Source organism: Eschscholzia californica, unplaced genomic scaffold (assembly GCF_041429995.1).
Source record: "Eschscholzia californica isolate CP2 unplaced genomic scaffold, dmEscCali1.0.p SCAF_5, whole genome shotgun sequence".
Classification (NCBI taxonomy): Eukaryota; Viridiplantae; Streptophyta; class Magnoliopsida; order Ranunculales; family Papaveraceae; genus Eschscholzia; species Eschscholzia californica.
In genome coordinates, this window is record NW_028238472.1 from 43,929,803 (window position 1) to 44,064,951 (window position 135,149).

Here is a 135,149-nt window from a genome sequence, read left to right on the forward strand (position 1 = left end):
CATTTTCGTTTTGAAATAAACCTATTTATTTATGTCCGGAAATAAGAACCCTTGCACAATAATAACTGAAAATCAAAGGTGAGTTTCATTGATAAGATGTAGAAGTATTTATAGGCTTTTACAATAATATAACGGAAGTATGGAAAACTCTAAATAAAAAAGATATAAAAAATAATCATTTTGATTACAACAACTATTCTAATTAGATTAGAGGGTAATATATTTGTCAATCTTCCTTTATTCTTGCCCGGTAGTGAAAGGAGGTGTCAGTTGCTACAGGCACCTCCAATGTTACATGAATACCCCCGCAAGTTAGAGATGAGGAAGAAATATCAGTCAATCCTAACTCGAAAATTACCCGGTAGAATTGGTCAGAATCTAGAGATTTTATGGAAATTAATCGATTAATGAATGGGATCTGCAACGATAGCCGCCTTATAAAACCTAAAAAGGTTTTGGAATGGAAATCAAAAGATTCTAGAAAAGACATTTCAACCATTGGAGCTCGACAATAAAAATAGTACAGGCACGATACTCTGTCTCAGCAGACGGAAAGTGGCTGGTTGTCTTAGTTTTTCAAGACAAAGGACTCACACCAAGCATTATGAAGTAACCGGTGGTGGAACGACGAGTAATGGGGCAATGCCCAATCAAAGTCAATGTAGTCCAAAGGTGTCAAAGAAGTAGAAGTCGTACCATGTGTATTGCTCGAGGATGCTACATAAATTTACTTAAATAATTCATCAAAAAAGTGACACCAATCTCGTTACAGTGACATACAGAAGGTGACCAGTGAGACGTCAGAATGAAGTGAGATCATCTAGAGGTGTATTGTCTGTAGGTTACAATTTCAAAAGGTGATCCATAGGAAATAAACTCAGTTTGGCTCCGAGAAAGCCAAAATTGCGGAGAATGTCCAAAGTGTATTTTTGTTTTAGAGTGAAATACCCTTAGGAGACCTACAAACTTCTAGACCTAAAAAGTATGAAGTCGTCTAAGATTTTTACGAGAAAATCGTTTCTGGAGACGTTGTCGATGGGAGCGAATTGCCTTGTTGTCATTGCACGTAATGGTGATGTCATTTGCAAGAATGTAAATAGCAATCGGACCATTGAAATAACTGAAAATGGATATAATCTGACAAAGAATGTGAAAAATCGTCGGCTTTTAAACTGAATGAAAATTTGGCAAACCATTGCATAGAAGTTTGTTTCAAACCATATGATTTGTTGAACGACAAACTCTAGTATCACCTTTTTTTTTTTTGTTGAAATACTCTAGTATCACCTTGGCTGCTAAAATAGAGAAGAATGGTGGTATAGACTTATGTTGGGATTTAGCGTACCTTAATGTTTTGAGCGAAATCAGACGTCACTTGTCTAACATAAGTTACTTCCAGAATCACACGCACAAACTAATAATGTGATAGTTAAGCTTTGGAATTACCTTAACTCTTTCTCCCTCTGACTAAGTCAGAATTGTAATCAAATTAGAATTCCTAAAAGGACCAAAACGAATTTATATACTTTAGATAAGATATAATCATATTCTGATAGGGTTCTAGATGAGGAATTATTCTTCATATGTGGAAATCCTCTACGGGTCGCCATGAAGGTTTCATTCCTCGGGACTCTCAGCTGGACGACCTTGCAATTGGCCCGAGCCATGAGCCCGACCAATCCCTTTGGTCCGGACGCATGACCCCGTCATTAGCTATCTAGGGCCCCCAGCCCGCCCTTTAGGCATCCTTTGGCCGGACAATCAGTGTTGAAGAGTCTCGACAACATGACGCATACGACAGTGAAAAAGTTGGATTGTAGAGAAATTCAGAAAATAAGGTTTACTGGTGTAATTTTTTATGAGGAAGATGGGTCTGGTTTATTAGGTGATTTATGAGAGAATACTGTAATAATGTTATGTTGATTTTGCTAGGTGATCTTGGGGAGAAGGTTTTCAACAGAAACAAAATAAGTGATGATTTTGTTCTAGTTTCTCAATAATAAGAGAATCATAAACACATAATTTATTTTGAGAATATTTTTTGTTTTAATCTTTTTTTAGAGAGAGATGAAACATATAATTTATTTAAGTTTAGATTAAAGAAAAACAAAGAATGTGAAGATGGAAAGTTAGAAATGGAGAGTGATAAGGGACTAAAGGGAAAATAAAGAAGGAAAAAAGGCATAATTTTTAGTAAATGCATCAAAAAACATGGAACGATGTCATCTCAGCCTTTATGCAAACTTGGGGTCACATGGAAAGCTGGTCACGCATTAAGGGGCCAAACACGAAATATTCTTAAGAAAACACAATTCCTTCATGAAACTACCGATCCTTCAAGAAAACACAGATTAAACAATTTCTAATTAAAAAGGTTTGAGAATCATAGGAAGATAATGAAAAGGAAAGAGGGAAAAGAAGTAGGAGATGTTGGGTGGTCGTGGGCCTCTCTCACCCCAAAAGCTAGCTCAAGAGGTAAGGCTTCTCCCACACTTATTAACGCAACCCCTCCCCCTTCCACAACTAAAGCACTAGGCCCGTGGAAGAAGATGGAGGTTAATGAGGAAGAAGATTGACGAGGAAGAAAGTTGACGAACATACAGATGTAAGCTTCAAATTTAAGTTTGAAGTTGTCAAGGATAGAGATGGATAGACTAGAATATTTATGTTTGAAGTACTCTCAGAAAAAGATACAGAAAAACTTGAAACTGCAAAAGAATTACCTATTAATACATGTAAAAAAACCCTCAACTGAGATGCAAAATTTCTTAGATGAGAACCCCAAATACAATATCAAACTAAAATTAACAAAAGTTACATAACATGAGAAACAACCATAGCTATGAAGCTCATGTTGAAGAACAATCGAATACCGAAGGTTCGAAAATTTGTTTAAACCTCCTCTAGCCTTTTGAGACTTCAAAAATTATGCTGCAAGAATAAATCTTGACGAGGAGAAGCTGGTCTAATCTCTTCCTCCGGAGACCTCAAGCCATCATCATTTCCTCCTTTGACATTTCCTGTGTTTTTCGATTCCAAATTCTTCCCATCCACATCAGATTCTGAAACCGAAGATTTCCTTCTTTGAGAAGAAGCTACACTCGGAAATGTGATCCACGAAGGAGCTCTACCCTCAAACCTCTGATCTTCACTTCCCACGATATCCGTCTCCGACCCTGACCTATTAGAAGATCTCTGTGAGGTTTTCTTGTTCATCCTACTACTTCCAAGAATCACCTCAGTAGGTAATATCGGTTGTTCATTACATGGGCTTCCCATCAAAAGAGCAAGAGCTTGTTCTAAAGCTGTCGTTACTTTATCCATTGATGGTCTTTCTTTTCCTCTCATTCTAACACATTTACAAGCTACATTTGCAATCCTCGAAAGGGCTTCAAGATCTGCAGGAGGTTTCAAAACCGGATCAAGAATTGCCGATAAATCACCATTTGTAATCAACGGAACTGCCCATTCAACTATGTTTCCATCTTCTTCAAATTCCATCTCTATGGCTTTTCTACCACTTAAAATTTCCAACAATAGGACACCGAAACTGTAAACATCAGACTTTGTAGTAAGATAATGAAGTCTATAGTACTCAGGGTCGAGGTATCCTAACGTTCCAGCTGGTAATTCAGCTAGAGGTGAACTACTATCTACAGGACCCAATAACGATAGACCGAAGTCAGAAACACGGGCATTGTGTTCTTCGTCAATGAGTATGTTTGAAGATTTGATGTCTCGATGAATCACAGGTGGGCAGGCATACCCGTGCAGGTATTCAATTCCCCTAGCTGCTTGAACAGAAATTGTAACTCGTTTGATCCAATCCAATTGCTCTTTTAGTTTTTTATTCTGCCCATGTAAATGTTGATGTAACGATCCATGTGCCATGAACTCGTAAACGAGAAGCCTTTCTCTCCCTTCTTCACAATAACCCAATAGACTAAGCAAGTGGGCATGGTTTAATCTAGAGAGGAGATCGAGTTCTGTGTGAAATTCCTTTGAGTTCTTCTGCAGATCAGCAGACATTATCGCTCTTTTGACAGCAACTACAGTCCCATCTTTCAATACCCCTTTGAAAACAAAGGAAAAGCTTCCTTTCCCCACTTGTGATTCTTCTTTAAACCCACCAGTGGCTCTCTCGAGCTCTTCGTAGGTGAAAACATGTGCCCTTCTCATCTTATGGTCATCGAAATCAGGACGAACTTTACTTTTTAACGCCACAGAGCTGCCATTGTTCTTCAATGGTTTCGAGTCTTCTTCTGAACATCGACATTTTTGCAATTTGTATCTGACATAAAGACATGAAATTAAAGTTACTGCACTTATTAAGAATACGGCGAAGACAAGTTCTGCAACAAAGATCGGCATCTGTAAAGACCAGAATTTTCCATCTTTCTTCACTTCTTTTCCACCAATAGAGGAAGAAGAACAACTAGACGAACACTCACGAGAAACACAACCTGAACAATTGAACTCACATTTTCGATCGGATTTTAGCGTACATTGAACGGTTTGATACATTTCCCGAGGACATTCATTACTACAGGGCACACAAACTCGGGAATTTGGGTTTTTACATGTTTGTCCTCCATGGCTGTATTCATAGAAGCCTGGACTACAAGGAGTAGATACACAAAGTCCAGGTGATACCGCTATTGGGAGAGAAGATGGGAAACCATGACCCCAGCAAATTGGTCGAAGAGATTTCTCGAGAAGAACACCACAAGTAAAGTAATCTCCTGCAGCGATCTGATAGACCTTAACAGCATTAGGGGACGGAGTACTTTTCTCAGTTCGAAAGCCCCAACAAATCACACCATGATCAGATAGTTTGATTCCACAAGCATGGAATCTTCCTCCAACAACAGAAACCATGGGATCAATAGGAACAATATTCACATTTGTTTCATCTAAATAAGCACCTATTGGAGTTTCTCCTTCCATATTCAGACTTCTTCCCCAACAAAAAGCTCTTGAGTCTCCTTCTAAAACTCCACAAACATGATAACCACCCGCCGAAATCTTCTCGAACTTTTTACTGGTCGGAATCAAACCGATAACGTCACTCCCAGTTTGATCCCCCCAGCAAAATACAGTCATGTTCTCGGAAAACAACCCACAGTTAAAAACTGAACCAGCTGTGATTGACTTGAGTTTTCCATCAAACACATAATTAGCAGTCATATTATAACCCCAACAATCAACAAAAGAAGTGTTTCGATTATCAGGTTTTCTAAAAGCACATAAATGGTTATCCCCAGCACTGATTTCTGAGTAAATTGCTCCTTCAATCATAGGTTGAGGAACACCCATTTGAATGTAAATGCTATTTCCCCAACAATAAGGTTGATTTGATTCAAATAAAAGACCACAAACAAAACCATTTCCAGCAGTTAAACCAGAAAATGGAAATCTAGCAGGAGTTCCATAAATTACAGCTGAATCTGATCCAAAACAAGTTACAAGATGAGATCCATCTGATTTTAAACCACAAAAGGCAGGACCATTTTCTCCATAAGAAACAGCAATAGAAGACATTGAACCTAAACCTAAGACTTGCCACCATGAATCTAAGTAAAAAACCACCAAGAACACAACTTGGATTAAACCCCCAACTCCCCAGCTCCTCATTTTCAAGACCCAGATCTCAAAATCCTAAATTAAGTCCATCTAAGAGTGACCCACAAGACAAAAATCTAATTTACAACTTCAAAATTTTCAAGTAACTAAACACAATTTCATACAGATATAATGTCAAACCTGAAAGCTGCAATTTCTGTTGATTCTGGCCACAAAAATTGAACTTTTCTTGCATTTATCTTCAATACCCAGATGATAATTTCCATTTTTGAACCAAAAATCCTGCATTTTTTACCTTCTTCTCCACTACCCACCCACATTATAGAAATCGTTTAAAATGGGTATGTACAAAACCATTCAACTAAACCCTCCAAAATTACCCTTTTCTGTGATGTTTCTAAAAGTTCAACTTCATACTTCAAATGTTGAGAACCCTAAAAAAATTGCTTTAATATTGTTGTTTTCTTCAGTTTGGTTTGGTTCAGGGTTCACTGAGATAAACTGAAAGTAATAAGAGAGACAATGATGAAAAGAGGGATTTTGGGTGAAGATAGAATGAAGGGTTTGTGTGTGTGTGAATGGTGAATGAGTGAGAGGTAGTTAAATGGCATTAAATTGAAGTATCTGAAAAATGGAGGAGGACAAGTGGTTAGGTGGAGTCTATAGATGAGAAATAAATGAGTTTTTGATCTTTTTATCTATCTTACAGACCCCATGAATTTCTGTTCATGCTCTTAGTAATATATGACTACTAAAAGCTTTTAGCACCAAACCCTTTTCTTCTTCTTCCTTTCTCCTTTTTCCTTTTGTTTTTCCTTCTCACCTTTTCTTCTCTATCTTTTTCTTTTCTTCAGCTTTTCTTTCAAATGTTGCCTAAAATGAACATGTGACTAATGGAAACAAGTTACCATAATAAACTTGTCTTAAAAAGTATAATAGGATATCAATGAAGTTGGCAGATTTACTATTCTCTTTCATGTGGATTTGACAATGTCTTTTTGTACCGACCTTACCTTAGTTCTAATGGAATTGAATGTGGAAGGAAGGAATTTTGACTAGTAGGAATCACATTATAATATATATATATATGTTTCTTACCATCGTATTTTTTTCTCGCTCACCAAATTTAGCCTTATAGTCAAACTAATATAATAAAAAGAAAAAATTGTTAACGCTATGTGGCACTGCCGACAAATAAAATGTGTAGGTGTTTGGCAATTCTCTCTTCCAGTATGGTATATGGACAATAGTTTTTCAGCGGTAGATCTAATTTTGTAACCCTAACTCAGCGCTAGTAGAATATTGAGTGACTCCAATCTCTACAGTAGAAGGAAATATCATCATACTCTGCATTGCGAGTTAATGAGATGTAAATCTTAATTTTCTTTTAACTAGATAATTCTTGAACGATATTTTTCTGTAAGCCAATATAAAAAAAAATACATATATACTTTTCAGTTGGTTCTTGGATTATAAAACTATCACCATTTTCTTGTGAGTTCACTCTTTCTATAATATTCATTACTCTTTCATCACGTACTTATTTCAACTTGTTTCTCTTGCTTAAAAACATATTTGATTCATGATTGCTTTAACAGAACAAAATTTAAGTTTTCTCCAACAAAAGACTATTCTTGTGATAAGTGTATAGCATCATAAACGTGTGGTATAGGTCTATTAAAAATTGGATTGTTGGATGAAGTTAAATTACATTCAAGTAATAACTTAATACTAACTTCAAGTTAACCTTTTCCCAACATAACATATTGTATTTCCTTAATGTGATATAAAACAGAATGAGTTCTATATCGAATTTTAATTGAGCCCAATATACTAATGCTATCTTAAATTTACATCCATCTCGCTTGTTTGGCGATCTAAACAGACACGAAGCTTTCCTTTCTAACCATGCCTTGATTTTATAGTTAAGTGAACTACCAACAGTGGGAATGTGGGCAGGGGCGGACCCACGTAGAGTCCCGTGGGGGCACGTGCCCCCACGAGTCTTAAGGCTTCTCTACTTGTTGCTTAACTAATATGGTTAATATTCATTGCCTTACCAAAGCTAACATGGAACCTATGTTGCCCACGTGGTAGATGTCGAAGCTTACCACTAAAGAGGTCTGAGGTTCAAATCTTACCTCCACCTAAAATTTTGCTTTTCTTAAGTTTGCTTTTTTATTCTCAGTTTCGACCCCTAATTTCTGAGATCTTTCCCTTTAGCCCCTTCACATTTTTTATACATTCAAATTCTCCCCTTTTGTTTGTGTTCATCAAACTCTATTAGGACTCTTTCAACAAAAAAAACTCTATTAGGACTGTTTTGTGGCCTCCATATATTATCTTTATACCCTCATTATCATTTTTTTCTACTTTTATTTATTTTTTGGAAAAGATTTTTCTCATGTAACTTATATTCTCCCACCTTCTTTGCGTTTTCTTATAAAGAAGATACGTTGTGATTATATTTTTGAAGATTAAAGTTCTCTAATATCTTCTACTTAAGTTTTTCTTTTAATAATTCAAGTGTCTATAAGACCAATAATGTATGTTGAGACGGGAGTCAAAACAACTCACGAATTAGTGACAACTAATTTGGTGGAGAATGTCAATATAACATATATAGAGATCATTAGTTTGAACATCTCTAGATTTTCTAACATGTCAGTTATAAGACAATACTTTGACTACTGTTAGTAAAAATTGCTAATGTAGCTTTGTACTCCGAGATTAATTGTGCTATTTGTTTACTTTTCCTTTCCACTATAACTAAAAAGTGCCCCCATAATACAAACATCCTGGGTCCGCCACTGAATGTGGGGTCAACAATTTTGTCCATCACTGACAAAAATTCACTTGGTTTTTCACATTTTTAGTAAAAGTAATATAATTTGATAGTGAATAAATAGAATAGAAAATTGTTATTTGAATTCAAATATTTCATATAATAAGCAAAAAGAATTTAATTTTTTTAATGCTGAAAAGTATCATATAATATGTGTATTTTTTTTTTGAAAGATATAATATATGCATTTGTTACTTACATTTGAAATAATATGTCTAATTCTTTTAAGGTCATTAGTTTCTTTTTTGTTTCAATAATAACCTTGCCATATTTTTTTACAGCGAGAGATTCCACTTTCTCTATTCCCCAACCATGAACCAGATTGAAGATTCTTCATCCCTCATGGATAATCTAGAATCAGCAGACTCATTTGATGAAACGAATAACAACACTACTTCATTAGAGAAAGAAGACAAATAAACCATGATCTTGTTGATAAGAAACGAAATAATTCGTGTTTTTTTTTGCCCAAAATCATATCTCGCTTTGAATTGGGATTTTGGTTCATTGTTATGTCATCAGTGAACCATTTTGAAATCAAAATAAGATCTAATTCTGAAATAAGATTTTGTTTGCTGGAAATATTGGTGTTGATTTTCTTTGCTCGTATCGATCTTGTTTGAAGATGTTGATCTTGTATACTCGAGATTGAATTATTGTGTTCATTTTGCGGGTGTGGATCATGTTATTAGAGAGGGATTAAAGTCTTAATTGAGATTACGAGATTTCAAATTGAGTTTTAATAATTTTCAAACCGAGTTTGCAAAAAGGAAATGGATAAAAAAACAATTTTTTACTTAGGAGATATGGAAGTTGGATCTTGTCAAAAGGATCAAGAATTTTGTTTTATAAATGTAAATGTGTGTACATACGTTCTTTTTTTTTGAGAATTCGCCTACGATCTACGTTAGTCGTTACAAGGCATTGATGCATCATGAGGATGTAATAAGCACGATAACCGCCTAATTTTAAACCACGAATGAAAGAGACCTAAAGCTCGAAAACAAAGAGACCTAAAAAACCCGACAAAGTATTACATTACTCACTTTATTTATAGTCTAAATCACATGGGATAATTACATGAGATAAATCTTGATGACAAACTGCTTCCAAGAAGACTCGATCCCACGACCGCATAAGTGTAAGAGGGGTGTCCAACCACTGCACCAAAAACTGGTGTACGTATATATGTTGTTGAATCCACATATAAAGAAATATATATATATATTGAGATTCAAAAATAAAATAAAGATAAAAGAATAGTTACAAAAAGATACGTAGTTTTTATAAGTACTTCAACATGAATAATAATAATAATAACGAAATGTTTGTTATTTTTGTACTCATTTGGTGTATTATTGTCACTCAAATATAGGACTCAAGGGAGCAAAATTATCTACCTAAATGAAATTTTTTTTACAACCACAACAATTTACAAAATAAAAGTTATCGTCATAAATACACTCTACGTTATAGAGTATTATGGATGCGTATCAAATCAAGGTCGGGGCTAGGATTTTACACAGAATCGGACACACTATAAATTAAAACTATAAAAAAGAAAAATCGACTCAGGATTTTAGTTAAGGCATAGGTGCTTTTAGAAGAACAACAATGATTTTTTCACCTTTTTTTTGTAAGTGAAAAACAACCTCTAAATAAACATAAAGGAGTAAACAACATTAGACATTTAGTGGGGTGAGTGTAACTCTAAAATTTCTCAAAAGAAAAAGTATTATGATTTAACTCTTGGCCTCAACTACACTAGAAACCTCCTTAACAAAAAAAAAAACTACACTAGAAACCACAAAAATACTACTCTTGTTGGGATAAATTATTAAATACTAGAAACCATATGCTCCCTTCATCAAAAAAAAAAAAAAAAAAAAGAAACCATATGCTCAAATAGTCATTGCTCATCTCAACAAAAAAAAAAAGTCATTGCTCATGGTATAGATATACAACTTTCATCAAAAAAAAAATGGTATAGATATACAAAATTGTTAACCAAAACCATATGACCACATATTTGCTAAGTGATGTTGTGTTTCTTACATATTTGTTTAAGTTTTATAGTTTACTTGAAAAGCCAGATGTGAAAATTATTTCTAATCACATAAACAATCACTGCAATAGATGATTACCAAAATCAGAATGACAGCAACCACACCATTAAAAGTAGAATCCACAATTACTTCTATAGCAAAAGCACAACCAAAGCAACAACAATGCAGACCTTCATCGACACCATTCCTTAAAATGAATGTAGACGCTTCCTTCATTTCATTCCTAGAACCGACAGGAATATGATGTATTATTCAGGATCATGATGCAAAATTCGTTACAGCAATAGTAGACGATGTCAGAGGCCAACATGCAAAAGAATGTGAATGTTTGGCAATCCGTTACGGCATCTTATGAGCAATCCAACTTCACATACAACATCTCCACATAGAAAGCGATAATCTGAACATCATTAGGCACATCGAAGATCAAAGTCAAGCAATTCAATGGCAGTCAAGAAAGCTCATCATCGATATTCTCAATCTCAAGCATAACTTCACAGATATTCAATTCTCTTACATTCCCAGAGAATGCAACACCAAAACAGACGCTCTTGCTAAATGGGGTCGGAAAAATCTACATATGAAGAGCTGGAACTCTACTCCACCTTTTATTCCAGGTCTTCTTAATTTTGTGTTTTTAGCTTTGTTTGTAATTCCTACATTGATCTGAAATGACATATACTATCTCCAAAAAGAAAAATAATTGAAGAATGACTCAAAGCCACGTGGCTGTTTTGACTTTTTTTTTGTGATAGAGGTTTTCTTTGCTAGTTCAACAAAAAAAAAATAGAGGTTTTCTTTGGTAGTGAATTAAAATATAAGTGCCTTATCATGATTTGGTAACAGAAAAGGGATTCCCAAACAGAGAACAGCTTACACTGTCACATGCTAAAGATCCCACTACTTCTACTAACACAAATTATAAGAGATTTGACATTAGGCTACTAGGTTGGCCTGACTTTTAATCTTTATAAAACCCCAAATACAACTGTAATAACAACTATAATTTTCTAACAAAAAAAAATCTTAAAAGACAGACATTGTTATCTCGACCTGTGTCAATTGTGGACATTTTTTTCATTCTTATTGTCTCAATGGGATTTGTCAGACACGTTTGAAAATGAAAAACAATCATTTAGACAAGTCAAACATCCAGAACCAATAATTTTTTATTTTTTTTTACAAATCTTACTTAACATTTCAGATCCTATTAAAGGAACTACAGAGTAAAACCAATGTGAAATCCTAATTGTATCTTCTTCTACATGATGTACAAAATATGGAAAATTAGACACGAGGCAGTACACACATATACTTGGTATGACCACTATTCTACCCGCACGGGTAATACTGTTGAATCCATAACAGGATAATACATTGAAGAAGATATGGGAAAGATCTTACATCTAAAAAGTGTCGAAAATGGATATCAAATATCGTAAATGGGTGGAAGTATGTGTTTGGAGTACTTTACTATTTTTAACTGAATTAATGAAAATTTTAAACAAGGACTACGAAGAAAATCGGGTGAAATGATGCTGGAGAGAGAGAGAGAGACAAGGAGAGATGAATAACCGATCGGTGAATATGAATGTATCATGGTATACATACACAAGAAACAATTGTAAGTAGTTAAATTTTCGACTGAGGTTAAATTCTTTTTTGATGTAACAGATTCAATTCATCTATTAACAAAAAAAAAAAACAGATTCAATTCATATTCAAACAAATAAATCATATAAGAAGAAGGTATAGTTGGTCATTTGATCTCATTAAAAGTATTCATGAATAGTAACTCTTAATTCCTTATTGGCAAAACAGTCTCTAATTTCGGTCTTCATCTAAGCTAAAGATGCTAACATAAAACTGAAGTATGGAGAAATAAGCATCCCACATGCTTTTCTTCTATGCAAGAATGAATATGTATCCCTCTAAACATGTTTATGTGACATCCTTGGTTGACATGAATTTCAGTTCCAAGAAAAGATAAATACGACGATCATAAAGTGGATGAACACGTCTCTACTGATACTGAAATACTGAATCAGGTAGGAAGAGCAGTATAATGAAGTTCAAAATTATGAATGTCAAAAAGAAAAACTGATCCAAAACTCACATATTATCTTTGCCTGCTTAGATATGGTGCAAAATCTTGTTCAGAATAGGAGAGAAACCATATAATGCAGTCCTTCGTTCCAATGCTTTCCCATATTCACTTGATCAATTCACTGGAGAACAAATGTCCATTAGTTTCAGAAGTATAACCAGGGGGCTGGGAGAGGGGTGCCATAGGTGTGACGGCACCGCCCCCCCTCAAACAACAAAAATTAATCGAAGAACTGAGGACCCCCTCAAACAACTAACTTAGGTATAAATGTTTGAAAGCCTAATCATTGTAGGAACTTGTTTGTAGATTAGTTGTTAAATTACCTTCTTTTACAAGCTAGAGGTCATGAGTTCAATACTCCTTCAGTTTTTTTGTGTTTCCAAATAGTCAATTACAAGTATATGCTTCAAGGCTAATGATTTACGGAATTTGAAATTCAATAATTATTGTTTTCAGTCTCCTTTCTAGATAATGACTCCTAAATGTGTTTATATTAAAGTTTCCCAAATAAAATTTCAAATGGGACCCTCTTTTCTCAGCCACACCACTAAGGATAACTAACTTTCCATCAACAACAGAGAATGGGTGTGAATTTTTATTTTCAGCCAAGTCACGGCTGCCAGACGCCCACGTAATACATTTTGTAAAAAAAATTAATATATGGAAATTGTGCCGAACTGTTGGTCTTGGCTAAAAAGAACTACCAATATCTCTTTTGAAATTGGGAAATGCTAAATGTACAAAAAATCTTTGACAAGATTCTTGACAAAATGCCATTTGAACGGTCTCGTTTGAAATATGGGGCTCGCTGTTGCGAACTTGTGCAACTCCATGTAAATTATGTGCACATCTTATACAATACGTGCAAACCTACATTAGGACCTGAAGCGCCAAAAAATTTAATGGATCTTTTTGTGGCTAATTTTTTAGAAAATATGCAATTAGACAAATGCTTTTCCCCTTGGAACCATAGATATGGAGAAAAATAAGTAGTATGGTTTCAGAGAAAGGTGAACCTTAGAGAGCAGCCGCGGGGATTTTCTAGGACAGGCTTTGCGCGATCTCTTCCTTTGAAGTTCTTCAAGACCTGAACCTTTTGAACTTTCTCTAGTCCTCTTCAACAAACTTTTTGTCTCTGAAGACCTAAAAAATGCCAGAAAGACATGTATTACTCTCCAATCACTATATCAAAAGTTTATTATGGAAAAATCTTTTTCAAGAATAAAGATTACTGTGAACTTTCTGTTTCATTTATCGATTTGCTTCCTCCCTGCGGCAAAAGAAATAATATATTTTATGAGTTTAGAATGGCCAACACAATAGAAAAACAAAAAAAAAAAAAAGAAAAGTGGTTTCTGTGTCCTGAAATAGACAACGTAACATGGTTACTCCTTTTGGTATTTTTGTTGACTACAATACTCATGATGGAGACTTGCAGTCACTTTAGTAGTTTAGTGGGTATAGTGTGAGATTTGTTTGTACATTGTGGGAATACTAGCACGTAATTGTGTTAGGACAATACGATTTATTAAAACATGTCGAGGCACACCTTGACGCGCCTCTTCAACTAAAATAGACGTAGACCTCTTCACTGTGAGGTGTTTGCCTGACAATGCCCGTCTAGGGGCAGTTCGATGCATATGCCTCATATAACCATTAGTCCATTACTAAGAAAAAAAATTGTACTTTTCGGATTAAACTGTAAAGCCTGCAAGCATTTGGATCTACTAAAACAAAAACTCGTTTCTTAATCTTTTAATTTAGATTTCAACAAACTTGTTCTTTTCTTTGTTAGCCATTTGTTTAGTTGCTACTTATGTGCCTACGGTGGATACTGTACCTATATGAGTATTGTAATAGAAACAGTGCTTAGTTGTGTACGCTTCATTAGCTAATAGCATGATAGACTATGTGTTATTACTTGCAAGCCCTTTAACAGTATAACTGTACCTACCTAGTATCTACAGTCTAGACATAACTTATTTTATCTGAATCAGCATGTTTAGAGGAAGAAAGAAAAGGCAGATTGTTACCCGTTCTTCTGCATGTAAAGGGTTGATGCATGTGTTTTGATCAAGATGGTAGTTTGCTGAACCTCGGATCTCAGGTCGTGAATCATTGACTGGATGGTCCAAAGCTGGTGCTTCGTGATCCTTATTTGGAGAGTTTAGTATGTCGTCGGAGTAACTTGCGGCCTCAGACAACTGCTTTCCCATAGAATCACTAGTTGAGGGCCTGGGATACATCTCAGCGGGTCTCTCAGGAATTGCATTAATAGGTAGAATCCAACCCTCAAAAATTCTATTTTGCCGAGAAACTGAAGTCTGGATAGGGATTGTTTCAGCCCCTCCACTCTTTGGTTGGTGTAGTGATGAATCAAACAATTTTGAGACGCCTGAATTCGGACTTGTAAGAAAATTACCAGGTGGCTTCGTTTGAGAAATGACAAGGTTCCCCGAAATGCGAGGTCCACTTTCACTGTTTCTGAGATGATCAAACCCCAAATGACGACTCTTTCTCACAATTGGACTTGAGGAAGACTCAATATAATTGAGACCATTTGTTGTTTCAACGTCAACCTCTGCATTCTCAAGAACTGAAGATCTCCCATTTTCAGCATTTTCCCCCAAATTTTTGATATCACGTTGAAGAACCCAAGGTTTGGTATTTTTCACTTGCGGGTAGAAACAAACTTCATTCTTCAACCTCTCAAGCAATTCAGATGGGCTTGAGCTCAAATCAACAGAGAGATTGATCCCATCTTCTGACCTAACATGGAACTCAAAAGAGGGAGGTCTCACTTCAGTAGAGTTCTGATTAGAGAAAACAAGGACTCTGTCTGAAGGAAACATACCAGAATTTGGGTTTCCCTGTTGAAGATTTGGCATAGTTTCTACCCCATCCCTGCTAGTGGAAAGTGGATTCTGATTATTCTCTCCGGACGCGACAGATTTTGGAGGCTTTTTCATTTGAAAGTTTAAAACACTTTCGTCATACGGGGAAGCAACTATTGGTGATTCAGAAGAGATCTCATGGGTTTCACAATCTGAGCACCCAGAATCTTCTGCAGGTACATTAATAGGAACATCATTTGCAGCCACGCAATTCTGGCAACCTAATATCTCGTTAGAACAGCATATGAGTAGAGTACCAAAACGATTCACCAAAAAACCATTTTATGCGGAACTGGTAAAAATCAGGATAACTTTTTACTATGGATGAATCAAATGTGATGAGCTTTCTTAAATGGGCAAACACAAAGACTATACATAACGAGTAACTCGGGTCTCCAAATGACTAGCCAATCCATTTCCATAAATACTTCCAGAATTCCTGATGTTGTAATCCTTCCCTCTGAAATATGATGAAGGCCGCAAAGGTCCACATCAACAGTTTGCGCTAGACTTGTTTCTATCTTTAGTTCGGACGATGATTGAAAAGGATCGAATCATAAATAAAGGAATATTTACAAAAGGGGAAAACTGGAAGCAGACTTGGAAATTTCCTAACGTTCTTTGAAATTCTAACAGTTCACAACAGCAATTTCGTAACAGATTACTGAGCAGAAACTACGTGCCATTATGGGTTTCTCCCATAGGAACAACTTCTCTACATAATATAGAATAGCCATATTCTATGATATGAGCTATAATATAACTAATAAACCATGTATCTATATTATCTAGGCATCCAGACCACATGTTTTAAGCTCCTCCAGCCCTCCCAGCTTTTCACCCTTGAAAACCATAGAGGTCGACAACAAGGAATGAAATTTCGGTTTCGGTGGAAATTTCGGTCGGTCCAAAAGTGGAAACGTTTCGTAGAAACGTTTCGGTCAGTGTGGAAATCTTATAAATTTACAAAAATGATAGAAATATGATGCAATTATGTATAACAAGATTATTAAACCATAATGAAGCACAAAAATGATGTTTAACATTATCTATTAGTTTGAGGGAGTATTAACAATTACATAGTTACTCCCGGGGGTAAATTGAATAACTTTTTGGCTATAACACCAAAAAGATTAACAATTTGATAATAGTTAATAGTTAACAAACTATGTTAGTTTAAGAAGGTATCGTCAATTACTCAATTACACAGTTATATCAGGGGTGTTACTAAGATAAAATCAATTTAGGCAGTTAAGTCATGGCGTAAAGCATTCAAATATATTTAAAAAGCATTAAAAACATAATATGAAAATCAAGAGAGATCTAAGAGAAATGAAGATGAAAAAGACGAAGGAAGGGATATGTTTCTAGTATTAGTTTCTCCGGGTTTTTTGCTAGATTTCTACTATGTCGATCAAAATTTCCATCATGTCGGTGGAAATTTCGATATTTCCAACCATTTCAGTGGAAGTTTCGATCATGTCGGTGGAAACTATGCAAGAAATAGTTGTAAGTGTTACTTCGTGCACCTAATCTGATTTTAGGAAACGTTTCGCGAAATTTCGGGAAGTTTCATTCCTTGGTCGACAACCACAAACAAGGTCCATTTTCGTAAAAGAAAATTAATTCGTAGTCTAGGAGTTATAAGTTACCTACTTAAGTTTGAAGCTCCAAGTCTCTACTAAAACATTACATAGACACTCCTTTAATATTTCTTTCCGTGTGGGATATTTAGATACTTGTAGCGATTACTCAAATACTCTAGTGAGATAATTACAGTCACTCCAGTATAACATGAGATTTCCAAGTTAAATCTTGAAAATATTGGCACATAATCTTGTTAGGACCATAAAAAATAGTATAAGTTAGCGAGATTTTTGTATAATGTAAATATGTAATAAATAACTTAATAACTATTTAACAAAAACAAACACCATAACAGTGTTCATGTCACATGAAACAAACACCATAACATCATGATGTTTACGTGCATTAAATGCTTATATGGAAGCTTACATGTCGAATAAATGGGTCCTTTAGGTTTGCTGCTTTCTGCGTGTTAGACTGAACCTTCATGGATGATGGGTTTCATCCATCAGCTGATTTTTTTTGGTAATATCCATAGACAGACTTACATTACATCATTTTCCTTCTCTACATCATATAGAAAATGGGCAAAATATTTTAGATAATTTATCGTCACTTATCAGCTTATTTCTTAAAATCACCAGTTTTTGGAGGACTTCTGACACTAAATAGGTTATTAGGTTTGTAACTCATCAATTAGCAGTACCGTAAATCGTGGTTCTTCTCATAAACTCTTCCGAAACATTTTTGAACTACAAAAAACTAAGAGCAAGCACATTACCTTATAATAAGAGTTCAACAATTTGGCCAATTGAGACTTTGATTTGTTTGCAACTACTCCATGTTTCTTGCACAAACTCTGCAGCTCTTTACGAGTAAGGTTGTCAAAGAACTCAATGTTTTCTTGATTATCCATCAGTAGTACCTCATACATTGAAATTTCATTATCTCCATGTGTACTGCTGTAAACCAAATCTGCTTGATTTGAAGGGTAACTACACTCAAGATTCTATAAGTTCGTGAACATGAAGGGTGAGCAATAGTTCCTGTCAGGTCAGGAAGACAAACACCCTGTGAGAAGCTACAAAACTTATCTACATGATAAGATCGAAGTTTCATATTCAAATTTTCAGGCATATTGAGCTAGATCCAAGGAAATAATGTTAATCGACTAAGCAAGTTTACGCTATGGATGAGGAAATTTATTAAACAACGTATCAATTTAAAACATCACAAAAACAACGACCTTTTTTTTGTGCTCCGAGCTGCAAGTTAATGAATTTATTGGAGGTCTATCTATCTTCAAGACGATTAAATTGTTACCAAAAATGTATCTAACTGAAAATACTCGCGTAATCCCATAGAGTATAATAATTCTAGGTATTCAAACTATTTCTACATTACTTTAAATTGTTACCAACCTAAAACAAATGCAATCCAAAAAGTATTATCAGCCATTACTTGTACTATCTGGGTATCAAGTGACTGGACAACCCAATGAAGAATGAACAACTTATGAGGCTAGCTACTTGAATGAAAACAATTTGAGTACAAAATGAATATTAATAATAGAGTTTACCTGAAAGTGAGCCTTATTTCATTGATTAAAAGGGTAAAAAGAGAAATATAATTCCTTTAATTTTAGCTCAATGGTCTCCTTAGAATTGATATAAGAACTTATTGGTTCAATTCAATCCCAATAATGGAAACCCTCAATCTCTAAACCCATCCATTCTATATCAAAATCAATGAGAAAAGAAGAATCATATCTGTCATTCTGTCTATGATGAAGCATAAGCCATAAAACTGACACAGATTCAGTAACAAATGCCATATATGTAAAAAAGTAAGAAGGGAAATGAGATCTTCAACGATTACTAACCTGAAAATTTTGAACAGCTTCCGATAACTTAACAGAAAGAAACAATCGGGGAAAGAGGTCAGTTAATAAGTAGCTGAAATTTTTCAGCTTCTTCCCTTATAAGGTGGATAGAGATTTGGGAAGTCATAAGTTATTGAGTTTCTCTTTCACTCTTCTTATTCTTCTATGACTTCAAAAATGTAGAGGGAGAAAGAGAATACGAATGGCCAGCACCTTGGGGAAAACTAAATAGTTTCGGGTGTGAAATTTTAAAGGGAATATGTAGAATTTTAGAAATTTTCCTGGGAAATAAATTTTAAGGGAAAATAAAAAAAAGCACTCCACCTCACCTCACTCTCTCTCCACCTCACCTCTCTCTCTCTCCACCTCACCTCTCTGTCTTCTCCGACAGGTCTCCGGCCGGCGACCATGAAAAAAAAAAAAAATTCACTCTCTCTCTCTCTAGAAACTCCGGAATAGTTAGGAACAAAGAAAATAGTTACCAGGAATTTGTTAATATTTTCTAAAACAGATCCGCATTCTGGCGAAGAGGACTTTTCCCTTCATCGGAAAATAGTTAGGAAGAGAGAAACGAGGAGAGAGGAATAGTTAGGAACAAAGAAATGTTAGCAGAGGAGGTCCGAGGTGGTGGTGATCAGAGAAGGTGAGAAAAAGATCTGACAAAATTTTTTTTACACTATAACTGCAAATTATCTACGACCTTTGGTGAAAAGAAATGGTAGTAAGTAGTTCGGAGAAAACAAAAGAAGAAAAAAAAAATTGTTTCTCCAAAGCCATGGCAAGAGAAAAAATGAGTTACATTGTATGACTCCTCTTACAAAGTTATCGCCCAGTTAAAATTCTTGGAATTTATAATTATCTTTTGTCTTTGGAAGTTCTTCTCCAATTCCATCTCAAATCAGTTGTGTTGCCCCCAACACAGCCAACCAAATGTTCAATGGGACGGCTTTACAAAAGGAATAATATGAAAGAGGTGTTGCAGCTTGTGCCAGCTGTCATCTTTTGAAACATTTGAGGAGACAGAAACAACAAAATGTTCAAGGAAAAAAAAACCTTTCTACTAATGTGGATATTGAAGACATTAAAGAAACTATATTTTCTTGGATTAGGAAGCTAGAGAAATACAAAGACGTAACTTTGCTCTAAGAGCGAACTGGGATGCTTGAATATCGTGAGAGATTCCTATGTTTCTCCCATAACTCTTGTATATAGATTTTTCCTTGATATATTCATTCAAAGTTTCAAAAAAAAAAGTAATCTATTCTCGGATTGGTTCAGAAAAAAGGAGATAAGCCAGTCCTTTCTCTCCCTTCGTTTTCAAAATTTGAGTTCTACAACTTTCTCTTTTACTAAATATCCCAAATAACTAAACTACAAATATGCATACCTTAGATTCAGATCTCAATTCGAAAGAAAAATCAGGCAAAAGGTAATTGCAAATTTCAAGAATTTTAAGATTAAAGCCCTACATATATTAGCTAGCTTTTAGGTGTCGTTTAGGTGTCGTTTGGCAACACTAAAATAAGTTACTTTTTTGCTTATTTAAGTAGAAAAGTCAAAAAGTTAGTTTGGTACGCAAAAATTATCGACTTCATTTAAGTTAAAATTTGACTTTTTTTAGAAGTTAAAATTTTTAGCTTTTGACTTCAAAGTAAAGTAACTTTTTTTTGAGACATGCATGAATTTTACTTGACGAATTTTTTTTGTGTATCTCAGCTCCACTACCACAACTAAACTTCAACCATACCACTCTACCCTCACCACCACCACAACAAGCATTGCACCTCCCCCACCACCCTACCTCAACTAGCACCACCACACCTTAACCACCACACCTTAACCACCACCTACGTACCACCACCACCACCATACACCACCACACCTCGACAACAACCACCTCGTAGCTCCACCACCACCACCACCACCACTATCACCGTACCTTCACCACCACCACCGTACCTTCACCACCATCGCCGCCACCACCATACCTTCACCACCACCACGGTACCTTCACCACCACTACCACCACCATACCTCCATCACTACCACCTACATATCTTATCCACCACCTTTACCACCATCACCATACCACCACCACCATAACTCCGTCACTATCACTCACAAACCTTATCCACCACCACCAACGTATTTCCACCGTTACCACCACCATACTTGCACCACCATTGCCACCTCCACCACCACCACCATAACTCTGTCACTATCACTCACATACCTTATCCGCCACCACCACCGTATTTCCACCATCACCACCACCGTACTTCCACCATCGCCACCATCATACCTCCACCACCACCGCTGCCACTATTATACCTCTCTGCCACCACCACCATCAAACCTCAACCACCACCACAACCCATAACTATACCTTAATGACACCGCCATTACTACCAATATCACCACTACTTCGTATACAAGACTAATCGTGGAAATCATGAATAAATTCAAATTAAAATCAAGTATCTCTATGAGAAAGAAAAATAAAATTATCAAAAGTAAATTGAGTTACCAAACTAACTTTTTGACTTTTTTACTTATAAGTAACATTTTTGCCAAATATACTTTTAATTTTTTTTTACTTTTTTAAAGCAAAAGAACTTCTACTACAAGCAAAAGTACTTCTACTTCTGGTTGCCAAACGACACCTTAACAACACTAAAATAAGTTACTTTTTTGCTTATTTAAGTAGAAAAGTCAAAAAATTAGTTTGGTACGCAAAAATTATCGACTTCATTTAAGTTAAAATTTGACTTTTTTTTTAAGTTAAAATTTTTAGTTTTTGACTTCAAAGTAAAGTAACTTTTTTTTTAGACATGCATAAACTTTACTTGACGAATTTTTTTTGGCTACCACCACCACCGTACTTCCACCACCACCATACTTCCACCACCGCCGCTGCCATCATTATACCTCTCTACCACCACCAGCATCAAACCTCAACCACCACCACACCCCATAACCATACCTTCATTGCACCGCCACTACCACCAATATCACCACTACTTCGTATACAAGAGTAATCGTGTAAATTATAAATAAATTCAATTAAAATCAAGTATCTCTATGAGAAAGAAAAATAAAATTATCAAAAGTACATTGAGTTACCAAACTAACTTTTTGACTTTTTTTTTTTACTTATAAGTAACATTTTTGCGAAATATACTTTTGAAACTTTTTTACTTTTAAAGCAAAAGAACTTCTACTACAAGCAAAAGTACTTCTACTTTTGGTTGCCAAACGACACCTTACTAACAATTTTTCATTAGATATAAATTTAGACTAATTTTTTTTGGCCTAAACAACCACTTTTTCATACATTTGTTAGAACCAATACCATAGACTAAAGCAGAAAATCATGAAATTCAATAAACATAACTAACACTTGAAAATTATTCCTCTTCATTTGCTATACTTTATGTTTCAATCTTCCTATGAAGTTACCTAAACAACCTCTTCATCTGCTGCTATACTTTATCTTTCAGTCTCCCTATGAAGTTACTTACCTAAACAACCTCTTCATCTCTAACCTAGAAAACGGAGAACAAAAAGCCTTCATCGGGCATCTGTAATATAACTGGAAAAGCCGACCGAGTAGTTGTTCAAGTTTCAATTTATCCAGCAAGATATCGATGGAGTGTGGGACGGAGTCCATCTGCAGATCTCAGGTGAAAATACCCTCCAATAATTCCATCACATAAGTCTCAAGGTTGCCATTAGTTGCTCTTGTGGAAACACATCAATTATTGATTTTCACTGTTATTGCCTTTTCCTGTTCAATACAAAAGTAAAACTGTTACTTTTAGACATTACGCTTGACGAAAAAGGTGAAAGAATACACAATTTTGTTGGGTCCTGATGAAGCCCCGATTAAATTCGAGGAGGTTTTATCTGACGGCCCATTTGACCCATCGAGATTTACATCAATCCAACTAGTTGTAAGCCTCATGAGTCATCATGTATGTTGAGTGCAAAAACTGAATATAGAAATTGGTGAGTTCAATTCATCCACGAACTTAATAAAAGAAGGCGTTTGGGTGCCTCTCTGAGTCTGAGCTCCATGGGAGGAAGTAATCATGGAATGCAAAAGGAAGTGCGGTTTGAGGAGCAAGAAGGATGAAAAATAATAACAATCAGAAATCAAAGAAAAAGCAGAATATTCAGGGATATTGAACACTCTACGGCTGAGACCATAGACCATATCAAAGTTACACTATTTCACTGGAGCAGGAATTTCCCTTGGGCTAAACTTCATCCTTTCACAGACTTTGTTTACAATTGGGAGGCATTATGTTTGTAATCACAATGTACATTTATTCCCAGTTTCAAAAAAGATAACAATCAGAAATCACTAGTCACGTAAACAAAAATACCTGGAACATTGGTACTTGGAGAAGCTTTGTTCCAAATGGTTAGGTTTCTCAACTGGGTGGCTGTTGCTTCGGTAAGAAACTTCACAAGATTTCCTCTCTCTACTTCTTTCTCTTTCTTAAGTTCGAGATTACGGACCTGTACGAGGAGTCGAGGAGTCAAGTGAACAATATCAGATACCTAAAGGATCTAATGCTACTATTAAAGACAAGTGCAGCAATTACAAATGAGGCAGCAAAGAAGAAAAAAGACATGGTCCCCATATGAAGATATCAACAGCATTACATAAGTCTCCAGAAAGGATGTAATTAACAAGAAAGTAATGTATCAGCCTCGTCTTGGACCTTTTTGGTTGTCTATAGGAAGCTAACCATTTGCAGCAACCCCTCTTAGATCAATTGCAGAATTAAAGCTCAAATAGGAATCGTTAAAGGGCAATTTAAGTGAAATTGACAATATGCGAAGGTAAATAGAGAGATAAGGTAATCGATTACATTTTTACATAGTAACACTGGTTAATGAGGAGACAAGGGTTAGAGGGTATTGGTAAGCAAAAAAAAAGGTTCAACAAAAATGCGTGTTTGTAGCATGGTAGTGTTTTCTGTATATGACACCAGTCGCTTTATCAGAGGGCCCCCTCTTAGGGAGCGGAGCTTATTTAAGAAGTCGGAGAGAAGTTCTATTTGCAGCTAAAAAGATTTGAAAATGCAGAAAGCAAGGAAATCGATCAAAATGGAATTTTTGACGGTTACCAAACTTGAAAGATAAATGAATGATCCGTCAGTTTACCTTGACTGGTCCTGTTTGAGGCGGATCAGTTTTAGTTATAAGGATGAGGAACTTAATGTCATGCTCATTTGCATATTCGTACTGCTCCGTGAGGCTTGGCTCCAACAATGGGACAAATTCAGCCTGGTGCACATCGATACCCATCATATAAACAAACTGGAATGATGCAACTACCACATAAATAGAACACGGTACAAACTGTTTTGTTTCGTGAGTAACCCGAAAAGTCAAGAACGGATTTCTTTTACTAAAAAAAAATGCTCTTAATATTCAAAGGTTTTTATATAAATAATCTTTAGCGCATAAAATATCCTATCCTATCAATAGTTTTATTAAGTTAGGAGTCTCAGAAAAGATATTAAACTCATCGAATTTAGTAGGTCTTATTCATCGCGCCCTTATGATTATATGGATTTTGCCATTAAAATATTAGGGTTCTACCAGAGCATGTTATAATGCTGACCTTGATATTTGCTTCCCACAGCTCAGCAGCCAGTTCCATCCGATCTTTTAACAAACCACCTCCACCTCTTGAACAAACAAGAACATGAATGCTAGCTTCGTTTCTACATAGGCTGATAAGCAGAAATAGAAAGAACAATAATTAAGAATGTCTAATATCAGCTAGAGTTTGAGAAGTTCTGTCAACGCACACACATAGGATATGAATACTGCACCTGTAAGGTCTGATTTCAACTGAAGATTGGTGAAGAATAGTCTCCAATGCAAGGCTGATACCAACAGCACTTGGTGAATTTGATTTCTGGAGGAAAGGAGAAAAGGAAAAGACAGATCAACGGAAAGGGAGGTGAAATGTGATTTTGTAGACATAAGTCAACTCCCTAATAGTCAATCCTTAGACTGGGGAACAGAAGATCGCCAAGCATACCCTACGTAATCATGACTTAACCAAAATTAGAAACCTACATGTTTATGATCCCACATTTGATGAAGTAGATGATCATAGCGGCCACCAACAGCAAGCAGAGTTCTTCCACTGAATATCTGTACCAAAACAAGATATTTGCCTACGATGATAAATACAAGTATTCTCTTTATATGATACAATATTCACTCCAAGACCAGGCCTGGGGGTAATAATAAGCCTTCCAGTAACCAAATCTTACAAGAGAAGAGCTACGCCCAATGGTTTTATACCTTCAGTCTATTTTCTTTTCGTCCATTCAACACACTTAGTTGTGATTTGTCTTTCTAATTTAGTCCTGTAAACAGTTTTTTTTGCTAGCTCTACTTTTTCATTTTTCATGTGTAATGGGGCAGTTTCCCGTCGGTTTTGGGTATGAGTCGATACTTGATAGATTATTTCACTTAATATGTAAATGAACAAAAATGATCAGAGAATAGGTCTCATATTAGCTGTTAACGTCAGCCTTGGCTCAGGACCAGAAGAATTATATGGAGAGTTTCAAATATAAAGTAGCAGTTTGCAAAAGCAGCTGCTACAGTTGTCAAAAGAAAGAAAGAAAAGCTGTCAGCTGCTGTTTCCTTCTCTTCTTTTCTCAAAAGGAAAAAGGAATAGATGGATTTTTCCTTAATAGTGTCTGACTTCAAATGTTGAAGAAGATGAAGAGGAAATCTTCCCAGATTTGATTTTACTCTCTTGGTTTTCTTATGACCTTTATCCTCTTTCTTATCTCTTTAACTAAGTGTGTTTTAAAACCTTGTGTTAACTTCCGTGTTAACACCCGAGTCGTAGGAGTCTACCGAGTTAGCCGAGACATTCCCGTCGAACCCTAGACTCGGGAACTCAACCGAGCTCGGCTCAGGATACTCGTCTGACACGGCCGAGTCAGAGAGCATAGGCCAGAAGTGGGAAACATAGTTGCACTCACGAAGTTTCCAGCTAAAATACATATTGGGTGTTGTACATGTAAATGAGCTTGTGAATGTTTTGCTGCTAGTAGTCCTAGGGCGATTAAGTTTAATTATGTATATGAGCATATCTTCGACTGAATTAGCACTTGATGGTCACATAACATCAGCTCCTGAAATGTATGATTGAAATTAAAATATTTTAATCAAGTGTTCTCTTACCTCGAAAAACATGTCTCGCTGATAACTCTCCTGGGGCGGCATAAGGGCGTCTATGTAAACATTTTTCTCAATTTTCCAATCTCTCAAGTAGCTAAAGAGGGTTGATAATTCATCAAGTGCTTTGCGTGTATGTCTATCTGCTTCAGAAATGCAATTTATGGTACGCATAGACTGTTAGTAATCATCCGAATAATCAAAATTATTTTTTTGGTGAAAAAGAGCAGAAAATACCAGCTGGAAGGGCTCCCATTAATCTAGGTAGTGCTTGGTCAGCAATTCCACAGAACCTTACGTCCACTGTTTGTAATCTGTTGACAACAACTTCTGGTAGATTTAGATCCTGAAAAATAACGCAACAATGTTCAGACCAATTGAAATAACATAAATTACACCATACAAATAAACTATATTCAAGCAAGACACATGCCCATCCCATAAAATGGTGAATGAGATATGTTATTCAGTAACATTCAGGGAAAGTCATAAGAACCATCCACCATGTTAAAATAATTCTCTTTCCAGACCTGCAAAAGTTGTCGTCGTATGAAAGCCCAACTTGATTTACGATCAGGGGACTGAGGACGCAACGAACCCATCACGGAGAGGAGCTTCATTTGGAAAGACAAATCATCAACTCATACTATTTATCTGAAAATGTGTATATACAGAAGAGATTGTTTAATTGGTTGTAACGATACCTGTGCAACACTTTCTCTAAGCTCAACCTCAATTCCAGCCCAACTCCAAATTGCCTCCAATAGGTTAGCATGATTTAAACGAATATGGCATGAATCCGGATGGAAAATTCGAGTTACAATATCATTCACCACCTGCAGCCATCTTGTATTATTAAGTACTAACATTAAAAAGCGGTAGCAATACTTCTCCAAATTGCATCAAGTTCAACTTCTGAAATCGAGTTTATCATTAAACAATGGCATAAGGACACTGGTACAGGTATCAGGTTCTGATGCAAGTACGAGGTGTCCGATACAAAGAGTGAAAATTAGGTCCTTCATGTTTACTTATTACTTTTGAACCAAACAGTTTTACACAAAAGGAATTAGCCTAGAATTGTCTTTCACGGTCCTAACCCGATCATGTGTAAATTCACAAAAGATATAACTACAAGATCTAATATTACTATATTACCTGCTAAAGTGTGATAAGAACTTTGTGTTTGGTGCAGCAACAGATTCTGAAGAGAGTATCCACGTTACTAGGTTCTAAATAATCTAGAACTAAACTACCAACAGAAAGAAGTTACTGCCTCTTGATCACATAGATTGGATTTTGTGACACGGGTATGACCGCATTAAATTCATGAAATTCCTAAGAAATCCTCTTCATTCGTAAATGTGCAGAATAAGGCTTCAGACATCTTATCTTTCATATGGAAATAGTATTACTTGGGTTTAGCATCATGAATAACAAAATGAGTATGAGTGTATAACCAGAGACAAACTCAATCTAACACAATACCTTGATAACCTCTGCTTCCGTCAATGCAGAGGCACCTCCAACTATGTCAAAGTCCCCCTGTCAAATTGTTAAAGAGTTACAAAGATGCTGTAGGTAAAGCTAATGAATGTAACTCATCACTTGAGTAGTAGGTTAAGCTTTTGCAGGCTGCAGCTCATTCAGGATGGTAGAGATGGTGTTCAAAGGATGTGAATGAAATGAAATGTACTTGCTTGGTTTTGTTCGTTTTTGCTTTGTCTTTTTGTTTTTTTTTTTTTTTTTGCCTGCTTTTTGTATCTCTTGTTATGGGTTCACGCTCCCGTAAGCCTGCTGATTAATGCGACACAAAAGTAGTGTGTACCTGAAGATAGCAATTTGGAGTTGAATGACCAATTGCTCTCCTATGAACCGTTGCTATTTCATATCGTCTAAAAGAAGAAACCTGCAACGTGAAAAAAATAATGCCATGGGAGTGGAGATCTCAAATGTTAAAAAAGATTCTGAACTGGGAAGAATCGTCATAACATCAAGACCCCTCTTGAAACACATGCATCTGACTCAATTAGTACTATATTCATCCATGGTGCTAGTATTCTTCCTGGAGTATCAATGGTCGTTTCCTATCGGAATGAAAATTTGTTCATACTACTTAAAACTCCCACAGAAGTTTGCAATACCATTTTTTTTTTCTATATAACACAGATACTTCTTTCTAATATTTTCTGCTTGTGTGGTACTCGTATCCTCTACTTAAATAACTTGTGGCTACTCGCAGTCACTTCAATGAGTATAACGTGAGATTCTGTATTTACATTGTATTGCAATTGTACAAATTTGTCTCATGTCAATGAAATTACTACTCTAGTTCTCATAAGCCAGTAAATTGTTTGATTGTGGCTGATCCAAAAGTAAAAAACGAAAAGTGAAGGAAAGACAAGTCTAGCTTAGCATTTAGAAATAAAACAGAAAGATATATCATCCAAACAGGAAAATTACTGAGTTCCTTAAAATTAATGGTTAGGAACTTGCAAAAATTGGATAACTAAATACCTGGTTTGTGACAACCCAATTTGCAAAAGGCAAACGGAGTTCATGACAGAGCTCAAGAATATCTCCTTCTTGGGTCAAAAGTTTGACAGCATTCCTAGTCATCGTAATCAAAAACTTATTGATCCTAAGTCCCAACATGTGTGATCCAAGTCATTCGCCGAGACAGGCGCAGAAACTACAAAAAAATGTAAAAGAACATACCTATTGAAGTGTTGATAATCATCTAATAAACGCATAGGCGATATCTTCATTCTCTTTCCGCAATGCTTTCTGAACTCCTCTTTTGCAATCTCAACAACACAATCACGAAGTTCAGTATCTGAATCTGTGTACTGAGTAAAGGAAGATTCATCTCTGGCCAAGTTCGCTCTTACACCATGCTGGCGATGGGCTTTCACCATTAACCTCTCCTCATCAAAGATTTTGTGTACAACTTTTTCATAAACATGTGTGTCCTCCGGAGACTGCATTGCTCTCAGAATATCTGCGCATAGGAGACCGTATGTAGATCTTTAAAAAAAATTTGAAAAAGAAATTTGTAACCAAGGGTAATTACGTAAAAGAACAAGAATGCGGGCCACTAGAAGTCCATATGGAGTTATGTATTAATAACCTGTAGAGCAAACACATTTATATAACTAGGCTTCAGTTTGAAGTTGCAATACAATACAACAAGGACGAAACACCATCACAATATAATAACAATATAAAGACGGTTTACAAAGTTAACAAGCCACAGAAAAGAAACCGAGAAAGTTCAAGCATATATCTGGTTATCTGTTTGCTTTCTTTCATCCTTTATGCTCTTCTTTATATCATAACTATCATGGTTACTCTGTCCTAAGTAATTAGAAATAACAAAGTAAATACTAAAAGAAAAATTAAATACAACTAAAAATAATTGGAAAATATCTAATGCAGTAGCCATGCAAAAGGAATTGTCTCTAAGATCTTGATTCAAAACACAAGCTTCCATTTTTACCAAATCGGTAACATTTTCAAGAATGACTTTCCCAAAATTATTATTATATCTCAGGTTTCAGTAATGTTTATAAGATATATATCAAGTATCAACACCAAATCCTGGAACAAATAAAATTGAACTGACAGGGAATGTAAAGATAACTTACCATCCAACCACTCATCCTCCATTCTTGGAGGTAATGCATTTTGAAGTAGTTCTGTAGCGGAGGGACGGTCAGCTGGACTTGGAGACATCAGGCGCTGTAACAAGGCTGCTTGTTCTGGAAATTCAGCAACCCAAGATGGAGGAGGTGCTCTGTTTTGTTTAAGATCTGAAAGAACAATATGTCTTTCCATTGCTGTGCCAAAAGGGTGCCATAGCTCGAAAAATACAACTCCCAAGCTGTACATGTCAACCTGTAAGCAAAGAGAACTTAACAATTAAAGCAATAATATAAGTAGCTCAAACTGAGAAAAGAAACTAAAACATCAACCTGGATCCTCTTAAACAATGTGTTGAATTTGGATCATCCTACAGACTAAATATTATGCCATATTTTCGCTTCTTAAGTTTGAGAAAGAAGGCAGCAGGGTTCTATCCTTAACGCTAAATACAATAGCGATTTGTTACTAGAAGTCTTACGTGAAAGGCTATACACAGATTTAACTTTCTTAACAAACAGTTTGGTTTGATAAACAGAAACAGTAGAAGAGAATTAAGCAAAAACAATCACCATAAACGGACCTTCTCGTCAATTTTTGGCCATCCTTGCTCAATTTCGGGAGCAGTGTAAAAATATGTACCCACTTGACCAGTTCCATCCAGTGAAACTCCGGTTATTTCAGTAGGGAAAAGCGGATCATGATCCAGCTGTTCCAACTTCAAGAACTTAGCTAAATTTTAGAAGAACAAAAAATTATAAAAATACCTTCTGGGTGGAAAAAGCAAAAAATAGGATATATATATATATATATATATATATATACAGACATTAACTTAAGAACGCATATTCTTCAGTCTTTAGTTATGAATACAACTGAAATGTGAAACACAATAAACATACAGATCTACATATTGAAAGGTCTAAAACCAGAGCTGTCCCAAGTGGCAGAAAGTAGCAACAATAAGCATCAGGTAAATCTAAGTTACGAATAGAAGTAGTTAGTACAAAGAATGTCCTGACAAACCCCAAGAATATCCCAAATAAGAAACCTAAGACCTATGTAACATCGGTAGTCCTTTGAACCTTTCTACGTTTCGGACACTGGATATGTGGAACTCGGATACTCTTATAAGGTACTCTTCAGTAGGTATAATGTAATATTTTACACGTACATCTTGTGTGAATTTGCAAACTGCCGTTGGGACCATAAAGTACCATTCTGGTTAAGGTTTATTGTGTATAATGCAATAGTGATTGGATCAAAAGTGAAAATAATCATGGTCCTAATGAATGGCCTAACAACTATGACATGAATGTAAATATGTGTACAGTCGTATCACCATACTGAACTTTTCCACTTGCAGTATGTGACTCCTAGTATCAGTACCTGGTACCAATACCTATACTAGAGTACTAGCTACAGCTTAAGACTATGCACACAAGTCATCCACGTCCACTATCACTAAATATATATATATATATATATATATATAACATCCTCCATACATATAATTGTTGCAGCATGTATCAATTTGAAACTTCAAATACTTCAAAAAATTGTTAAATATGAAATTTCGCCTCCATGGGAACTGAATATTCAACACCAAACAACATAGCTTTGCCTCTGTTAGTACTAGCCACCAAACAACCCTCCATGGGAACTGAATATTCAACACCATTAACAAGAATATTCAACACCATTAACAATAAAGGACCAGCAACCCCAACAGGAATTTGAATAAACCCGACAACCATTTCTCAACGCCGCCCTAAAATTGATTCATAATCACACCCATCTAATGGTAATCCATCAAGAGACTACGATTCTTTGTAAAGCTTCGCGACAAATTGGAGCAGCTCTTTTGCGGATCCAAGTCTTAGATTCAGAGAATATGATGGGGTTTTCCCATTCACAACTGATTTGATGATCTCTTCATCAGTTTCATCACAATTATTGATTGAAGGATGATTAAAGTCTGGATCAATAATCATTTTTTTAGGTTGTGAACATGGATCACCACCACCACTAACACAGAAACGTGAGGAAATCTGCTTTAATGATTAAAGTTTCAGTTTTTTTAGGTTTAATTTGATTATCATCAATGATTCAATAACCCATGGTTTGGTTCTCTTGAAGATCGGGTGATGAATGACTGAAAAATATCAATGCCGAAAGAGTAGGTAAAATGGGCGATGCAAGTTACGAATTAATCTCAGTGAAGTTGTGGGTTCTATTGTACCAAATTTAGAGAGAGAAAGCAACTATGAATGACAATTGTTGGATTGAAGACTAGGGGTCCCAAATGCAATATCAATAATCTAAGGGTATAGTGGGAATAATTTGAAGTATAACTTTACAGACGGAATATTCCCGAAATATTCCGTCAAAAGGGAGTCCAAACTGCAACACTGGAAAAAGGGAGTCCAAACAGCTAGTCAATTATAGAAAAGGGGGTCCAAACAACAAATCTCCCTTTTCATAATGTAGTTGAATTTGAAACTCTATTCTCTTTATTCAAAGTTTTGGCTTCCCGAGTGCAGTTTGTTTCTGTTTACAGTTTATAATGTCTACTTTATCCATTTTAGCTTTGGCGGAGCTGTTCTTTTCTTTTTCTGGTTGTAATGTACTTCCACGAATTGTATCTTTCTTTGGCTGCAGACCAGAAACTAAGAAACCAACTAGCACATCAATGAGCCCAACTAGCACATCAATGAGCCTATATTCAAATGTAAAACTTCCTACTTATGAAACATCCACATATTAGTTAATAACTATTAGTTAATAACTAAACGTGTATGAGTGTACTTGGTACAGAAACAGTGAAATATGAAAGACAAGGAAGTTTTGAAGTGCCTCCAAATAGTATTATTGGTGCCTCCACACCTCCTTTGACTTGGTAAATCTAGTTTTATTCCATATGGTTAGAGGCGCCCAAATTGGTGGACTGAGGCCAAATATTATTACAAAATTTGGCTCAAGGTCCACCGAGTTGAAATTGGTGAACCCGGACCAAATTTTGTTACAATTTGGCTCTAGGTCCACAATGCAACTCTTGGTGTTGAAATCGGTGGACTTAAGACGAAATTAATAACAAAATTCGGTTCGAGTCTACCGATTTGAGTTATTCAGTAGTGATGGTAGGGTTCAACCATAAAATGAGTTCGAACCCGCCGAATTTGGAATCGGTGGACTTGAGCCGATTTTAAGTCGAAAAAAAAGGGGGAGTGCCTGTTTTGAGTGGGAGCGCTTTTAACCATTTTCTAGAATATGGTGGCACCAATAACACTATTGGAAGACACCTTTAAGACTAAAACAAAACTAAAAAAACATGGAGAGAAGTCTAAACTGAAAAGAACTGAAACTAAACTCGACAATAGATAGTTCTTACCAAGACCAAAGTCCCCAATTTTAATATCATTACGAGCATCAAAAAAGATGTTACTCGGTGTCAAGTCACGATGAATGATTCCTTGAGCATGTATGTGTGCAAGGCCTTCAACAATTTGCCGAAACAAATGCCAAGCAAATTCTTTCCCAAAAAGACTGATATATGATTCAAATACTTCCCGTAGTGTCCTGCATAAATCGTACCACCAAACAAATGAGCGACAAATAGAAAACTATAGCAACAATAGCAATTAAAGAAACATTCAGCAAGTTAAAGAGCAACCAGGTTTTCTAACGCTCTTTTTCTTCATCAAATCAGTAATTTTCTCCTAAACATGAATATGTAAAGAATTTGGGCCGCATAATTAAATACGTGTCAGGAATTAAAGTTAAACGCTCTCAAGGGAGTGAACAAATAAGAACGGATGCCTTAAGACTCTTATTGGGCAATCATGCCTGCAGAGAAACCCTAAAGTCCGATAACCCAGATAGCTCAGCGGATACCAGCTGCTTAGCTTTCAAGGAAGGGTGTATGATGTTAACTGATAATGCTGTATAGGCCCTCCTATGAGATTCAACTACAACCTTGAAGAGTTCTTGTGTTTTTGTTGTTTTTACATACTTCTTACTTTTATCTATACATTCTTGTAGTTATCAGGTATGAATTTTTAGTCTCTGTAAGAGTGTAAGGTAACATTTAAAAAGGTCATAACTTGTTATTTTGGGTAGATTCAATATATAGAAGAGTCTAAGATGTTTTTTTTTTAAAAAGATGATTTAATATTAAAAGAAAGGGAGAAAACACTTACAAAGCTAGCCCCCGTTTAGGGGCGAGAGAACTAAAGAAAAAACTAAAAGAACAGACAAAAAGACTACCTGCCCCTATAAAACATTTAGAGCTACAGACTCAAGATGAAAGCATCCCATCCTACGACCAATTCTGTAAATGATATAGAGCGAGCCCACTTAAGATTTCTACTCCATTGGAAAATGAGACATTTAGCCGCGAAGTATAAAGAGTCTAGGGATCGCTTCTTGTCCCTAAAGATGATTTCGTTCCTTCCTAACCAAACAGCCCAAACGATCGCCTTAGGGATTAGATTCACGATAGCTCTCTTGTGGCTGTTGCCTTTAATTCCTTTCCATGCCATAAAAATGTCAGCAATAGCCTCGGGAAAAGTCCAAGCAATATTCAGACTAGCTAAGAATTTGTTCCACACTCCCCTTGTCACCCCACATCGAACAAAAAGATGTGTACAGGATTCCTCCTCCACACCACATAAACTGCATCTATTCGGGGTTGTGAAGCCTCTCTTCCTCAAGTTGTCCACAGTCGGAATCCTTTCCAAAATGACCGACCACAGGAACAAGCTGACTCTCATCGGGATGTTGTTCTTCCAAATGATACTGAAAATGGGCTTGTTGGTCTGAAAATTGTCAGCTAAAATAGTGTACATCGCCTTTACTGATATGTCGGAAACCACTAGGGATTTCCAAACTCTGGAAACTTGGTGACTGGACAAACAGAAAGGAGCAATAGAGTTAAGTAGAGCATTGGACTCCTCCACTTCCCAATCGAATAACCCTCTCCGCAGGACCTTCCAGGTATCCGCGGTCATGTCGAAGAATTCCTTCACTGTCCCGTTTCTAGAGATAGATAAACTGTACATAACAGGAAAAACATCTTTAAGAGGGGAGTCCTTCACCCAGATATCCAACCAAAATCTCGTATTTCTTCCATTGCCGATCTTGATCTTAGAAACCGAATTGAATTTGTGTCATCTCTTGAATATCCCTTTCCACACCGAGACCCCATACGGTCCTTTAGGGGTTTTAGGAATCCAACCCTACTCCTCCTCCCCATATTTCTCCTTTATGAATCTCCTCCAAAGAAGGACTTTCTCCACACCAAATCTCCACAGCCATTTGGACAACAGATCATCATTCATTCTTCTCAAACATTTTATTCCCAGACCCCTTGCCCAACAGGAAGACATAACTTCTCCCACGCCACCCAATGGGTCCTTTTGCTTTCTCCATCTCCATCCCAGAAAAAATCCTTGAATTTCTTCTCTAACACGTTACATACGGATATAGGAGCAGAAAACAGAGAAAGGAAATAAATAGGAATGGCCGAGAGAACAGTCTAAGATGTTACGTAAATATAGAGATACTCAAGCTAGGAAGGTTCACTAGTTTTAGTATGTTTCAGAAGTCATTTTTTATGGAATTATTCATATAAAGAGCTATTTTTTTAGACTTTGAATTAATATATTAGAAAGAAGGGAAATGTACTGAGATCCCTACGAACCCTAGACGGCGGGGATAGGCAACAAGAGAATTTTCTAAAAAACATGATGTCAAGACTCAAGATCATCTAATCCACATACAAAACCAAATGATTAGAAAGTAGACACAAGGGCATCCCAAGCCACCGTGAAGTCATAAAAAGTAACATATCTACCCCAATTTGTGCCCCTGGACCAAAGAAAATAGTTCTCTGAATCAAATGGAGAATGCTGTTCGCGAAACTGGTTTACCCTTGAAAGTTCCTTTTTTTTCATGTTCTAGATGCTCCAGAAAAATAAGATGAAACTCTGCCTTCCTTATCCACCGCTACAGGCAGTCCCTCCAAGAGTAGTCTTCTTCGTTTGGGCTGTGGTGTTACAAAAAGTCCCCACCACTGAACACTTGAAGAACAGAGGCTTTGTGCTCCCCGGTAGATGTACACTCTGTTTGAATGAGGAGTCAACAGATCACCTTTTTCTTTGATGCCCAGTGCCGCCCACCCTCTGGGACTATTTCACCTCATCCATGAAGATACAATGGTGCAAGCCTAATAATATCAATATGATGCTCAATCAATGGGGCGGGCTTTGGAAGAAAAAGCGTAGGGAAATAGTTTGGAGTATGGCCAGCAGCTATCCTTTGGAATATTTGGAAGGATAGGAATAATAAGATTTTTAAAGAGGAAAACTTAACTACAAAGGTGGATGTGGAGGATGTGAAATGCACAATCTTCCTATGGATTAAAAACGTTGAGAGCCTTAAGTTAGCTTCTTTTCATGATGTAGTAGTAAATTGGGAGGCATGGATGATGTGAGAATTTAACACATTAACCTCCTCTCCCCCTTTTGTATAGTTTTTTCCCCCTTTTATTCAATCAAATTATTCAAAAAAGAAAAGATGCTCCAGAAAAATTAAGTGGGGTAGGGCCTTCAACGAAGACAAGCCTCTACAGGGGGAGCTTGAGATGAACCAATTACGGAAGAGTGTCTTGAAAAGACCTCCATAGAACCCCAAGACAGGCAAGAGATCTAAGAATGAACACTGAACGAAATTGAGCATTCAAAAGAAGATGATTGGGGTTCTCTGAGGCACTTATACACAAAATACAAAGTTCAAAGAACATTCAATGAATATATACTTTTTTGTAAGTTTGTTTGACGAGTTATGAGTTGCGACAGTGAATTTGCATGATTCCACTTGTATTTTATTGTCATAACTCATAAACCTCTACTATAGCTTCGCCAACACGTTACATCGTGAACCAACTAAAACTGTCATGTGCCCAACTTCCTGTAATTTGCTTTTCTTATCCTGACTTCCTACCTCATGACTAAACGATAACCGAGATATATAACTTGGGAGAACATAAAGAACATACAATATTACAATGTATTACAAAAGTTAAAGTACTTATTTATGTTCGCCAAATTTGCAATAAGTTATATAAGTTAATATAGGTTTTGAAAGTCGAATAAAATAACATGCAGATGTTATGAAAACGCACTACATTGGCCTTTTTCAGACTACTAAAACGACGAATAAGTAACTACAAAGGAAAATGAATGCATACCGTGGGCAAAATTCCATTTGTATGTACAGGTATGTTGATTCTAACTTATTATCATTCCCAGCAGAATTTGTTGAGGTTATCCCCATATTGCTGTAACTGGAGCTACCTGCAGTCATTGAATCCGAAGCAGCATCGCGAGAAAATACACCAACTTCTGTTTCAAACCATGCCTGAATTTTGTTTTAGATTATATAAAATTGAGAATTAACCAACAGTTCAATCTTCTATGTAGCAAGTGACAATAAACACCTCAAAGTGAACATCACATGAGTACTAATTCCAGGTGAATGGTGATAACCAACACAAGTGAAACTATGGTTTCCTAATTCAATATCATTTGGTGAATCACAAATAGTTAATGCATATTATTAGATAAAAAAAAGATAAGCATTTCATATAAAAGAAAGTCTGATAGGAAGAGATGTACAAACGTGATAACAAATACTTCGAGAAAGAATCTACTACAGTTTTATGGTTCAAGAAACACAAAGTGGTCAGTGCTTTGGTACTGACCCCTCCCCCACCTGCCGCCTTGATGAGAGGTTTTGGTTTTGATCCATAAGATGTTTACTACGACTTATCCCATGTAATATTTGCACTTCATTGGTGGATCTTCTCGATTTAACAGTTTCTACATGTGCCACTGTGTCTTCGGCTCTTTGTACTTGTTCAAATGATTCATGGTTGAAATTATGAAGTTCCACTATATCAAGATCCACCTAGCAGATGTACGACGGGAGTTTGGTACTAGAACCATGGAGGTGGTAGAGATTTATTGATTGCTGTGGTGGCATCAAAAGTCAAAACCATGGTACTAAGATAAAGGTGGGTTATGCATCTTACTCTGTGATGGTGCCATGGTGGTCGTCTAAGGAGTGTAGTTACGGCCAGTGCTAAGAGTAGATGAAGTGGTAGCATAATGATAGCGGCAAGGAGGTGGAGATGGGCCAACTTTGATGGTTTTGATAGTATCACAGTAGTGGTTGTATTCCAGTGAAGTAGCCGTAATGGCCTTGTTGCTAGTGAATGATGCAAGCGGGCGTGAAGAAATAAAAATGTACTGACAGTATAAATGCTGACATTCTTATTTTGTGCTATACGTGAAAAAAGTGAGAAAAACTGATCTGACATCAATGGCCAAAATGCGTAACAAATACTGACAAACATACGATAAATAACCAACCTGATAGTAACGGACAACATGTTGATGCTGCAAACGAGACAGTGTGGCTACCTCCCTGAGTACATTGTCAGAACGCTACAATTAAAAATGATGCCAGAAATGCAAATCACCAATTTTTCAAGAGTAAGCAGTACAACAACGTAGTAACTTTCAGTTTCCAAATATGACTCATGCTAGAGACAATTCTGGTTCTTGATCATGAAAAAGATATTGGTTGGATTAAACAAATTGTTCAGAAGAGCTACACAGCTTTTACCCAGAGACAATTAGAACGAATTAGGAGCAAAACCCAAACAAAAGTTTTATCTAAGAGATGAGAGTCAGCATCTTAATTGTTCAAACACACTGTCTGGCTATATGTTCATAACGCATTAGTTAATCAACTCATTGAGTACTTCCTCTGAAAAAACATAACGACGGAGAGTATGGTCCTTACTCAAGAATTTTCTAGTTTTCATGCTAACTAATTAAAAGTCTAAACTCTCTAGGTTTCATATGACGATTTTTTTGAGCACATGAAAGTTGATGCTATACCCTTTGGGCCTTCACAGCTTGTGGATTTAGCTTTTAACTCTATGCATCAAGGATTCGGATGCCAGACTTCAGTGTGGATGTGAGCATCCGGGAGATCTGAGCGGTAGGTTTAGTCGTTTGGACTCTTGTCTTGGGAACCTAAAATCACAAGTTTGTGTATTTTAGTCGAGGCAGAACCACCGATAGAGTGATATACTGTAGTATTTAAGCACAATTACGAAGTAGCCTCTGGGGTAAGTGGGAAAATGGTGCTCGAGTTATAAATCAGTACAGAACAAGAGAATATATTGTGGAAAAGCTCATGTAAGCAGAAAAATCATGTCTTTATTTCTCTTGACGTTAACAAAATAGATTTACCTCAATATCCGGTCATTAACAGGTAGTTTGTCCTTCAGCCGAATCTTTTTTACTGCATACTGCCTCCCATCTAATTTATTCTTGCACAAAGCAACATGACCAAAACCACCATGACCTGCCAGAGCAAGAAAGAATGTGTCAGGTTCAAAGAAAAGTGTTAGATATTCGTAAAGAATGTTGTCAACAGAAAATGTTGATCTTCAAAAGAAAGTAAAATAAAACTCAAATAAGGTTACTTATGAGCAACGAAGTCTTTAGAGTCTTAGACTTCTGTGTGTTTAGTACATTTAATCTAACCATGAAAAGGGACTGATGTAGGGATATCATGCCCAGACGGGTTTGGCACCAATAGGAATATTGAGAGGCCACATATTAGGGCTCAAAACAGGTATTGATCATAGCTATTAGACCAGCAGCTTCAAAAGAATCTTAGTCTAGTATGGGCCCCTATAGTCAGTCAGGCCATTGGGGTTAAGTGTGGCCTTTAAAATAGGATATTAGGTTTTTGCTTATCACGCTTTTTAAAACTGTTGAATCAGTATATCAGTATAATGAATTCACAGGACGTGCAGCTACATTTATATGTTGTATCATTAAAGCCTCCCAGTTACAAACGAAGTCAGTGTATGATCTTAGCCTAGCCCAACTTTGTACACTACACCAGTGCTAGAGGGTTCTTTGATGCCTAGCCCAACTTTGTACTCTATTCCAGTGGTAGAGGGTTCTTTGATATCTTCCATTATATTCTCTGTTTTTTTGTTTCTTGCCCTTGAAGATTCTATGTTCATTGTTGCTCTCCTTCCATATGCACCATATTATTGCTTTCGATATAAGGTTCCACGTATCCCTTCCAAAGCCCAATTCCTTTATGGTTTCCCACTGTTCTGGAATTCGGGCGACAGTCTTCGGTTTACACCACTCACTCCTTAAAGAGAGGGCAAAGTAGTTCCAAATCTTGTTTGCCACCCTGCAGTGTACAAATAGGTGATTCACAGACTCTTCCATCTCTTCACGGAATCGATTTCTTCCAAATTATATTACTAACACGGAAGGGTCTATCCGCTTCATCATGGTTGAGTTTGTAGTTTGTAGTAACATTTTCTTACAGTTAATTCCTCGTCATTGTCGCATTCTTAGACTTTCTTGTCATCTTCCTCCGATAAGGTCTGTTGCTCCATAACGTTTAAGAGTTCCGTTAAGATGGGGATCTCCCAATTATTCAGGTTTCTTCTCAAGTTCAAGTTCCACCTTTGTTCTTCCTTGTCGTATACCTGTTCCACGACCCCTTTCTGCTGTTTAAGATGTAGTAAATGGCCAGTATCTCTCTCTAAGGCTGACAGTGTGGCACCAGACGTCATCCCAAAATTTAATGCTTTTACTGTCTCTAAATTCCGTTAGGTTATCATATTTAGCTTCTCAGCCCTGTTGCGGATACCCCTCCATGCGTCGCAGCCATAAGGTTGATCACAATACTTTATCTCCAAACCTCCCCTCCATTCTCCGTATATATCTTTGATTACCTTCCCCCACAATGTGTCTTTTTTGTTCGCAAATTTCCACAACCATTTGGACAAAAGAGCGTCATTCATGTTCCTTAGATTCTTGACCCCCAGTCCCCTCAAGTCTTTACACACTGTTTCCCATGCCACATAGTAAATGCATTTTACTTCTGTTTTTTCGTCCAAAGAAAATCCTTCATCTAGGTGTCAGTGGTCTTCATCACTCCTGCTCTTATCATGCTTTCTACTTGTAAAACTCGGTACAGTTCTTGCCTCTTGGTATAACCTTAGTCCTGCTGTGTTACATCAGGGACACTACAGAATGGAAGGCCGATGTTTATATAACTGGACTGGCATAGGAAAAGAGGAAAAGGTCTCATGATCATGATTGTTGGGTTGTAGTAGATGGTAGATCCGAGGTTGCTTCACTCGCACTCCGTATGAACACTTCATGAGTCAGGGACACTACAGAATGGAAGGCCGATGTTTATATAACTGGACTGGCATAGGAAAAGAGGAAAAGGTCTCATGATCATGATTGTTGGGTTGTAGTAGATGGTAGATCCGAGGTTGCTTCACTCGCACTCCGTATGAACACTTCATGAGTCAGGATTTTTATCAACTTAATGTTCCTCGTCAGATTTTTTGTCAGTCCATCAAATTAGTAAAGGGTGAAAGAGAAAACTAAAATATTTCTTGACAGAACATTCAGAGTAGAATTTCATGTCACTGATTAAGAATCGTACAAGGTACAATTCATGGAAAAGACTGAAACTTCCAATGAGAAACATAAGAATATTAAAAAAACAGAAAATAAGATACTGTTCTTTACCCAATGAAGATAACTCGTCAAAGTCACTTAGATATCGAGAACTAGGACGAGATGTAGTCGCTCCTCCAAGATCAAGTGCATCCTTCCAAAATTGTGAATTAGGAGAAGATACCTACTCAATCGCGCATCCGTTTCTCAGTTAACTAGAGAATAAATAGTACGAATGGAAGAAAATTTACACAGAGAATATACTTCCTGCAAGTAGAATTAAGAAGAGAAAAACACCTACCACATGCTGCCGAAAAGCATCATCAAATGCCTTGTTAAAGAGCGATGGCGGTTTTGTGGCCAAGTCCCGCGCACTTTCTGAAAAGATCTAAGAAAATTTACCAGAAATAATGAAGCCAATGTCGTTTAGATCTCAACAACAGTATGAGGCAACATAATTTGAACAAATACCACAGTGACACACCTACCCCGAGATTGTACAATTCAGACGTAATTTGAGGCAAAGAATCTGAAAATGGTCCTTTAGAAGCACAAGCAACCCGAAGCAGATGAACCTACATCCGTAGGATATGGCACTAAGTCCTATGAATATGAGTTCCAAGAAGTGCATCAAAACAAGAAGGGAGAAATACCAGTATTAAATCTTTTTTCACAGTCTGATCTACATGTCTTATTGAAGTTGAAGATGTTGAAGAAGGTTCATCTATGTCACTATCATCAACTTCTGTCTCCTGCCCAAGGATAAAAGGCTGCAAAGGAAGCAACAAAACAATAATATCAATAAAGGTTGTATCATATAGTACATAATACAAATCTTCATCTTCTTTGTAGTTTCTTTCATTGTCTGAATATTACTAATTTACTAGTATTACGATATTATTGAGCGAGATTCACATAACCATATTTATTGCTAAGTTGTTTTATTTCTTTATTAGGACTTCTTGCTTGCACTGATAGAAATAGGTTTTTTTTTTTTCTTCAACAATATAAAATAAAGGGTCCTAAAATAAATCTATTCACCTATTAGACATGATAAAGCATGGCTCGAGCAAGGCAGAAATAAAAATTGATTCCGATAATAATTAAAGTTAGACAACAAGGATAATCACAGAAAGTCGGGTTAAGTGAATATTATATCAATGTTACCTAGAATGCAGTTGGCTCCGGGATGTGCTACGGTTCCCGGTACGCAATTCGCTACTATGTGAGTGTGTAGTACGCTAGGGAAGTTTGGAAATTTGGAAGGTCTGTAATGTTATTAATAGAGCCTCCCAAGAAACAGTGAAGTCTAAGAAAGATAAAAGTTTAGCCCAAGGAGAGATCCTATCCAATGTTTTCTTCTTTTACCAAACTTAAAAACATAACCAAAAGATCTTGTGGTAACAACTCTACTAGTTTAACATATAGATTTTAACAAAGAATTTGGGTTGCTTTAGGATGGAGATTCCGACACGCCAAATTCGGAGTATCAGATCGCGAATCCATCCAAAAAAGGTACGGGAAACCCAATACGTGGAACGCCGGAGAACGTAAAGTATATGGTGACTCTGGATTATACTTAATTTTTTTTAATAGAATTACGAGTTATGCCTCTGAATACGAATAACATGATTTAGGTAAGGATCTTTGATCTCTTCACTAGTACGACACCTAAAAGGCTCTAGGTTGCATATCCAACTGCCAAAAGCTCTCCATATATGTTTGTTACTACCTCCAATTCTTGATCATCAGGCATAGACGAACTCTCCGGAGATCCACTATCATCTGTGGGAGAAAATCTCTCATTTTCATCCTGACTTTCTTCTTTAAGAGCATCTAATGGCATCTGAGGTTTTTGTACTTGACCAGGATTTGGAACCTGCAATGCTACTGCATTCTCATGCAGAAAAGGTTGTTTCCCTTGAATCCTATGTCCAACATGTGTAGAATCTGGTGAATGCCCGCGGATCAGAGAGTTTCTCCCTCCAATTTTCTCTGCTCCAAGACTCCAATCCCACGATTCTCCATGACCGCTAAAAAGATCAACCAGGCCATAGATAATAGGTCGTCCAGAAGAAGAAGCCTTTTCGCAAGCAATTGCCCCATCGTCAAGCCAGTGATTCCTTCCATCCACATTCACACACTGAACCTGCCAAGAGTTATGATTCGCAAGGTAAGAATGTATTTAGAAAAGACAAAAAATGAAATTAGTGAGTCCTTATATTACTAAACACAGGGAGCATGAATATGACTTTCTGCACTGATATATTATAATTTATAACAAGAGTTTTGATTGTTCAACAGAGGAGACCAGGGGCATCTAACCGTTAAGGATGAAACATGCTTGATAATTATGAAAAATGTAGACAAACAAACTATGCAAAATTGAGCAGAGAGAAAGCATGATGTAATTGACGCACAAGTTAACAAAAGCAGAGCATCGAGAACTTTTTAAGGGAATCCAATGAAATGTCTGTTTTTATAGTCTTCCTCATGTATTAAACTAACCGAAATATTCAATGCAGAAGAGAGCCTCTTCTCGTCAACTATATCTAAGATGAACTTGCGTGCGAGTTAAGGATATTCACCCACATCACCGGCATGTGTTAAGCATATCATAATTGTTAGGGGACAAGGGCCAAAACCTACAGATTCTTTTGGTTGACCGAGTGGAACAATTTCTGACAGAAACTCCTGAGCGGCCTCCACAAGATTAAAGATCATCACACGTCCTTCTCGAGCATTAAAATTTGCCTGATAAAGAATAAGAAAAAATTTGTAACACAGTAAATGAACCAACACCGAAAATGAGTGCAGTCGCGTTACACCACTGAGTAAGGCAGACATTGATTAATAAGTAATATAATATATAATAAAAAGGATCACTTAGTTACTATCAGTAGATTCTTCTCCAAGCTACATGTACATATGGGGACTCATAAGTGAGCCTATGCTGATTTAAATCCATACTAACATAACAAAGATGGCATTTCTCTTTTGAAGCAACAAAAATAACTTTCAACTCAGTAAACACCCACACGAGCCACGACCTCTACCTGAATTTGCACACTGAGCAGGAGAATGCACTGATCATGAGTCATAATTGAATTCAAGATTAATGACAAAACAGTATTACTGCATACTTGAAAGATGGTAATATGTCTGAAGTTTCATCTGCTTATTCAATTCAATATTATCATGCATCCTCAGTTTTATATGTTACACTAACCATAACCATAAAATATTGACGCAGTAAGTGATAGCTGATTAACTTCTTTCTCCTAGACTTCATCTATATTCTTGTTCTTATTAAAAGGAAATATTATTACTTCTACGAGAAAATAGCATAACACTGAATCAAACTAATGAGTTTATTGTGCAACTTAAGTACCTAGAGTTGGAATGAGTTCATGTACTTATAATTTGTAAGTACGAAATCTGAATAGTACAAGCATCGCACTGACCTGATCATGAAGCAAAGACAAGAGCTTTTCAGCGTCATCTTTGGATAAACCTTCCTCTGGTGTTATTTTCAACTTCGGGCATTTGTAAGGATATCCAGGCAAAAACCTGCCTATGCAGAACCAGTCAGTTGAAAAAAGAAAGGATCAAGTGGGTACATATTAGCACGAAACCGAGAAAACATTCAGAAACCACATTATACCTTACAGATAGAAGAGCCGAGACATAGAGATCGTCAGAACCTACATCTTTTGAGTAAGGCCTGTTTCACAAGTCGTATTCATGGTCAAGGAAGGATCCGTCGAAAATTTCCCAATAAGTTGAAATCAAACAGCAATAGAAAATACCTAAGATTCATGATGAACTCTGGAGGTGACTCGGAAACAACTCTCATGTCTTCTTGAAATATCGCATGCCTAAACATAAATTCATTAAGATCCACAATTACTCTTTAAAACTGGCCAAGAAAATTAATGAGTGGACTAAACTAAGCTATGTTTAAAAAAGCGCTTTTCCGCCTCGATGTAGTTTTCTTCGACAATGCAAGCGAGGAGGTGTAGCTTCAGTTTCCTATATTTTAATGTAGTAATAGTATTTTATTCCCACTTTTGATTGCCTCTACAAGTTAAAGAATAAGAGAGGAAAAAACAACAAAACCGAGGCTAAGTTTTGATGCGGTACACCTATATTTTGCCTCGAGAGGCGCATCTTATGTGCCTATTTAAACATGGAAATTGGGAGCCATGTGAACTATGCAAAGTAGCAATTGACATACAAAAAATTGAATAGATTTTGAACCACCCGAACTTCTAATTTATCTAAATTTAAATCTTTTTCGCTCTTATCTACAAATAAAAACATTTTGATCAAAGGAGACAGAATTACTTACAAAGCAGTGAGCTCTTCAGCGAGAAGCTCACCATCATCACCATCGTGAGAAGCATGATCATCCAAAGGAGCTCTACCCTTACTCTTCCGACCTCTTCCTCCATGTCCACCTCGTTTCTTCTTCTTATGACCCATTATTACTAATCTCAATTACTTCAAACCTCTTACTCTAAAACCCTTAATTCAACATAACAAAATTTTGAACTCAATAGTACTTAATATCACATACATTTCCATAGTCTTTCTTTCTGGAAATTTTGAACTCAAACGATACACTCTCATTAATTTCAACTCAATTAGAACTTAAAATTGTTTTAGGAACTTACTTTCTTCTATGAATTACAAGAAAAAGACTATTATCTCAGTCATTCAAAATCTCACTTACTATACTGTTCTTATCTAAGAAATCAAAATGACAATCATATCAAACATATTAGAGTAAGATTTTGTTGTTTTGCTATAGTAAACCCTAGAGAAACCAAGTAAGAATCAGCTTGTTTGTATCAAATTCGGGATGAACAATTATCAACGAAGAAAATGAAACTTATCGCGATAGAAAGGAAAATCAAGATAGAGAAAGAAAAGGAAGTGTTAACCAATACGATCAAAGTGAAAATCGAAGCTTCAATTTCATATATTTGATCCCGCGTGGTGACGTAGAGAGAGAGAGGTTATCAAAATGGTCTAGATTGGGATTTCACAGTAAGAAGGATTTTCCTAGCTGGATCCTGGATGGCTTGATGGAAAATTAATTGTCTTCCTTGTTTACACGAAAGTTGTGGTTGATAGCAATTTGGGTCAAGGAAAAAAAAACGACTGAAAAATCTCGACAAAACAGAGAAAAAATTTCTTCGAAAACAGTTTCCATATTTTCTATTGTTTGGTTCATTAAAGAAAAACTTTTCATTCTTTCAATTTTCCATTGTGTGGGTTACTAGGGAAAAAGAATATGTTTGTTACTTTTTCCTATGTTTAGTTAACCAAGAAAGAAGAGAAATATTAGGCGGACCTTTTGGACGCAACAAGATTTTCAAGTACAAAATTTTGAGTGGAATCATTAATTTTCCTTCCTTGTTTTCTTTTCAGCCTCTCTCTATTTCTCTTCTTTCGCTATCTCTATTTTTTTCTTTTTTTCTCGGCAAAATCTCTCTCGTCCTCTATCCTCACTGTTTGTCGAAACTCTCTTCGTCTTAGATGAAGAGAGAGGGTTTTAGAGGAAACCTTCTCGTCTGGAACTCTAGAGCCCTCAAGGAGGGTTCTAGACTCTCAATCGAGGGTTTCATTGTCGATCGACCACGAGACCACCCACAAGGATCTCGTGGTCGACCGACTACGAGACTACCCGCAAACATCTCTTGGTCGACCGACTACGAGATTTTTCATGGTGGGCCATCCACAAGATGTAGACTCTAGATTTTGCAGTCAGCTGACCACGAAATATATTGCAGTCTGTCAACCACGAGATTCTTGAGGGCGGTCTCGTAATCGACTGGCCACAAACCCTTCACGATGTGTTTAGGGTTTCAAGCTCCATAAGAATTTCAACTGAAATCCTTCTCCTTTATTTGAGAGAAGGGGTTCCAGTGAATAGGGGTTTTCCTTCATCGAATTGATAGAGTGAAATACTTGTGGTGGTGGTGGTGACCGGAGTTTGTGGTCAAAGACGAAGAAGAAAAATAATTTGTATTACTCCGAAAATTTCACAAAATCCAGAATTTTCGTTTAGAATTTTGCATTCAACAGTCAAATTTTATTTCAGTCAGTTTCTTGTGATGCAAGTCCCATCAACCATGAGTGTTTTCATCTAACGACTAAGATTATGTCGTGTCAACCCTTCAATTTATTATTACACTATGGTTACACCTACCAATTTGATAGCCAAAGATATTTTGGGGGCTATTTTACCATTTTGAGTATCAAAAGGCCACCGTTTTAGGGAAAGCAGAAAAGTTTACGGCGAAGACGACGGAAAACTAAAAAAACTCAAACCAAACGCAACTTATAAGTCGCTGGCAGAAAGTCGTCGGCCAGATGTTGCCGGCATGGCCGAGGACTTCATCAGCTTCTATCTTTCCCCTCTCTCTCTCTTCTTTCTCTCTCTTCTCTCTCTTTCTCTCTCTCTCTCTCTTCTTTCTCTCTCTTTTTTCTCTCTCTTCTCTCTCTCTCTCTCTCTTATGCCTCTCTCTCACTTCTGTCTCTCTCTCTTCTCATTTCTTTCTCTCTTATCTCCTCTCTCTCTTTAAATTTTGGCGAAGGGAATGGTCCCTTCGCCGGAACCTTCGTCTGGATCTGGACTCCAAATCCAGGTGCAGCTGTCTGGTTCTACTAGATTCGTCCGATAGAACCAGACAACCTCATCTGGTTTTCCAGACGAGGTTCCAGCGAAGGGGAGGGCCCTTCGCCGGAACATACAAAAATATAAAAAGAGAGAGGGATGAAGAGAGCGAGAAAGGGATGAAGAGAGAAAGAGGAAGAGAGTCGACCGGAATTAGAGTTTATGATCGTCGGAGTTTATGGTCGTCAGAGTTAATGGTGGTGTGAAGGGAAGAGGAAGGAAGAAGAAATTTTTTTTGTTTCCCCAAAACTTGTTTGGAAGAAACAAAAAAAATTGTTTCCACTCAACACTTTGGTACCGCGAAAAATTTCCTTATTTCCCCAAAACATCGACCTATCAAAATTATGGCCCACTACATTCAGTTACTTACATGCTATCCACTTACACACTTGTATAAGATCAATTCTTTCATGTTTGATGGAAGAAAAACGAAAGGGTCGAACTATAACCACATTTTGCTACAATGTTTCTTCTACTTTGAGAAAAAATAACAAAAAATGACTTATCGTCAAGATCCAGACTGAGCTGTTCACATGACAGAAGTAAAACAAAATGTCGATTCTAATTATGTAAAGATCTAAAAGCATCTCCACAGAAAAGTTGTCAATTGGTATAGTTGCCATAGTTTTTGGTAAAATAACAAAACCAAAGTCCACCAACAACCATTTTTTTTCTTTAGTACTAGATAGGTTTAAAACCATGTAGTTCTTGGCAAAAAGGAAGCAACAAACATCGTTATCTTAGGGATTTCATCTTAAACTGGGAGGTTTTGTATCTATGTAGCCTTAAGGTCGGTGTTTTGGGGAAATAAAAAAGTTTCCGAGACAATAAGTTTTGGATGGAAACAAAACATTTTTATTTCCTCCAAACATCACCCTTAATTATTGTTCAATTTTTATTCTTTCTAGTTCCCCTCTCACCTCAACTAGAACTCCGACGACTTTCACCATTAATGTCGGCGATCACAATCACAAATCTGGTTGGCTCTTGGCTCTTCTCGCTCTTTTGATCTCTCTTCTTTCACCACTCTCTATCCTATTTCCCTCTCTCCTATTATCCTCTTTTCCTCTCTTACTAAATTCCGGCAAACCCCTCACCGAAAACTCGTCTAGATGTGGTTCTTCCAGATCCAGACGAGATGGCTTCGTCTGGTTTCCAAATGAAGGGTTCTGGCGAAGGGGTTATCCCCTTCGCATAGAAAAAGAGAGAAGAAAGAGGGGAGAGGGAAAGAAGAGAGAGAGGTGAAGAGAAGAGAGAGGAGAGAGAAAGATGTCGTCGGCCATCTTCGGTCGTCTCCCGCCGGCAGTTTATGTCGGCTACTTGATGGGTGTGTTTGGTGGGTATTTTTTAGGTTTTTAGCATTTTTCTCCAGAAATTTTTCTTTCTTCCCCAAAGTACCGACCGTATTTCGGCTACTCGACTATTGCGTCCAATTTTCACTTTCTTTTTGTTGACAGGATCATTATTCATTTCGTACTTTATGAAAATATAATTCTTCCATTGTTCAAAAAAAATGGTTACCACTGATAACAAATAAATACTTTATTCCTCTGATTCATGAAGATAAAAGAACGGCAAGAAGTATTTGACTTATTAATCAAGTTAGTGAGTTGGGATGCATTTTTGTTGAAGGAAAGGTTAGGAGGGTGTTAGATTATTTAGCATTCACAAGTGCTACTCCTTACTAAGTGATAGTTAATTGTAAATGTTATGTGGTTTGTTTTTCATCAAATGGCTCGACTTTTGTTTCTATATTAATTTTAAATGTTATAAAAATGAGTGTTGTCTGTTTTGACGTTAAAGTATTTAAATGTAAGCATTTCATATTAATTGATTGGATTTGATTTACAGTAGAAGTAGAATCCCAACATTTATTGATCTATGTTAAAAGATAGCATAAATAAAATAAAATATAAACAAACTTTCGTACTTCTAGAAAGATCTTTGTGTAGTCGTTAGCGTCTAAGACAATAGCAGTATAGAAAATTATATCAAAAGAAGTTATAGATTTAGAGTACAATAACTTATAGGTTTTTTAAGAGCACATATCTAAATTGTTATTTGAGTGGGTGATTTGGAGAAATAAAGAAATTTTTCGGAGTACAAAAATTATATTTTCAACTTCTTCCCTCTTCTTCCTCTCCCATTTCCACCAAAACACCGACGACTTCCAACATAAATTTCGACGACCTCCACAACAAATTCCAACCACATTTTTATCATCTCCAGACTCCGGCAATTCTCATTTTCTCTCCCCTCTCTCTTTTCTCTCTCTCTCTCTCTCTCTATATCTTCGGCGAAGGGGAGAGAGAAGATAGTGAAGAGAGACAGGAGAGAGAGAAAGAAATCGCCGACGGTCGCCCACTAACTCCGGCCGACGACTTTAAGAGTGTGTTTAGTTCATATTTTGAGAGATTTTTTCTCAGAAACTATCCTTGGTTTCCCAAAACACTGATTTTATTTTGCGTACGACAAATTAAACTTTTTACTTTTTTTTTTTGTTGAGTAGGCCAATTAAAAGCTAAGGACATAGAATCATCTCTGGGCATATTCGTTCTAATAGTATTAATAATGTATAAGCAACAATGAACCAAACATATTCACATCTATCCAGATTCCCCAAAAATACCACCACTTATCTCCAATTTATATATTACTATTTCCTGATCCTCTATACACTTGACCATTTTTTTTTATGAAATCATTTGAACATATTATAGGCCAATCCAACTCCACGTATGCCCTCGCCCGCCACGTCAGAAACTCGTCCACGTGGCTTCCAGAGGAACCACTGGAGTCTAATAGTAGCTTTCTCCTGGATGTACAGAATCAACAGTGAAGGGTAGAGGATCTAGTCTCACCCAAATTCAGCCAATCAGAATCCTTCCCTCTAATCTTCAACTCAACTTCATATTTTCCCTGTCTTCACTCATTTCTTATCTCCCCCTCCCCCAACACTAACTTTCTTCACATCCATTCTCCCTCCTCTAAGAATGGCTACCACTTCTCTTCAATCCCTCCACCACCATTCTTTTCTACGGAGCCACCACCACCACCACCTCCACTTCGATACCAACTCTTCATCTTCCCTTCATTTCTCACTCTTCCTCAAACCCACCACCACCATATCTCTCTCAAGCAAATTCTCTTCCACAACACATTTCACTCTTTTCTCCTCTACTACCACCACCACCACTACATCCACTACTTCACCAAATCTAACATTTGACCTGTTAGAAAAACATTTATCCTCAAAAGACTTTCGTCAGGCCGACGAAGAAACCCGTCGTTTACTTATTGTTCTAGCAGGTGAAGCGGCTGAAAAACGCGGGTATGTCTTCTTCTCCGAAGTTCAATTCATCGATGATTCCGATCTTCAGGCAATGGATAACCTATGGAGACAATATAGTGATAATAAATTTGGGTTTAGTGTTCAGAAGAGAATATGGGAAAAAATGAATCAAGATTTCACTGAATTTTTCAAGAAAGTTGGGTGGATGAAGAAACTTGATACAGAGATGGAACAATATAATTATCGATCTTTTCCTACTGAATTCATTTGGGAAATGAAAGATGACACACCTGAAGGTCATCTTCCATTGACAAATGCTCTTAGAGGTACTCAGCTTCTCAAGAACATTTTCACCCATCCTGCTTTTCAATCTGCAGAAAATGAAGGAAATCAATCAGACTCTGAATTAGATGAACCCAAACTAATTTCTAAACCATTTAGCAAGACACTATTGAAGACAGATTACTCATTTTGAGTGGGAATAATTATGTGGGTGTTGTTCGAATTTAACACGATCAATTGAGTTGATTTTCTTCTTCTCTGGTTTCTGTTTGTTTTGTTCTTTCGTTTTTCTGTTCTTCAAATGGCATTCTGTAATTTGGATTTTCAGTTTTGACTGATCTAAAAGCTAATGTCTAGTGAGAGGAAACATACAAGAACTGTGGATAAACTATCAGAGTTGTAATATATTTATATTCAATATGAAAGGATAAGAATGGGTTTCAATTTCACTTGAATTCAAGTCTTCTAAATAAGAAACAATAGTTAGCTAATCATGTTATATCTTTTATAAAATGCGATTAAAAGGTCATACCTTCAAGAGCTATAACCCGATATTGGTTCTAACTTGAAGAGAGAAATGTAACAACTTATAATATGTATATGTAAATGCAAAGAGGTGAAAGCATGAACTTTGTTCGAATCAGAAAAAAAAGCTTTTGGTTCTGAAAACCAGAGGCAAGTAGATCTTGCTCAGGATTGATACTGTGGCGATGCTAGTTGCCTAAGCCTCACTCTCATCTTGAGCTAACGTTTGCGGTGACATAGGGCCACTACCACTTAGGGGCAAGGAAGGCCCAGTGCCACACTTTAAACAGTATCTGAGCTCACAAAATGGCAGTAGATCCCCAAAGTCTTTCAGGTTCCATTGTGGAGGGGAAGATAGTTTTCGAGGTCCAAAAGTGTGAAGGGAACATGTTGGTTGTCGAATGTGGTGGTTAGTTTACAAGTGTGGGGAAAGCCCCACCTCTTGAGCTAGATTTGAGGTGAGAGAGAGGCCCAAGACCACTTGGAGGGGAGGAATGTGCAAGACGACACCATAAATGCAATCAGACCCCAGGTTTACCTAAGTCTTTCACCTTTATTTCGTACCGAAGTCTTTAGTAACTCTAACCAGCAATTTTGTTGTCTTCAGCATAGGGACTACAAACAACATAGGAACACTCTAATCTTTTGAATCATTACCGCTATTGCCATCCACGTCTGTGGTTGTAGTTAAAATGGATGTGACGGCCTAATGATGAAACGTCTGCACACAAGCATATTCTTTCTCTTAGTCTAAGGTCCTTTATTTTTTACACACAGTTACTTGATCAACTATTATTCCATATAGAGAAGATGTTAACCTACAGAGCTTTTTCTACTATCCTAATACGATAGCGTACTAATACACCCAAGACATAATCTCACATTTTATCTACTTACAAGTGATTACGTTTATCCGACGAGAGTATCTGACCGGCTGAGACAACAAAACTACTAAAAATGAGTATCAAATTGTAACTAACAACAAAATCTTCGGTTAATGAATCATAGACTCTCTAAGAAAATCATCACAAATAACAATGAGGTTGAAAAAGATAAATAAGTCGTACCAGATGTCCTGGACTGGGGCATCTTCAGCACCTTGAGGGTTTCTTCTTGCCTATGAACCAATCTCAAGAAGAGACATTAGTTGATAATTTGTTATCAAGATTTAAGTCAATCTTCCTATGAATGAATACCAATCAATTACTTCCTGTGAATTAAATTTTACTTATTTGAAGAAACTTTGAGTAACCATATAAAAAGTAAACAGATTAAAAAATTTCCGTATGGCATCCGACTTGTATATAATTGAAACTAGTTTTTCTGTGTTTCATTTGTTTAACTCATGATATTAACTTATTTTTCTCATCATCTACTTACTCGTCCTGGTATATTAACGAGTTACGAGTCCTGAAATTAACAGTAAAATTTCATATTCAGTGACCAAACAGATCATTCAGACCATAAGATACAGAGGACAGTAAGAGATACTCCATTTCTTCACAATTAAACTGAAGGGAGATGAATAGAATAAATTAAGAATTTTTAAGTAGGTAATAAAGTGAACCCTTAATGAAAATGAAATAGAACAAGGAATGCAAACAATCAACTTAAAACAATGTCAAAGACAATTTATAACATATCAGTTACAAAATGCAGTCTTTTTACCTTCCTATTCACTTAAACTTACACAACCCGATCTCACCTATATATAACAAAGCCTCCTATTCCATTCTTCACACACACACTCGCTCGCTCGCTTCTTTCTCTCTAAAAGCAATGGCTCTATCATCTAATCTGTTTTCCTTCACCTTCGTATTTCTAGTAGTTTTGAATATGGCGTCCATTACTATAGCTCGGTCCATTCCTAGGCCTGCGCCTGAGTCTGTACCAAGTCTAGCCGTTCGATTACAATCTAATGGTTCATCTTCATCAACAGATTGTTGGGACTCATTGTTCGAGCTAAAATCTTGTACTGGTGAAATTGTACTTTTCTTTCTGAATGGTGAAACCTATTTGGGCCCAAGTTGTTGTCGAGCCATTCGGATAATTGAACATAATTGTTGGCATGGCATGCTCGGATCACTCGGTTTTACCACTGAAGAAGGCGATATTCTCAGAGGGTACTGCGATGCCATCCCTTCTACACCAACTACACCAACGTTACCGCCTGTTTTCGGACCTTTAACGAATGGATTGAAGGAGGATCACTTGAAGCATTAAGAATAATACATGTTGGCTACACTATATTTTATCTATTTCCTTTAGTATGTGATATTAAGATGTTTTAATGTGGACGAGTTCTAGGTTTGGGCTCTAATCGGGTTTATATTGAGTCTGTTTGTCTAAGAAATATTTAACACGTTACGTAATACTAATATCATTCTAGCATATTGTAAAACTGTTGTTACGGTTATGCGCGAAAATGACTTGATAAATTTTAAAATTTACAGAACAAGGTATCTATCATCCATCGATTGAAATCATTGATCCTTTGGATACGAATGGCTCATTCAGCCTCATACAGAAACGCCTTATTCGAGTCACACTATTTAGCTGATGTGACATAGTTTTCAAATCATCAATGTTTTTTTGACATCTTGGTCATTAAAATCAAAGATACAAACGTTCAACATTCCTTACGATTTCGATTAGATATGGGTATGGCTAGGCTTTTGGGTGAAGTAGCAGAAAAGTAGTCAATGTTGCCTAGAACATCAAAAGGAACATAATAAAATCTCAACAAGAACACAATTAATATAATAAAACTTTTCATTTACTGAATCAGTTCTAATATACATTTTTTGACAGCGGTTGAACAAGAAGGAAATGTAGTTTCAGTCTTAACAGACGGTGTGGCTAGCAAAATCAGGGCAAGCTCACCCACCGACCCGTTACCTTGCTGTAATTTCATTGTCGTTATTACTATACTGTAATATAGCGAAAAATAGCAAAATGATTTCTTTTCTACAAAGGAATGTAATATAAAGAGAAGTCAAAGTATTTGCCTCGTCTGTTTTTTTACTTGAAGAAGAGCTTCCATATCTCCTTGTCAGTGGTTTCCGTGACCAAGTGAACACCAAAAATACCTTCTTCTTCGACCACACTTCTGAGTTGTCTTGCTCCTCCGTGGAAAATGTGATTCGTTGTCAGGTATAACACCCCGTATGGTGGCCGCAAGCACTGTTCATAATGTAAGGAATGAATGTTTGAGCCAAATTTGCAGAAGAGGGACATTTCTCAAACTCCTCTAGAATGGAGTGAATGATGTGTTTGCTCTTTACTGATGTGGTTAAGAAAACTTAAACAAAAACTGGAAGAACCAAAAGTAGTCGGTGCTTCAGCATTACTAGTGTTTTTTTTTATATTCGGATACGAAATCTGGATGACTCGACCTTATTTTTGATCCATTTGAGTTAGACGTAAAAAATGTACAAGTTTAAAAGCCCACTCTTTTCTCTAATAACCTATAATGGCTATTGCCTCCTAACTAAAAAAAGTCTGACTAGACTCAAATGCAGACAAATTAGACGTGTCAAATCAGACAATTAAAAAAAAAAAAAGAAACACCACCTATGTTACGTGTGGTTGCACAAATTTGGACTTTGTTACCTAATGGTCAACCCAATGATATCGGGTCAACTTTAGGAAGACCATACTTAAAGAGAGAAGGTTTCGACCCATAAACGTCAAATTTAGGAAGACCTAATGGTCAATCTCACCTGGAGCTGAAATAAAGAAATGAAAGACTACGACAGAAGTTGAACAACTAACCTTCTTTATGAGAGAATATAACCTCTTCAATGAGGTCACTGAGTGTTGAATCTCAGTCATCAAAATGATATCATAGCCGCCTTCTCCAGAGTCAGACTCGTTTGCTCTTTCCCATGCTCGGCTTCCTGAGAGTTTGCGAGACCTCCTCCTTGAGGATGATTCTTGACCAAGAACGCTTCCGTCTTGACTACTACCACCATCAAGGAAGTCCTCCTCGGTAAAGCTCATCTCAAATGCATCCTTTTTCACAACGGATAAAACTGTGTGGAGTTCTTCCCAGTCACCAGCATAAAAATGGACCTCGGGGGCTAGTGTCTGCCTTGGTGGAGTTATAGGGCTCTCAGTTTGTCGTGTTTGCTTGTCCCGAGCCTGCTCAAGATTGGCAAGGACATTTGGTACAGTTGTGCACCTTACTGTTTCGGCATTCAGATCCTGAAAGTGCACTGTAGAAGCTCCCTGTGTAATTCGAGAAAAACAGAACAGGGTAAGCTGGGGCTAGTTGTTATCGGGAAAGCAAACTTCTAACTCATCTTTATCTTTCTTATTCTCATTTGATCGAACTACAGATACAGGCCCTTCAGTAAAACACAAAATTTTGTGACGGGATAAATTAGCCAGTGGGTAAACCACTTTCAGTTAATTTTGTTTCATATTTGTACACTTCAAAAAAAAGGGTTATTCCCAAATAGCCCCCAACTTTGTGACCAGTTTCCTGCCTAGCCCCCTACTTTGTCAAAAATACCCAGATGGCCCCCTTTTTGAGTTACCATTATAACACCGTTAACCAGTCATCACCTTTCTCTCCTCCATCTCATCACCTCTCTCTGCCACCTCATCTTCTCGCCACCTCACCGTCTTCATCGGCGACCTTCAAACATTAAAAAAATAATAATTTTCTCTCTCCTATCTCTCTCTCTATACAAAATTTTCTCTCTCTCTAAATACTCCGGAGTATTTGGGGAGAGAGAAAAAAAAATTTAGAGAGAGATAGGAGAGAGAAAATATTTTTTTTTTTTTAATGTTTCAAGGTCGCCGACCGAAAAATTTTCCGGTGAGGTGGCAGGGAGAGGTGATGACTGGTTAACGGTGTTATAACGGTAACTCAAAAAGGGGGTCATCTGGGTATTTTTTACAAAGTAGGGGCTAGGCAGGAAATTGGTCACAAAGTTGGGGTGCTATTTGGGAAATAACCCAAAAAAGAACAGTGAAAAAAACATTGCATCTTCAATACCTTTAGGCAAGCAAAAATCCCCGGAAGTCCATAGCCACAAGCTAGCTGAAATAACAAATAGAAATAAAGGTCACTTTGCACAGTAGATGCGATTAAATTTTCACCTTTAGTTGATAAAGTCAACCAATCGAACAAACAAGTTTACTAGAAGTATGCAGCAACTACAACAAAGTATTTTCGTGTTTTATATATAAATGTCAGTTGGCTATAGCTCAATATTCAAGTCTTACACCCAAAAACCGGAATATCAAGATCTCGGATTCTTGGTACTATCCAATTTATAAGATCTCAGACCGTAGTTAATTCTATAAATCTATTTTGGCTGGTCAACCATAATAATTTAACGCAGAAACACGTCGGAGTTAGGACAAAAAAGTTAAATTTTCCAGCTAGAAGACTAAAAGTAATGCTTCTGGGATAGCAATTCTCAGTTGGATAAACATACTAATTGTTGTGAATGCAAGCTTTTTGTTGTAAGCGTCTTGAATATGGATCGATATCTAACCCAGTTTGCCACCCGCTAAACCGCTTTCAAGGCCTCACACGAAATTTTTAGGACCCGTTTAGCAGGGCTGGCCTGTGGAACAGGCCTGAAATGGGTTGAAGGTCTGCGAGGCAGGGCTTCTGTTAAGGCGGTTATCAATGTAAGGGGTATCCATGTATATTTCGGATTTAGAAAGAGAGGCGGTGGGATTAGGGTTTTCAGTGAGCTATATAAACTGAAACCCTAGAGATCTCTTATCATCGGTGTAACTTGTTTTTCATTCATAGTGAAAATCATCGCGCCATTGTTTGTCGTGAAGTAGGTCTAATAAACCGAACCACATAAATTTCTTGTTTCTGTGTGATTGCTTATTATCTTTACTACTTCTCTTGGTTGCTTGTTCTTCGTCATAGCACTTTTGGTAAAAGATGACCTTGAATAAGATAGGAAACATAAACATTTCGAAATGGTACTTCATTTTTTAAATGATGAATTAAATTACCTCTAGTACTCGTTTGCCTCTGAAACTCAACTGCCCATCACGGATTTCGTGCTTAAGGCCATTAACAAGATCAATAGAACTCTCCCAAGACTTCATTAAACCTGCAAAAGTAAACACAATTACTATGTCGAAGAGCTTATCCAAGAATTAGGCAAAAATATTTCAAGTTGAAGACAGTTCTACTAACAAAATGTTTGGGACAGAAAAGAAGATGACGCACTTACCTTCAGATTTTGAAGAGATTGTCTCCGAACTAGTGAACCCAATGATATCAGATACACTAACTCGTCCCTGTAACAAGAAAGAAAAAATATATGAGGATTCTTTACCTAGTAGTCAGCTTCTTATTCAAATAATATTATAAAAAACTCCACAAAAGCATCAAACTGTATATTATTCGATAGTTTCAACACTCAACTTAGAGAGACAACTACATAAAGCTTGGATCTAACATTAACTTGTCATTTTCTAAAACCAAATGGTGATGAAACCAATTGCATGTATAAATACACGCCCACACAGATGCGTATATAGTGTGTTCTATATATATATGGAATGTTTTTCGAGTACCTTGAAGACGTTGAAACCTTTCGAATCCACATTCTCGCCTGCATATTTGTATGGATGAGCAGTCTGTGCAACAGAAAATTGAGAACATTTAAATCTTCTAAAGTACCATGGACTAATTGAAATACTCTACGAATTATTGTGAAAAAGTAAGATACCTTTGAAGGAACAATTTCAACTGCTGGAGTGGGAAGATGGAGATCTCTCTCGGGAACGGAAGAGATGGTTGGAGTTGCTCGGTCATGGGGGATTAGACCAGGCAAGCACTGAGCAAGAAGTGACCGTGCTCGCATTATGAACTCGTTAACTCAGAATTGAACTTTTAAGTCCTTTTTACAAATATGAATCTGAATGAACACAAAGCAATCAACAAATCAACTAACAATCAAACAAAATATGTCAACTCATGAAAAGAGAGTATTGGATCAACCCAAACTCCAATTCTAGTTCTAGCTCTATAAAAACAAATCTCTCTTACTAATCCCAGATTCTAATGCCCCCCACAAATCATTTAAAAGTGGAAACTATGTCAGAAGGCAAGAAAGAAAACCCCAAATATGCCAACAGAATCTCATGGGTAGGAGGGATACCAAACTAGAAAATCTCCATTAACAAACATAAAAGCAATTACTGGCTCATAAAGAAGAAGATCTTTGAATCAGTAACTCAGATGAGACACCTCAAAACAAATCCCAGATTTATAACTCACCTAAATTTTTAAAAATAACACAAGCTAACAAAAAGTTTCAACTTTCAGAACCAGGATAAGATCAATTAAAAAGGGGGAAAATATCTTCAAAGTGATTTACCTTCTATACTAAAACCAATTATATAAGTTAAAAATTGATAAAGGAGAAAACTGAACAAGAATCTCAAATTCCCACCCAGATTTAAAAGCACCCAAAACAGAATTTTAAACAAATCAGAAACAAAAAGAGAATCAAATGAGTCAGAATTAAAAAAAAAAAAAAAAAAAAGTTTGAAAAGAAAGAAACTTTACCAAATGAAGCTATAAACTCTTGGAGTTGAAGAAGTATTCTTTTCCGACTCTGTAACTAAAACAGAGAGCTTTATAAAGGAATTGAAATTTCAAAGAAGAAACCCTAAAAGGGTATTCTAATTACCAGGCATTTACCAGCGAAATGCAACTACTACTAACTAGTCAATACAAAACCATAAACTCATTTTTTAGAGAGAGAAGCTTCTTTGAAACCTGAAAGCCTTCTATTTTTAGTCTTTTTTTTTTAGGTTCCTACTCGAATATTTATGGGCTGATTCCATTTTGGCCCCTCAAATATTCCCGATCAACCATTTCGTCCTCCTATTCGATACACCGTTTCGACCGCCTATGTAACTTTATCATTTGTTCCAACTTTGCCCTTCGCATTTTTTGTTATTTTCCTCTGTTACCTTAGTTTCTCTTTCTTCCTTGTCACTCACCTCCATTACAACTGCACCCACGGAGTTCTCGCCAAAATTCCTAGTTAAGTTTGTTATTGGTTTTAAAAAGAAAGAAAGGAGTTCTTTTATCTCTCCTTGTCTGAAATCAGGGGAGAGGGAGAAAAAAATATCTCTCTTCCTTCGTCTAGATCTCATACCAGAAAAGAGAGAGAGAGAAAGTCTCATTTTTTCCCATCATCTGATGTTAGGCGGGGAAAAGATCGAGAAACCCCTATCTCCTCCGTCTAATTTTCGAGTGAGGAAACCGCTCTCTATCTTCCATATTCAGAACCCCCCCCCCCCTTAATTTTTGACAGTGAGAGATAGAAAAACTTTTTTCAGATGATTGATGAGTTTCGCCTCCTAAAATCCAAATGGGACGTTTCAGTGGAGGTCAAAGAAAAAGAAATTAAGAAATAAGAAACTCAGACGAGAGAAAAAACAAATAAAATAGAGCAATTGAAAAAAGATGGAAAGTCGAAGTTGGTAGAAAATGATACTTTTAACTTTTAGTTAACAGAGCCTCAACTTGGGGCAAAGGGTTGCTATAAATTTAGCCGTCAAAATGAACAGTTGATTTGGAGGCAAAATAAAATGTTTATTGGTTTTTGAATCTACCATCCTTCGGTCAGACACTGATTATTATTTGTTTTCCAAATTATCTAAAATCTGATTTTTGATTATTACAGTAAACAAAAAAATCTGATTATGAATCTATAGGAATTTCTAACTCCACAAGAACTAACTATCGAAGAAAGTTCTTTCACCAGAAGCATCCTGGGTTAAATTGGTTGCGTTTTATAGTTTGTAAAGATTTTCAAATTTGAAATATTTCATATAGTTTCTATGACAAGTAATATGTTTTATTCATTCCAATGATGCAAGTATACTGTATGATGTAAAGTATGATCGTGCCATATGATTATATGATGTAATAATCTTCGGAAAAATTATAATGGTTTACTATAAACTTCACAATTGAAGTGAAGATGAATTTATGGACGATGACTTAATTTATATATGTTGAGTATTTGCTAATATGCAATGAGGTTATTATTCAAGAATTTTATGAAGTCCGAAACTTGTCAATAACAACTGCAGTATTTTACTAACAAAGATGATCATTTAAATGAATATTCAATGGATAAGCTTTTTATTTGTTAGTTGTTGTAATCTACTAATCTGGGTATGCAAATAATACAAAATTTAGAGGAGAGTTAGTTTATACTTTTTATTTGTACAGATAAGACCTGAAGAATCTAATATGAAAAGCTAGGACGAGAAAAATTTTGAGTTAAAATGAACTAACTTTGGCGTATACCACAAATCAACGATCGATGTTTTATCTCCAAGCTGCAACAACTTTGTTCACCTTCGTGTTTACTAGAATAAATAATTTTGACTAGTGGTCAGAACTTAAGAATACTCAAAATTATGGAGGAGTTTTCTTTGAGAAAATTTAGTAATTGACCCCCACTTATTTAGCTATATTAGGACTACACTCCTAAAATGATTATCGTTTAGGCGTTAACTCCCAAAGGTTGATTTCCCGTCAAATGGTCGTTACATGAGGGGTGTGAGAGTCATATGCTTCATCTCAGACAAAAATACCTCCTCTAGGTATGACGGTCAACACATGGATAAGAAGATCAACTGTTCAGATCAATTCCCCGTTAATTCTAGTTGTTGAATATTATTCAAAGATCGCCCTCCTCCCTCCCTACCTCCAATGGTCATCCTTTATAAAAATGTGTCCCTCCACCCTACAATTGGAAATGTTGGCAAACAAATGCAAGTATTAATCGACTGATTCACGCTAAAACTGATGGGAGGTGGGTCAAAAATAGGTTTAGGTAATTAGATATTACAAATCTGATTTTTTTTAATGGGGAGGGGGGGGGGGGGGGGGGGCTTCACTAGATATTATATGTACAGTGAGGTGTTTTACCTGACTATAGTTGTTACTGTTTCTGAAGGGTTTCAAACTTTCTTTCTAAATGGTTTGTAAACATTAGACATGACGTGTGATATTGTTTCTTTTATGCGATGAAGTTTGAGTTATGCTTATTGTTTTGGTTGATTTTAGCATACCTATGATGTGTTTTCCTTGTGTATTTATGTCTTGAAAATGCAATAGAACTTCATTGTCCTTGGGTTTTTGTTGCTCATGTACTATTAATTAAACTTGAATGGAACTTCATGAAACTTCAAGTATTTACTTTTTATTTTGTTGAGATACTTCAAGTATTTACTTTGTATACTTATAAGGAAATGCAATGAAGAACTTATACTTGTATGGAAATGCAATGAAGAATGCATGGTTCTTATGTTTTAGTAGTTTTGTCCAGGAAATGCAATGAAACTTAATAAAACTTCATGTGATGGCGACCATCCAACTAGTGGGCCTCTCGGCCAGATCATTAGTGGGCCTAACGGCCAGGTTACTACATTAGCGTAGTTTCCAGATTTTAATATTTAAGGTTTCCATGTTTAGAGTCCTAGCAATCAAGGAAAGTTTCCTTAGTAGTTATCTTCTTTCTTTATTTGAGTCTAACTAGGAAAGTATAATCTCTATATAAGAGAAGTCCAGTCTGTCTTGTTAAACATTGAATTGAATTATAAACAAAAACCCCTTGATTGCATCTTCTTTCTTTACAGTTATTTCAGTTTATCGTTATTATTTTCCGTTTCTACTTTAGTTTAGTAATGAATTCTACTTCTTTTACGCTTCCGCAACAATCTACATCATCATGAACTTTATCACCTTACAAAAACAGAGGAGTTATACAATAAGATTACTTCATTACATATGAAATTTCTCGTTAAACAATAACAACTACAGTTACGTATAACACCCCACTGTAAATATAAAATTTAATAAAGGCACCACATTCGAAAAAAGTCCAGATTTCCAAATGAAAGGTGTAGGGCATGCCTTGATTTTATTGAAGATGACCGTTCCAGGGAGGGTGGAGGGCAAGCTTGGAATAATATTCCAACAACTAGAAGAAAGGAGGAATTTATCTGGACCGTTGATCTTCTTATCCATGTGCTGGCCATCAGATTTAGAAGGGGTATTTTTGTCCGAGATGAAACATGTGACTCGCACGCCCCTCATGCGGTCATTTAACAAAAAATCAACCTTTAGGGGTTAACACCAAACGATAATCATTTTAGTGGTATAGCCCTAATCTAGCTAAATAAGTGGGGGTCCATTACTAAATATCCCTTTTCTTTAAAAGGTTGAAAAATTTCTTCAATATTATTGCTAAAAGAATGTAGAATTAGGTTGTGTTTGATATCAATTGTTCACCAAGAAATTTTATATCTGTATACACTTTTCATATTTTTCATTGTTGATACTTTAAGGAAAAAAATAACAAAAAAAAATATCCATAAAAAGATTTTCAAAATTTTATGTAATTTTTTTTTTAAGTAAAACCAGAATTACATTCATAAGTGAAATCAATCCACAACATTACACGGTTTGAGGATTTTTATTTCCTCCGAGAACTATATGAGAGTTACATAAGTAAAGTACTGCAGAGTACTTTGAAGGTAAAGTGTCTCATGAAGGGAAATGAATAACAAGACAAAACTAAATGAAAGACCCTAAAAGTCGTACTAATAACTACCTAAAAGTGATTAAAAAATAATGCAACCTTATAAACACGCCAATGCTAATTTTTTTTTTTTTTTTTTGAAAAATCGACTACGATCTAAGTTAGTCGTTACAAGGCATTGATACATCATGAATATGTGATGAGCACGATAACCGCCTAATTTAAACACCAATGTTAAACTGAGGCATACTAAAATATAATCAATTTCCAAAAAGATACCACTACTTGACCAATCGACAAAAAACCTTGAAAAGTAGGTTTAAATTGTGGTTAAGGAGGGAATCAAAGAAGGGGAAACAGTCTCTGATGGAGAATTTCGGTTTTTTTAGTTTGGTTGTCGTTGGCCAAGATAAATGTTGAGGGTGCTTTCAGAGATAATGGTGCGTCGGCGGCAACAGTGTTTAGGAACTCTAATTGAGGATCTTCTCTTTTAGACTACAACAACCTTCACCCTTCATAGCGAGCTTCTTGGTTTCATTCTAGGGTTTGAAGCGGAGGAGCTTTTGGGAATTGATGGGTTTCTTATGGAGAGCGACTCGAGGGTTTTATGAGAATACCTCAATGATGATGATCCAATGGTCCCTTGGAGGCTCTTAACGTATCTCGAAGATCTAAGAGGCTACACGTCCAACTTTCATGTGACTTAGGTGCATTGTGGGCGTGATTCTAACCATCTGGCACACGAACTAGCCTCTCAGGCTTTAGCCCCCCGGTGATTGTCTTCTTACAATTCAATCCATGATGTTCATTTTTACATATTGCCCCTCTTCTTTGTTTTCCGTTATCACTTTGTTATAATCTTTTGGATTATTAATGTTATTGATTTTGTACTAAAAAAAATTAGGGTTATTTTGCGAAAGGGGCGTACATAAGTACCGGGTTTTGCGAAAGGGGCGTGACTATTTATTATTTTGTGAAAAGGTCGTGGACTAGTATTGACTGTTAAATAAATGTTAGATTTAACATCACATTACATGAATAGTTAACATCGTTATGTAGATATAATAGGGTCAGCCCAAGTGAATCCGAGACACTATTCCTCTACTTAGATGATTAATATCTATTGATCAAATTTAATTATGTCGTCACTTTTTTTTCACGAAGAGAGCCCCTTCAATTTTTCTTCTTTTTTTCTTTCTTCCACCTTCGATCTTCTTCGGGTTTTTGAAAGAGGTGTTGCTGATTGAGTTTTACAAAGAGATTGTGCCGACAAAAGATGAACTTAGGTTTTTTTTGTCAGCTTTCTATTTTTTTTTGTAAATCTTCTTTTTTTGACGAATCCTCATCACACTTCTTAAATTCAGTTTACTTTCAAACTCTTTAACTTAAGTAACCCGAGTAGAGCTGAGGTTTATCTTGATGTGCTATTAGATTTCTCTCTCATGGTTATGTCGAGTTGAAATTTTACTTCTTTTTTATATTCCACATAAATATATCTTGTATATATCATTTATTCATTATGTATTAGATTAATAGCCTATGAAATTCATTGTTTAAATGTGTAACGCACTACAAAATCTGGAAAAACAATATTTTCAAGGTGGATGTCTTAGTTCTGACCTTTGGGAATTTAGTGCCAAACCATATAATTTTTTTAAATGTAATAATATATTTTTAAGTATAGAGTTAGATTAATGATATTAAATTTAACGGTGTTAGAACTTAACTGGTCAACACTAGTCCACGACCCCTTTGCAAAATAATAAATAGTCATGCCCCTTTCGCAAAACCCGATACTTATGTACGCCCCTTTCGCAAAATAACCCAAAAAATTATACCAAGTCAAGTGAAATGTGAGTGTAGAAGGCAGAGACGTTAAGTGTTTATAAAATTTCCATATTTCTCGTGGCCCATATATCTTTCTCTGTTATCTCTCTTTATTCAGTGACGACATATTATATTTCAGTTAAAAGAAGGAATGGAAGTGTAAACATTCTCAACCATCCAAGTCTTAGGCATTTCAATTTTTTTATGTAGGCATTCTTTGAAGTGTAGTTGGGTATAGGGCAAACTCTGACCATGAATCCGATAGATTCATCAACCCCTATCTAAAATGACTATAGTACTTTGTGTCCGAACGAATTAGCCTCAAGTCAAGTACAAATAAATTAGACAATTCAAATTCAGAGGCCCAACACACTCAGGTTGAACGTGAGTACGTGACAAACTTTGGCTTATTTTGTTTCCAACTCTTCCCTATCAAGACTTGAATTACCAAAATAATTACATTTTTTTTTTTTTTTTTTTTTTGAGTAAAAACCTTACTAACCAATTAGTAATGTTACATCAGAAGCCCCAAAAGAAATTACAACTAGCAAGTTAACTTTGGGAGCAAAGCATAACATAGTTAACAACAAAAGGTATTAAAATAAACTTTAAGGTTGAGGGGGGTAAACCGAAGAAGCCAGAAGATGTGCGTCCTGATTTTGGATTCTCGGGCAATACCTAACAGACACGTGTTGTCTATTAGCCCTCACTCTTAAACCATCGATCTCTCTAATCAGTCTCCACGGGGGATCAATATCAGCCGTTGAGATTAGGTCAATCAACACCCGGCAGTCTCCCTCTAATATATAGTCTTGCAACCCTAGATCCTGTCCTAACTCCAATCCACATTCGAATCCCTTCATCTCCGCATGCAGAGCTGAGCTTGGTTCCAGACTCCATGTTTTTATACCAATCGTCGTCCCTTCACTGTTTCTGGCTAAGGCCGCACAAGATGCTTGATTTTCTCTATAAGATCCATCATAGTTTACTTTGATTTTCCCCATCGGAGGAGGGATCGAATCGGTTATCTGCAAAACAAAGTTAGAAGGTGAAGGAGGAATAAGGTCAGTAACATACCTTAGGTTCTCTTTGGCCGACCACCAACATCTAATCAAATCAGCCGATTCATGTCTGAAATGGCGATTATTTCGAGTTTTCCACCACTCCCACATAAGATACGTAAGCTTAAACCAGTTTTCTTTCCCATTTTGCTTTTGTTCCAATAATATATGGAGAGTTCTAACCGGATCTTCATGGATGTGTTGTAGGTGATGGAGTCCTGCTATTTGAGTAAGTTCCTTGTATTTCGAACATTTGGCAAACAGATGAATCGAGGTTTCTTGTTCATTGTCAGTACACATTAAGCAAACCTGAGGTATATGTTGAACTCTTCTTCCTATATTATTTAGGGTTGGTAAACCCTCATGTATTAATCTCCAAATAAAGAGCTGTATCTTCGGGTTCATATCTGGTATATTCCAGAACCTCTTCCATTGAAAAGCTTGAACTTGATTGGACATTAGAGGGATGTTCTTTATCTCAGTATAGTATGATTTGGGAGAAAATTTTCCATTTTCTTTTGGACACCAAATGAGAGTGTCCCTTTGAACTCCATTACCAATGGCCGTTTGTCTAATAGCATTAATGGACTCTGTTGTAAAATACATTTCTATTAACCCCATATTCCACTGTCCTGTATCCTGGCTAATCAGATCAGATACCAAACAAACATTAGTAGGTAGATTAATGACTAATTTTGGGACATTATCGATCAAATTGGGGACCCAAGGGTCCTCAAGAATATTAATCGATCGACCATCACCAATTAGCCAAATCACATTCTTTCTCATAATGATTTTAGAGTTATTTATGGCCTTCCATAAAGGGGAGGAAGTTTGATTCGGATTAGATAACCAGAAACTTGTTCCTTTAAGATACTTTGCCTCTAAAAGTTTTACCCAAATTGTATGTGGAGAGGCGAGAAATCTCCAAACTATTTTTGCTATCAATGATTGATTAACTTCTCTGATTGATCTTATACCCAGTCCACCTTTCTGCTTAGCCGTAGTAATAATCTCCCAATTTGTGAAATGAATTTTTCTTTCTTGTTGAGTTTGATCCCACCAGAATTCTCTTTCGATTCTTTCTAATTTGTCAACCACTTGGATAGGTAACAGTTGATAACTACATGGGTAGGTGCAAAAAGACCCTAAAATTGCTTTAATTAGTACTGTCTTACCTGCTTGTGAAATGAACTTCTGTTTCCATCCTGCTAGAGCACTTTCAAAATTTTCAATTAACCACTTATGACTCTGTACTTTGTTTCCTGGTTTGAGTATTAATGCCCCCAGATATTTTTCTCGATCATTCATAAGAGGTGCTCGGAGTCTAGTGGTGAATTGATGCCTTATTACTTCTGGTACGCCTCGGCTGAAATATAATGAAGACTTGGAATAGTTGACCTGCTGACCTGAAAAGCTTGCGTATTCATTCATAATTTGTATTATAGCATTTAAGTTTTCAGTATTAGCTTTCCCGAAAATAATCAGATCATCAGCGAAGAGTAAATGTGTAATACTCGGGCTGGACTGATTTATTTTGTAACCTGTAAACACTTTTTGATTCTCATAATGATTAATCAGGAGAGAGAGAGACTGGGAGGATAGAATGAAAAGATAGGGTGAAAGAGGGCAACCCTGTCTTAGGCCTCTAGAGGCCTTAAAATTTCCAACCCTCTTCCCATTAATTTGGATATTAAAGGTAGCCGAAGAAATACATGACATAATGAGACTCAGAATGATTCCATTAAAACCCGAGGCCTTGAGGACAAGTTCTAGATAAGGCCAGCTTACTCTATCGTAAGCTTTGGCCATATCCATTTTCAGCGAGAAGGTCCCTTTTTTAGCTCTTGAGGTATGCATAGAATGTAGAAGTTCTTTGGTTATAATGATATTATCCATTATCTGTCGATCCGGAACAAATGCATTCTGGGTCCATTCAATGTTGTTTTCTAAAAAAGGTCGGATTCGGTTTGCGATTAATTTTGTGATGAACTTATAAACCGAATTGCATAAGGAAATCGGCCGGAATTGAGAGGCCATACTCGGGTTCCTAATCTTAGGGATCAAGGCAATGGTAGTATTATTAAGAGAAGGATGGATACTACCTGATTGAAACGCCTCCTGAATATAATGAATAAGCTCTGGTCCAATAATCTCCCAGTTGTGTTGAAAGAAGAAGCAAGGGAGACCGTCTGGTCCTGGACTCTTTATTGACCCCATTTCCATTACTACTGCCTTGATTTCCTCAGCCGAAGGAACCCTCGAGATGTTGGCCATCTGTTCCGTCGAGAAAACCTTGTAAGCATTAATGATTTCGGTTGGAGGTTGGGTTACCTGTTCCTCTTTAAATAAGTTCTGAAAATAATCAATCAATTCATTAGATATTTCCTCCTCATTCCTGGATATTTGACCATTTGACAGCATAAGTTGATGAATCTGATTTTTCTGTCTCCTAGTAGACATTGCAACATGAAAAGCCCTTGTATTTCTATCCCCGTTTCTCACCCATTTCGTCCTAGCTCTTTGTTCCGCTTTAGTACATTGGATGTTTTCAAGGTAAATGATTTCTTCTTGAATTGTACTCTCGATGTGGAGTAAGTTATCCGTTGGGGTTAGTTGTTGGATTTCCAGCAATCTATTGCGTAAAAAAGTCAGTCTGTTTTTAATAAGCCCAAAAGCTTTTCTACTCCACCTTTTTATTGAATCTTTCACCTTTTGAATTTTTTCAAGAAAAGGTCCTGTTTCTGCTTCCCAGTTTGTTTGAAAAGTGGTTGAATACTGTGCATGTTTTGTCCAGAATGTCTCAAATTTTGCTATTGTTTGAATTGGTTGACCTTGGACTTTTAACTTCAAGAGAATCGGACAATGATCGCTGTTGTAACATGGTAAGTGAAATACACCAGCCTCCGGATATTGCGTGAGCCATGTAGCGTCACACAAAACTTTGTCTAATCTCTCTTTAGTAAGATGATGCAATGCCTTCCTGTTAGTCCATGTAAACGCGGGTCCATTAAATCCCAAGTCCAACAGATGGGCTTCTCGAACAAATCTCTGAAAAGAATTCAAAAAAGGAATGTTAGGTGAGCCTCCCCACTTATCTGCCTTGTCAGCTATTGCATTCAGGTCTCCAATGCAACAATAAGGTGTATTAAGATTTTGAATTGTAGTTTTTAAGTGGTCCCAAAATTGTTGTCTGTCCTGAATTCTCGGTGGACCATAAATACAAAAAAGATTCCAACAATTCACAGCCTGAGGGTAATCAATAGTAACATGAATTAGATTCGGAGAGTGGGAGATAATAGTAACATCAAGGGAATTACACCAGTGAAGGAGTAACCCTCCACTTCTACCTACTGAAGGTACATAAAAAAACTTAGATAAATTATTATTAATAAAACAAGATAACGGATTATAAGTGGAAATTTTAGTCTCGGAAAGAAAAACCAGTGACGGTTTTGTCGCTCCTAGGAACTGATTTAGTGTGGATTTTGTCGGAGTGTTCCCTAAGCCCCTACAATTCCACGACAGAAAATTCACTGTTTCTCCGGCATTTGGGTTGCCGGTACCCTTTCTTCAGTATCCATCGGTGTTTGACTTCGAATAGTTCTTTTGTAGTGTTTCTTTGCCCTATCCTCTGTCTGATTTGAATCTTCGCCCCAAACTTTGGCCGCCGGTATTGTGATCGTGAGAGATTTTCCCCGGTCCTGTTCTTCGATAATCTGACCGGATGTCCCGATTGCCTTAATCCCTGCATGAGTTTGAACTTTGGTCTTTTTCGTCTGACATAGGGCTGTTAACATATCACCAAAATTAGTATTAATAGAGAAATCTTTGCCAATTATATTTTCTCCTTCAGGTGTCAAAAGATTGTCCTGGGTAATAGAACCCATCTCACGGGGTAACGGGCGATTACTAAAAGGGACTCTAAAATTGTCATTAAACCTAGGAGTCATGGCTTTAGTAAGCAGTCTGGTCTGTTCATCAGAGAGATCATGTTTCATCAAATCCCCAAATGCAAGAGTAGTAGGACAGAACTTAATGGTATGTCCCAAAAAACCACAAAAAGTGCAAAATCGGGGTAATTTTTCAACCCTAAGTTCAATTAGAATCAGTTTTGTGGGCGATAATTTTAGATAAACATTCGGACGAAGGGCTTTAGTAATATCTAGTTCAATTCGAACACGCCCAAAGGTACTCCATTTGAATGAGTCTTCTACTGTAGCCGGCCGGAAATTCCCTATTACTTCGGCCAGACGATTGACTGTCTCACTGTTAAGACTACCCAAAGGGATCCCATGCATTTGGACCCAAAACCAAACATGGTCAAACTTGTGATCGGCCGGAGAGATATCGGGATTACAACGTTGTAGCACTATAAGTTCATCTTGGATCACCCAAGGGGTACTGTCCAATGCGATGTCTAATTCGGTTGCCGTAGTAAATTTGATTAAGAACAGATTCTCCCTAATTTCCGTGAGATTAAACTTATTCGGTCCGTGTAACACCCTTCCCAAACGCATCATGGCTTGAATGATCTCTATTTTCTTGGAGCTTTGAAACCAGATAACTCCATTCCTAATAAGATTGGTTGAATTGGCATCCAGATCCTCTGCCTCCACAGTAATTGGTTGATATTCATCCATGGTTAATGCAGCAAATTTTTGATTAAACGAATTGTCTGAAGAATCCATAATATATTGATTTGCTAACGAAAATACACAATAGTAATTCCAAACTAAAGTCTCCTGAAGAGCGACTAAGAAGAATTCCCGACTATAAGCCTGAATCCGAGCAAGCAGTTATGCCTCTTTTTTATACATGAGATCTAGTAACTGATGAAACCGTCAATAACCTCCCATGATTTTCGAAAATAACCGTAAAAATCTTCCCTTGTAACCGATTTTCCTAAAAACGAGGGGTGGCGCCACCAGGAATAAGATTTTCTCCGCTTCAGAGCGTTTTTTTAACAAATCAAAAGTTATTTCGAAATAAAATAATTACATGTACCGAGAAAGGGTAGCAGAAAAGAGGTTTTTTTTATATCTTTAGACTAATCAAATCATGTAGAATTTAAGATATTCAGTACAATCCGTGTAAATATTCACTGATTTCGATAGGTAAACGTTATAAAGTTATCAAATATACAAAATGAACTCCAAAAACACTAATCCAAATGTATTAGATAAAAATCTCTGACAATAAATTGAAAAACTAAAAGAAGAATCACCAAAAAAGGAAAAGAACGAGGAACTCTACCTTGAAAGAAAAAAAGAAGCAGCATTCTGTGTTTAGGTTTAAGCAGTTTTCTTGTTCATATTTCTGGCAAGTTGACCCATCTGAAACCTCCAAAACATGAAATAAGCGAGTCCAAATCCGATCAAAACGTAAACCCAAATCTTGTCTTCTTCACTCTCCTTGGGCGAAACAATCTCTTCTATCTCAAACTCTTCTCTTTCTACATTTCCTAATTTAGCCTCGTCTACATGCCCATATAACACATATGCCTTATCACCTCTAATTGCAACCGAAGATGCAAACTTCTTAACATCGAGTTCAATTTCGTCATATACAACCGCTTCTCCCCAATTATCAATACTCTTTAGTAACCAAGCTGTATGATGTGAAACCACCACCACAACCCCGTCTTTTCTGAAGGCGATCCCATCAGCAGCTGTTAAGTTCTTGTTTAGTATAACCAACCTAGCTTTTCCATCTTCTGCATCAACTTTGAACATCTTCCCAGAGTTTGATTGTACCACCAAAAGAAAACCCTTGTTAACATAAGCAATACCATTTAGACCGCAGAAACTATAAAACGTTTCTTGGTCCACATATTGTGATGTGAACATGGAAGATTTGGAGAAGATGGATGGCTCTCCTTTGTCGTTGACTTTCCATATAAAGTTACCCGCAGAGTTAGTCACAAAGGCATTACCCTTAAAGTCGGCAGTGACGTCGTTAGCGATTTGGCGATCGGAACTGTCGGGGTTTGTTAGTGGAGTGAGGAAAATACGTTTACGAGTATGGAGATCATATGCCGCGAGGGCATTAAAGGGGGGAAGTGGATCGGCGTTGTGGACAACAGCGAGAAGACGACGGTTGACGGAGTCAATGGTGAGCCCCAGGATGGTGACATTAAGAGGGAGTTCTTCATCGTGAATCAGGGTTTCGACAACGCCAGCATCTGAGACGGCGTTAATGATACGATGATGGTAAGAACCGACTAGAAAGTGTTGAGCAGATGGGTCCCAGAATACACTCTCTGGGAAGAGATTGGGGGATCGGAAAGTAATGACATGATGATTCTGAGCGATGGTAGAACTGATTATACAGAGAATGAGGAAGCAGTATAATAAGATGGAACTAATAGTGGCTACAGAAAATGAAGCCATTATCGATTTATCAGAAGGGATAATAACTGAGTCAGCGGTCCTTTATCTCATAGGCAAGGGACTTGATACCAAATAACTGTCAAACAGAAAAATCATAACACGAACTTAGATTATAAAAAGTGGTTAACCCAGAGGTCACAGATTATGAAAAGGGGTATAAATGAAGTAAAGGTAGGAGTGGGCATTCATGCTCCGTAGGATAGCCTTAAGCCCTTAACGGTCTATGTATGGCCTTTAGAGCCTAAGATGTCTTTGATATTGGTAGTTGTTAGGCTTTTCAATTCATATATCTATTCATGATGTATTCATGCCATATTGAATGTATTGATGACTTTTGGAGTCCATGTAAAAAAGAAATAGCAATATTTTTAAGTTATAGTAGTAAAAGATTAATCACGGATTGAAACCACAATAATCTATGAGAATTTCGCACATAGTTTTAGTGACTCTACCTTCAGCAACTCCAGTCCGAGTAACCTTATTGCAGGATGTAGCAGATGAAGACTGACCGGAAACAAGAATAGTTGTAGACCACTTCCAGTAGAAAATATAAAATACGCTGTTATTCGATATAATACAAAATTATATAGAGGACACCTATGTGGTCTCCGACACTAGCTTGAGGAGAAAATTGAAGCTTTTTGGAAGAAATTTTCATACATAGAGCAAAATTATATGCAGAATCCAGACAGAAGAAAGTAGTATAATGAGGAATCATGAACTAACAATTCTAACTAGGAGAGTTCATATGAGAAATCAAAAACATACTCATCCCACTTTCTAGCAACAAATGACCAAGTAGATCGAAAATGGTTCCCATAAACTGGTAGCAAAATTCAACCTCTCGGTAAAGGTAAAAAGAAAAGATGATGGCTCAAGCTTAAAAAGTAACACGGCAAAATAACAGGACTGCTCCGGTTAACAGGCAGGGTAACATTAACGAAACGTTAAAACCAACTGTTTATTGGTCACGGATAAACCTTTTCAACAAGATCGTACCTGAATGAACTAGGTTCTAAATTTCAATAGAGGGGTTACAGACTTCTTCCTTAGAAACAATCTTTCTAGCTGGAATTTAAACGAATTATCCCCCACAATAACTGTTATTGGTTGGAATATTTTAAGAATAAAAAAGAAATAGCATTAGATGTGAGCCTGTGAGTTTCGAAGCCACCACTATGGCGCGAGGCAGACGCTCAACTTTTGGGCTACAAACAGATTCAACACATATACAGTTGAGAAACCTAAATTACCAATGCTGGCCTGGGATGGTCTTCACATGGCTCCGCCTACGTTTACAACGTAGACACATTATTTTTTCGCGCTCTTGAAGGGTTCCTTTTTTTCATCAGGTTCTTATTAAAAAAAAATTGGGTTTTGGAGCAATCTAAAACTGCAGATGTCATTTATACAACAAACATAGCTTTATATCAATATTCTTACTCTAATTGTATCTAGTTTGGGATGAGACTGGTGATCTCATGAATTATCTGTGACTTCGCGTCATCTTATTCATGTTTACTCATACAAGTCATACATTAATTGACTTCCTAGGAGTTCTAATGATATATTTCTCATATGGGGTTGTATGTTTATTCAAGAACTTACACTAGTAATGTGAAATAAGATCTAACTTCATTTAAACCTAGAAAGTTTTCCACAGTGATTTGTCTCCTGAGAAGCATAAATGCAATTCAAAATATACATGGATGAAACATAAAATTCCTGTTAACGACCACAATCATACAGTATTTTGTTGGGCATCTACATAAAAGTACACGAGGATGATAGGAAATAAAATTTCTCAGAGGATCACCATAATAACACATACCTGTAATCTGGAGCTGAATTCAGTTTGAAAATCGTTAAAAAATCGGGATCTAGGGCTCGACTAGAAAGAGAGGGTTTGTGAGATATCGATCGAGATCTCAAGAGAGATGAATTAAGCACGAACAATAGCAACAATTTTGATCTTTCGACCTAGGGTTTCTGATACGGGAAGAAGAAACTCTGGCAGAATTTTTGGGTAACATTTCAATATGGGAGCGTCTCAGGGCGCCCTTGAAATTGCTACTGGCGCCCCCACAAAACGAATCGACTCTAATTAATTACATTTGACGTCCTAGTTAATTTCATTTGACGTCCAATATGTATATCTATAAGCACCGTTTTCAAACTGGCCAGTCCGAAAGCCAAAGCAAGGCATTAGAGTGGTTCGAGTCCGAGATCACTCGAATTTTCATTGGTGGTTCTGGCAAGCTCAAACCAAACTTTTCTATCCCCGAAAAAGTTTCTCCCAATTGTTTCTTTTGTTGCGGGATCGATTGATTTTGATCAACTCAAATTATTCATGTTTTTTTACACTATCACATCCTGGAGCATTCTTGGTAATGGTTTCATCTTTTTCTTCTTCAAACTGTTTGATTCATCATTTAATGTTTCCCGCATTTAATGGAAGGAGAATTGGAAAATTAAAAGAGGAGAATATGAAGAAATGCGGAGAGAAGGCAAGAAGAAGTAGAAGGAAAAAATTAGGGCATAAGGGGGCCGTGGCACCTTTTTCGTACGGGTGCGCGATTAGAAGAGGTTCGCAAATAGAAATTTTGTGGCACCTCGACCGCCGAAGCCCATGTACAACCAAGGATTGATTTTACTTCCCATCTAGCTACTCTAGATTGAGGGTAGGGTCTGGTGGGGAAGTTATAGACATCTTTCCATACTTTGTACCTGGAGTACTTCACTTAATTTCTCTACAGTATTTGGTGATCGAGTTGCTTGACGACATAGAATTAACTCTCTCGATCCCCCTCTTTCTTTCGATTGGAAATAAGAAAACAAATGTTTTTCTTGGTTGGATACAGATTCGATCCCGCACATGTAATGCAGGAGACAGGGGAACAAAGGTGATACCTCATGTGTCTTTCCCCCATGACCATGTTAGGATTGTATTTAACAATACAACTACACTGAGTTGAGAACAGAAAAAACAGAAAGAATGTTTATCCTGGAGATGGTACAGATCATACATTCTTTATTCTATTTTTTTGTGGGTGAGTGGGACATTCTAATCTCTCTTTGAGTTATACCCGGACTAGACTTACTCAAGCAGTCGAGCCCGTAGGAACCAGGCTTCTGCCAAGTCGAGCCATAACACCTATATTTCAAAGTCATCGTGTTGGTCCATGGTATGTTCCGCCTCTGGTCTCCTGCCAAAGCAACCGCATTACCCCTTGTCCTTTAAAGTCGGCACCAAACATACTCGTCTGCTTTCTTGTCTCTCTAATGCTCACTAGTGACCTTTTCAAATCCTAATCGAGGTGAAGAGGTAATAAAAGACCTGTAATTTGACATTTTCAGATGGTGGCCTTTATTTTCAGATTTTTTTGAAGTCGGGAAAAAATGGGTTTTAGCGCGTTCAGACACAAGTCCATTCTACTGATTTTTTTTCTATTTTGATCAAAAGAAAAGACTCACTTTAGGAAAACAAGAAAACTTTCCGCAGTATAAAAGTTTAAAGAAATTGGGGATTTAGTCAAATTTTCAAAAACAACAAGATTGTTCTTCTTCGGCATCTCCTCCATTCTGCATCTGCCACTTCCGACCACCACCATTTCTCTCTCCCTCCCTCCCTCCCTCCCTCCCTCTCTCCTTTCTTTCTTTCTTCTCCCTCCTCTCCACCCACCATCACCTCCATTAATCTTCCCCTCTCTCTCTCTTTCTGTGGCGGCGAAAGCGAGGGTTATCCCCTTCGTTGGAACTGAGAGAGATAGGGAGGAGGAGAGGCCGAGTGGTTGAACCATTGACCTTTGACTCCGCCTACTTTCATATTTTGAGCAAGATAGTATATGTCTACTTTCATATTTTGAGTAAGATAGCATATCAATGATCTCAAGGGTGGCAAGTAATTCAACACAAGTTAAAAAGTCTACCGAACAAAATACAGAACACCCCTTTTAACAAAAAAAAAAAAAATACAGGACACCCATAAATGTCTTTCCTTCTCTGAGTTGCTTTGTGAACTAAAAAACCCTATAAATTTCAAGTAAACATCTTATTGGTCCAAACATTTTAGGTGGCACTACTTGAACCTTCCGTTTATCTTTAATCGACAAACACTTCTATGAACTAAAATAACAGATCAATCATTTCGAAAATGTCGATTAGATATATCAACACAATCTTAATCAACTAATACGTAAAGATAATCCAAACACTTTTTTTTTTTTTGAAGTCAAAAGGAAACATATCCATTAATAGTGATAAAATCACAATGTTACATGACTGACAATTCTTAATTCTCTCCTGTGAAACTTCATGAGAGTTACATACCTTTAAATGCAAAGTGCCTCAAGAAGGGAAAGTAATTGGACTAGACACAAACACAAAGGATCCTAAAGATCCGAAAAATACCCTAAAGATTTGACAAAAGGATCCTAAAGATCCGAGCATGGAGACCCTAAAGGTCCGACAAAAAGAAACATTAAAAAAACCACTGATGTCTTCACCTGTAAATCTTCAATGTCGCTGGGAAACCACTACAGTCACCATAAAAATCGTTGATGTCGCCGGAAAACCGCCTCCGTCACCCGATAACCATCACCATCACACCACCACCGCAGTCACGTCACCACCCCACCGCCGATGTCCACCGACACTGCTAGAAACCCTGTAGCAAACCACAAAACCCCCATCTTCTCAGACCATAAGACAAACATCCGCATTCACCATCAACTCCACCACCATCATTGTGTCAACCATTTTTGATAAAAACGGAAGAATCTCCCTTTTCTCCATCTAGATCTGCAACAGTTTTGCCCTCAGAAACCACTCCATTTTCCTACTAGCAAATATCCTCTTTTCCAAGTACGGGTATTGGAGAATCAACCGGTTACGTCGATCTTAGTATCAGTAACGGATTCCATGGCTTAAAGCAGATAACCTTCCAGTGCAGAAGAGAAGAAACCGAAGAGAAGAAGACGATCCATCAAGGCAAAAGTGATAGATATGACTAATTATTAAAACAAAGAAAAAGAGGAATCCGGCGAAGGGAAAACCCTTCGCCGGAGAAGCCAACCAAGATCTGGAACTGTTGTTCTGAGAAAAAGTAGAGAGAGAAGTCAAATTTTTTGTAGCAAATTAACTGTGTTGTTAACAATAGAAAGATTAGGTCTGAGAAAAAGCAGATACTCCTTTTTTTGTTGCAAAGCATAACATTACTCCACAGCACAAAATTGAAAGAAATGTAATCCAAACACTTTTATTATAGAGTAATTTCTAAACTTTAGAATACAATAAAGGCTTTAACTTACTAAAGAATTTTCCAGTAGGTAGCTTATCGGGTGGTAACAAAATAATTTGTGCTGCCATCTCACCTGCAAAATCGGCCGAGTGATTCCCTTTTCCCCTAGTCATCCCAGTCCGAGTGAACCCGGGACAAAAACAATTAACACTTAAACCTTTTCCATAGAAGCGTTTGGCTAGAATTGTTGAATAAGCATTTAATCCAAGCTTAGATACCGAATAATCTGTCCATATTTTTGGCCATCCTTCTTCTTCCCAAACACCAATTTTTACGTCTTCGAGAAATCGGTTCAAGACAAAGTCAATCTTTTCTTCTGATAAGCTCTCGTCGTCTACTAAAATCTCTCTTACTATAGGGTTTGTGACTTTCTACATTAACACGAAAAACAAAAATTAGGTAAGACAAACTAACAATATACTCTTGATTAATTGTGATAATGACCCGTTGTTCTAATCGGGTGTTCCAATAAATATTACTACTTTAAGTGGGTAGGAGATTTTACTTACATTTAATAAACCCAGACGTGAACTAACATTCAAAATTCGACTAATTGATTCAGATCGTCTGAATAATGGTAGAAGGGATTCGGTTAACAATTTGGGTCCATAGAAGTTGGTCTTCATAACTGTCTCAGCGTGTTCAACTGAATTCTCGTCTATATCATTGAATGATACTGCTGCATTATTTATCTATAAAATAAAATAAAACACACGTGTTAGTTACCTTTTTATATTTATATGATATTATATTATTGTACTCCAATAATGTTGAGATAAGGTCATGATCATTAAGAAGAGGATGACACTGACAAAAGATAGTTACATTTTTGTGAGAAAAAACTTCTTTCTGTTCACATTTTTGTGGAAAAAGAAGAAGAAGAATACTTACAAGAATATCAAGGCCTCCAAATACTTTCTTCAACCAAGATACAAATTCATTGATAGAATTAGGATTAGTGACATCTAATTGAAACAAGTGAATATTATTATAAACTAATCCTCCTTGAGATTGATTGAGTGACTTAATAGCTTCTTCACCCTTTAATTCATCTCTACAAGTAAGGATCACAGTTAATCCTAGCTCTGCCAGCTTCTTTACTATGGCAAATCCGATCCCTCGGTTTCCTCCGGTAACGACGGCTACCGTCTTCTCCGACCACCATCTACAACCTCACCATATAGATTAATATGTAAAAGATCACCATGTTATATGATATGTATATATATATATTGGTTGAAAATTTGATAGACCCATATCTCTACTATATAAATTTTAACATACAATATAAACACTACAAAATTGGCTAAGAGAGAGAGAGAAGGAAGGAGGATCATGTATCATATTCACCTAGTTGAGGATGAAGGTTTAGTTGGAGCTAGTGTCTCTCTTGATGCCATTACAAGAAATCCCAAACACCAAGTGGATTTAGAAAGAGGATGTGAGAGCAATTTTTTTTGTTGTTGTTGAAAGAAGCGAGAGCAAGTTGATGAGAAAAAAAGTAGTAGTGCACTTGTTTGATGAGGAAAGACCCAAATGTTACATATAGATATTATATATATTGGATTTTTTTTGTTTTAAGCCATCATTGATTATTTGTATTTTAAGCCATTATGAATGAGGTAATGAAATTGGAAATGAATGACTATGGCCTAACATGGACAAAATGTGTTAGGTGGTCATAATACCTTGTACATAAAACCACCCAGTTCACACTCCTCCCTCTTTATCTTTCAATGTTCCTATTACTTAATCTTCTACACCCTTATTGTCTATGAAAGTTAACCATCATATTTTACTACAAAAGAGAACTAGAAAAATATATAGAATTTTCTCATAAATATTGAAGTTCGTGTTTCCGCCTCATAAGACCAAGTGAATTTGTAGTTTTTTTTACATTGAACAACTTAAATACAAACACGAGTTTTTTCGCCAACCCAATCTCAAATTTTGCCTCAGAGATGGTATCAATAGAAACATGAGAAAAGAGAACAACAAAATGATGCACATTTTTGGGTTTTTCTTTTGTAAAATTCTCTGCAACAATACATTTATTTATTTGGTGCGTTTTCCCCGAATCGTGCATACAATAATATAAACATAAACAAGTTCTTACTAATACTTGGGCAGAGAAAAAGAAAACCTCAATGGGTAAGTCTGCAAATTCAATCGAAATAAAGAGGAAAGGTGAAGAACTAGGTTATGGCAATGACTAGATGGGTTTATTTCATGGCTCCGGTTGCATCTTCTCACATTCTTCTCTGATTGACTGGAAAAGAACCGATGACAGATATCTTTCTCCAAAACTCGGAAATACAACCTGCAAGTATATCGGAATATCCAGCAACAAGAAACCATGGTTAGATCTATGTGAAGAAGTGGTTTTCTTATCTATAAAACAAAAGCGTACATATAACAAGTTGTCTTCTCAAATTCAAACATTTTTTATACAAAAACTTCATGATTTGAGATGGAAGTGTTTTTTCAGATGTAATTCCATTAGATAGACAAAAAAGCACGCACGCAAAAATTGATGTTTAACGAACAAATTGCGACAAAACTAATTAAGAATTATGATTTCAGTGGAGATGTCGCAGGAGTATGTAAGCCACCTATGACCACTTCTTGGTTTACACTTTTGCACCACAAAGTGCCACCAGTTAGTGACGTAAAATCACAAGAACAAATTGGTGGTTCTTGTTAATCGTTTCAAAAAGGAACTTCGTATTGGTCGTTTTGACTAATTTCTCAACTCGAGCTAAAACAAGGTTTTTGACCAACTTAACACCAGAGTTTTGTTTTCAGTATGTCGTCAAGGCTCCCTTCCTTTTACATGTCAACATTTGATTCTTCTCGAGGTCAACAGTTTTTTATTCAATACCAAAGGAAAAGAAAATAAACAGATATCCTTACAGCTATAAGCTTTCCGGCATTCTCAGGTCTCTTTGCAACCGCGATAGCAGCAGTAGCCGCAGCACCTGAAGAAATGCCCACCTGCACAAGACATTACAACTTAAGAAGTTTGGTTTAGCAAGTATATATACATATATTTGTCTGGGAGTATCTAAATCGAGGTCCAATAAAAGCCCATAACTCAAACATGATTCCAAGTAACTGTCGATTAAGCTTATTTTCTTGTCGCCTTTTTATTAAAGTAACTAACAACATTCTGTGATCTAAATATCTTTCGTTCGCTTGTAAAGTAAACTAAGTTTGAAACAATAGAAGTGGTACAAACCAGCAATCCTTCTTGAAGTGCCAACTGCTTTGCTGTCTCAACAGCTTCATCACTGGAAACCTGTTTTTCGACAGAACATTATAAACGAGAAATGGGGCCTAGTAAGTCAACATTCGCTTATAAAAAGAAGACTTTATTGTCAGCAAGTCTGTCATTTAAACTGGTAAAGAAATATTCTGATAAAAACATAAGTGGTGCATAAGTGGTGCGGAACCAAGATATTAGTTGAAGCATCCTTTGGCTGATGAAATACGGAGGGGGGATAAGAGAGAACACGCGTCAAAATAACAGCATATAATAAGCGACGGGAAGATAAGATTTGGACCTCGACGACTTCATCAACTACAGTAAGGTCTAAGTTCCCAGGTACAAATCCTGCTCCGATTCCTTGAATTTTGTGAGGACCTGTATTTGACGAAAAGAAAATATTATAGAAGACTCTCTATACAAATATTCGTTTTAACGATGAAACTACATTCCCATCTGCTGATTTACCAGGCTTCCCCCCTGAAAGTACGTTGCTTTCTGTTGGCTCCACACCAATAACCTAATACATTGCAAAAAGTCAATCAGAAATTAAATGGGCAAGTTCATGTTTTGGGAGTTCTCCTTCCACCATGATACGTGTCAAGTAACCCAGACATGATAGAGAAGGTTATGTGATACATCTTATTTGCATGATGCCCATGTCACAATAAGATGTGAGTGTAACAAAAGAGAAGCAGAAAATAGTGTACCTTAATATTAGGATTTTGCTTTTTCAAGAACCGACCAACTCCTGAAATAGTTCCACCTGTTCCAATCCCTGCAACAAATATATCCACTTTGCCTCTTGAATCTTCCCAGATCTCTGGACCAGTTGTCTCATAGTGTACCTGCAGGCGTAACACAGGGAAAATCAAGCATACGAAACGGTTCGCGTTTTAATATGATGAGTGTAGACTCCACGAAGTCCATAATGGTGAGAAATAATCCATCCTACAAAATGACATGAACCTACCCATAGACCAAAAAAGAAGATTTTGGGTTTTTTTTTTCTGATAAGCACTTATCAGCGAGAGAATTCCATAAACCCTATAACCTCACCGCTAAAATAGATAGTAATAAGCAATTCACAATCAAGCTTCATCCTCAATAAAACCAGAAACGGTGAATACCTTTGGATTTGCAGGATTGTCAAATTGTTGAAGCATATAAGAATTTGGTGTGCGTTTCAGAATCTCTTCCGCTTTCGAAAGAGCTCCCTTCATGCCCTTAGCTGAATCTGTAAGAACCAGCTCCGCTCCAAAAGCTTTTAGAATAACTCGTCTTTCCATACTCATTGACGCTGGCATAGTTAAGATGAGTTTATATCCTCTCGCAGCAGCAATAAAAGCAAGACCAATACCCGTGTTTCCACTCGTTGGTTCCACCAGAACACTCTGTACAATAAAGAGCAAAAAAAAATATTGCAGAAGAATCAACATAAATACTAGTATATATGATGAGTACATGAACTGTGATTGAAAAGAAAATCGCAACCTTTATAATAGGATAGTAGCAATAAGTTCCTCAGTAAAACAGTCTATTGAAGCCTTGAAGGAAAAGTCGGCCAAAAAAAATTGTATAGTGTATAATGCGATCGAATTCAGTATTGGATATATGATCATTTTGACAATTCATTCAAACCGAAATTTCAAATTAGAAATATTACTTACCTTTTCAGGTGTTATAAGTCCCTTTTCCTCAGCATCCGTTATCATACTGTACCCAATTCTGGAAACAAAGATCGAGGTGGAAAAATCATCAGAAAATCATCCATAAATATTGTTGCCCGTATAGTGTGTTTTGCTTCTCACCTGTCCTTGACACTGCTACAAGGCTCCATTATCTCAAGCTTGGCAGCAATATTTGCAACAGAACCCTTGGCAATATTATTTAGATACACCATTGGTGTCTTCCCGATAAGCTGTTACATCCAACCAACAGTAAATATTAGATAACCCAGATCTTTCTATCTACCCATTATTTACAATTTAAAAGAGTTTAGTCTATGAAATTGGACAAATTGCTGTCTGAACTCTCACAGTAAACTTGGGTTTAGTACATAATTGAAAGCATATTTCTTCTTTGTCGAAACTTTTTGATGGTATTATGTTCATCACTTCATCTAAACTTTACAAAGCAAATCACCCAACTTTAACTTTGCTTACTTTATTGATGGTATTATGGTAAGCGAGGCTGATTCAATATCAGTTTTTAGTCTACTACTCGGATTCACCTATGACTTACCACCTAAGTTGGGTTGAGTCATAGTGAACTCTATCAGGTCAAAGGCTTTGTGTGTGATGGCCCACCATAGTACGGATGACGGAGGAGGAAACTAGACCCCGAGATTTCGTAAGTAGCAACTGTCGTATTTTCCAATTGTATACTGTATACATTAGCTTACATTCTTTTTATTTGTATGATATAAGCTTCTCCAGCATTGGCAGAAATGAACCCTGGCCACTCTGAGGTTATTATAACTTTTACGACACGTAAGAACATAAAGGCAGCTTAAAAGCATAGCATATTTATGTTCTTGATGGATAAAACAAATGACTTTGGATACTCCGAAACGACTCTTATACGAAGCGAATACACGGGTAGAAGTCGGGGTAGCAGGGTTAATCCAATATATTGAGCAAATTGGTCAATGGCTTCGGATTCTCCCAAAACAACTCATTCATATAAGAAGTTATCTTACACATGAAAAACTAGAATTTAAGAAGATATATAGTTTTGCCAACACACATGAACATATAAACTGAATTTATCTACTTTCTAGCAAAATGATTAGAAGAAAACAAATCAAACAGAACTAGGTTATAAACTTATATATGTCTCTGCCAACAAACAAAACAAACTAACAAAAACTACAGTAAATCAAAGCATACCCAAAGTAGGTTTTAGTGAATTAATGAAGAAAGTGGTAAAATTTTTAACCTGGGAAACATCTTGAGCAATGTTAAGACCTTCAATGTCAGTTTGTGGCTTCACAGAAACAGCTTTGCAAACAATAGGGAAAGAAATGTTATTTTTCCCAACTTGGGAAGGTTTGTTGTTGAGTTTAATAGATGAAGGAAATCGAGATAGTTTGAGAATTCGATGTTCAGAAGAAAACCCTAGTTTTGATTTGGGGAAAGAAGTCAATGGGTTAGAGAGAGAAGCCATTGATTGTTGTTGTTGTGACGATTGATTCTAGTACAGAAGAAGAAGAAGAAGAGTGTCTGGTCTGGCCGCTCTCTACCTATAATATTCTTCTTTCCTTTAGTTGTCTATCTTTAGGATCACTCTCTTACCTTCGTACGTGCGACCCACTTTCAATGCTTAGCTAATTCGTATTTGGCCCCTAATTCATGACTAATAGCCTCTTTGGTACCTCATAAGTCATAACCTTAAATTCAGGTTTCACTCCTTTCACCGACGACTTCATCACCCAACCATTTAGTATTTTTTCAAGGACAAGGAAATATATCACATAGGAGCAGTTATAGAGCCACCCAAATTCACAACGTAAAATTAGAACAAACGGTTGGTTTTCATGACTCTTCATCAAGAGATAGAAAGTGATGTTAATTTTGATCTTCCGAAATTCACACGTATAATCCTAAACAATGAGCCAGTATAACAATTAAGAGATGAAATGGGTGCATCAGGATGTTCAACTAACATTTTGTCAAAACATATTGGTTTTAAAGAAATAGGGTAGTTTTCATTGTACGTTACAATCATATTTTCACATAGGTCTATTAACTTAATCGCGACAAAAAAGTGTGATTGTCAAACGATTTTATGGAAGATAATTTCTCTTACTTCCTTACATTATCATTTTGAGAGAACCAGTAAAAGTTAACGCATTTCTTTTTGTTAGCATCCAAATCGACTATAATTTATAAAACTATTACTATTTACCTCAAAAACAGAAATGTGTCTACAAATAATTTATTTATGACATGTTAACTATAACTTATTTTGTTACTGAGAAAATATAAGAAACTGGCAAATAATCCTGGATAAATGAAATGTCCCTCATATAAATTTAGATACAAACAACCTATTAATATTTTCGTAAACCCTTTGTAATGAAATATACAAAATATTATTTTTATCGGAATAACATTTTTTTTCTTTTGAAATAAGCATAATGAGAAAAATAAAAGGGTTATTTCCCAAATAGCCCCCAACTTTATGACCAGCTTTCTGCCTAACCCCCTACTTTACCGAAAATACCCAGATGACCCCCTTTTTCAGTTATCGCTATATGTCCGTTAATTAGTCATCACCTCTTTCTCCTCCATCTCATCACCTAGAGCCGCCACCTCATCCTCTTGCCACCTCATCCTTTCGCCACCTCATCGTCTTCACCAGCGAAGGTTGTCGGCCGGCCAATTTTCCGGTCGACGACCTTCAAACATTACAAAAATAAAATTCTCTCTCTCATGTTCTCTCTCTCTAACTAATCTATTTCTCTCTCTCCAATCTCCCTCTCTCTATGCCTCCGGCGAAGGGGATGAGTCATTTTGCCGGAAAAACACCAATGTCTCATTTTCTCCTAAACAGAGATAGATAGTGACGAGATAGAGATTTCTTACCGTTGAACCAAAAGAAGAAAGGTATAATCTCGTTCTAGTCATTTGATTTTAGAGCATCAATTCCACAGATATTGCTCTGATTTTATATAAATTTACACTTTTTGCTGGAATTTAGTTCATGACGGTTGCAGATCTGTGCTTAATTTCGTAATCTGAGTATAATGTGTATCAATTTGCTGATTTCTTGTTAGTTCTTATTTGAGTTATAATTTCTTTGTTAATTATTTTGATCAATTTCGAGCTACTTCGTTTTGAAAGAAAACAAGATTGGCTATTGGTTTGGTTTCTTATCATTGGATCTGGTAATGAAGATTTACTTTGGTTTTGTTTAGCGAATCTGAATAGATTTTCACTTTGAAACCAGACCTTCAAGGTCTGGTTTTTCCCGCGAAGGGGCTCCTCCCCTTGCCGGAGTCATAGAGAGAGGAGAGAGAGATTGGAGAAAGAGAGGGAGATTAGTTAAAGAGAGAGATTGGTGAGAGAGAAGAAGAGGAGAGAGAAAAAAATTTATTTTTTATGTTTGAAGGTCGTCGGCTAGAAAATTGGTCGGCCGACGACCTTCTCCGGTGAAGATGATGAGGTGGTAGAAAGAGGTGATGAGATGGAGGAGAGAGAGGGGAAGAAGAGGAGAGAGAAAAAAAGGTTTTTTTTATGTTTGAAGGTCATCGGCTAGAAAACTGGCCGACCGACGACCTTCTTTGGTGAAGACGATGAGGTGGCAGAAAGAGGTGATGAGATGGAGGAGATAGAGTAATGACTAGTTAATGGACATATAATGGTAACTGAAAAAGAATGGGGTATTTGAATATTTCTGATAAAGTAGGGGTTTGAGCAGGAAGCTGGTCATAAAGTTCGGGACTATTTAGAAAATAACCTAAAATAAAATGAAGGGGCAGATGCATTTTAAGGAAAATATACATGAAGGGACAATTCCATCTAGTAAAATATCTTTTAAGGATTGGTAAAGTCGTACAAACAAGAGAAGGTCTGACCACAAATGTTTCCATCCAAAGAACAACTACATGAGAAAAGACAAGATGTCCACATTCAATGAACCTTTTAACTTCTCTATTTTTCCTTTTCTGTTTTAACTTATTTTTTTGATGCAAATTTTAGTTTTTTTTTTTTTTTTTTTTTTTTTGAGTAAACAAATTTTAGTTGTCAAATACTATATTATGTTTTTATGGAAAATGGTTGTTCACTTGTTTGGGTGAAAAAATTAATCACAATGAGAAAAAAAAAAAACTCATGGTCCGTTTGGTACTCCTAAGTAAGATTTCTAAGAGCAACTCCAACGTGGGGCTCGGGCTCCCAATTTTGGGAGCCCCTGAATTTTGGGAGCCCCGGGGCTTTCCTCAATTCCAACGTTGGGCTCCCAATCGGGGCTCCCAAATCAATATATTATACGTGTGCGAAGTATGTGTGCGAAATTTTGATTTTAAATTTCGACTATAAATTATTAGATTTCGACTATGAATTAAAATGTGATATTATTCGAGAGAGATAATTTCAAAAAGATAAACACAAAAAAAAACACAAAAATAAAAATTAGAGAAAAATACTTAAAAAAGTAGTATTTAAAATAATAAGAATATTAAAAAAAAAATTAGTTTAAAAAAAAATTAAAAAAAAATAAAATAAGGTGGGGTGGATCCCCTTTTTAGGGGATCCACCCCAAAATAGCCGTTGGGAGACCCCCAACGGCTATATTTGGGGCTGGGAGCCCCCCAGCCCCACCGGGAGCCCAGCCCCGGGGCTCCCGGGTTGGAGGGCTGGGGCTGGGGCTCCCAAAATTTGAATTGGGAGCCCCAGCCCCACCCACGTTGGAGCTGCTCTAAGTAGGGTTCCGGTTAAAAAATGAGATTTAATAGGAACCAAGATTCTTTGGTGTTTTTTATTACAAAAAGTCTTAGGACTTTTGAATTCTAAGAATTCTTAAATTCAAAATTTGTATTGGAATAAAATCTCACTCTACCTCCTAAATTTTTTAGGATTCTTACTAGTTACCAAACAAACTAAAACAAAATAATAAATCTCACCATACCTCTTAAGATTTGCTAGGATTCTAATTAGTTACTAAATTTGGACTCATCAATCTGTGAGATAATAAATCCGAGGACTAATCTCAGGCTTTCAGTATTACTTTGTATTGATACCAAGTCCATTTTCTTTGGTAAGTGGTGAAAACTTGAGATTTCTTAGTTGGGAAAGCAGTGTTTCTTGGGATCAAATTGGTCATCACACCACCAACGGTTTCAATACCAAGAGTTAAAGGAATCTGATGTTGATGATGACAAACCATAGAAAAATCGAAACACTAATTTTCATGATGCTGGTGAATCTGATGAGGATGTTGATATTGATGATCATGTGCAACACTATCTGAATCCCTAATTTACCTGATGATGATGAAGAAGAAAATTTTCATATTTCAAGAAAAGAGACTTCAAACTGTTTTTGTTCCTTATTTACAAATCGAGTTTGCAATATCTACAACCCGAGATTACAATCTGCAAAGTTTGCAAATCAAAATTGCAATTTACATTTTGCAAATTAAAATTGCAATTTACATTTTGCAAATTAAAATTGCAATTTACATTTTGCAAATTAAAATTGCAATTTACATTTTGCAAATCCAATTTGCAACCGCAATTTGCAATTTATATTTGAGTTATTTCCCAAATAGCCCCCAATTTTGTGACCAGCTTCCTACCTAACCCCCTACTTTATCAAAAATACGCAGATGCTCCCCTTTTTGAGTTACCGTTATAACTCCGCTAACCAGTCATCATTTCTCTCTCCTCCATCTCATCACCTCTTTCTGCCACCTCACCGTCTTCACCGGCAAATTGAAGTTCATCGGCCGGAAAATTGGTCGGTCAACGACCTTCGCCGATGAAGACGATGAGGTGGCAGAGAGAGGTGATGAGATGGAGGAGAGAGAAATGATGACTGGTTAACAGAGTTATAACTGTAACTCAAAAAGGGTGCAATATGGGTATTTTTGATACAGTAGGGGCTAGGCAGGAAGCTGATCTAAAGTTGGGGGTTATTTGGGAAATAACCCTTTATATCTTGCAAACTCGGTTTCCAATACTTACAAACCCAATTTGCATAATCCCGCCCTTACCTTAAATTGGCTTCCCGGGAAAAAATATTGTTTTCCCGAGTTCTTTGCAAATCCTAAATTTAATCAAAAAGTTATATGTATTTAAGGTTTTAGAGAAATTAAGAATTAATTACGCGAAAGAGTATTTTAGTCTTTATATGTTTTTTTGACCTGAATGACTATTATGAAATGTTTGCTGCTTTTTCACCTATTTTCAATATTATTTTGATCTATTTGGTCAAAATCTCATGTTTTCATTTGTAAGGTCACCAGTTGAATCATCCTGTTAGGTGGCATTATTGTTTAAAATGGCAGAAACCGGACGAGGTGTTTGTTATAACTTATGAATTATACATATGATAGCGACATTTAGCACCGTAATGAATCAATCGCCAAATGAACTTACCAAAACACAAAGTCTGGATAGAAAATGGTTCTTTAGTTACTAAGTTTCAAAAAAAAAGTGAGAGTTTTTTTTTTTTTTTTTTGATGAAAGAAGTGAGAGTTATTATAAGATGTTTCCCCATTCCTAGTATAAAATCGATTTTTCAGCATGTACTATAAAATTGATTTATTTGCCACGTAGTTAGCTTTATTTGTAAAACAACCGATAAGGAAGATTGGAATGGTGACAAGAGAAGCTGCAACCAAGAGGGGCTTAGGGCAACTCTAATGTGGGGATCGGACTCCCAATTTTGGGAGCCCCGGCGCTTTTCTCTATTTAACGTCGGTCTCCCAACCGGGGCTCCCAAATCAAAATAATATACGTGTGCGAAGTATGTGTCCGAAATTTTGATTTTAAATTTCGACTATGAATGATTAGATTTCGACTATGAATTAAAATGTGATATTATTCGAGAGAGATAATTTCAAAAAGATAAACACAAAAAAAATAAAAATTAGAGAAAAATACTTAAAAAAGAAATATTTAAAATAATAACAAGATTAAAAAAATCAATTTAAAAAAATAAAATAAAGTGGGGTGGATCCCCTTTTTAGGAAATCCACCCAAATGTGACCGTTGGGAACACCCGAACGGTCACATTAGGGGCTGGGAGCCCCCCAGCCCGGGCTCCCATTCGGGAGCCGGGGAGCATGGGGCTCCCAGCCCCACCGGGAGCCCAGCCTCGGGGCTCCGGGTTGGACTCCAAAGGTTGGGGGTTGGGGCTCCCAAATTCAAATTGGGAGCCCCAATCCCCTACACATTGGAGTCGCTCTCAGGCCTAAAAAATTACGTTTTCAACTCAGACTCAAAAATCAACTCTAACCCACTAGAGGCGTAGCCGCGTAGGCCTAAAATTTGTGCATTTGGGAAACACGTGTGTGATATTGTGCATGTGCGAAACACGGGCGTAAACTATTTCAATTTATTTTTTCAAATTTTCAAAATTTTAATTTACCACTTTTCTACCCAACCAATTAATTAAAGGGATTACAACTATTTGATTAAAAATTTAAATTTATTGAATTTCGATTAACAACAATGATTGCAACAACTTGATTGAAAATTTAAATTTACTGAAGTTCGATTAAACAACAATGATTACAATTATTTGATTAAAAATTTAAATCTACTTAAGTACGACTAAACACCAATGATTATTAAAGATAACTAAAAAGAGTTTCTTGGGTCTCGTGGAAGACCTACCATATAAGCATCTCGTGTTGCCTTGAGCATTCGTGCACCATCTTCGTTAAGAGTTCTAGCATCAATCATCATTAAGTTCACACAATATTGATCTCTAGCATATTGTATTTTGTGGTTCTTGTATTCTTGTTGTATTCGTAGGTTTTCTTGTTGAACCGTGCATTCACCCGTTCCACCTGTGCATTTTCTCGTTGTATTTACACAACTTCATACATATCAATTGTTCTTCTACATGCTTCTTCGTCTCTCACTTCCCAATATCCATCAACTGGAGCTTTTGAAGAACTATTGGCTTCTTTATATTTAATACTAGAAATTCTAAAATTTTCTCTAACTCTTGCATTTGTTTTGCCTTGTTTACGACCAATTGGTCTTTCCTCAGTTGGATTGGAACTAGAATCTCTTTTGCCGGATGTTGTCACACCTGACATTTTTGACATCCACTTGTTGTGGGTCATCGAAATTTTGTAAACATGTTTAAATCTATAAGCTTTTCCTTTGTGGTTTTTTATTTTAAAAAAATTCTCAAGTGATCTATGGAACTGAAAGAAATAAGACTTATATTAAGTTTATATTATGAAGTAAAAAAAATAGAAATAAAGAGATTAAAGTTTTGACATTCAGAGTTTATCTCATTGAAACGAGATTTACAACTCCTTATCGTACGTTCTCCGACCGCCTTTGCATTATATTCATCGGATATTTTTGCCAAAATACATTATATTTTTTATTTCTTCCGGTCACCGCATCATACGTGAATTTGAAAAAAATAATTAACAAGTAAAATACCTTCATCTCGAGCATACTGAATCCGTGGAGCTTTTCTTCGCATAAGAATCATTAAAAATTTCATAAAATGTTAAGGCAATGTGTGGTGATGTTTCTCCGGCATCATCGCTCTCTAATTCAACAGTCGGGAAGTTAGGAGAGATCAACTTCATAAACCTTTTGTTGGACATTTATTGAACATCTCGGGGATCTATTATATGAAGAAAGAAAATAGAGCGTATGAGAAATAAATTAGAGAGAGTGGAAGAGATAGAAAGAAATTGAGAGAAAATGAAAAAAAAGAGAATTGGGAGTGAGAGGGGAAGTATGGGTTCGACCCCTATTTATAGGGGTGGAACCCATTTCTGGCCGTTGGAGCACATCCAACGGCCAAGATATACTGGTAACAAGATCGTTGGGCACTCCCAACGGTCATGTGACCAGCCTTCGGTCGACTCAATGTGTTGAATCGACAGAACACACTTCTTGGTGATGAGTTGAGGCTCAGCCCCAAGAGGCTAGGATTGGAGAGAGGGTGGAGGCGCAAAATTCAAATTTTGGGCCTCCACCCCTCTCGCTTGGAGTTGGCACAAGTGCCCATCCACAAATGTCAGAAGTTCGAATAAGAAATACAAAAACCAGAAAGTCGACTACAAGTATACCCCATTGAACTCTACCAGGACGAAAATTTTTACCATCCTAAAAGAGTCGAACAACCACCAAAAAATACATACCTTTTGTGCGCTTTAATAAGACACCAAGGGATGCCTTTAATTGGTGCGTCTGTCGCAGATATATAATAGGATCACTGAACGAAATTTGCATGCACTTGAGTATCATAGACTTGGCTAGGAAGAGAAACTTGGAAGTTTCATAAAAAGAACATCGTCTGAGCCGAATAGGGAGCTCGTCCGATTTATCCCGAGGCCCCGACCAACCGACATAGGATCAAACTGACCAAAGTTGTCACCAACGACAACCGAGTAGACAACACTGTTGATATTGCAGAGTGCGACCAATAATAAACGAGACAAGGCGTGATCTACTTCATTGCTGGAGGACTAGTAGGGGGCTTCAAACCAAACTCGAAAAACTACCTAAAGGATGCCCGAGGTCGCGCACCTCCGTTTAAGAAGACTAAGATCGCAACTCCACCAATCATTTTCACTGATGACGACCTCAAGCGCATACTCACACCTTACGATAACACACTAGTAATCACAACCACGATCAAAGGATGGGACATACAAAGGATGATCGTCGACAGCGGTAGTTCGACTGAAAATATATTGAAAAGGTGTTTCGATAAGTTTTTACTGGGAACAAAACTTCTAAACCTTATTTTGCTTCTCTGATGGGTTAGACAAACATCAGACCCGCCCCAAGGGAATAACTTCACTATAATTGGTGTTCGGCAAAAAAGAGCATAAGAGAGAGGTCTAACTAGAATTCATAGTGGTGAACATCTCTTTGGGCCTACAACATCATTTTGGGTCGGAGTTCCTAGAGAAGTCTTCAAGTATCATCTAAATACCTCATTTAAAGTCAAAGTACTTTGTACCTAGTGCTGAAGTGATAAGAAAATAAACTAAATGATATGTTTAATCTCTCTTAGTTTCCACCAATGTTCTAGCAAGAGCTTCAATCCCATCTAAATTTGAGAAATCATCATCCTGCCTCACATCGAAAATGTAATTATTAAGTTGAGAACTAAGTAGCATAGTTTGAAGACTACTGAAATCTCACGGATAAAATTCACCAAGACGCATCAACTTACTTTTCTAGAAAAGGGAAAAACATCTAGATGGACTCAAACATGCCATACAACGGAGCAACTCAGTATTCTTCTCAGTGAAACGAACATTTAATTCTTGAAATTGGATATCAATAACTGTATAGAAAATCTCTACTTGATAGTGATAAGAGTTTGTAATTTGTTGTGCATTCCTCCTGCTTCCCCCTTGAACTATGTATGAACCATTAAGATCAACAACTTCAATATTATGTTTTTCACAAAAATAAAAACACTCCAAACTAATGATGACCACGCACGCATGGTCTCCTAGATATCGAATTGTAGCTCTTGATGATTCAACAAAATCCATGGCAGTCACAATAACTTGTCTTTTTTTTTTGTTGAATTTATAGGGTTTATGATAGATGAATTGAAGTTTGTAGAGATTTATGGTAGATGAATTGAATTTTATAGGATTTATGGTAAATGAATTGAATTTTTTAGGAATTTAGGGTAGTTGAATTGAATAATTTCAATATATAAAAAATGTTAAAATACTTCAAATGGTTTATAGTGAGACTCGAACCCATAACCCCAAGCTCCCCCTTGCCCACAACTCAACTCCTACCTCCGCTTTAACCACTAAGCCAGGACATTCTTTTAAGTTATTTTACTACACTAGAAGATATATATTTATATATAACTATATATATAAAATAAACATTACTACTACTATTTTTTTTTTCGGGAGGATCCAGGGGGTGCGGCTGCACCTCCATGGATCTGTCCCTGGATATAGCTCAGGCAGATACAAATGAATTGGCCTCTATGGCTACCCAAACTGATAAACTTGTAGAAACTCAAACCAATGAGTAGAGTGTCATGAAAAGAGATTTGTAAATGTTGAAGAAGTAAAATGAAGTCTTGCCTCAACAGAGTCTTAGCCAATCGAAGAGGTTCAGATGGTCAGAGCCAATCACTCGGAACCTAATGAAACCTAGCTAAAGCTAGGCCTCCACTATCATGGATATTGATGAACTAGAGATTCCCAAGCAGTCGTCTCCAATTATGGAATATGACATCAGGAAAGTTGTCGAACGTGAGATCATGCAAACATACTAATATCTGTTCAGATAGGGGAGTCACATATTGGATGTGACAAGCATACTACTGAAGTGGGCTTTCAAGCGCAACGAATTCGACATCTATAGAAATTTCAAAGGGTTAGGCCCCAGTAGAGTGAAGCCGACTCAAGGCTGAGATTGTGTGGAAGCCATTAGTTGATGAAGTGTCAAGCAAAAATCTCGAAGGCGTGGTTGCAAAGCTGATCTCGCGAGGACACCAAGACGTATCGTGCTATGCGTTTGGACTTTAAGGAAAATTGTCCCATGTCATATTAGCCACGTAAGACAGACGATGCACCTAGATCCTAAATGCACACGAGGGGCTTTAAACCTTCATTTTTTGGTAGTCTTTTAGCCAATTACATGGTGTAACCGAGTAATAATACGGTATTGTATAGCAACACCTTTTGCAAAATATTGGGTTTGATCTGAAACTAAAAGGGGAGAATTACTGAAACCCCCGCCTTTTCATAATGCTCTTTACTGAAACCCCCACATTTTATTGATGGGGGTAAAAGTGTCGTTTTGAACATTTTATTATGCCGTTAGAGGGAGAGAAATGACTGAAAGACCCATGTACTAAAACCAAACCTTTCCATGGATCAGAAAATTGGGGCGCCTTCGACACAAAGCTGGGGCGCCTAAAAATACAACCTTCTTCTCTCCCACACGGGATTACCAGCAGCCAGCAAGAACGAACTCCATAACCGAACCAGGTATTCTCTCTCTCTCTCTCTCTCCATTCTAACTACCTATCGTTTTTCTGCTAATCTCCATGTAAACCAAAATATTGATTATTATTTCAAAATTGATTTCTTCATCACTAATTTTGCTTAATCAAATTATGATTTGCTTCATTTGACTACTGATTAGTGAACTACTACTACTCTGATTGAGACACAATGAGTTCTTCCTCCTTCCCCACATCAGATCTGTTTAACCAACTCAAGGTTAATTAGTTTCTTCCTTCACTAATCAAATTAGATCCAACTTTAACATTTTTTAATTCTTCCCAATTAATGTTGTTTTCTCTTTTTGTTAATAATAACAGGGTGCTGAAGAATTCTTTCTGCTAGCAGGTCCCAATGTGATTGAATCAGAGGAACACATTTTCAAAATGGCCAAACATATCAAAACCATCTCTTCCAAGTAATTTACTATATCCTTTGATTCAAATGAAACTTGGGTTTTGATTTGTTTTCAAGTTTAACACCTCTAAACTAATTAATGTTGTTCTTTCATACTATATAGAGTTGGTGTGCCATTGGTTTTCAAATCTAGCTTTGACAAAGCTAATCGTACGTCTTCGAAATCATTTAGAGGTCCTGGGTTGGATCAAGGATTGAAGGTACCCACTCCTACTAATTGTGATAGTCCCACATCGTTCGCGAGACTGTCCAGAGCCTGGGCTATAGGTGAACGCTCAAGCTTAATATGTGTCGAGACCTTTTGGGTGGGCGCGTGGAGCCTTCGCCAAGAACAAAACCTCGTACTCGCGGGCTTGTGCTTGAGGTGTCTAAAGCGGGAACAACATCGATAATTGCTAAGGCTTAGGGCGTCACACTAATCATCATTCAATCTATCAAATATTTTCTTTTTTTCCCTACTCTAATTTCTTTTTGTTGTTTGGGTAATGCAGATTCTTGAGAAGGTTAAACTAGCATTTGATCTTCCTATTGTTACTGATGTGCATGAAAGTAGCCAGGTAAAACAGTTGGTTTCTTCTTTTCTGATTCAACTTTTTGTTTGTATTTCAAATTTGTAATGAAGAAAAGAGGAGATATTATTATAGGAGTACTTTGTTTAAGACCCATTATCGACAGACCCATTTCTTACTTGACATGTCTAGGAAACTATATATTCAACACCAATCGACTTATAAAAAGAATTTTGATTCACTCAGAAGACAAGCTTCACTCACATTCACTTCCAATTTTATTTTCCTTAAATTGCCACACATTTTGTTCTTTTATCATGTTCAGCTCCTTGAAACACTTCCTTTTATCTTATCTGACTCTATCTTTGATCTGCCATTACGGTTTAGAAATAGTTCTTTATATACCAGCAATTGTAATCTATGTGGAAGTCCTAGTTATGTGTTTCTGATGAAGTTAATTTCATGTAGTGTGAAGCTGTTGGGAAAGTTGCAGATATCATACAGATTCCTGCTTTCCTATGCCGACAGGTTAGTAAAGGAATATGTTTTTTCTTTTCTTCCTAACTGTTTTTGTTTCTGACTCTTTACTCATTATTTAACTCTGAAAGTGAACAGTGTACGGTCCTAATATATGTTAATCCTCAGTTGATGCGTCTAAGCTTTAAGATTAACCTTTTCTTTCATTTTGTTTATGACAGACAGATCTTTTAGTTGCAGCTGCGAAGACCGGCAAAATTATAAACATAAAAAAAGGCCAATTCTGTGCTCCTTCTGTAAGTGTTGATGAAATATATATAAGCAAATACTTCATTCCGATGATTAAAGAAAGTCATATCCCTAACTTACGTATATACGAAAAACATCATTTGGGAAACTTTCATATATTAAAAATTCTATAGCTTAGGGTAATTTATAAACCTGTACCCTTTTCTCCTAGGTCTCCTCTAGTTATAACTGTTACACATTTATATTTTCTGCTATTCACCTTCGATTTCTTGGCTTTCTTATTCTCATAAGCCTCAGGGGTTTAAATTTTTCTCGATGAGCAGGTTTTAGGGGGTAATCAGTTAAAACAAATATTTACTCATATGCTTATTTTCATTTGACAGGTTATGGCAAATTCTGCAGAGAAGGTTAGGTTGGCTGGAAACCCAAATGTAATGGTTTGTGAGAGAGGAACCATGTTTGGCTATAGTAAGTTATTTTGTGTTGATTTCATCTTAAAATATATCTACATGCATTTAAAGTTTCTCCGATTAAAATTTAAAAGTTAACTGTGTAACTGTGTTCATAGTTCACTAAGCTATTGTATTTGTCTCTATATTTGTCATCTACTCCTACAATACAATCAATAGCGAGTGGGGAAGATAATATTTGCAAAAGGTATCTCGATAGCGAGTGGAGCCTATACTGCCTAAACTGAGGTTGTAGTTCATATTAGAAGATATCTGAAGGACAGATATAAGTCCATATGTGGTTATTGTATTTGTCTCTATATTTGTTATCTACTCCTCCCACAAGTTTGTCGAAAAGCACAACTTGTACTACAAGAATCGTTATTTGTAATGCCTGAAGTCGGGCATGAAATTTTGAAAATTAAGACATTCCATCACTAAACCAACATCATAATCAATGCAATTACCATAAATGACAAACAAAACCTCTAACGGGGCTCACAAGTTGCAATCAATCAAACTTAAGTTTGTTATGTCTCGAAGGTTGTAGTCCATAGTAACTATATTTATTCATTAATTATATATCTACACACATTGAGGAAGCTGACTCATTTATTCATGAATATATGTTGAAAAACAAAATGCCAGTGAGGGTTATACATGTGACTTGTATATTGTTAGGGTTATTCAGAAGGAAAAAACAGTTGCTTAAAACAGCTAGAACTCATGTGTTATACATACACCCATGGGTGTTAACCCCTATTGATGGCATTGTTCAGAACTGTGACCTTGCTAATACTTTTTCCTTTCTTTAAATACTCCATGGCCTTTTTGGTAGATTCTCGTATGTAAGCTGGTTCCTTATTAAGTCCAGTTTTCCTATGACATCCCTCTCAATGTAATTTTGGATGTCTAGAGTTTCTTTAAAAGTAATATAGAATAAACTGTAGCCATGTTAAAATGCTTCCCTTCTGAATTTTGAATTTGGTTTCCAGATGATTTGATTGTTGACCCACGGAACTTGGAGTGGATGAGGGAAGCCAATTGCCCCATTGTAAGTACACTGCTAATTTGATTTTTCTTCACTGTTTACATTGTTTCTGTAAGTAATATTTGTCTAGGATAAGGAACAATCGTTCCATAGTAACTCGTAATTTATCTTGACCTATTTTCACAGTGCATCTTATGTGTGCTTCTGTTATCACCAACCAAGAGACTGCTATGCCAATCAGTGGTGTCAAAATCATGTAATTACGACTCAAGTTGCGCAATTTGATTGAGACTGCAAGGAAAGAATCCATATCGAAGTCAAATGTATTGACTGTCTTATTAAATTGTACATATTCTATACAATTAATCGATAAGTATCTATGTATATTATTGGACAAAACAAATATTAAGATTGCCGATTTAATTTGGAGATACGATTTATACTAAAAAACGATTCACAATACGACCATTCGTCAACATTTGGCTGCTATAGTGCTATTACATAAAAAGAGAGGTCCAAATCTAGTGATGTTTATTATGTGACGAAGCTTTCTGCTCATGGTAATATGGTATGACCGATTTGATGCCCTATTATCTAATGGGCACTGCTCTTACCGCAGGTAGCAGATGTTACCCATTCACTGCAACAACCTGCAGGGAAAAAGGTCAGATCATTTAAATTTTCATTCTAGTTAACAAATGCAATTCGTGTATTTTTCTTATTATAATGTAGAAACATACTAATTTTGACGAAGATTGCTTTGTTTTCAGGAAAAATTAGATAAAACCATAAAATAAGAAATAAACCTATAAATAACTTAAATTAGTATTGTTGATGTTGTTTCTTAGCGAAAATTATTGAAAGTATTTCTTTTTCTAAACTAGCTGGATGGTGGAGGAGTTGCTAGTGGAGGTCTTCGCGAACTGATTCCTTGCATAGCAAGGACGTCGGTTGCTGTCGGGGTGGATGGGATCTTCATGGAGGTATTGCTTCAGAACCAGTGCTGATGTGAATTTATAAATTTGTTTCATTTTGATACCTTGTATTTTTTCCTTTTCTGGTCGTCTTAAAAGACTAAATGATTGGTACTAATTGATCGTAAGGTACATGATGATCCTCTAAATGCGCCGGTTGATGGTCCAACACAATGGGTGAGTAGTTTGTAGTTATATGAGGAATCTAGTTTACTTGAAATATGTTTTACTTTCTCTTATGATGGTATTGTTGTAATTGTACAGCCTTTGCGGCATCTAGAAGAGCTGTTACAGGAGCTTGTAGCGATTTCGGTAAGCTTTGAAACTTTCATCCTTATTCCTTGTAGAGAAATAATATTCATCTATGCAAGCTGTTGCTAGAGGTTGGCGTTGAAACTTGGCAGCACCAATCCTGTAGTGTTTGTTCTTTTATCGTCTGAATCTGTCTTGTCTCATCTGAGTCTGAGTTGCTCCAGGCAAGGCCACAAGAGTCATTATAAGTCATCTTTGGCAATAGGATTCTCTTAATTCAGATTTGCTTTATTCGTGACTCGACTGGACCAAAAATCAACATTAGTCAGCTATTCTGATGAGTCAGATGCACGAGTCATGTGAAAACAAACATTTTGCAATCTGATTCAAGTCAATTCAGATCCCAAGTCAGATTTCAGATCTGTAGTTGAAAAACAAACAACGCCACCTTATTGAAAACTTCAGCGGCTCCCCGCATGATTCTGTTCTATATGTCTAAGAGATGGGTGGGGATGAGAGGTTATATGAACCTCTTCTAAATAATGGGTTGATTTCAATTCAATAATATCTTTAGATGCAATATATTATTCATGAATTTAGATGGAATTTACCGAATCAAGTAACAGTTTCAAGTGTTATAAGCATTCATGGTTGAATCTAACATGTTTTATTTTCGTTTTGTCCTCGATAAAGAGAGCTAGCAAAGGAAAAGAATCATTCAAGCTGGATCTAACACCTTTTTCCGAGGAGTAGAAATCTTGAAGTAAAGAAAGGAAGGTCGTAGCAGCGTTGGTGCTTGATGTTTTAGATTGAGTTGGTAGTTTTGGATTGACATTTATTAGGGTTCTTCCTACAAGCATGATTCCATTGTCTTTGAAATTCAACCTTCAACTCATGTTACCGTTTTAAATTTGAAATCCAAGTTTAATGAAAATTTTATTCCAAACCTCATAACTGTTTATGATTTTATTTAAATATTGATCAAGTTCAGACCTTGTGTATACATTTTTTCTTCTCTTTGGACCAATACTGATCAAAGCTCTTGGTAAGCGCAGAATATTTATTTTAAAAAAACGTTGTTTGGCCTAGTAATTGGGGCCGACAACATGCTGAATGGGGATGTGGCCGGTTCCAATTGGTCAGGCCATGGGGAGATAGAAATGGCCCGACCAATTGGAGCCGGCTACCATTGTTGGGCCTGCGGTCGACCCCAATTTTTTGACTAACCTACACAACCGGCCTCCTAGGACTACCACGACTTCCACTTGAACTGCACAGGAGAGAAACAAGGGTTTCTTACTCCGCGTGACTGAACACGTAAAAGATGACATGCAACCCGAAAATCATACACCAATTTGTTTTTCAATGGCAAATTTTGGGAGTTCCAATTGGTCAAAAAAGGTGATGATGGCTTCTTCAAAATGTTTCATATTTGGGACAAAGAAAAGGTGATGATGATGGCTTCTTCAATGAGATGGAGAAATTGAACTTCATCACCACTCTACTTAAAAATGTTGAAGACCTTTCTTCTTTCTTCTCTCTTCTTATACATAATAAATTAGTCAGCCCATGGTTTGTTTAGTTGAGATCTCTCTCTTCATCACCAATCAGATGGGTGTTGTTACAACAAATTTGATATTCCATTAGTTGAGAGAGAGAGAGAGAGAGAGAGAGAGCAATAAACTTGGTAAATACTAATAATTGATTCATTGAATTAAATGTAACTTCCATCTATTATACAAATCACATCCTTGTGACTAGGACATAATTAATACAAACACAATATGACTAGGACAAATCTTGACCGCCCAAATAGCTAACTCTAGCGAAATCCAACAACATTCAATTCTATTATACAGACACAATCTGACTAGGACAAATCTTGACCTCCCGAATAGCCAACTCTACCGAAATCCAACGACATTCAATATATCAAACCCTTCGTGACCCTCTCTCTCTCTCTTTGCCTCAAACGGATTCATTCCCCTCATCTTCCTACTCTTCCATTACTGAACATTTACCCCTATCGCAAAGGTTAGTTTTACCTCTCTCTCTCTCTCACAGTATCGATTTCTATCTAATCTCTCTCTAAAGTGTTCTATCTCTCAAAGGTTTGTTTTATCTCTCACCATCTCTCTCAATATCGATTTTTATTTTCTGTCTGTCTCTCTCTCTAAAGCTCTAAAGTTCTATCTAATCACTCTCCAACTACAGTCGCACCAAATGATGAAAAGAGGTTCACCAAGGTTTGTAACCAATTCTTCATGCCACAAATGAAAAGAGGTTCACCAAGGTTTGTAACCAATTCTTCATGCCACAAATGAAAAGAGGTTCTTTGGTTTTTATAGGGGTTTTATGGGTCGTTGGGTTCTCTGGTTTTAAGTAGGGGATTTTATAAATATGTTTCATATAGTTTCCCCCAATTAGAGTGAGAAGGCTAGAGGTACCCTTCTGGTTCTCTCTTTTTCATTATTTCGTAATCAATTTAGCTACAATCTTTTGTTTTTGGTTAGATAGATGGTTTGTTAACTACTTTTTGCACCGAATATGATTTATGAGGAAGCATTTAGATGTTCATATACGGCTAGACGAAAACAGATTTTTAGTCAATCCTCTACTTCTTTTCGACCAGAACTGATTACATTTTTAATATTGATTAATTTATTGATCTGTTGTTTGGGTAATAGGAATTGAGGGATTCAAGGATCCAGGTTGCTGCTGAATTTGCTTATAATCTCTCATTTAAATTAAGGAATTCTGGGCTCCAGTTGTATATCTTACTAAATGCTGGTGACAACACTGATACTTAATTACAGAGTTCAGCAGTCTTAGAGTCCTATCATACGCCTTTATATTTAGAACTATATTACTAATAACAAAAACAACGAGGAGTTTTTGTTCAGACAAGCACTTCAGTTAGTTCGAGATGTGAATAAATTAGACGAAAATGAATAATTCTACCATGAATATTGAATAAGAAAAACCAAGGGTATGAAAGTCCATTATAAGCACTTAACATATGCAACCAGGAGGTACTGCTTAGAAATATTAAATATATGAGCCAACATTAACTAATTTGCCGATGCCTACCTCTGCAAAGCTCCAGATTTTGAAATGTTTCACTGTCAAGAGCAATTGTAAAAGGCAACCCTTTGCTTGAAGCAGCCAGCTCCATAAGTTCCAAGCGCCTCAATCTTCCTAAAGTCCACTTAAGGTATTGCCTAAAGCCCTAAAGTTGTATATCTTACTAAATGCTGGTGACAACACTGATACTTAATTACAGAGTTCAGCAGTCTTAGAGTCCTATCATACGCCTTTATATTTAGAACTATATTACTAATAACAAAAACAATGCTGGTTCTCTCTTTTTCATTATTTCGTAATCAATTTAGCTACAATCTTTTGTTTTTGGTTAGATAGATGGTTTGTTAACTACTTTTTGCACCGAATATGATTTATGAGGAAGCATTTAGATGTTCATATACGGCTAGACGAAAACAGATTTTTAGTCAATCCTCTACTTCTTTTCGACCAGAACTGATTACATTTTTAATATTGATTAATTTATTGATCTGTTGTTTGGGTAATAGGAATTGAGGGATTCAAGGATCCAGGTTGCTGCTGAATTTGCTTATAATCTCTCATTTAAATTAAGGAATTCTGGGCTCCAGTTGTTCGATTAAAACTCTTCAAAGTTAGTTTCTTTAATGTGTAGTATGTTTACTTTTTTCTCAACAAAGTTGTTTGGTTGTTCTCCAATTTTGATCTTCTTAGTTCAATTTTGTGAATTTGATACAGTTTGATCTTCTGGTTGGTTGATATTCAGTTTTCAATTATTTCAATTTGACTTGTGTTCTATTCTTGATGGAAAAGAGGAAATCATTCTCTTTATTATATATTTATTTGATTGTTATTGAAGTATTCCTCTCAATGAAAAACTCTTGCATTGGCATCAAACAAATTGATACCTCTTCTATATCAATAAGCCTCCAGCAACCACCTTGAGATTCAAAGAATATCCGGCCCAGAACCAGGATCATTTCTAGAAAGCAAACAGCCAGTAACGATTACGCCTTCGATCTTGACCAAGAACTCTGGTATTTATCTGAAGATAGGAACAAATGCGTAGAGATATGGAAGACATGACTGTGAAAGACGTAAGGAAGAAGAAACATTGATGCGTGAAAAGCAGTGAGAGGAGGAGAGGTTCGTATGAGAACAGAGACGTGAACTTAAGAGAAGGGAGAAGTTTTTGCAGAAAAAAAATTTGAGAGTAAGTCAGCTTTTCAGACTCTCATGATGAGAGTTGTGTGTTATGTTAGTAGAAGCTCTTTTAAAACGATTAGGATGATATATCCTATTTGAAACATTATGTGGATATCCTCCTTGATTCAGGCTGAGAAAATGAAGCAGAAAGAAGAACTCCGTAGAGAGAAGGAAGCAGCAAGACTAAAAGCTGCTAATTAATGAGAGTGCCACTGCTCGTCGAATTGCTAAAGAATCTATGGAGCTCATTGGAGATGAACGCTTGGAACTTATGGAGCTGGCTACTTCAAGCAAAGGGTTGCCTTTTACAATTACTCTTGACAGTGAAACTTTTCAAAATCTGGAGCTTTGCAGAGGTAGGCATCGGCAAAATAGTTAATGTTGGCTCACATATTTAATATTTCTAAGCAGTACCTCGTGGTTGCATATGTTAAGTGCTTATAATGGACTTTCATACCCTTGGTTTTTCTTATTCATGGTAGAATTATTCATTTTCGTCCAATTTATTCACATCTCGAACTAACTGAAGTGCTTGTCTGAACAAAAACTCCTCGTTGTTTTTTTTATTAGTAATATAGTTCTAAATATAAAGGCGTATGCTAGGACTCTAAGACTGCTGAACTCTGTAATTAAGTATCAGTGTTGCCACCAGCATTTAGTAAGATATACAACTTTAGGGCTTTAGGCAATACCTTAAGTGGACTTTAGAAAGATTGAGGCGCTTGTATTCGAGCCTTGATGTGTTGACATTTCAAATTTTGTAGGTCAGAAAATTAGTTTAGCTTTGGCATTGCTCACAGTATATGTTCTCAAGCCTTGTAAAGACATTGTATAGCAACTACAATTGTTATACTTTAAAGTGACATGCCGAGATTTTTTTGCAATCAATATATAACGTGATTGTTTGTGCTTCAGATATGTTGTGTAGATTCCCTCTAGAGGGTGTGCAACTAAGACAATTCAATTATGGGCAGATTCAGAGGAGAATATTGGGAACCTTCTCATGGTATGTTCAACATATCGTTGCTTTGTACTTTCTGTACATTTTTTTTTCCAAAATGTGTTGTTTGTTTGTATTTTTTATACTAAGAGGGCATTTGTATGCCCATTTCTGTACAACATCAATATCTATACAACCATTTCTAGCAGAAGATGATACTTCTAACCTTAGTTATGTTATTGATGTATAAGAGCGCGTAGGAGTATATAAATCTTGACTACTGGTTTATAATTACATCAATGAGTTCACATTTCGTAAATTTGAAATTACGTCGATAAGATTCAGAGCATCTCACTCACTTCAAATTCAAATTATATTTACTTGCCTTGGTAAGAGATAAAGTTTCGTTGAGTTTATGCATGAACATTATATCTTCAAGGTTGTGAGGGTTATGTGCAGGTTTGGAGATATTTAAATACTTTCATTTATGCTCTTCAGCTTTGGCCTTTTACTCTTAATGGGCTTGTTCAAGCTTTTCATGATTATGTAAATTCTCGGTGAGATGCCCATGTTTTACCAATATTTCTACAATTATGCTCACAAACAGAAACCAACCCATATATATCTATGATCAAATCAAATGATATTATTTATTTATATATTCTAGAAAGTACTCGGGAACAAAATTAATTAGAAATTTTTCCTTGTAAGTGTTTCAGGAACAGGCCCTTTCAAATCAGAGGAATATAAAAGCCTCGCTAGAAATGCTACGACATCTGGTAGTGGGGTTGCTTATGAAGAAGAGGATGAGAGGTTAATAGTAAGCGCTACTCAATTAAAATTTTGCTCATATTTGATTGAAATGTTCCCTATCCTTTATTGATTCTATGTTCATTGTTACTTATATTTTGAGATTTAGTATTTTGAGATTTAGTTATGAACAATAATGAATCCATTACTATAAAATCATTTGAAGTTGAATCCGTTTCCAGCATCCTCGATTTCCCAATAAATAAAACTCCCGATGAAAATTCTTATCACATCTTTCTTTCCTTGCCTACCTGAACCAATTATTATTTTTTTATAATTTTAAATTTATAAGTATTAGACGAGATTGACTCGGTACTTTTATCCTCTACTAATCTAGGTATATTTCTATTTATCACACATCATGTTCGGGAAAATGACTCAACCAACTCATTTTTTATTTTCACAATTTTTGCTTCTGGATTACCTTTGCTCTTATACTATTATGTGTTCTATTTGGCATGCCCCATCATTTTCACCATTTTAATAATCTCCACAATACCTACTCGGTCAAATTCCTCCATGGAACAACTTTGTTTGAATACATACCTAATACACACATGCACTTACAACAAAGCTTTTGTTCACAAGTGAAGAAAGCTTATGCCTGTTCAGTTTTTCTAGACCGTTTAATTGTGTTTGAACTGTACGATTATTAAAACTGTATTTTCATGACATAAAAACCCTTAAACAAAACTTTGTCGTCCATTTAAAAAGGTAAACGAAGAACTTGGCATCTTGATATAATATATATGATATTACTTATAAGTACTACAATACATTGTTGTCTAACTGTCTTTTGTTCCCGTTATATCAATTGCTGATGAGATTATTTATTCTTATGTGAAGTCATTGGTGGTGTAACATGACAACTGCCTAAACAAAACGCCAACGTCTTCAATCAAAATTCAATTCATATAATATATTGCAATGGACAACAATCATTTTACGTTCTCATCTGATATAACCTTCTTTTGTTTAACTTTCATCAGTTGTTTATCGTTGATTCTTTTCCTTCATGTCAGGCTTCCATTGTAGCAGCAGCAGCAGATGAATTACGTTCTCCATCAAGTGCAGACAACACCAAAACCATCAGGACAAGAAGAAGAATTACTTGTAGGAGGGACCCTTTTAGTTCGGCTTCTCCCATAGGCAGTACCTCACTAAACACTCTCTCGACTCTTTTCTCATTGCGGTGCTTCCTCTGCCTATCCTTGTTTCGGTGGAAGGTACTGCTCTATTCAGTAACAACCTTATAAGTCCAATTGGCATATTGATGTTTCAGTAAGTTTTTTTTTCATCAATTAAATTGTTCTTTTAAACCGTTCTTTGAGCAAATCATGTTCAAATATATATTTTTTCACATAGGTGTGTTCGGTTTTTCTTCTAACTGATATTGGTGTTGTCATTTTTAATACCCATGTCCTAATTATTGTACAAAACGGCTACCATATAATGCAGGGGGGATACGAATAATATGAAAAGTTATATCTTACTTTCATTCCTTTAGGATCCATGAACTATAAATTGGCAATCTTTCATACATGCGTGTAATTTATATTTTTGGTGGTTCGTTTTTTTAGGCGGTACTTTGTATTCAAAATTCAGGAGCTTCACCTGTCTTTCTTCCTATGGGCAGGCTAAGGAATTGTGCATTTGTGGATTTCAAAGATGACAACCTAGCTTATGAAGCACAAAGGCAATTAACAAGTACATACCTGTTCTGCCCTATTACCTTTAGTTTCTGTTTGATTGACCTCTACTTTTAGAGGAGGAGAAGAAATATTTCTTAACTTTAGTTTTCCTTGTATTTGATACTTTAGCAGTGAAAGCATTATTCCTCCTAAATTACCAACTTCAAATTAAGCTAAATAGCCAAATTTTATTCATTTCATATTTAAAGTTTGTATCTCACATGGAGCTTCTGGAAATATACAGCTAATTGAAATCTTCCCTACGACTTCAATTAGTAAAAAAAAAAATTGTTTCGGCCTATAACACATGTTGAGTCTGTAATATTTATCTCTCGAAGTTGGGTACGTCTGGTTTTGCAATCACTACGACTTCACAACATGCTACGTATGACCTTCCAATCCATTAAAGTGTAGTCTACTAATTTACTTATGCCGTTTTCCACCATTGTGCACCATCTCCCAATCATCGACATCTATCTTTCCAGGTACTGTACTTACTGTGGTTAAGAAAGACGACTAAGGAGAGCAGTGTAGGTAATCTCTAACTTATAACATTTCTTTATATGTGCATGTGAATGTAAAGATATAGTAACTACTCTATGCCTTTTCTGACTGCTAATGAGTTTTTTAATACATTCCTCTTTAATTTTGCAAGCTAAAGAACATGAGATATGTCCTTAACAAAAAAAAAAAAGAACATGAGATATGAAATCATACATATCTGTTCAAATACGTGTCACTAAAAGATGTCTTTGTCTAAATACAATTGGAAGTATTTTTTTGATGTGGATTTTTTTAATGATAAAATTCTATTTCATTATTACCATTTCATTTCCCAGTTTCTTAGTCTCGACTTATAGGAGAAAAAGGTTATTCGGAGAATTTTTCAACCATATGGAAGTTGGATTCCACATAGACATATCGTAATATTCATGTGTTTCTATGTGATTGTTGTTTCTTTTCACTCCAAACCTAAACAAATTTCTTCCGCAACATTTTATCAACAAAACTAAAAAGTAATTGGGTCACTTGAGTAATCGTTCTCAACCCATATATGATATAATCCGTTGCATCCATAGTTAGATGGATGCATTACATAAGTATAAATTATAGACAATTGTTCCAGTCTCAATTTTATTATCCCGTTATTCGCATATCGTAAGGGCATTGCCCCCGCCCACCGGGCGGGGGTTATGCCTAGTTACATTACAACTCAGGAAACAAAGACAAATTTCTCACACCCATTAAAAAATTTTCAGACCCAAAAAAAAGTAAAATAAAATCAAGGAATTAAACAATAATATGATAATCATAGATAGATATATTTCATCAATCCGAGGCGAATTCGAACCCGATAAAATTCAAGACATACTTTTTTTCTTCTTCTTAAACTTGGAAAGGCCATGGCCAATCATTCATATCCTCTGCTTGTTGAACTTTAGCACTCCTCTTCATTGAAGAAGAATTCCCATCATTTCCTTCAACATAAGCATAGTATCTCAATGCAAATGCAAGTGATAATACAACCCATTCTAAACAAAAAACAGTAATCGAAAGCCCGCCGGCTAATTTCAGAATCATAGAACCATCTTCTTCTCTAACATAAGAATTCAATTCAGCTAGAAAATCCCCTGTTCTTGTAAATATGCATACTGATACTGCACCTTGAAATATAGCCGTTAGAACTGTGGCAACCATATGGGTGGCATACCATTTAGTGTTGTTGCCGGAAGCGACCGCACAACCTGTGATTGCTGCTGCTATTGTTAGAATATGGAGGAGGATCAAGAAGAAACCAGGGAGAGATGGGATTAGTCTTAGAGAGAGAGTGAGGAAGATGCAACTAGATGCTGCACCTAATAATATGTAATTGCATAGAAGGAAGATCTTGTGGGTTCTATAGTGTGATTCTGTCACAGATGATGATGACCCATTGTCGATTGAGAGACCCATTTTGGTTGCTGGTTTCTTCTCTTGTGTATAGAAGAAGAAGGTGTTTGAGCTAGGAGATGAAATTCTAGAGAGAGAAAGAAGAAGAGAGAGAGAAAGGATGATGAAGGAAATGGAGAGGGTGGAAGGGAAGATATAGATAATACTGAGAGTAACGGTCATGTGGGTTTGGAAAGTTTTGAGTTTCAGGAATATGACCGTTGGTAGGGGAACAGATAGCAACGGCTATATTATTTTTTTGTTTTTTTATTATTCTTTTTGTTGAAAGAGTTTTGAACTTTTGAGTGGAACCAGCAAGAAGAAAGGGATCCAATGTGCTATGTGATGATCCAATAATATTTCCTTGGGATCCGTAACACCATTCCACATCATCCATTCCTCATAAAAGGTCCCAAAAAAATGAAAAATACATATTAATGAGACAATGAGCAATTAGTCAAGACTTTATTTAGGATTATTTCTTCCAATAGACTCTAAACTCACATTTTAAGTTGGGTTATCTCAGTTTCAGCACCCTATCTCTGACTAACTCGCAGTGTTGACACTTTTTTTTATCAGAAATATCATTCGGGAACAAAATGGAGTAAATCCCAATAGTTGTGACTCGCATAAGTGTCCAGCGGTTTGATTTGGTCCATGATGACAAAAAAAAAAATCATCTCTTTTTCGGAAATATCCTTGGGGGGCCAAAATGATAGTAATCCTAAAAATATTAAAACGTTAATTCTACGTCATCTCTCCTCTCTTCTACTTCCATCTTGAGTCCGCCGAGAAAATGTAATGCTCATTCTCACAAAAACCTACTAAAAAGAAAAGTTAAACTTTTTATCTTGTGTTTAAGTACTTCTTTTTTGCTTCCTCCCGCTTTTTTCTTCTTCTTGTTCTTCTCTCTCTCACCAACGAAATGGAGGAACCCTTTCGTCGGAAGTTTGGTGAACAGACAGTGAAGGTCTAAAACCAAATCTACCTATTATGAAATTGAGAATGGGACAAAGAAAAACATCATGAAGTGTGACTAGAAGTCACTCCGGCAGCCCAGCTCTCATCTGAATAGAAACAATGAAAAAAAAACACTCTTTATAGGGCTAGATGTAAAAATGCTGCAAGGGCCAGAGTGGTTCCAACAAAATTACAAAATGTCTGTAGTGTTTAACACCCTCACAGCATGCATAGTTGTTCCTTCTGCTCGTAGTTTAGGAGCCATGTCTGCAGCATTTCGTGATACGAAAGCATTTCTTTAGAGATAGCCAGCCAGGCCCACGCACGAGCTAACCATAGCAGTCTAAGACCAACGGGCGAAGGCTTGAGAAGTGTACCAAACAATCTTGCAACCTTCAGTTTTCCAACTCAGAATCCGTTGCTACTTCTAGGTCAAGGATTCATCTCACTGCCAAGTCTTGCGTTCGAGGCGTTAAGGGTTTCATCCTCCGTTAAAAGTATTCTGACCAATATAAATGAATATGAACTAACTAACTACCAATCGAACACTTGAAAATGAAAAACAACTTCGAAATCAATTCTATGTCCAACTAAATACCTTCACCCACATTCAGCTAAATCAGGTAAAATAAGGCTTTCAAAATCTTTAAATGCCACAACTTTTCACAACAATATTCACTAAAACCCCATTCAAACTCTTAGAAAAAGTTACTGCAATCTTAAAAGTAAAATTACAATCTAACTACATTCTACTCCAACAAGATCGACATATTTTGCTTCTGATCGATGAACGGTATATAGCAACTGACCTTGATTTTCTGTTGGTAGCTTAGGTGCAGGTTCATTTTGTGGGTAGCAACCAAGATGATGATTTCAAATCTCACCCAGAAAGATCTGTTTATCGCTACTACAAGAACCGATTATAGGTTCGGTTGGATGGAAGACACATTCATTGACAGAACCATTATGGCCAGGGAGCATATATAAAACGCGACGAGAAGTAGTATCCCAAATATACACCATTCGATCCGCACTACCTGCTGTGACTTTGCTTCCATCAGGAGACCAACTACATTTCAACAGATTCTTCTCAAAGTTGTGCTGATGACCCGTAAATATCTTTACACAACGATTCTGTGGGGCGTATGGACGAAGATCCCAGATGCGAAGTGAGCCATCCATGGCATTTGTTAGGAGGTAGGATCCATCCGGACTCAACTGCATACCCGTGATAGTGTCAGAATGACCTTGAAGAGTCATGGTAACCTCATTTCTACGAATATCCCAGACTTTTACGTCATTATCTATTCCACCAGTAAATATCTTGTCTGATGCATCTGAAAAACCAACTGCTGTGATCTGATATTTATCGGGAAATGTTTGGATGGCACCTCGTTGACGAAGATCCCAAAGTTTGGCAGTCCCATCATCTGATCCACTGACGACAAGAGGTGGACCCCTTCGGGAAGGGCAACAGGAATTCACAAAAGATGAGTGCTCAACCATTTTCTTGATCTGTTTACCTGTTTCAACATCCCATGCTCGAAGAGTCTTATCAGGACTGGCTGATATTATCTGGTTTCCGTCTGTGGTCCATTGAAGATCCACGACTGCATTTTTATGGCCTTTTAGAACCATGAAGTTTTTGCAATCCCCGTGAACATTCCAAAGGAAAATTTCTTTGTCATGGGACCCAGAAGCAATGACATTTCCAGCTGGATTAAACTTCATTGTGTATACCGCACTCTGATGACCAGCTAATAACATGATTGGTGATTCCAAACTTGAAGTCCTCTGTTTACCTGATCCAGGTGCTTGAGAAGCATTATGAGGAACAGTAGACCACTCCATTGGTCTAGGGCCTCCCAAAGCCAAAGCATTCCCACCTTCTCTTGAAACAGCTTGCATGGCTTCAGATTTTGAACAGGTACCAAATCAGAAGAATATTACAATCTGGCTACCTGAATAAGTATTAAAGACAGAATAAGCATAGTACTTAAAAACTTGACTTACCAATAAGTAAGGTTTATGAAAAACAAAGCAGGTTAGGCGGCCACATAATCGATAGACATACATGGTTGTATTTTGGAACAAGGATATATGTGGTATTGTATTAACAATATGGATATTTCGTATAACTTTTACATTAGTCAATCAAATTAATACTAATAAACTTGTCTAACAATCAAAAGATAAATGATCTGTACAACGTTATATAATACGGTTTCCTGAGAGGCAGTGACCATACAAAAACGTTCACCAGTCAATCAAAACGGTGCACAATTCAGTGACATGGGCGACGTTGCGGAGAAGATTTGAACTTTTAGCGTAACTATTGCTTAATGTCACGCAAAGCACACATTTTCCATATTTTCTTATGACGAGGTGAAGGTTAACAAGCTTTCTTTATGGAAGAAAGGAAATAAATATAGAGGAGAAAAGTCCATCACAAACTAAATGAACAACTAAAAGAAAACGTGTTAGATCCCAGAAACTCAAAATGTAGAAAATAAAAGGTTTACCAATTGAGATGCTCAACGCCTTAAGGCTCTTAACCGTCCTAGTTCTTATAAAAATAGAAACCTATCACGCAACCAATGCATATTCAACTTCACATATGAGCTAGATTCAATGATTAAAAAGGCGCATAAGATGCTCATTGAGGCATGCGCGTCGAGGCAAAATACAGGTGTACCGCATCAAATCTTACGCCTTGGTGTTGTTGTAGTAACTTTCTTTGTTTTTCTTTAGCTTCTAGAGGTAGTCAAAAGGGTAAAGAATTGAAGCTAAGGCCTCGAGGCATCGCCTCGCAGTGTCAAAGAAAACCACATTGAGGCGTAAAACGTTTTTTTAAACATTGGCTAGGTCTTATTCAGCTGTAGGTGAAAGACAAATGCATGGCACGAGAAAAAGTCAGGCACGAGGAACACATCATATAGCATGCTCACTTGCTTAGCAAGCATACTTTTTTCTATAAGTTCCATAATAATCTTTTGAACAATATGTGGGTTATATATAGTATTGTTGCAGACAAATACTGGATTCGTCAGCTGATGTGCATGGATTTTAATTCAAAGTGAACTAGCGAGCATTGCGTATACACGAGACAGCAGAACACCAAATGGATATCTGACTTTCCTTTTTATCAGCATTCAGATACTAGGTGACTAGGTCGTACTTTGAATTAGTAGTCATCGCCGATTACCTAGTTTCAACTGAAGACAAAGTGATGAGTATGACGATGACAGCGCCTCTCAAACTTAAAACCCAATCAAGTTATCCTAAATTTCATCCTATAATCTGAGCTTTATTTGTATGGACCTCAAGCAAATACAAGAATAGGCAGCAGATCAAAACACACTAAGTTCGATCTCTAATGTACGGAATCATCACAATATTAAGCAACTAAACATTTAATTCATGAAGCATATAACTCATCAATTGATCCATGAAAAGTTTCTCAGCTTTTCAATATTATTTTTATCTAAATTTTAGAAAGGGAAAACAAACCAGTCATGCCCTAAATTTGAAACAATGTCAATATCAACAGGTTATAGCTCACTTGAGTAGAAGAACGATAAACACCCATGAGTGACTCCTATTCCTCCTAGGTTAAAGGACAGTGATAGTGAGACTAAGGAAGAATAAAAAAGAACAACGAAACCAACTATGCTTATAATGGTTTAGAGATCTCATATGTTGGTTGTTTATAGACTTGGAAACCCTAGTTTGGGTTTAGGGTTTTAATGATAAGAGATGGTAAATTACTAGGGCAGTGAGGAGAGAGAGTTCATACAAATGGAATATTAAGATGCAAAATGTATAGAGAGAGAGAGACTTACAGAAACCGTGTATAGTAGAGGAGGAGACCTGACGAACGACGAGAGAGATTTTTACAGAGAAGGGCGAGAGAGAGAGAGAGAGGATTGTATCCCTCAAAGGCTCAGACCAATCAGTAACCCAAAGTTATGTTCTATGAGCACCATCAATAAGCCTATCAGGCCCAACCTCGTAACTTCAGAACCCTCGAGGTCCCAAGTTCGATTTCACGGTTATTGAATCAACCGTTATTGAATTTGAGTTATTAAAAGTGTGAATAATGTAATAAGTTTGTCGGACTTTAGACATTTTTCACGTTGTTGGACTTTAGGTCCCTTTTATTTATTGGTTTAACTTAGACGATTATGATGCTTATCACATCTTCATGATGTATCAATACCTTGTAATGACTAACGTAGATCGTAGTCGATTTTTCAAAAGAAAAAAGGAAAATACTGTTAGCATTATTTTGACATAAATTATGTTAGTTATTACAATTAATATGACATGAATAGATAATGAACAAATAAATAAATTGCCCACCACCTTTTACTGCAGTTGTTGGACACTCCCTCTTAAATTCATGAGATTTTGGGATCGAGTTTCGGGTGGAAGCAATTTACCATTAATATTTATCTCATGTAATTTAACCAATAAATAAAGTAGAGGTAGAAATAGGTGAGCTTTTAGGGGCCAAAATGTCTTAATTGACAGTTATAGTGCTTATCCAAATTCATGAATGAAGTATCAATGTAATACAAATGTAATGACTCTTGAACTCCAATTTCGAAAATAGATAAATTAAATAAGCACTATAATTAACTCGTTCTTACTTTTACTTTATTTATACCTTTTAATACAAGACAATCGATGATGGATTTCACATCCACGATGAATCGAACCTGTGACATCTGAGTTTCTAGAATAGATGCACAACCAGGTGCCCAGGCAATTGGTGGCTCAATAACACTTAAACAAATGAAGTTTTAGCCACATCACAGTGCTTAACTAAAATTTGTCGTGCATATAAAATTTTCCGACACTCTTTCCACCTAAAACGATGTTGGAATTACAAATTGGCTCCACTATTACCAGATATCTGTTTTCACAGAGAAAATACAAACTCAGAAGCAACAACCAAATACGGGAACAAATATATCTATTAACATCCACAAATCAAAACCTAGTAAGAGTTGTCGTTCTGGTTTTATATTACATATAAGGTTCCAGAAACAAAACCAATACAAAATTCGGGTGTCCGTAGGGAACCATGTCGTTATGGATTCTCTTTAAGACTTCCAATCAATGCTACTAACAACAAATACATCATTGAAGTCATAAGAAACAATAATTCAAACTGACCGATGAATAATTGTCTTATTCTTAAGTTTTTAGGTACCTAATTACATCAACTAATAGATAAAAAAACTCAAAACAACTACCTATCTCGAAAGTTGAAATTACGAACAAAACTCTAAACTGACTACGAAGATCAAACAGATGACAATTTCTGGTCTAGGTCTCTTACCGGAAAAAATAATGGGTTGCGTCAGAACCTAACTAGTAGATTTCAAATACCTAAGGTCTCAATAGACCAATCCAATAACAAAACATAGAATCGAACAGAAGAAAGACAACAACGTCAAAGGGTATCAACACATTTTAACCAACAACACCAAATTCAATCGATTACATGGTTAAGGACATTCATGCACTTACATCTCTGTTTTGATGTGTTATAATCAATTTCGAGGTCTACTAAATAGCCTCACTTAGCATCTGTGTCAAATCAACTTATCCTCTCCAATAATCATGAGACCTTCTCAACGTAAGTGTCAAAATAAACCTCTTGATCCTCGCACATCACATATGAGCATGATCTAAGTCAACCTCTAGTTGGTAAGTTATTTCTCAAACTAAAATTTTGGTGTCCACAAGATAATATTTACATAATAAGAACGGAGGATATCTTTTTTAGAATATACCCTCCTCTACAATGACTAAGATTACACCTTATAAACTTATCTCAAATTGTTGATGTTAGATCTCCTAAACTTATCTACAATGTTTGAGATTATACTTCCCAAAATTATATTCAATGGTTAAGATTACATTGTCAAACTTTATCTCCAAGTACTAAGATATTATTAGAACTGTCAGTGCCCAGACACGGGTTATCCTCTCGTAAGACTATACCAATGAACTTGAGTTAAGCATCGATCACCAAGTTGATAAAACCACCAACTTATAAAGGATTACAATCGTTAATCCATATAAGAACTCAAGACTATGGTCCATTAGGTTATCTAATATCACATCAAGACAATCGTGTTTCCATTGACTCACATGTCGAGCCAACAATTCGAAGCTCACACTAACACTTTAACGACCAAACACACCCTTCATTATCTTAACATTAAAACCCTAAATACCAAAGGAATCTCAACCGTATATCACCACAATACTCTTCTAGGGATTTATATACGAGACTAGTTACTTCCAAATGCCTCTCATCTCTTAAGAAACTCAAAAGGACACACAGTCCAGGAGCAGAAGAGCAGCTCAATCTTCAGCAATGGTGAGTAGAATATTGTGGATTACTTTATCTGTTTTTCTTATAAATCTTGCACCTTTTCTAGGGTTTCCACATGTATATTCATTGTTTATAGAACAGTTAATCCCCAAAGGGTTTCACTTTTAATTCCTTGATTTCATTTGGGTTACTTCCAATCACCATTGAGATCATTGAGCTGAAGATTGTTATTTATGTAATCAAGGGTTTTTCTTTGTTCTTCAAACAATGCTTGTCTAAGTTGGGGCCATTTTGGTTCTTTATATCTATTCCAATGCTGTAAGCATGTAAATGTTTATAATGAAACTTTACTTTATCTGGCACTCTTGATTGTGGAATTTGTGCATTGATGGTATTTAGAAGATAGAAATAATGCCCTAGTTTCAAATTGGGCTTCATACCTGTCTGAATTGTCTGTTTCACATTTTTTAGGGTTTTCAATGAATGTATTAGATTCTTAGTATAAATGAGGAGAAAATTGTCGTGATTCATGACATTTTAATAGTTCTCTGATTATTGGTAATTAAGTAGTTGTTTCCTCTCCAATAGTATATAGCTTGTGGGTTTCATTCATCCTAAATTTTTGTCGAAATGTGTTTGGTGTTTTAAATAACATTTTCTCAAGTAATTTTCGTTTGTAATGTAGGCCTTCGTCAAAGCTCAGAAGTCGAGGGCCTACTTCAAGCGTTTTCAAGTCAAGTTCAAGAGAAGGAGAGGTATTTTCTTTGCTATATATATATATATATATATTGTTCCTATCTCTTTTAGTTTGTAGCTAACAAGTGTTTTTCTTCTTGAATTGAGTTCAGAGGGAAAAACTGATTACAGGGCAAGGATTCGTCTAATCAACCAGGACAAGAACAAGTACAACACACCAAAGTACCGCTTTGTTGTTCGATTTGTAAGTCATGCTTGAAATTACCTTGTCCTTATTTTACAGTTTATGGCCTTTTAGCTCAATGTAGCTTGTAATCTTTACATTGTCAATTCCACTATCCAGTATGGTTCAGTCTTCAGTCTCCAACTTCTTCCACTTGCATATTTAAATGGTTACTTGTCTATAGTTTTGTCATCCACGTGTAAGGTCAATAACGTTTCAACCCTGAAAATGTCTGTTTCTGCTGTACTATGTTTTCTCAGAATGCCACCTGGGCATCTGACCATGGTAGTGAATTTTGAAGATTATTACGTCTTTATTTCATATTCTTTGTATCTTGACATTTTTGCAGACAAACAAAGATATCATTGCACAAATCATATCTGCTACCATCACTGGCGACATGGTACTTGCATCAGCTTATGCACATGAGCTGCCCGGATATGGGCTTGAAGTCGGTTTGACAAATTATGCTGCAGGTATGGCGTCTACCGTTATTAACTAATCTGCTAATTTCTCTTAGTAGATGCATTATTGCATCCTAATTCTTAACAGCCATTGTCTGTATCCATAGCTTATTGTACCGGCCTTCTCTTGGCTCGCCGTGTCTTAAAAAAGCTTGAGATGGATGACGAGTATGAGGGCAATGTTGAGGTAAATGGTGATTTTTTTAGGTTCAACTCTTTATATGTGTCACTAATTCGTTAAAAAAGAAAACGGATCTCACAAACTTTTGTCGCTTGTAGGCAACTGGTGAAGATTTCTCAGTTGAACCGACTGAGAGCCGTAGGCCATTCCGTGCTCTACTTGACGTTGGTCTCCTTCGAACAACTACAGGAAACCGTGTTTTTGGTGCTCTAAAGGTAACATTCACCCATTCATCTATTTTTGTTTCTTGGTTTGTTTATATTCATCTTTTCTTATTCAAAACATTTTTGGTTATCAATTGTCATTGTTCTTCAACAGTCATTCACTTCCATAATTTCAGGGAGCACTGGATGGTGGGCTTGACATTCCTCACAGTGAGAAGAGGTTTGCTGGGTTCAAAAAGGATGATAAGCAATTGGATGCTGAGCTTCACAGAAAGTACATTTATGGTGGTCATGTTGCTGCGTACATGGGGGTAAGTTTTGAAATTTGATTACCTAATTATTTCTTAATACTAACAACGATACGACTTATGAGTACCGCACATGGTATTGGAGTTTTAAACTTTCTTTCCAATGTTATGTTTTCAATTGTGAATTTTGCTAGACTTTAATGGAGGATGAACCAGAAAAGTACCAAACTCACTTCAGTCAGTATGTTAAGAAAGGAGTCGATGCCGAAGGCATTGAAACTCTTTATAAGAAGGTACATGCTGCCATCCGAGCTGACCCAACTCCAAAGAAATCCGAGAAGGAACAGCCCAAGCAGCACAAGAGGTATATAACAGCGTTTTGTACTGTTATTTATTTTATCGTGTTTCTCGAACTCCTTCTAGTCTAATATAGTGAAGTATTAGAAAACAAAATCTAATTCTAGAGAACAAAATTTGAGTTGTCATTGCAGGTGGTTTAGAAGTTATACAAACATTGTGATCATGATTTTTTTTACTTGTTCATTATTTGTTTCTATCTTTTTTAGGTACAACTTGAAGAAGTTGACATACGATGAGAGGAAGAACAAGTTGATCGAACGATTGAATGCCCTCAACTCAGCAGCTGGAGGTGAAGACGACGATGATGAGGAAGAAGAGTGAATTAAATCTATTACCTCCCTAATCGGATAACTGAATTTTTTTTGGCTTCTTTGCTATTACACTATACCACCCTCTCCTTGGCTGAGTATCATTTTGATTATTAGACATTTACTTGAAGATTCATTGCTAGTTAATCTGTATGTTTGGATTATTAGACTGCAACCTTTCTGGATATTTATAAGTAAAATTCTGTAGATTTTACAGGCGCCTATCTCAGTCATTGGATCATTAATGTCAAATTAGGTTATTCAATTTTTTTTTTTCGCATCGATTATTAGGTTTTCTTCTTTCTTCTGCAAATAGTTAAAGACTTAAGACTAATGTGTTTGTTGACCTCACACGAAGTCGCACACTGGATACTAATTGTTAATTGAGTTTTTTTTTGTTGAAACTGTTGTTAATTGAGTTTACACTCAATAATTGGTTATCTGAGCTTATTTTTTAGATTTGGTATTTTTGATATAAATACTAAAGTCAGGTTTTGGCAAAATGTGATTACAAGATTATGTAATTCGTCTAGTCAGATGACTAATTATGCCAAACCGAATATTTCTTTATCTAAGAACTCCCACCCTAAGTTTAAATGTATGCTTATTAGAAACCTCAAAGTTAACCAGGCTTCTCTCTCAGATAAATACCTGGGAGCCCAACTATTTACCGGGAAATGTCTCCCAGTAATAGCGAAGCATTGCATCTGGTACCGGGAACGGCAGCCACAATTGTTGGGACATTACAACGGTTTATGAAAATTTGTACTGATTGCCTCCCGGTTAGAAACAAAATAGTAAGTATATTGGAAATGTCTTTACCTGCTTTTATTGTGATATCACGGAAACAATTGATCATGCACTTTTACAGTGCACATTTGCGAGATAGATATGGTTTTACTTTATATGTACAAATTATATTATTATTATTTCTATTAAAGATTGGTTAACCTCTTGGAATGAAACTCAAAGGCCGAGACTTTGGGAATAAAGAATAATCTCCAAGGAATAAATTCTCTAGGGAATCCATGTTTTCTTGTATATTCTCGGGGGAAATATTTTATTTTAGTCCAACAACTCACTTGATCAAACATTGCCCCCTAATTTTGATCCTCTTGACCACCTTCACCAAAACAACTTCCCACCACCACCATTCCGGTCACTACCATGCTGACCACCATTGCCACCTCTTCTCTTTCCTCTATTCTCCTCTCTAACTCACTGTTACCCTCTCTCTCTCTCTCTCTCTCTCTCTCTCTCTCTTTCATTGGAGTTCACTCTCATTATTTCTCTCATTGTAGACATATCTCTCTCGCAGTCTTTATCTATCTTTCTCAAAGTCTCTCTCCCTTTCTCTCTCTCTCTCTCTCTTGGTCTATATAGATCTCTCTAAGGAAATCACAAAGTTCATGGGCACGAAGCGTTTGGTGGTCACAAAATGTTTAGTGGACACGAAATCCTCGAGGAGGGTTTCACCAGAAGCCCTCTTCGATGTCAGGTTCTGATGAAGGGAACTTCTCTTTGCTCAAGTGGTGTCTGTGTGAGAGATGGAGATAAACAATGAGAGATCGATTGAGAAACAATGAGAGATTGAGAGAAACAAAGAGAGGTCGAGAGACAAAGATAATTAGAGCAATAGAAGAGATAATAAGAGATAGACAATGAGGAACCGAGAGAGAGACTAAGAGAAGAAGCGAGAAAGATTAAGAGATAGATGGTGCGAGACAGTGGGAGAGAGAGAGCATTAGGAGAGAACGATAGAGAGAGAAAGAGAGTAACAAGATGAAGATTAGGGGGCAATGTTTGATCAAGTCAATTTTTGAACTAAAAAAATATTCCCTTGAGTCAATATTTATTGACTAAAATCTTTATTTCCCCAGATTTTTTTTGTTCCCCAAAGTCGCGGTCAACTCAAAATAATAATGATTTGAACTTTGCTAGCTTTTACGCCATTATACTTTGGTTCGTCTGGAAAGCTAGATGTGATCGTAGTTTTCAAAAAATGGATAACTCTCCTATGCTGGTTATTAATCAAATTCTGGCATTCCCATCCTTCAAAGTCATTAATATCCGAAAAAGTTCTTCAGCTAAGTAAAGCACATGGAACCCCTCCCCCCCGTCAACCCGTATATAAAAATGGATATTGACGCTTCGTTCAAGAAATCAGCTGTATTATTTATGATTCTCAAGCGTGTTTCATGGATGCAAAAACAGTCACTCACCGGGCTAGAAATGTAGAAGAAAGTGAATGTAAAGCAATATTATGTGGAAGCTTATGGGCGTTGGAAAATAAAAACATCAAATTTCTCCACTTGAAAAGTGACAATCGAAACATCATCTGTGATCTGCGCAACGCCAAAAAGACGATAATATGGCAATCCAAAGCTCACATCTCTAAAATTAGAAACCTCATCCCAAAATTTCTAGGCATTATCTTCTCTTACATTTGTCGGGATAGTAATGCTCATGTAGACACACTTGCAAAACGGGCCCGTTTTCATAACAGTAATAGAACTTGGTCTGTAATACTACCCCTACTTAGTATGGGTTGTAATTATACTCTTATTTAGTTATATATACTTATCTTTTCAACAAAAAAAGAAAAGATTCTGTATGATTGATAATAATTGTTATTTTGTATTTTTGTATAAAAAGATCCATTTAGTATTGTTTTATTCCAATATGCTTAAACATGTGGTTTTTATAAAAACTATATCAACGCACCTTGTTCATAATAATTTCTTTTTAATATATTCACAAGTTTCTTCTCTTAACAAAAAAAAATATTCACAAGTTTCTTGAAATTTCTTTTCTCTCCTTGCTCTAATGGTCAAACCTTGTGTTCAAAGATTCTAAGTTTCAAATATAGGTGTAAATTATTCATTAGGATTTGTTTCTCCACTTTGATTAAGAAATAGGGTTACTTTCCAAATAGCTCCCAACTTTTCGACCGGTTTCCTGCCTAACCCCCTACTTTAGCAAAAATACTCATATGGTCTCCTTTTTAAGATTCCGTTATAACACCATTAACTAGTCATCATTTCTCTCTCATCCATCTCATCACCTCTCTCTCTGCCATCTCATCTTCTCGCCATCTCGTCGTCTTCTCCGGCAAAAGTCGTTGGTCGGCAAATTTTCCGGGCGACGACCTTCAAACTTAAAAGAAAAATTAATATTTTTTCTCCCTCTTCTATCTCTCTCTATAAAAAGTTTTTTTTTCTTTTCTCTCTCTCTAGAATTGTTCTAAAGAGAGAGAGGGTCTGTTGAAGGTCATGTGCGGGGCCTTCAACAGACCTGTTGAAGGTCATGTTCAGGACCTTTTTCGGATCTTTATTGTAATAATACTCTACTCTATTAATCTATAATACTTAGCAACAAAAAAAATGGTTTTAGTGGTTTTGAAGAAAACTATATAAATACTAACTTGTTTATATACCTTTTACCTTTTCTTTTATATTATTTTCACAAGTTTCATGAAGTTCCTTTTTCCTCCTTGCTCTAATAGACAAACCTTGGGTTCAAGATTCAAGTTTCAAATACAAAGGGTAAATTATTCATTAGGATATGTTTCTCCACTTATATTAAGAAAAATAGATTAGGGTGATGATGCTGCTTTTAGACCACAGTTGTTACTTGGGGTAACATTTTTTTTTTTTTTTTTGTTGAAAAGATTACTTGGGGTAACATAATAGTAGTTATTGTTCTCTTGAAGAGAATCAAGCCAAAAATAAAAACCATTTGCATCCTTAGATACACATCAACCCTGACAGACATTTAAAGCAAAATTGAGAGAAGAAAAACAACCATACCTAAATGTGGGAGGCCATGGACAATATATCATGTCACCCTATTTAATATGATGGCACCATACCCAAATGGAGGAGGCCATGGATAATATATCCGGTCACCATATTTAATATGATGGCAGTGGATGCTATATTACCACGTGGTGTGCGGCATTGTCATGTGTCAAATAAAGATTTTCTTTCCTAGTGTCAATATAGAGACATTCTAAATTTGTTTGGTCTCCAATGGAGATCTCTAAAATCTCTTACTTAATACACATGCCACTTTTAAATTGAATATAAAAAAATTAATTGAAAATAAAAGGTTTCTATTAGTTTAAACATTAAAGTGACATATAGAGAGTCTCAAAGAGACACTCTAGTTTTAGAGTTTCTCTCTCTAGACACTCTATAATAAATGTGTCCACATCATAATAAAGTGTCTAACAAAATGTTCCATTGGAGATAAGTTTTTAACAAAAATTCCAAAAAATCATATGTGACACTCTAAGTGTCAGAGATTGATTGGAGATGCTCTTAGTCTAACTCTCTCTTGGCACTTCTCGTGAGTTTCAAAGTATCCACAGAAGGGATTATGCGAGAGCATTTGGACTGGACTTAATTGTTATTGTCCAAGCCCAGCATAAATAAAGCTTAGTCCGAATGCCCTCACACTACCGTCTCAATCTGTGGAGCCCGAAGAGAGACGGAGGCCCACCGCCCACAAGTAAAATGAAGGAGGGCGGGACCCATACCATCTTCTGTCCATTATTATTATTATTCAACAAAAACAGAAATCAGTGCCTCTCATTTGATAATTTTGTGAGGATTTCTTTTTTTTTTGTTGACAAGTGAGGAGGTTGTAAAGGCATCAGTCACAATTGCTTCTCTCTCTCTTTTTTTTTCTTTTTTTTTTTGTTGAAAAGCCATAATTGCTGAAGCCTGAATGTGCCCTATTCACACAAAAACTCCCTTAAAACTTGTCTATCCAAAGGTGCTAATAGCAGTAATGCTGGGTGCTTTTAGGGTTTTCCCACTTTTATTTGTCTTATTTCGATGGACTCCTAAATCAGCAAATCTTGCATGCTTAATTTGACTTTCAACAACAAATAAGAAATGCTTAATTTGACCTTTTTTTTATGAAGAAGCTTAATTTGACTTTTTTTTTTTTGTTGAAGAGCTTAATTTGACTTGATAGACTTCTCTTAGAACTCTCTTTTTGTTGCTTTTCTTTTATATGAAGTCCCTTCTAGTTTCTCTTAGTCATGTTTGGTCTATGTACTTTCAAATGGACCCCTATAAAGAATTCAACTGCAAAATACACCGCAAGATAACTATCATTTAGTCCGTTTCACCGTTTGAAATGTTCATAAGAACTAATCATCATCAAACATCATATGGTCTCAACAATTAACTAATATAGTATAAACCCGTGAAAAAGGTCGACACCACAAGAGCTTCAAAGCATGAAATGAAAGGGCAAATAGAGGGCATGCAGGGTCGTGGCTGAGAATTTGAGAGTCTGCTGCCAAATTTTAGTTAGGGCCTCTTATCCAATCAAACGTAAAAATATGTACTTTAAAAGTAAAAAAACAAACAAGTTCAAAATAATTTGACAGTGGGTATGTAGGAGTTTATAAATTGGAGAAAACTCTTATAAGACTGGGCCTAAAGTCCAACTAAACTACGACCTAAAGCTAACTAAACTACTGACATAAAATCCAACTAAACTACTAGCATAAAGTCCAACTAAACTACTTTATTATAATTTTAATAACTCAAGTTCAATAAACTATGGATTTCACCTCCTTTACGAATCGAACTTGTGACCTCTAAAGTTTTGGAGTATATGCAGTTCCAACTCTGAATAATATTTGGTGGGATCATAATTTAAAACCTCAAAATTTGGGGTATAATAGAAAAATCAGACCTAAATCTGAATAATATTTGAAAAAAAAACTCATTTTTTGAAAATACAATCTTATCTCCGAAATCAAAGTGTTACATAATTTCTGCAAAAATTTGAAAAGAGACTTGTCACATCATTTCTCCAAAATTTTTGTCAATTTTTTTTTTTTTTTGTAAACTTAACATTTCCCTTTCCCCATTCATCATCATAAATATATTTAACTCAGGAGATGTTCAAAGCTGGTCGACCACGAAATATTTAGCAAAGTCTTCAATGCACAAAAATCTTCTTTTTTGGATGGCCTAGTGTCCCGGCCTACTATATATTATCAATATTTCTTTTACCCACAATAATCAAATGCCAGTCTTTCACGAAGTGATGAGACACAAGTATATGAAAAAGGGATATTTAGCGATACCCCCTCATCCCTAATGTCCAATTAGGGATGTCCCCTTTTTTAATTGGATATTAGGAATACCCCTTTTTTGTACTTATAAGTGCAAAACTGCCCTTGTTCTTATTGTTTCTTTTTTTTCTTCGATATCTTATATCTCTTCGATGTTATGTTTATCAACTTATTTTCGTTTTTCATAATTTTTTTCCTCGTATCTATCTTCTTTTAATTTACTAATAAAGTTTATCAAAAATTTAAAAAATTGATAAACAACAGCAATTCGAAATAAAATCGTAAATTCTAAGAAAAAATTTAACTTTCCATTTGTTAGAATGTTATGTCGGTCGTAATGATATGAAACGGAAGAAAATAAAATACAATATGTCGGTCGTTGTGATTTATCAATTTTAAATTTTCGATAAATGTTGTTGGTAAATTATAAAAAGATGGATAAGAGAAAAAAAAAAAAATCATGAGAAACGAAAATAAGTTGATAAACATAACATCGAAGAGGTATAAGATATCAAACAAAAAAAGAAACAATAAGAACAAGGGTAGTTTTGTACTTTTAAGTACAAAAAAAGGGGGCACTCCTAATATCCAATTAAAAAAGGAGGCAATAGGACATTAGGGATGAGGGGGTATCGCTAAATAGCCCGTATGAAAATCCACAGAAAGAATACCTTTGGAAACTGCAAACGGGTTGCCGACAAAAATATAAAATGCATCTCTAAGCATACGTGTTATTTTTGTATATAAAGCTCAATAAATGTGTTCTTTTTTGGTTGAACTATAAATGTGTTTAATTTGAGTGTCTAACTATCAAGTTTCTCTCACCTCCCCAGTGCTCCTTCCATCACCTTCTTTCTTCCATTCTTTTTTTTCTTCCTTATAATTCTAAGATTTCTAAAACTGATCAATCATGGATGATACATACCTGCCTGTCAGAATTGATCATCTGTCTGATAATCATCGAAATGACATCGACAATTTGATGATCAATCATAAAAATGATGATGATGATGAATCAAGTAGTAGTAGAAAGAAGATTGAGTGGTTAAGATCACAGGTTATTGGAGGTGAATTAGAAATTGAAACCCCATTTGGAAACAGAAAATTAATTTACTCAGACCATACTGCTTCTGGAAGATCTCTTCATTACATCGAAAACTACATTATCAAACATGTTCTTCCTTTTTATGGTAATAACACTACTCCTTATTTATTTTATGAATACTTATAAAAGAGAAATGACCTTCTCTGGGCCACTGTGTCGGCCGATTCTCAGGCCGAGTTATGTGGTCAGACAGAGATTACACGGTGGTCGGATGAGATTTAGAGAGACAAATATTAGTGTTTCGAAATCAGTTCGGTCACGTAACTCAGTCAGGATTCCGCAGGAGAACCGGGGGAGGGACGGGGAATTCTACTAGACAAAGTGTTGCTTATAAAACCTTTCATCATCAAATTATATTCATTTTAAGACTATACTATTTTAAGGTGCTGCTGCTAAATGGAAGTATCTTATCAACGTCCATGAATGATAAATGACGGATAGAACTACCAAATCAGAAAAATTGGTAAAGCATATGGTATGCTGACCAATTATTCAAATTCCACTTGTTTAAAAAAAATTTGATGATGCGATATTCATCTTTCATGTTTCATAAATAATATAATGATACCACTTGTTTTAACAAAAACCCCTGTAAAAGGGATATTCATCTTAATTGTTTTTTCTTTTGCTTTGTTGGGGCTGTTTCTGGGTGACCTTAGGGTTTATCATTAAACAATTTTAAAGTTTTTCCTATTCAAAGTTGACTTGTTCACTTAATGTTCATTTACTTTTATTAATTACTTTTGTGAAAGTATAAAATTCTAGATTAAGATGATTTAATATTAAAGTAAGGACTTGTTTATGGGGTTGAATAAAAAAAATTCTTTAATACAAAATTGGCTTCTGCCTTATATAAATCAACTTTGGATTAAATTTGAACAAGAGGCTTGTCCAAGTTGATACCCTTGTAGACACAACTTGCAATATAGTAGTTTAATTCTTTTTTGGCTTCATCAATGTGGGATTATTATCTTAACAATCTCTATCTCATATATTGGATATTGCTTGTTCAGGATATAAAACTTATTTACCTCTACTTGTGAACTAACCACATTTGTCTACCACAATTTCCTCCATTTTTTCTTTCTATAACCATGATCTACACAACATTTCATTGATTATCGATGTTCTTTTTCTTCCTTAGTATGATATAAAATTCCATTAATTATTCAAATAGGGAATACCCACACAAGTGAAAGTTATGTGGGACGAAGAACTACGAAGATGGTACGTGAAGCAGTTGACTACATCAAGAAATCTTTGGGTGGAGGATTAGATGATGCACTCTTGTTTTGTGGTTCCGGAACCACGGCTGCTATCAAGCGTTTACAAGAAGTTATGGGAATTTCAGTTCCATCAACACTGAGAGATAGAATTCTTGATAGTAACCTAATAAACATTGAAGAAAGATGGTTGGTATTTTTGGGTCCATATGAACACCACTCGAACTATCTGTCATGGTATCAGAGCCTAGCCGAGGTAATCCAAATAGGGATGGATGAGGATGGGTTAGTAGACATGAAAGCTCTACAACATCAACTTGAGCTTTATAAGTCTTCTAACCGTCCTATGTTAGGTTCTTTCTCCGCTTGTAGTAATGTCACAGGCGTCTATGTTGATACGCGTTCCATTTCTCGGCTTTTACATGAGTATGGTGCTTTTGCATGCTTTGACTTCGCAACAAGGTGCGTACATATGTCGAACAATGTTTTTACCACCTTAATTTGTACTTTAGATGGTAAAAATTCGAGCTGTAATTCGATTATTAATGTTCAACTTACGACTCTGAGTCAGGACTAATTTTGCATAAGAATAAACTAAATATATTGATCTAGAGTTACAAATGATTATCGTTTGCATTTTTTGAGGTCTTATAGTATTTTCTTATGATGAAGTGGTCCTTACGTGGAGATCGATATGCGATCAGGGAATATAGACGGGTACGATGCTATATTTTTTAGCCCGCATAAGTTTATTGGTGGGCCTGGAACTCCAGGCGTTCTAATGCTGAACAAGGCCTTGTATGAACTGAGATCTTCTCCTCCATCAACCTGTGGTGGAGGAACTGTTTCTTATGTCAATGATTTTGATCCAAAGGTAATATTGTTTCTAACCTAAAGCAGTTTCTATCTTCATTTCAAATGTGTTATGAACCAAGTAATATTGCCTCTCAAACCAACTTATGTCAATAAGATGTGTTATTTATGTTCATAGGGAACCTTGTATTACGATGAGATCGAAGAGAGGGAAGATGCGGGTACCCCACCGATCATTCAAAAGATACGAGCATCATTGGCTTTTTGGGTAAAGGACTACATTGGTTGCAGTCTTATTCAAAAGAAGGAAAAGTTCTTCATACAAAGAGCACTAAAAACACTCCTTCCTAATCAAAACATATGGGTGTTAGGTAATACTAGTGTTGAGAGGCACTCCATATTATCTTTTCTTGTCATCCCTAGGGCTAGTTCTTCTCTTGATTCTGAAAATGACATCAAATATCAACACAAAGATTCTATTGCTACCAAGAGAAGTGGAATTTACATGTTGAATGAAACAGAGAAACCTTTACATGGGTCTTTCGTGTCGAAGCTTCTCAATGATCTTTTTGGTATTCAAGCTCGAGGTGGTTGTTCTTGTTCTGGACCCTATGGTCATCGTTTGCTCAATGTTACCGAACCCCTTTCGCTTTCTTTCCGTTCTGCAATTCAAAAGGTATAAAAAACACTCATGTTTCTTACATGTTTCTCACAAAGAAAGTTTTTTGGGTCTGCCACTGTCCGTCCTCTACAACGATTTCAATATGAATCGATCCTTTTTTAAACCCTCCAGTTCCTTCACGATTGTTGCTACATTTACTTTTACGTGAGACTACGCATAAAATTCTAGGGGTAAAAGTAATTTTTCCTAAAAAAGACGGTTATATTCACGATAACATTTTACTTATACTTTCTTTGGCAGGGTTACCTAGGGGTGAAACCGGGTTGGACGAGAATTAGCTTTCCTTATTACATGTCAAATGAAGAATTTAGTTTCACAATATCAGCTTTGGAATTCCTTGCTTTATACGGTGACCGGTTCCTTCCATTGTATAGCTTCAATTGGAAAACTGGGCAATGGATGTTTAGGAAGAGAATGTTGACGAACAAGGATAAGTTGTCGTCGTCTCACGAGAACGAGCATAAACTTACCGAGCTGATTAGTAACTTGTCCTTAATTAGTACTCAAAACAAGGCAAACGATGAACGTAAAGACAGCGAACTGAAGAAGACTGTTGCTGATAGTAGCAAATTCATTTTGTACTTGGAGACTGCTAAAAACATTGTGGATTTTCTCTCAGACTTCTCTTATCAAAGAAGAATTCCTAGTGACATATCACAAGACTTAGTATACTTCAGAATCTAAGCTAGCCCTTGCAATATAGAGAAGAATAAACCTACTGGAACATAATGAACACAGCCAGCTGCGTAAAACAATCTACGAGAATTCATCCTCGCGGTCATTCATTGAGCAGGCTCATCTTCTTGATCAAGATATGTAGAAAAAAACTTACAAACTTACTGTTCAAGTTCACAAAGTCTTACAATTTTTTATCACATTATAATATTCTTGCAAAATTATCATTTGTATATTTAATAGTTTTTACTTGTGGTTGGCACTACTAAAGACCGATCACACATTTTTTTTGTTGCAACAGATTACACTTGTATATTCGACTTAGAAACTCGAGATTCATGTAGGTAAGATATATATATATATATATATATATATATATATATATATATATATATATATATGTGAGTGTCTACATATTAGCTTGAGATCTATTAGATGAGTAAAGAGATGACTTTATTGGAGAATATTAAGTAGGAGTGAGCTGTGAGCAGTGGTCGATAATCGATGGCCAAAGCGAAATGGTAGTTTGGCTAAATCCTCAGCCAAGTTAACCCGATCAAAAGGCCAACTAACTAGGTCCAATTGAATTATGTTGATATGTCCACCAGAACTTAACTTCCGACTGACAATCTTCGACCCTAATTTTTTTGAATTTCTTCTTCTTCCTCCTCTCATTTGTCTTTGTTCTTCTTCCTTTTTTCTTTTTTCTCTCTTCTTCTTTTTCAAAAAAAATTTCCAATGCAAACCCCAATTTGAATCTCCAAGATGATGTGGCCATAGTGAAACAAGGATATTTCAAAATGACACTCTATTTCTCGAGTGTCGTCTTCAGATTAGTCCAATTGCCTAATACATTATTTATAAATAGAAATCAAATCTTCATTTATCTTCAGAATATCTAAATGTTTTTTTTTACAAAAAATTATCACGTCACATAAGCAAACAACCACAACTTTAGAGATTCACCTTGTAAACACACAAGAATAAGAGGATCTTTATTTGCCAAATAGAAATGAGATTCTCAATGGAGACTTTGACACGTAGGACTACTAGAGTTTTTCTTTTCTTTTGAGTTTTTCATGGGAGATGTTGTAAATCTAAAAATGTCTGAGCGGCACATAAGATTTTTTAAGAGTTTTTCTTTACAAACTTTCTCTAATGCAAAGAAAACTCAATTTGGATTTCTTAGATGATGTCGCAGTAGAGTGTCCTCTTGAGATATCTTTAATTATTAACTCATCATGTTTACAATTAGACCATTAACAGTCAAGTGTTTATATATCTCAAAAATAACTAATATGTCTTACAAAAATTATCATGTCAATTAAGTAAACAAAATTACTTTAGGTATTCCAAGTGGAGACACACAAAAATTAGAAGATTTCTATTTTGTGTGAGAGGAGGGAGAGGACTAAGAGAAGGTACGAAAAAGGAAAAAAGGTACAAGGGGCGTTTGTTGTATAATAAAATATTAAGGGGCTTAACCTTTTTCAAAAGAATCCTTTCTATTCGACCTAACGACTTCGACTTCACTGACCTTGTACACTCGTGCCCCGTTGCGGAAGAAGATCTATGTCACCACTTGAAGGGTTGTTGGGGCTTCTCGAGGGGTTGTAAAAGAATAGCCTTACCCAACTAAAGCAACTCTGTCATCTCAAAGGCAGAATCTCAAGGGAAAGAGATCCTCTTACTCCATACCGATTCATCTGGATGGCGGACTCCCCTGGTAGGCTTATTGATTAGGGAGCTGCTTCGGGACTTTACTCCAGTTTCCATCTCTCACAATCCATGCCTGCCACTTTTTTTGGGATGCCATTATTCACTGGGCGGTGCTCTAAAGCTCTTTGGGAGCTGGTGTTGAAGTGTACTAGGAAACGGTTAGCCTGGGTCCATTTGTTCTCATTTGGAGCTATTGATTCGAATCCCCCGACATCGACTTCTCTAGTTTCCCGCTCTCCCACCTACGGGAGACACATAGGTATCCGCCCCCTCCTTATGCGTCCCAATTACGAGTCCCTTCTTTTTTATGCGTTCTTTTGTTCGGCATTCCCCCTTTTTATCAGCAGCTTTCCGATCTGCGACCCTTACAAAAACTCTTCGACTTTTTCTGAATCTGATCTTTCTTTTCTGATTACTCTCCATTCTGCAAAAAAAGAACAATGCTGCTTGATTGAACGAACATTGTGCTGAAATCAGAACATTTTTTAAGGTAAGGAAGAAGATGCTGAAGCTGAAGCTACTCAGTCAGCCGGCCAATGGGTACTTCGAGTTGCGATCAGTCAAGAGTCAATACCGAACAATCCCATCGTTGTTCGTTTGGAAATTTCCTGAAAAGCTAATCATAAGTTCTTCTCTCCATCGGAACAATAGGGTCCTTATGCTCATTACTAAACTTGTTGAAGAGATCCGATATGATGATTGGTTTAGGTAGGGCGGCCGATCGTTCCTATTGGGTCGTGCGTGGCAGCTGGTATAGATGAATAAAGGCGGACCGCTTGAACGTGACCTATTACCTATTCTCTTAATTGAATAGATGAGTAAGGCTTAGAACTGATAGCAATTGAATCAACTGTTGATGCAATAGAAGTAGAAGGTCTTTCTGCCCCTGTTATATATTTAGAGTGTCGCTACTTCTGCTTATGCTCCTCCCTTTGCTGCTGCTATGGGCCTTTACTTTTTTTTAGGGCTAGTTTGTGTTAAGCGAACTGTGAGACCAAAAAGACATGCACCATCTTTTTTTGCCACCAGCCAAGTGAGATGCCCAAGAGATAAGGAACGTGAGGAAGAGAAGAATCAACGAGGAATTCCAGAGCAAACGGAAAGGAATAACATGCTGACTCCTTTCCCTGGGTTCTAATGCTTTCTCTAGCTTCTAACTAGGATCCACAACCTTTTTACCATCTCAGTGACTCATTGACTACGAAAATGATTACCTCTTCACCCTCTTGCTTGCTTACACTATATCCATCTACGGTGCTTACTTTCTTTGCCTTCGAGGAAGCGCTTTGCTGCCTATTAATCCCCCCTTCCTTACAGCTACGCACCTTATTCAACTTTCCAGCAGCTCGGCAAGAATGAGTTGAGAGATAGACCTTGAGCGCAGAGAGAAGGCAACTAGTTCCAAGTAAAAGCAACCAGTTCTGGAGCCTCGTAACATGTTGACGAAGACCTCCCAACTGAGGGTTCGGTCAGTAGATGGGACGACAGAAAGGTGAATGAGTACATCACAATGAAGCCAATGCGGTTGTCTAGTAGAGTCTAGTGATGGTAAGGTATGGTCAAGGCAAACATGAACACTGTTATGAAAAAGAACCCCATCAATTGAATCGCGAACCTTCCCAATGAAAAATTCAATTGAACTTACACATAAGGCTACTAGATTATTTTTGAGTTTTTTTTTTTGCAGAATAGCTTTCATCAGCTTAAACTTTCAGGAATGAAAAATTCAATCAAACCACACTCGTGTAACCTTATAAATACTGCAAAAGCAGCTAATTGATGAGCTGCTTCATTACAATTACGAGTACAAAACGAAAAGAAAATCGAGTTGACCTCCCACATGAGTGAGATGGTATCTGATATGATATCTGATATGATATTGTGGATGCGCCATGATACTTCGCCTCTCGGATTGTGGAGATATCTCACTACTTCCTGCGAACCCCCTTCTACAATGATATTTTGAAGTTCCATTGATATTGCAATTTCCACCCGTAACAGGAAAGCTTGAGCTTCACTCTCTTCTAGTGATCTGGGTGATAATACTTTACCTGCTCCCCTCATGAATCAACCATTGGTGTCTCGAACCACTGCACACACATGCAGCCTCAGAACTCTTATGTGCCCCATTTACATTAATCTTCACCCATCCTTCCGACGATGCTGTCCAACCTGTTTGTTCCCGAGCAACAACGGTTGCCTGTGTGCTGTCTACATTTGTCTCTATTGCTCCCATGTTCTGAAAATTCTAATGAGCTCTCAAGAGCACTGTTTCTGACCTAAACTGCTTCCCATTGAAGTGCTTCTCATTTCTTCCTTTCTAGATGTTCCACAGTAGGCATGTCATTTTGTTAAAACTCAAAAAGTAAATCACTGTTTCTGACCTAAAATGCTTCACATTGAAGTGCTTCTCATTTCTTCCTTTCCAGATGTTTCATAGTAGACATGCCATTTTGTTAAAACTCAAAAAGTAAATCACTGTTTCTAACCTAAACTGCTTCACATTGAAGTGCTTCTCATTTCTTCCTTTCCAGATGTTCCACATCAGACATGCCATTTTGTTAAATCTCAAAAAGTAAAAATGTGGTGCGTGTTTGAGTTTTGCATGGGAGATGCTTTTGGAGTCACTAAACCGTTGGTAATACCTTCCGTTAGGAATAAATTTCCAACGGAATAGGTAAAAGTTCCCGCGACACCTGCCAGCGGAATTGCGGAAAAATTTGTGTAAATATTGTGAAGAGGATTTTCTTCTCCGGGATCCCTGTCGCTCCGACGTACTCTTTCCTCTCTCTCTCTCTCTCCCTCTTATTGACGGTTCTGTGAAGAGATTATGCTGATCTCAGGTGAACTCTCAAAGTCCTAACTCTAACCAAATCCGTAGTGTATTTAAGGGTTCTTCAAAACCCTAAAATCTAACCGATTAAAGCATTTTGAGCGAGAATCAACTACAAAGGTGAAATTGTTTACTACTTTTGATTTACTTTGAGAAGCTATTTCTAGTTGTATAAAATTTGAGATTCGATATCAAATTCGAGTAAGCTTCTGATTATTTTAATGCTTCATTAAATCAGTGGTTCTTCATTAAATCAGTGGATGTAAACAAAAATCAAGAAAACAAAATTAGGTTACAAGTGGCTTAAGCTTTGCAACTATCTCATATATGAGCACCAACAATAAGAAATCCATTTCCATCAAAGTATTTGTTAAGGATCGAACTTATTATTTTACTAACCGATTAAATAAGCAAATGAAAAAAATTGTCACAAATTCAGTTTTAATACGATCAAATAATTAATGCATTCAAGATGAAAAACATGACTACATTGAGAAAGTAATCTAAGTTTATGACCATCTTTAAATTAACAAAGACAAACAATACAATCAAGTTCTTTTAATCCAACTGAAGAGTTAAAAAAGAAAAAAAGGATGAGTATTTATATAAGATTGGTCAACTCCTTAATCATGAAGATGAAACAGTTGTTGAAGTGGTCTTGTAAAGCACTAACATCATCTAAACATTCATTGTCTCTAACTGTATGTCTAAATAAAATCGAGAATAAAAGTGAGAGATTACCTTGATGAAAGATGAAGAAAGAGAATGATTGAATGGATTAAGG

The 135,149-nt window shown here is 36.4% G+C and overlaps 16 protein-coding genes across 29 annotated transcripts; 6 read left to right on the forward strand and 10 right to left on the reverse strand.

The window, feature by feature from the left end:
• Nucleotides 1–2,609: 2,609 nt before the first annotated feature.
• LOC147539506 (serine/threonine-protein kinase-like protein CR4) lies at nucleotides 2,610–7,026 on the reverse strand. 2 transcript variants are annotated; one of them, XM_086639224.1, is made up of 2 exons: nucleotides 2,724–7,026; nucleotides 2,610–2,654 (listed from the first exon to the last, which is right to left on the reverse strand). In XM_086639224.1, the coding sequence occupies exon 1, from the start codon at nucleotides 5,632–5,634 to the stop codon at nucleotides 2,920–2,922; it is 2,715 nt and encodes a 904-aa protein (XP_086495350.1). In that variant the 5' UTR covers nucleotides 5,635–7,026; the 3' UTR covers nucleotides 2,610–2,654; nucleotides 2,724–2,919. The 2 variants fall into 2 exon arrangements, with proteins under 2 accessions (XP_086495350.1, XP_086495351.1); XM_086639225.1 differs by having other exon boundaries at nucleotides 2,610–2,677.
• A 3,321-nt stretch (nucleotides 7,027–10,347) lies between these two features.
• Nucleotides 10,348–19,741, reverse strand: LOC147539507 (uncharacterized). 3 transcript variants are annotated; one of them, XR_015226022.1, is made up of 7 exons: nucleotides 18,965–19,741; nucleotides 17,864–18,128; nucleotides 14,635–15,708; nucleotides 13,834–13,871; nucleotides 13,618–13,744; nucleotides 12,611–12,722; nucleotides 10,348–10,894 (listed from the first exon to the last, which is right to left on the reverse strand). XR_015226022.1 is itself a non-coding variant. In XM_086643539.1 (6 exons), the coding sequence occupies exons 2-6, from the start codon at nucleotides 18,014–18,016 to the stop codon at nucleotides 12,720–12,722; spliced, it is 1,395 nt and encodes a 464-aa protein (XP_086499665.1). In that variant the 5' UTR covers nucleotides 18,017–18,128; nucleotides 18,965–19,741; the 3' UTR covers nucleotides 12,247–12,719. The 3 variants fall into 3 exon arrangements, 1 of the variants encoding a protein (XP_086499665.1); XR_015226023.1 differs by lacking the exon at nucleotides 10,348–10,894 and adding an exon at nucleotides 10,929–11,150; XM_086643539.1 differs by lacking the exon at nucleotides 10,348–10,894 and having other exon boundaries at nucleotides 12,247–12,722.
• Nucleotides 19,742–22,227: 2,486 nt separating this feature from the next.
• On the reverse strand, nucleotides 22,228–46,772 carry GCN2 (protein kinase family protein). Of its 2 annotated transcripts, none has more exons than XM_086644714.1 (30): nucleotides 45,764–46,772; nucleotides 45,222–45,290; nucleotides 45,077–45,136; nucleotides 44,877–44,982; nucleotides 44,062–44,166; nucleotides 43,145–43,561; nucleotides 42,066–42,182; nucleotides 41,901–41,987; nucleotides 41,714–41,800; nucleotides 41,485–41,596; nucleotides 39,154–39,268; nucleotides 38,263–38,317; nucleotides 37,080–37,249; nucleotides 33,222–33,409; nucleotides 30,414–30,562; nucleotides 29,836–30,085; nucleotides 28,907–29,189; nucleotides 28,706–28,799; nucleotides 28,017–28,097; nucleotides 27,677–27,733; nucleotides 26,893–27,024; nucleotides 26,719–26,802; nucleotides 26,426–26,534; nucleotides 26,195–26,331; nucleotides 25,067–25,144; nucleotides 24,817–24,902; nucleotides 24,603–24,714; nucleotides 24,140–24,262; nucleotides 23,353–23,488; nucleotides 22,228–22,751 (listed from the first exon to the last, which is right to left on the reverse strand). In XM_086644714.1, exons 1-30 carry the CDS (start codon nucleotides 45,895–45,897, stop codon nucleotides 22,723–22,725), a joined length of 3,762 nt encoding a protein of 1,253 aa, XP_086500840.1. In that variant the 5' UTR covers nucleotides 45,898–46,772; the 3' UTR covers nucleotides 22,228–22,722. The 2 variants fall into 2 exon arrangements, with proteins under 2 accessions (XP_086500840.1, XP_086500839.1); XM_086644713.1 differs by having other exon boundaries at nucleotides 26,195–26,334.
• Nucleotides 46,773–51,038: 4,266 nt separating this feature from the next.
• Nucleotides 51,039–52,126, forward strand: GUN4 (protein GENOMES UNCOUPLED 4). The gene has a single exon (XM_086644716.1). It carries the CDS (start codon nucleotides 51,091–51,093, stop codon nucleotides 51,862–51,864), a length of 774 nt encoding a protein of 257 aa, XP_086500842.1. The 5' UTR covers nucleotides 51,039–51,090; the 3' UTR covers nucleotides 51,865–52,126.
• A 1,849-nt stretch (nucleotides 52,127–53,975) lies between these two features.
• LOC147539510 (egg cell-secreted protein 1.4-like) lies at nucleotides 53,976–54,419 on the forward strand. The gene has a single exon (XM_086643133.1). It carries the CDS (start codon nucleotides 53,976–53,978, stop codon nucleotides 54,417–54,419), a length of 444 nt encoding a protein of 147 aa, XP_086499259.1.
• Nucleotides 54,420–54,950: 531 nt separating this feature from the next.
• LOC147539511 (uncharacterized) lies at nucleotides 54,951–60,008 on the reverse strand. Of its 2 annotated transcripts, none has more exons than XR_015226375.1 (8): nucleotides 59,755–59,990; nucleotides 58,913–59,101; nucleotides 58,758–58,820; nucleotides 58,412–58,478; nucleotides 58,188–58,288; nucleotides 57,202–57,246; nucleotides 55,743–56,426; nucleotides 54,951–55,686 (listed from the first exon to the last, which is right to left on the reverse strand). XR_015226375.1 is itself a non-coding variant. In XM_086644715.1 (8 exons), the coding sequence occupies exons 2-8, from the start codon at nucleotides 59,045–59,047 to the stop codon at nucleotides 55,218–55,220; spliced, it is 1,029 nt and encodes a 342-aa protein (XP_086500841.1). In that variant the 5' UTR covers nucleotides 59,048–59,101; nucleotides 59,755–60,008; the 3' UTR covers nucleotides 54,951–55,217. The 2 variants fall into 2 exon arrangements, 1 of the variants encoding a protein (XP_086500841.1); XM_086644715.1 differs by having other exon boundaries at nucleotides 54,951–55,379; nucleotides 55,971–56,426; nucleotides 59,755–60,008.
• Nucleotides 60,009–66,192: 6,184 nt separating this feature from the next.
• On the reverse strand, nucleotides 66,193–71,336 carry LOC147539512 (uncharacterized). The gene is made up of 2 exons (XM_086643134.1): nucleotides 70,212–71,336; nucleotides 66,193–69,894 (listed from the first exon to the last, which is right to left on the reverse strand). Exons 1-2 carry the CDS (start codon nucleotides 71,334–71,336, stop codon nucleotides 66,193–66,195), a joined length of 4,827 nt encoding a protein of 1,608 aa, XP_086499260.1.
• A 401-nt stretch (nucleotides 71,337–71,737) lies between these two features.
• On the reverse strand, nucleotides 71,738–75,122 carry LOC147539513 (NHL domain-containing protein). Of its 4 annotated transcripts, none has more exons than XM_086643718.1 (3): nucleotides 74,865–75,122; nucleotides 73,490–73,571; nucleotides 71,738–73,113 (listed from the first exon to the last, which is right to left on the reverse strand). In XM_086643718.1, the coding sequence occupies exon 3, from the start codon at nucleotides 73,035–73,037 to the stop codon at nucleotides 71,940–71,942; it is 1,098 nt and encodes a 365-aa protein (XP_086499844.1). In that variant the 5' UTR covers nucleotides 73,038–73,113; nucleotides 73,490–73,571; nucleotides 74,865–75,122; the 3' UTR covers nucleotides 71,738–71,939. The 4 variants fall into 4 exon arrangements, with proteins under 4 accessions (XP_086499844.1, XP_086499846.1, XP_086499845.1 ...); XM_086643720.1 differs by having other exon boundaries at nucleotides 74,869–75,055; XM_086643719.1 differs by having other exon boundaries at nucleotides 73,490–73,596; nucleotides 74,869–75,055.
• Nucleotides 75,123–77,158: 2,036 nt separating this feature from the next.
• Nucleotides 77,159–79,864, reverse strand: LOC147539514 (salutaridine reductase-like). The gene is made up of 5 exons (XM_086639679.1): nucleotides 79,687–79,864; nucleotides 79,228–79,501; nucleotides 78,846–79,028; nucleotides 78,293–78,707; nucleotides 77,159–77,250 (listed from the first exon to the last, which is right to left on the reverse strand). Exons 1-4 carry the CDS (start codon nucleotides 79,734–79,736, stop codon nucleotides 78,312–78,314), a joined length of 903 nt encoding a protein of 300 aa, XP_086495805.1. The 5' UTR covers nucleotides 79,737–79,864; the 3' UTR covers nucleotides 77,159–77,250; nucleotides 78,293–78,311.
• Nucleotides 79,865–80,353: 489 nt separating this feature from the next.
• LOC147539515 (cysteine synthase-like) lies at nucleotides 80,354–85,031 on the reverse strand. Its single transcript, XM_086639678.1, has 10 exons — nucleotides 84,542–85,031; nucleotides 83,413–83,522; nucleotides 83,272–83,329; nucleotides 82,732–82,995; nucleotides 82,312–82,449; nucleotides 82,070–82,121; nucleotides 81,900–81,979; nucleotides 81,575–81,634; nucleotides 81,250–81,330; nucleotides 80,354–80,656 (listed from the first exon to the last, which is right to left on the reverse strand). Exons 1-10 carry the CDS (start codon nucleotides 84,767–84,769, stop codon nucleotides 80,564–80,566), a joined length of 1,164 nt encoding a protein of 387 aa, XP_086495804.1. The 5' UTR covers nucleotides 84,770–85,031; the 3' UTR covers nucleotides 80,354–80,563.
• Nucleotides 85,032–95,186: 10,155 nt separating this feature from the next.
• Nucleotides 95,187–100,574, forward strand: LOC147539516 (2-dehydro-3-deoxyphosphooctonate aldolase). Of its 2 annotated transcripts, XM_086641915.1 has the most exons (14): nucleotides 95,187–95,290; nucleotides 95,448–95,524; nucleotides 95,626–95,723; nucleotides 95,826–95,922; nucleotides 96,214–96,279; nucleotides 96,700–96,759; nucleotides 96,930–97,004; nucleotides 97,341–97,425; nucleotides 98,402–98,460; nucleotides 99,017–99,061; nucleotides 99,282–99,380; nucleotides 99,501–99,548; nucleotides 99,636–99,683; nucleotides 100,317–100,574. In XM_086641915.1, the coding sequence occupies exons 2-14, from the start codon at nucleotides 95,477–95,479 to the stop codon at nucleotides 100,374–100,376; spliced, it is 888 nt and encodes a 295-aa protein (XP_086498041.1). In that variant the 5' UTR covers nucleotides 95,187–95,290; nucleotides 95,448–95,476; the 3' UTR covers nucleotides 100,377–100,574. The 2 variants fall into 2 exon arrangements, with proteins under 2 accessions (XP_086498041.1, XP_086498042.1); XM_086641916.1 differs by lacking the exon at nucleotides 95,187–95,290 and having other exon boundaries at nucleotides 95,367–95,524.
• Nucleotides 100,575–101,588: 1,014 nt separating this feature from the next.
• LOC147539517 (uncharacterized) lies at nucleotides 101,589–107,962 on the forward strand. 3 transcript variants are annotated; one of them, XM_086639600.1, is made up of 8 exons: nucleotides 101,589–101,657; nucleotides 101,803–102,206; nucleotides 103,133–103,896; nucleotides 104,019–104,245; nucleotides 105,289–105,386; nucleotides 105,541–105,649; nucleotides 106,662–106,865; nucleotides 107,098–107,150. In XM_086639600.1, exons 4-8 carry the CDS (start codon nucleotides 104,090–104,092, stop codon nucleotides 107,110–107,112), a joined length of 582 nt encoding a protein of 193 aa, XP_086495726.1. In that variant the 5' UTR covers nucleotides 101,589–101,657; nucleotides 101,803–102,206; nucleotides 103,133–103,896; nucleotides 104,019–104,089; the 3' UTR covers nucleotides 107,113–107,150. The 3 variants fall into 3 exon arrangements, with proteins under 3 accessions (XP_086495726.1, XP_086495725.1, XP_086495724.1); XM_086639599.1 differs by lacking the exons at nucleotides 105,289–105,386; nucleotides 107,098–107,150 and adding exons at nucleotides 107,220–107,346; nucleotides 107,816–107,962 and having other exon boundaries at nucleotides 101,589–102,228; nucleotides 103,125–103,896; nucleotides 105,549–105,649; XM_086639598.1 differs by lacking the exons at nucleotides 105,289–105,386; nucleotides 107,098–107,150 and adding an exon at nucleotides 107,220–107,538 and having other exon boundaries at nucleotides 101,589–102,228; nucleotides 103,125–103,896; nucleotides 105,549–105,649.
• Nucleotides 107,963–108,620: 658 nt separating this feature from the next.
• LOC147539518 (uncharacterized) lies at nucleotides 108,621–109,501 on the reverse strand. The gene has a single exon (XM_086639597.1). The coding sequence runs from the start codon at nucleotides 109,440–109,442 to the stop codon at nucleotides 108,717–108,719; it is 726 nt and encodes a 241-aa protein (XP_086495723.1). The 5' UTR covers nucleotides 109,443–109,501; the 3' UTR covers nucleotides 108,621–108,716.
• A 1,267-nt stretch (nucleotides 109,502–110,768) lies between these two features.
• On the reverse strand, nucleotides 110,769–114,299 carry LOC147539519 (Transducin/WD40 repeat-like superfamily protein). Of its 2 annotated transcripts, none has more exons than XM_086639594.1 (2): nucleotides 114,062–114,299; nucleotides 110,769–112,180 (listed from the first exon to the last, which is right to left on the reverse strand). In XM_086639594.1, the coding sequence occupies exon 2, from the start codon at nucleotides 112,125–112,127 to the stop codon at nucleotides 111,093–111,095; it is 1,035 nt and encodes a 344-aa protein (XP_086495720.1). In that variant the 5' UTR covers nucleotides 112,128–112,180; nucleotides 114,062–114,299; the 3' UTR covers nucleotides 110,769–111,092. The 2 variants fall into 2 exon arrangements, with proteins under 2 accessions (XP_086495720.1, XP_086495721.1); XM_086639595.1 differs by having other exon boundaries at nucleotides 110,769–113,157; nucleotides 113,547–114,181.
• A 2,005-nt stretch (nucleotides 114,300–116,304) lies between these two features.
• On the forward strand, nucleotides 116,305–119,480 carry LOC147539520 (large ribosomal subunit protein uL18-like). Of its 2 annotated transcripts, XM_086639603.1 has the most exons (9): nucleotides 116,305–116,616; nucleotides 117,257–117,326; nucleotides 117,420–117,511; nucleotides 117,840–117,966; nucleotides 118,062–118,141; nucleotides 118,234–118,350; nucleotides 118,476–118,610; nucleotides 118,742–118,911; nucleotides 119,114–119,480. In XM_086639603.1, exons 1-9 carry the CDS (start codon nucleotides 116,614–116,616, stop codon nucleotides 119,226–119,228), a joined length of 909 nt encoding a protein of 302 aa, XP_086495729.1. In that variant the 5' UTR covers nucleotides 116,305–116,613; the 3' UTR covers nucleotides 119,229–119,480. The 2 variants fall into 2 exon arrangements, with proteins under 2 accessions (XP_086495729.1, XP_086495728.1); XM_086639602.1 differs by lacking the exon at nucleotides 116,305–116,616 and having other exon boundaries at nucleotides 117,251–117,326.
• Nucleotides 119,481–126,086: 6,606 nt separating this feature from the next.
• On the forward strand, nucleotides 126,087–130,061 carry LOC147539521 (uncharacterized). Its single transcript, XM_086639601.1, has 5 exons — nucleotides 126,087–126,505; nucleotides 127,598–128,105; nucleotides 128,316–128,517; nucleotides 128,635–129,132; nucleotides 129,379–130,061. Exons 1-5 carry the CDS (start codon nucleotides 126,226–126,228, stop codon nucleotides 129,820–129,822), a joined length of 1,932 nt encoding a protein of 643 aa, XP_086495727.1. The 5' UTR covers nucleotides 126,087–126,225; the 3' UTR covers nucleotides 129,823–130,061.
• Nucleotides 130,062–135,149: the final 5,088 nt, after the last annotated feature.

Bases quoted from the DNA above. Each gene is read 5' to 3' on its own strand.
- LOC147539506 (XM_086639224.1), bottom strand. From the start codon at position 5,634: ATGAGGAGCTGGGGAGTTGGGGGTTTAATCCAAGTTGTGTTCTTGGTG.
- LOC147539507 (XM_086643539.1), bottom strand. From the start codon at position 18,016: ATGTATGAGGTACTACTGATGGATAATCAAGAAAACATTGAGTTCTTT. The intron at 13,872-14,634 runs GTAACAATCTGC...CTTTTGCCGCAG, and splicing joins CTTTACATGCAGAAGAACGG to GGAGGAAGCAAATCGATAAA. The intron at 13,745-13,833 runs GTAATCTTTATT...GGCATTTTTTAG, and splicing joins AATGAAACAGAAAGTTCACA to GTCTTCAGAGACAAAAAGTT.
- GCN2 (XM_086644713.1), bottom strand. From the start codon at position 45,897: ATGGGTCATAAGAAGAAGAAACGAGGTGGACATGGAGGAAGAGGTCGG. The intron at 43,562-44,061 runs GTAGGTTTTGGC...AACTCTTGGCAG, and splicing joins TCGGTCAACCAAAAGAATCT to GTTCAGTGTGTGAATGTGGA. The intron at 26,803-26,892 runs GTATCGTTACAA...TTCCAAATGAAG, and splicing joins TTAGAGAAAGTGTTGCACAG to CTCCTCTCCGTGATGGGTTC.
- GUN4 (XM_086644716.1), top strand. From the start codon at position 51,091: ATGGCTACCACTTCTCTTCAATCCCTCCACCACCATTCTTTTCTACGG.
- LOC147539510 (XM_086643133.1), top strand. From the start codon at position 53,976: ATGGCTCTATCATCTAATCTGTTTTCCTTCACCTTCGTATTTCTAGTA.
- LOC147539511 (XM_086644715.1), bottom strand. From the start codon at position 59,047: ATGCGAGCACGGTCACTTCTTGCTCAGTGCTTGCCTGGTCTAATCCCC. The intron at 58,479-58,757 runs GTACTCGAAAAA...TTCTTGTTACAG, and splicing joins AAGGTTTCAACGTCTTCAAG to GGACGAGTTAGTGTATCTGA. The intron at 56,427-57,201 runs GTATTGAAGATG...CGAATTACACAG, and splicing joins GGATTTTTGCTTGCCTAAAG to GGAGCTTCTACAGTGCACTT.
- LOC147539512 (XM_086643134.1), bottom strand. From the start codon at position 71,336: ATGGATTCTTCAGACAATTCGTTTAATCAAAAATTTGCTGCATTAACC. The intron at 69,895-70,211 runs GTACCGGCAACC...GATTACCCTCAG, and splicing joins CGATGGATACTGAAGAAAGG to GCTGTGAATTGTTGGAATCT.
- LOC147539513 (XM_086643718.1), bottom strand. From the start codon at position 73,037: ATGGCTTCATTTTCTGTAGCCACTATTAGTTCCATCTTATTATACTGC.
- LOC147539514 (XM_086639679.1), bottom strand. From the start codon at position 79,736: ATGGCATCAAGAGAGACACTAGCTCCAACTAAACCTTCATCCTCAACT. The intron at 79,502-79,686 runs GTGAATATGATA...GTGAGGTTGTAG, and splicing joins AAACCTTCATCCTCAACTAG to ATGGTGGTCGGAGAAGACGG. The intron at 78,708-78,845 runs GTAAGTAAAATC...GTGTTAATGTAG, and splicing joins CACGTCTGGGTTTATTAAAT to AAAGTCACAAACCCTATAGT.
- LOC147539515 (XM_086639678.1), bottom strand. From the start codon at position 84,769: ATGGCTTCTCTCTCTAACCCATTGACTTCTTTCCCCAAATCAAAACTA. The intron at 83,523-84,541 runs GTTAAAAATTTT...TGGATGTAACAG, and splicing joins TTGCTCAAGATGTTTCCCAG to CTTATCGGGAAGACACCAAT. The intron at 81,635-81,899 runs GTCCAAATCTTA...GTCGAAAAACAG, and splicing joins TAGTTGATGAAGTCGTCGAG to GTTTCCAGTGATGAAGCTGT.
- LOC147539516 (XM_086641915.1), top strand. From the start codon at position 95,477: ATGAGTTCTTCCTCCTTCCCCACATCAGATCTGTTTAACCAACTCAAG. The intron at 96,280-96,699 runs GTAAAACAGTTG...AATTTCATGTAG, and splicing joins ATGTGCATGAAAGTAGCCAG to TGTGAAGCTGTTGGGAAAGT. The intron at 96,760-96,929 runs GTTAGTAAAGGA...TGTTTATGACAG, and splicing joins CTGCTTTCCTATGCCGACAG to ACAGATCTTTTAGTTGCAGC.
- LOC147539517 (XM_086639598.1), top strand. From the start codon at position 104,128: ATGGAGCTCATTGGAGATGAACGCTTGGAACTTATGGAGCTGGCTACT. The intron at 105,650-106,661 runs GTAAGCGCTACT...CCTTCATGTCAG, and splicing joins AAGAGGATGAGAGGTTAATA to GCTTCCATTGTAGCAGCAGC. The intron at 106,866-107,219 runs GTACTGCTCTAT...TCGTTTTTTTAG, and splicing joins TATCCTTGTTTCGGTGGAAG to GCGGTACTTTGTATTCAAAA.
- LOC147539518 (XM_086639597.1), bottom strand. From the start codon at position 109,442: ATGACCGTTACTCTCAGTATTATCTATATCTTCCCTTCCACCCTCTCC.
- LOC147539519 (XM_086639594.1), bottom strand. From the start codon at position 112,127: ATGCAAGCTGTTTCAAGAGAAGGTGGGAATGCTTTGGCTTTGGGAGGC.
- LOC147539520 (XM_086639603.1), top strand. The intron at 117,512-117,839 runs GTAAGTCATGCT...ACATTTTTGCAG, and splicing joins ACCGCTTTGTTGTTCGATTT to ACAAACAAAGATATCATTGC. The intron at 117,967-118,061 runs GTATGGCGTCTA...CTGTATCCATAG, and splicing joins TTTGACAAATTATGCTGCAG to CTTATTGTACCGGCCTTCTC.
- LOC147539521 (XM_086639601.1), top strand. From the start codon at position 126,226: ATGGATGATACATACCTGCCTGTCAGAATTGATCATCTGTCTGATAAT. The intron at 126,506-127,597 runs GTAATAACACTA...TTATTCAAATAG, and splicing joins ACATGTTCTTCCTTTTTATG to GGAATACCCACACAAGTGAA. The intron at 129,133-129,378 runs GTATAAAAAACA...TTTCTTTGGCAG, and splicing joins TCCGTTCTGCAATTCAAAAG to GGTTACCTAGGGGTGAAACC.